At 40.7% G+C, this 144,179-nt stretch overlaps 3 protein-coding genes and 1 long non-coding RNA gene across 10 annotated transcripts; 1 reads left to right on the top strand and 3 right to left on the bottom strand.

The window, feature by feature from the left end:
- Positions 1-5,206: 5,206 nt before the first annotated feature.
- LOC146666109 (uncharacterized) lies at positions 5,207-15,734 on the top strand. Its single transcript, XR_014912733.1, has 3 exons — positions 5,207-5,276; positions 12,161-12,274; positions 15,627-15,734. It is a non-coding gene; the product is annotated as an uncharacterized LOC146666109 (long non-coding RNA).
- On the bottom strand, positions 12,609-102,858 carry LOC146666110 (mediator of RNA polymerase II transcription subunit 13-like). Of its 7 annotated transcripts, none has more exons than XM_085413937.1 (32): positions 101,423-102,857; positions 99,993-100,610; positions 82,027-82,264; positions 45,648-45,732; positions 42,869-42,952; positions 32,043-32,188; positions 29,949-30,155; positions 28,596-28,760; positions 28,341-28,497; positions 28,133-28,237; positions 27,318-27,974; positions 26,978-27,191; positions 25,405-25,483; positions 25,172-25,293; positions 24,859-24,955; positions 24,506-24,723; positions 22,693-22,871; positions 20,716-21,641; positions 20,318-20,497; positions 19,970-20,199; positions 19,674-19,872; positions 19,292-19,556; positions 18,956-19,208; positions 18,684-18,872; positions 18,366-18,589; positions 18,129-18,271; positions 16,546-16,704; positions 16,081-16,245; positions 15,680-15,834; positions 15,193-15,357; positions 14,889-14,998; positions 12,609-14,573 (listed from the first exon to the last, which is right to left on the bottom strand). In XM_085413937.1, the coding sequence occupies exons 2-32, from the start codon at positions 100,062-100,064 to the stop codon at positions 14,441-14,443; spliced, it is 6,321 nt and encodes a 2,106-aa protein (XP_085270063.1). In that variant the 5' UTR covers positions 100,065-100,610; positions 101,423-102,857; the 3' UTR covers positions 12,609-14,440. The 7 variants fall into 7 exon arrangements, with proteins under 7 accessions (XP_085270063.1, XP_085270059.1, XP_085270062.1 ...); XM_085413933.1 differs by having other exon boundaries at positions 101,034-102,857; XM_085413936.1 differs by having other exon boundaries at positions 101,030-102,857.
- A 10,565-nt stretch (positions 102,859-113,423) lies between these two features.
- Positions 113,424-119,142, bottom strand: LOC146666111 (uncharacterized). The gene is made up of 7 exons (XM_085411303.1): positions 118,161-119,142; positions 117,826-117,940; positions 117,303-117,491; positions 117,131-117,218; positions 115,119-115,284; positions 114,072-114,151; positions 113,424-113,918 (listed from the first exon to the last, which is right to left on the bottom strand). Exons 2-7 carry the CDS (start codon positions 117,906-117,908, stop codon positions 113,616-113,618), a joined length of 909 nt encoding a protein of 302 aa, XP_085267429.1. The 5' UTR covers positions 117,909-117,940; positions 118,161-119,142; the 3' UTR covers positions 113,424-113,615.
- An 8,030-nt stretch (positions 119,143-127,172) lies between these two features.
- Positions 127,173-136,248, bottom strand: mtfp1 (mitochondrial fission process 1). The gene is made up of 4 exons (XM_085413939.1): positions 136,098-136,248; positions 132,444-132,571; positions 130,485-130,717; positions 127,173-127,398 (listed from the first exon to the last, which is right to left on the bottom strand). Exons 1-4 carry the CDS (start codon positions 136,165-136,167, stop codon positions 127,332-127,334), a joined length of 498 nt encoding a protein of 165 aa, XP_085270065.1. The 5' UTR covers positions 136,168-136,248; the 3' UTR covers positions 127,173-127,331.
- Positions 136,249-144,179: the final 7,931 nt, after the last annotated feature.

The raw sequence follows: 144,179 nt of genomic DNA on the forward strand, positions 1-144,179 counted from the left end.
TGTGTGTGTGTGTGTGTGTGTGTGTGTGCGTGTGTGTGTGTTAGCGCAAGTATTTGATCTCCTGGTTTTTCAGTCCATACAGACGCAGGCGTAGAAGCCAGTGTAAACAGTTGCTGCTCTGTCAAGTTGAACGTAGAGAACCTCAGGTGTCATTGCATTTGCGTCAAACTCGGCCCTTCTTATCACACATTCGTCATCGCTCGGTTTGCCGCTGACTGTTTTCATACATTATGTAGTGATGTGCATTTACCTGTAAAGACTCCATGAAACGTGAGAGTCCTCGTGAATGGGATTTGTAACAGTTTAACTCATGATCCATCCATCACAGGCAGAGTTTGTTTAGACATAAGAATCTTTCACACGAGTCATAATATTGTAGAAATTTGCTGTAGTCTGAGCTTCATGAGCGGCTGAATGTAAACCTGGAGAGCTATGCAAATCCCCCTGCACTGTCTGCTCCTTCAAGCAAAACTCAGGTAAAACAGCAAGTTCATGCAAAATTGTTGAACGTCTGCCACGCTATGAGATTTCGCTGTGAGTGTGTATATGTTAAAATAGCCATAGTGTGCACAAGTAAGCACGTGTCATATGTTTTACATATATTAATGCTGTACCAGAAAAGAACATGCCACCTGAGCTATTAACATGATTAAAAGAATTTGTTTTTTATTGGGGGGTTTTGTTCTTGCTTTTTTTAATGCATGCAGGTCCATTAGCTGCACAGAATAGTTGTAATTAATTTCTAATCAAACTTTCAAAATATTTGCATTCTTTTTTTTCTTTTTCTTTTTTTTAACCAAAACAGGTTAGGACTATAGTCTAGCAGCTTTTTCTAGCTTGACTATTTAGGCTATTCTACTGACCATTGCATCTGGCGCTTCCTGGCTCCAAATTTGAACCATTATTCTCTGAATTTGAAGTCCAGATTGAACGCGTGCTGCTACATCTCGTTTAATCTGCTGATTGCTCGTCGCTCGTTGCAGTGCTGTTTAGTGACGGGCGCCGGGAAACTGGAGGCGAAGCCGCCGTCTGAAACTGTGGTAATGCAAAGTAACTGTCCCGCACAGTGACAATGTCAAACAGAGGAAAGGCTTTCATGATGATGTCAACGGGCCGGCTGTTTGTGCGACTCTTGCTGATCCATTCTATTGAGCTCTGTGAATGAGAGAGCAGCAAAAGCAGGAGGAGGAGGGGGGCAGCAGCCTACTGTAATGTGGAAAACACCGGTGCATTTACAATGAGGGACGTCAATTTGCTGTGATGATTTTCCTGTCTTTCAGGCTCAAATCGCTGTAGCACTTTGATGTTATATATTTTGTTCAGGTGTTTGCAGCTGCAGCGCAGAGTGAGTGCCTTTGTGCCTGTGTGTGTGTGTGTGTGTGTGTGTGTGTGTGTGTGTGTGTGTGTGTGTGTGTGTGTGTGTGTGTGTGTGTGTGTGTGTGTGTGTGTGTGTGGGAGTTTGTGGCAGCCGACCACTGTACAGTCATGTATCCTGCCGCAGCGGCGCCAGGTAGGGAGCAAGTACACAGTCTGCACCGTGCGGGAGCAGAGAGACAGCAGGCCCGAGTCCGATAGCGTCAGCTCACTTGAACTAAGCCTCAGCCATCTAAAATGTTATGAAGACGAGACATCAGGCATGTATTTTTTTTTCATTCATTCAGTCATTCATCTTTATGCTTTACCAAAACTAACCGAGCAGCATAATATCCTAATATTTCTGAGTGATTTGTTTCTGTGCGCGTGCATTGTCATTTCCTGATACTGAGACCTAAAACTTTATTTCATTTCTATTTGAAAACGATCTGGAAGTGAAAAGGTGCCTTTTGCCGTTTCTCTCCCTCTCTCTTTTTTACAATTTTTGACAATACAAATAAATTCGCAGATTTTTATTGACTTATTTTATTTCTTATTGTTATTTCAAAAAATTCTCAATTAAGTTAAATATTTGTATCGTTCTTGCATGTGTTCGTTTGCTTGTGATAAGTGTCCTATTTTCTAGTGGAATGTTCACATAATTTGACCTAATTTATTAAACAGACCATTTTGAAATTATCTGCGTTATTTGTTTATTTGTTTAAAGGAGTCTGCAATGAAAGCGCGCGTGCCCTCCTGTCTCGCAGTTCCCTAGCGCCATGCAGTGGCGGGAAAATATTTTCAATTGGAGTTAATTTAAGTCTAAAACTGTCCTGATGTGATTTATTGTGTCACCTTGTGAAATTCACTCCATCCTCGTTTCTCTCTCTCTCTCTCTTTCTCTCTGTCTATTAACCCACTGACAAGTCTAAAAATTCAATCATTTTAAATTCCCCCTTTTTTTTCTTAGTCATATTGTTGGAAGATTATAAAACAACTCTTAAAATAAGCGATTGTTCCGCGACTTTAAACGTCCGACTCTATCAATTTGACCCAACTTTGATCAAAGATTCAAAAGCGTTTCCGCGCAAAATCCGTTTCAGGCGGAAGACTCTAACAGCTTAATTGGGACTATCAAGTAAAATTGATACATCCTCTCGCTCTGCTTAAGATACCTACAGAAAACTGTGACACGTTTTTCTTTCCTTTCTTTTTTTTTTTCTTTTGGTCTAATGACCCCTGCAATTTTCTTCCACCCAGACTCATTTGCCGGCAAGAGGAGGAAATATTGCATGGGACCATTTGAGGAGATGATTTTTCTTTGAAACCATTTCTCCAGGTCTCTCCAAAGGGGAGTTTGAAAACATGTCGACCCCAATTAGCGCTTCAGACTTCAGACTGCACACCAGAGTCAACGAGTTTTTGTTTTTTCAGCATCAACACAGACTTACAAAATTTTAAATTACATTTTCATTATCCGTATCGTGATTTTTTTTCTACATGCTTTTTGGAGATATTGAATACGATATTATTTATTGCTATTTGTTGTGTCTGTATGTTTTTTTTTAAGTATTTGAATTAGAAAGCTAGTTTTTCTGAATTAATACTTATTTTAAAATTGTGCAACGATAATACCTTTGGGAGGTGTATTAGAATCTTAGAACTTGTGCGCTAAACTTCGCTCTTAAACGTGATTTAATTTTTTTAAACCCTCAAAGCCAAAACAAAATGTAGAATTAAAAGAATTAGACATGGTTTAACATCACAACGTCATGGAATAAAAATAAAAATAAAATAAAATCTCATAGTTTCCCGAACGAATTTTATTTACATATTTATTTATGAATTTATTTATTTATTAGGAGAGACGCACTATTAAAGTACCGTCACATTTGTTTTTTTCTTTCATTTTGCTTTCTTTCTTCCTTATAGGCCTTGCAAAATATTCCACAATAATGACACTAGATTTATTATTACAGGTGAGACATATATATATATATATATATATATGTGTGTGTGTGTATATATATGTATATATATATATATATATATATATATATATATATATATATATATATATATATATATATATATATATATATATATATATATATATATATACATATATGTGTGTGTGTGTGTGTGTGTGTGTAAAATACTTTTTTCCCTGAAATTAAGATGGCATACTAGTTAATATAAAAACCCACAAAACACACTGCAATATTGCAGCACCATTTTTGTTTGAAACAAAAGGGTAATTCAAATCACCATTCCTGCACCCTGACTTCTCACCCTGGCTTGGAATTATGTAAGCAAAAGAAATGTGATTATCCATTATGTCAATTTCAATAACGTTTCATCAGTAATGATACCAGTATCATAGCAATCATTTGCCCCAGTTGACTATTAATCACCTTCCATTAGGGTCTCTTACCAGGCTTTCAGAGCGGTTCCAGGATCCCAGTCTATGTTTCAGGATAAATTAGTCATCAAGCCAACCACAAAAATACAACAAGTCACTGTCTTTGTGTTCCTGTGTGTCACTCCTGCATACTTCTGTGCAAACGCAGGCATTGATTAAAATATGCTTACCCACTATCAGGATAGGACATGGGACAGTATCCCATGGGATCACAAAGGTTCGTGTGGGCAGAGCGACAGAAAGGGGAGAAGGGGGGACTCATGTGCAACACTTTAAAAGAGGCGGGTTCTCCATCTTGCTTTGTCAGGAGGCCTGCTGACATGGGGAAACATCTGCTGCGTAGAAATAGAGACTCATGATTCAAATTATGTGCAGTCCGAGGGGCTGCCAGCTTCCAGAAGATGGGGAATGAAATGGCAGAGAATATGTAGACAGCAATCATTCAACTGAATGCCCCGAGATATGTTCCAACCCTACACAATTCAACTCTTCCTCATACGTGGACTGTAAAAACAAAAAAAAAAAAAAAAAAAATGAAGAAGAAGAAGAAGAAGAAAAAAATAAATGAAGAGACCCAACACAGCTAAATGTTTCTGTAAAGAGTGAAAAGTCAGAGGATAAGCATGTATGTGTTCACCTAAAGTTGGAACACAAAGAATGAGGCGCACTTCAGCTTGCGTGCTTACTGGGACGACCACAACAAAACCGGGATCTGCAGAGCTGTTTGCAGTCTGTCTCCAATAATGCTGCCATTTGATCTGGCAGCTGAGAAGTCTGCCTCTGTCTACTCCATGTTACTTGTTGTGTTGGTCCACTTGAGCGAAGATGGAATTTTTAGGGGCACGTTTCACCTCTTGGTTTAGTCTCCAGCAGCAGCGTGCTGATGTTTTTGTGATTAGGATGGCTAAATTAGAACCAGAAAAACCATAAACCAAGACAAAAAGCAAGAGAGAAACTATTAAGTGCCAGAGAGGGGATCAGCTCTTTCTGTTACTGACACCATGCCAATGAGCTTTTGTTTTGAAAGGATGAATATTGACATTGTTATTGTAATTATAATCACCACATACAGGGCTCATGGCACAGGGAAGGACTCTGCTCCTTGACAGCATGCCGTTGTTGTGATCATCAAGGCGACCAGGCACAATATTGGATCTAAGAGTGTTTCATGAAATTTCTCCACCATAATAGTGTTGATTTACATGCGACTGTGAATCCTCTACATGAATAACAAAAGGAAACTGAAAAGGAGGGAAGTGGGAATGCGTGCTTATAGACTCTGTTTCAGTCATGCTAGTAAGCTGATTTATCTTACCATAAGAGGCAGATCTTAAGAAAATGCAAAGAGAGAAAGCTAATGGATCATTATTATGTCTTCCTCACTCCCTATCTTTCAAATGACTGCAGGGCTTTGCAGTTCTGGCTTTGATTCGCAGCCCATTCTCCTATATGACTTGAGTGGACTAGCTGAGCTAAGACATGATTTCCAGAAGATTGCAGTGTAAGTGCCTCTGGCAAGACCTTTTTATTTATTTGGCACTTGATTTTATCCCACTCTCTTGCTTTTGGGAGACAGGGAGTAATGGAGAGAGAGAGGATGTTTCTTTTTACTTACATTGTTTTGGGTTTAAAGGATAAAAATCACCATGAGATAAACATCACAATAAATATTAATAGCCGATAGTTTTGTGTAACCATCATCCACGTGCCCGGATTATCAAGTTACAGACCCCTGGGTACAAATATCCGGTGGCCTCTAACCAGTTTGTGTAAGTTGGGCCCTTTCATTTCTTCAATAGTTAGACATATCATACAGAAACATGTGGATACTGTACATGTACAGAGAAGAGTTTTCAATAGAGAGCGCTGTGGCTTACTGGAAAAAGAAAAGTAACTTTCAGAGTGAACTGTTTCACTAAAATCTTTCAAATGTGTCTGATATGAAATGGAAAGTTGAGCAAGCAGAGCTTTTTCACATTTTTAACAGGATAATACTGCATTTAATTTTATTGTCTTTACACACACACACCTGTTGTTGTCTCCTCCCTGCCTCTCTGTCTGGTTGTCACCCTGATGACCTCCTCCTTTACTTCCGTTCGGCACCACTTGCCAGGAACACTTTGCTCTATCTGTTACACTTGTGCACAGTCCTGCTGCCAGATGAGTGCTAAAAACAATGATTAATGATAAAGTAAAGCTCAGAGCTTTTTGGGGGAAAAGCACACTTTTGGGATGTGACAAAAAGAATACAGGGGGTTTTTTTATGAAATATGAAAAATAAGATGTATTTCAGGAAATATTCCCTAGAAAATTCTCCTGGTTACCTCCCTTTTCAGTTGTGAGCTGCAGGAGTCCTTTAACTGCAGGGCAAAAATGGCCATTTTCATGAAAGTGGCACATCCATTTTTTGGTGGAAAAAGGACCACTGCATTCTGCCGATAGAAAAGATATACATACATACATAAGAGAATAAAATTTTAGTAAGTTTATTTATTTATTTATGGTTTTGATCTTGCCACAGTCTACAACTGTGGTGATCCCCTGGACACATACCCAGCATGCCCATCAGATAATCCAGCCCAGATCCTCTAAAAGAAGAATGTTTGCATTTAGTCTGATCTAAACCAAACTTGCAAATTATGCTGTATTTATGTTTTCCTAGAAATATGGTTGCATACATAAAGACAAAAGGTCATAGGATGAAATCATTTCTACTAATCATGGAATCTTCCATTTACACAGGGAGTGTTAGTGCACCTATAAATCAACAACGTTTGGATCTGAATAAAGGATTCAAAGGATTTTGTTTTGGCATGCGTGTGTACTCAGATCAGTGTGTAATGACACAGAACTGGTTCAGCGTCATTTGCTGTTTGCTTGCATGTGTTTGTCCTTAAATACAATAGTCTTCATCACCGTCTGTATCGTGATTTGTTCTTAACTCCAATAACTTTGTCTGTTCTTATGTGTTTTCTTGCACGCATAGTTATGTCTCTGCTTGTCATCTGCGTATCCTAAATGCTTCTTGATGACGGGAGGTGTCATAGAGGACATATTTTGTGCCACACAGGACATGTTTTGTGCAAATGCATGAGTTGTGATCTCTTGACTAACAACTCTCCCTTGTGGGCACAGAGGACATTGCATTAGCAATGAAAGAGGTTTGAACACCTTTACCTTTCATCACTGCTTCAAATCATGCTGGTTGTGCCTTCTAGACAAGTCCCATCACATCGTCCGACTGCTCCACATATTAAACACACACACAATTTCAAACGGATGTCTCGGTTGCAGATGTGGCATTTTGCGAGCAGTCTAATCCACATGCTCTAACAAATACAGATAAAATAGCTCTGAATGTATTAAAACACAATAAAACATATTGCTCGTGTGTGCCACTTACAAATGCAAAAACTAATAATGCACGTCTTAGCTTTGGTTGAATAAAGAGCGGTTCCTTTACCATCCAATTAAAGGTTACATCATTGTACTGTATTTAACTAAATAATGATTAAAAAGCACGATACTCTACAACCAGCAGCAATGCAGGCTGTCGCTAAAGAAAACACTGCAGTTGCTAGGCAAAACAGGAGTGTATAATTACCAGCGTGAGTGGCAGTTTTCCATCAGCGTACCTAACATTGAAATTCACTGTGATTCAGTCCCAGGTGTGCCGTTGTTGCGTGTTTACAGCAGCTTCAAACATGTCTCAGCCAATAGCAGCTGCTGAGTGGAACCTCTTCTTAATAATTAGGTAAAATAATTAATGAAATAATGAAACAATGAGCCTGAGTTTTACATCTCAGAGGCGTTGATAGGGCCTCATCGCCATGCCAAGTGGAGGTTGAAGTGTCCGATGGCTTATTGGTTTTAGGAATCAGCCAGACGCACTGTGTCCTTTTGTGCAGAAAAAGATTTTGTAAAAGAAAAAAAATCATGAAAGCATTCGAGAAATGTTCTACTATCAGTCAGTAACTGAAAAAAAATTAGTAACAGCAGTGCTTTCTGTGATGTGATGACTGATGACAAACATCTGTTACAAGATTACAGTTTATCATCAGTGACTGTCAGACTTGTGTGGAAAATGTGACAATGCCAAATGTTTCAGCCAAACACGCAAAAGTCGCACGCCCACGCAAACTCTCATAGCTGTCACTCTGACATCTGTCAGCCAACAGCTGCGTTAGTTTTGATATTGTAACCAATAAATAACCACCAAAAAAAGGGACGAAAAAGGCCGTGCACCCTTTCCTGCAATTACTGATTATAACCTGTGAATAACCAATGACTCCTCAGCTGCAGGTACATATAGGCAGTCTTTATCTTTTATATTGCATAATCTTGCTTAATGGCTGTTCTCATTTAATTATTGCAACATCGAGTGTCTTTAATTGATATTTTGTTTCCAAATATGCAGAATGTCAATTTCAATTTTTGTTTGACCTGTCAACATTGCTAATTATGAGTTATAATATATATATAATAATATTATAATAACAATGAGTTCATCTTTTCCTTACTGGCTATCTGTGGTTTCTTTAATCCCACTTGCCATTTTTCTGCACTCACAAATCTTTAGTGCACAGTCCTTATCCTCAGTTTTCTCCTAAGGCTACATGCCCCTCCCTCAGCTTTCTTGGATTGTTTGTGGCACGCAGTTGCAAGTGGATTAATGTCCTTCAAACTTTTATGCCTGACATAAATGACAGATTGTGTCCTCTCTAGTGTTTTGATGTGTGTAAGAGGGGGCGCACACATGGACTGCTTTGAAGTCCGCAGAGCTTTTATCTTCCTCTGTTTAGATTGGCTAAAGTGTTAAGTGGCGTTCTCCTTCGGCTTGAAGGATGTAATGTCCTGCAGTGAGAGATTTACAGAAAGGGAAATTGCAAACTCTGTGTGCTCGTTTTGTGGCCTCTTTTTAATAAAAACTATTTATGCAAATGGAAAGTCTGGAGATGGAAAGCAAATTCAGACAAAATCAGATGTTTCCAAAGAGGCTGCCGTACTGAGTTGGCAGATGTTCTGTTGCTTCAGCGGGGACCCCATAAACAAAAGCTGTTGATGGCTCTTCGATGAGTGTGAGCTGCGCCAAAAGCTGCATTTCCTTGGAGCCATCTGGAAAATGGCTGACAATATGCTTGGCTGGAGCTGGCCGAGCACGGGAGAAAGAAAAAGTGAGGGCACTAATTAAAATGAATGCTTATGATCTAGTAAAGAGCAACAGAGCTTTTCAAAAAAAAAGCCTTCCCCATTATAATGAACTATTGATAGACAGCAGAGGTGTCAGGTCAAAATAAAAAACATTTAAAAACCTGCTATGTGTTCTCACCTTCATTGCATTTTTTCTGATGTTAACAGTTTATGAAGCAACGTAACCTCAAAAACTAAAATAAAATTCATCAGCTGTATGTACTGTAAGTTGATGATGATCTATAGCTCGTGTAGGATCGATGTCAACAGAACAGTAAAGATTTGACTTTAATAAACCTATTCAGGAACTCCCAATAAGCCCATCCTCAGAGAGTGCTTTATGAGGTTGGTAGCTTTTGCACTTATCCATCAAAAAGCAGTATTTGAGAAAGTCTCACTTTTGATACATCAGCAGATTCAGTCGTTTAATCTCATCATCAATAACCGAGCAAACCTTCACACACGCCAGCAGGATAATGATGAATAGTTCTCGGAAAGTTAACATTCCTGGAACTTTTGGTGAAAAGCATCCATAGAGATCGTATCAGTGCTCATTATCCTCACGTTGGATGGTTGTGATCCTGACCTGTACCACCCACAAGCCGTGTAGTGCTCTGAACCCTCCATGACCTGGTGGGCATATTAAAAGCCAGGCGGACATAAGACCTACCACGTTGTCCAACCCCACAGGACTACCGCCATGACAGACACCAGACAGACCAATAAGGTATCCAAGGAGTGTGTGCGCATGTGCGTGCGTGTGTGTTTGCATTTGTTTCATCAACCATAGGAAGATCAGCAGTGTAAGTAGCAACTACAAAGCTGCGTGAAGATACAGCCGCCAGCTGCCTCCACTTTGAAAAGAGCGAGCGTGTCAAAACAGCACATGGCTGTGCCCTGCACTCTCACGGGTCATCTCCAGTGACAGGCTGGCTGTAGCACTGGCCCCTCTGTGCACCTCTGCACTTTTTGTGCTTTTTTTCTTAGCACTGGGAAACAGAATGGTCAATTTTTTGTTAAAACACACATTTGCAGGAACGTTTGAATTGCTCTAAGCGCAATAACAGTGCTCTGCAAAGTAGCTGCAGTAGACATAATGATCAGTCATTCTGGTGAACTTTAAATTGCACCCAATTTTTTGCTCATCACATGAACTACTCACATTAGTAGTATTTTCAGCTAGCACACTGTGAGTCAGCCAGCAGCTTTACCTTTGTGAACTCTTTTATTGAGCTTTCATATAATGGAACTGGTTGCAAGCACCTATCTGCTGCTATAACTTGCTGCAAATAAAGTCATGTATGTGTCGTTCTTAACACATAGCTTTATCTGTCGATTTGTGGAACTGCAGATTTTGTAATACCCCAAACATGTTTTAATGTCTGTTAGTATTCAGTAAAAAAGGGAATAAATACAAATTAAAAATGCTATTTCTGCATCCTGTTTCATGACGACAAGCCACAATAGATCTTTATTAAGCAACCTTGTGATGTCATGTGGTGCACTGTTGACATAAAATGTAATTGACTTCTAATTGTGTAGCACTAATGTTATGTCAAACCAGACCCTGGCCTCCTTTGTCCAGTGTGTAGGCCATTTGGCTGCAAAAAGGCACTTGGAAAGCCAGATAACAGGTGAATGGCCATGGCCTAATAGGCCATCTGTGGAAAACACATTGCAGTCAATTAAGAGTCCACTTCCTCCAGTTGTCATGGCCATTACACAGCCCCACCACGACAAGTGACTCTTCAGTGGCTTTTACTTTTCAACTACTCGCTCTTTTTCATTCACAATGTCCTCGAGCTGCCCAGTTCCTCAAAGAGAGACTTTTTTTTTCTAGTTTTGTTGTCCACTATGCTTTTCTAGCTTCTTTTGAAATGCAATTTTTTTTTTTACTTAGCAATATTATGTGACCCTGACAGTCAAATACAACCTCTTTCACAATCTCTTTTTCTCTCTTGCTGGCACATATTCTCTCTTCTAGATCATACATAAAAAGCAGAGCTCTTACCTCCCTTTGAGAGGACAGCCTTTAGAATCATTACATGTATCCAATGAGCTAATTTAAAAATCCTTGTCTGGAAATGTATTTACTGTTTTTCATACAGCCTTCCCAACACACACATGCACACATGCACCTTTACAGGCAGCCAACTCTCCCACAATCCTGCATTTTTCACTATTTTCATAATGTAACTTTAAAAAGAAAGCATCAAACCTGCAGGTTTCAACAGCAACTTTCAGCAGTTTACAGCCGCATTAGCAAGTCTAATATGACACACCTCGAGTCACGCTACAGTGACATTTCCTTCGTCAGTTCATTTTTGTTTTTGAGTAACACTGACGCATGACAGTTGACGTGCAGAAAAAGCACTTCTGTAATGTGACAAAATCATATTGACGTTAATTCCTTTTACAAAAGGAATTTAATCAGCAATTGTGTTTGCAGGTGTGAGCTGAATACACACTATAAAACTCGACCGTCTTGTTGAACAGGAAGGGCAGATCGTGCGTGATAGTCAGTCAGCACTGAACCGTGTGTTGTTGTCATTTGCTCTAATGAACCAGTCAGTAAACGTCGCTTTCTTCAAAGGTTACTTGTAATCTTATTTCCACGTTCAGTTTTATTTCCAAAGAGCCTGGAGAGCTTGTTGTCATTGCGCAGCCTTAGATAATCCTTGGGTGTTGTGAAAGACGGATGCTGAAAAACAATGATTCACACCTCTTGTCAGCAGCGCAATAAAAGGCTTATCGCCCTTGTCTCACAGCTTGTTATATGACGCTGTCAAATTATGATTGCTCTTACTGTGCACACACTGTTTACACCATTTCACGTTTGAGCTGTTGCACTACACAGACCTACAGCCAGCATTTAGGATATACATTGATTCAAAAAAGGTTTTGAATCAATGTATATCCTAGTCAGAGTCACACTTCCTTTACCAATTAGTTACTGTAAATGGTGAATCCTGAATCCACTGCTTGCCTTTTTTTTCTTTTGATACATTCTGTGCACATGTGCATTTGAATTAAACTAAGCATGATTAAAGTACCCTGTCAAGTAAATGAAGCAGACATAGTCATCAGCCATTCACATTAAATAATTTAGAAGTATATTCAGCAAGTGCAACTGTGAGTCAGCCTGTAACATGACTTTTTGAAACTCTGCCATTGAATTTTGCATTATGAATTCAGATTGTAGCCGCGCAACAGTTTGGCAACCTGTCCAGGGTGTATCCTGCCTCCCAGATAGGCTCCAGCCTCCCACAACCCCGAATTGGATGAGAAGAAGACGGATGCATGGACAAGGTTGTATATCATAGCAGATTTGGCTCTGCAATTATTGGCACATGTTGGGGCGCTTAATACATCCTTGTGTACCTGAGTACTGTTGCTGACCATGTCCATCCCTTACTGGTTTCTTTAACAGCTGTGTGATGCTATCATGTTAACATGGGCCAAAATCTCAGAAATATTTCCAGCACCTTGTTGAATCTAGTCCACAAAGAATGAAGGTAGTTCTGAAGAAAAAAGGGTGTGCCTAGTGAAAAGCCTCGCTAAATATCACCAGTAGAATAAAAAACAGTAGCATAACGTGAAACAACACAACTTTACTTAGATGCAGGACTTGTTTACATTTAACCATAAACTGGATAACCCAAGAATGTGTGAATAGTATGGAATAATGTTCAAAAACATGACAAAAAGTCAATAGTTTGCATTATTTGGTATTAAAGGACACTGAACACAACTTCATTTGCAAGAGTTTTAATAATTTACTAAAAAAAAGAGTGTAAAAGTAACAGATCTCTCCCACCAAAGTGGATCTGTTTGATATTCAAAGTGATGACAGATGTAACAAATTTCTGCAAACTTGCCTTTGTACATTTGTGTATACTTACTTGGCAATTTAACCTCTTGGCTGTAATTAAATGAGTTTTGCACTGTATACTGTATATCAAAAAAAAAAAAGCTCAAAGGGAAAAAAAATACTTTGATATGAATTAAGTGAAAGTAAACCAACCAGCATTAAATGTACAACTTTAAGAAACTCCAAAAAGCACATCTGAAAAGTGTATATACAAACATGCTAGGAATCTAACAAAGAGCAGACTGAGGGAAGCTGGAGAGAGACGGGCCTTTCTAATGGTTTTCTTGACATCATTTAGGAGAGCCAATAAAGTAAAGCATCATTCGGAAATGTTTCATAATCTCGCAATACCGTGGATTTTATTGCCTATTTCAAGTTTTTGTTAGGAGAATAGGAACACTTTATAAATATACAGTTCATAGCGTATCTCCTGCGTGAATTTAATTTAACTTAAATAAAAAGTTAAAATGTTCAGCATCTGTAGAAAACAAAAAGAAACTAAAATGCATCTTTAATAAATGCTCAGACTGTGCCCATCCCCAGTAACATTAAGTGCCTGCTTGAAAGAGGTAATATATATTTATGTATGTACACACATATATATAGATATATATATATATGTATATATATATGTATATCAAATTCTATGACATGATATAATTTGTATAAATATGGCGTCTTTACAACTGCATTAAAATGACAAATTTTTATTTCAGATCCCAAGACGATTAATGGTCGAATGGGAACAAAAAGGCCTTGTTTAAGTTTCTCATTTTCTCGTTTTAAATATTAAAAATAAGTCTCGATTCTTTGTAAATGTATGCCATACATTATAAACAACACATGTTACTCAACTGTACAAATATTTTCCATCGTGTTCATATCTACAACACTTTGGAAGGTACGAGGGGGAAAAAAGTGCCATTATCAAATAGTCCCCCCTTCTGGAGCGAGTGGGAGTTGCTCCTCTCAGAGTGAAGGTAAAAGTTTCTGTAACCAACCAGCAACCGAGAGACACAAGGAGCTCAGTTCTATACAAAAAATGTAAAAACACCTTTGATGTAACAAAGACACGCGCTTGTGATCTCACGTCACTCTGCTGGTTGTAAAACACGCCATGTGGAGTCATGTGACCCTGCACAGAAGTCCCTTTTGACAGTTGAGGGTGTTTAAAAAAGAACCGTACGGAGCTTCTCTGTAAATGTCGTCCACAGATGCTTCAAAACACACAAAGAGATGCTGCCCATGTGGGATATAATGGTTTGTTTTTAGTTTTTTTCTTGGATAGGCATAGTTGGGATGGATCTGTCCGTGTTCCCCGAAATGTTCACAGACCCATTTCTGAAGGTACACCCTGCACTGGCTTTCCACTGCGTCGCAGCTGAGTGACGTTGCTGTTGAAAACATTTCGCTCTTCTTTTATTCGTTACATTCCAGGAATGGGATTGTCTGGCTTGTCCTGTCCTTTATTTGCCATCAATCCATGTCTACCTAATAGAACAGAGGAGCTCTGGTGCCCTCTGGTGGTCGGAAAGAGGTGTAGGCACAGGAGAAATTAAGCTAACCCTCGGCCCTTGACTGCTGTCCTGGAAGTCTCACAAAAGCTAAAGCATGTTTAGGATGGCATTGTACATCTGGACTAGTATGGCCAGGTGGACGGGCAGGCAGGATTGGCGATCTTGAGTGGCAGGGGTACACGTCAGCCAAGAGAGGGCATTGTACTGCTCCAGCACAAACCTATGAGTGGAAAATATACACAGTTTTATCAAGGCGCTAGGTGAAAACTGTTGAAGAGGAAAAAATGTAACTGCTGCTTTTTCTATGAGATCACATCTAATTCTGAACTCATTCTTCACACTGACAAAAATATGCAAACATCTGCATAATTATCAAGGTGATAATTATGAACTTTTCAAGAACTATAAGAAGAAGGCTTCATATTTTCAGGCTTTATGCAGCTTCCTTCATCTGAATTGTTGGTGCTAATATGAAACATATACATTTAGCACGCTTGTCAATTTCATTAGCATTTAATGCACATAATGAAGTTACCTGAGCACGTCAGAAGTGGTCTTTGAATCCAAGGGGTGTGGGGCCCTCTTAGTCTTCTCTGACACGTTCTCATCTGACTGTGTTATGGAGATATGGTGGTGGAGAGAGGCCTGCGGGCAAGAAACACAAAGCAGTTTAAAGTACTGAAGCTTGACTGCTTTCGAAGTTTACCTGAAGATTTTATAAACAGATCTATAAACAAATCAATAAATTTGAGGTTTGTGTCTCTCTGAGTTTCTCCCTCTGTCTCCAATCCTGAAAGCTTTACATTCATTCTCAGCCACACTTGCATTGTTGTGGGTACCTTGAGGAAAAGCGGACACTGTTTCTCAGCCTGCGGGCAAGAGGCCCAGAACCAGTGAGGAAGTCCGTTCGCCTGTGCAGTGGAGACGTAGTAGCCCAGAGCCAGCGGCTGCTGCTTTAGCTCCTCCGGGGGATTGTCCCTTGACAGCAAGCGCTCTCCCTGGCTCTGCAGACAGAGAGAATGCCAGCAAATAAATATTACCTTCATTGCAATCTGGGGTCATGACCTGTACAATTTATTCATCTGTCAACAGGCTATATTTCTGAGCATGTGCACTGACAGCTGTGGGCTGTCTTCCTTAAACAGAAATGCGTACGTTAGCATTTTATGACAGGCAACTCTTCATTTTTCAACCGAAATAAAACGGTTATGTGTAAACATAGCTCATTTACATTTTAAAATATACGACAGTCGCTCTTTTTCTTTTGTTACAGGGTGCCACTTGTTTCAAGCCTGTGCACCCTCTTTCCACTGAACCCTGACTCACCCTGGTGTGCTGGAAATGGGATCCCATTCCCATCCCAGATGGAGACCCAGGCGAGGGCACGGGAGAGGTGTTGGGTGAAGAGTGGAGGTTCAGCATTATGCCAATGCCAATGTCATTCTCCAGTTCATCAGGAAAGGGAAGATCAAACATGTCATCTGAGGAGAAAAAGTAAAGTAAATGCATGCTTTACTCATCAACAACAGCAACTATCTGTGGTCATTAAAAGCCTACTCAAAGCACACAGCAGCACATATCTGAAAACTATTTTCAATGTGACTTTCAAAGCACAAGGACGCCACCTGTTGGTACAAAAAAGCACCATCGTATTTATCCAACTGTTCAAGGTCTACTACTAAATAATCTTATTACTTTAGCATAACTGCTATCCTGGGTGGCGTTACCATTATTGTCTTCTGTCTGGTAGGAGCTGGACGCCAGCTGGGTAGTTGAAGAAGTTGGAAAGACTAGAATGTGTGTACAGGAAGCATCCTGAGGTGTGTTTAGCTGCGAGGTCTGCAAGTTCAAAGCAGTGCTGCGGCCAAACACAGAGCCCATGGTAACCGCATCTGGATCCGCATAAACAGAAACACACAAAAGGTGAGGGGAAAACTGTATTTATTAGCTATTGAACTAAAGTGGTCAGCACATGTTTAATTATTTATTATAGCTGAATACAAACATTTGTTTATGTACACTTTTTCTTATTTGCACACTGGTGCAAAAAAATTTCTGTTATTAATCTGTTACTCTGACTGTTGTGACGTCTGAACGCTCAAGTATGCGCTATTATTAGTGCCACAGCCATAAACATGACAGCTAAACTCATAATTTATTATGCTAACTGCTAAAGTGGGTGAGCTACTTACCAGGCATGACCACGAAGGAGCCCTGTGGCTCCAAGGCGACCAGGCAGGCGCTGAGGATTGTTGGAGAGTCAGCAGCTGAGATCCCACACATGCGGCACGCCTCCCTCAGCTGGCGTCCTATTGAGTGGAGGGAGTGCTCCCCAAGGAGTGAACTCCAGTCTAGTAAGAGAGATAAAGTAGGGGATATAGAGATGTAGCAAGAAAAGCCAAGGTTTTAAGAGAGAGCAAGTTATGAAATGTCTTTCCATTATAAAACGTGTGTCTATGTGTGTGCGTGTGTTTGTGCACCAGTCTATGACTACATCTGTAATCAGTACAGGTGGGTAACACGAAACTCTCCATTCAAAAGGTCAGAAAATTAAATTACGATAAAAGAATAAAAGAAGAGTTCGTCAGAGAAGTCTGCTGACTGAATGGCCCAGTTGTCTTTGCTTAAAGCCAGAAACTGAGCAAGTCCAGTGAGTCCCAGTGTCCTTTCAGTGGATTATATGGAGCTCAAAAAATTAAACACTTTTCATTCAGAGTATAGCATCGCATTAGTTAAACTTCTGGGATGCTTATGTGGTTAAGTAGCAGAGGGGGTTGTTGATCAGTTTCAGCTGATTTGCTGTTAATGAAGTTAAGAACAGGCGCACTAGAGGGGCAACAATGAGACAATCCCTAAAACAGGAATGGTTTTACAGGAGAAGGCCTTTTTGGAGCCTCATCTTTTCTTTTTTTTCACTATTTTAGCATTAGGGTAGGGTCAGTGTCACAACTGGTGGCATGAGGTGATACGTGGACCCTACAGACTTCGCATAGGTACGCTAACTTCTCCAGTTGTGTCTCCCAACATAGTCCCAGGAGCATGGAGGAGATTCCGGGAGAAAGGAAGTTACTCTAGAAGATTTGGACAGGGTCGTAGAAGGTCCTTTACCCATCAGCAGTACTGGTATCTACTAATTTGTGCAAGGAGGAACAGGATTAGCAGTGCCAGAGCCAGAGCCCTACAGAATGACCTCCAGCAGACCATTGATATGAACGCCTCTGATCAAACAATCAGAAACAGACTTCCTGAGGATGGCCTGAGGGCCTGACGTTCTCTAGTGGGCCCGTGCTCACTTCCCCGTGGGGCATGATTGGCATTTCCCATAGAGTACCAGAACTGGCAGGTACACCACTGGCACCCTGTGCTTTCCAGAGAGAGCAGGTTTACCCTGAGCACATGTGACAGATGTGAAACATTGGGCTGACTACAACATCATTCAGCATGACCAGAGCTCAGTGATGTCCTGGTCCAGGTCTGGATTGTGGAGGCCTTGAACATCTTTTCATTCCTAACACATTGCCCAGTCCGTATCATTATAGATATTACAAATAGATATTTTCTCTCATTGAGATCTGATGTGTTTTCTAATGATCAATTTCATTTTTTCAGCACTGTAATATTGATAGATGTGCAGTATGAAGAGTAAAGGTCAGTTATACCCTAAATTAACCCTCAAGACTTTTTACTGCTATTTTGCAAGAAAAAACTATTCTACTGCACACTTCCTCTGCTTAAAACCTATCAGAAAGAACTGAAAATGAGTTGTGTCACTCACCTTTAAGCTCCCCGTGGCCTAGTCGGCCTAATCGACCAATAACAATCCTCCATGGCAGCGATGTCATCTGAATGATGCCAATGCACCACTCCCACAGCTTCTGTAGTCCCATCTTCCTAGCTGACGCCTTAGGACGGCGGGCTCTGAAGTGAGAAGAAATCATGAAAAAAGCTAGAAACCGCCATGTCACACCAAACGCTATGACAGGACAGGCCTTTCACTGAAACCGTTTCTCACCTGTTCGGCACATCAATGTTGATGATACAAGTCTCTAAGAGCTCTCCTTGCTGGTCAGTGCAGGAAACAAGCAGCCAACGCTGGTCATGTGACAGGCAGTATCCTACAAAGAGCACGTTGTATTTGGGAGGCAGCTCTGCCCATATTTCTCCTGGTTCTGGCTGCTTGGGACGGCTTGGACCGAGCACAAATGGTGGAGTGTACAGCTGCAGTGGGCTGGGGTGCTACATTAAACAATTAGGATTTTATTAAAAAGGGAAGTTATGATATATACTACAGTTACTGAAACCAAACATATCATTGAACTGTCATGCTTACCTCTGGACTCTTAAGTACCGAACTGACAGTGGAAACTGGGCCAAAACCAGTCAAGGACTTGATATGTGTTTGCTGGGGTAGTAGACGCCTGCACTGAGAGTAACAAGAGAAGGCCAGGGAGCGCAGGTGTTGCAGGTACAAATGGCTCTCTCCGCTAGCTGGCTGGAGTAGATACTGGCACGGCACCACCTAAAATATAAATGACGCAAAGAAATGTTGAGGATGGCGATCAAAAGTGAATTCTGCTTCCTGCCTCGCAATTATTTTCTTACCTGTAGCACCAGTGCGGGTCTTGTTGTTTCAGGCAGTGTCTGCAGCATCTCTGTGTAGCAGCGGAGAAGCCCTAGCAGCCAAATGCTACTTGACTCTACCTCGTCACCTTCTTCCTCCTCCCCTCCATCGTTTCTCGCTCCGCTTGAGCTCAGGAAAGCGTCCACTATGTAAATAACAATAGCTGGTGGGTTGGCATGGCTGTCCACTGAGTCAGCCACAGTGGGGATGCCTATTCTAGACTGCTCGGAAGAGCTGAAAAAAGAGCAGAGGAAACAAGCTTCAGTGTAAATAAGCTGGAAGAACAGCTGAGATGTTAAAATCATTCTTAATCTTACAGTTCAGGGTTTTCTGCTGGTGTGTTGGCTGGTGGGGTGGAACTAGGAGGTCCTTTGGAGTCACTGGCTCCTCCTTGGATCTCTTCTGTCTGGCCTGCGGTTGCTCCAGTTGGGGCTGAAGCATTTACTGAACTGGCACCACCTGTAGTTTGTTCTCCTTGAGTGGAAGAAGAAGGCTGAGCTGAGGATGTGTTGTTCACAGGCGGCTGGGCTTTGGGAGGTAACAGAAGACTGCTGTCCAATGGCAGGGCAGAGAGCTGGGGGCCTGAAAGCGATAAAAAGAACACATGCCCATCTTTATTCACCTAAGATAAAGAAATATACAGATTCAAAAACAGAGCTAATGCGATCCAGTTCGTTTACTCTGTTCAGTGATTCTCACCAAGCTGCTGCTTGCAAGCATAAGCATAAAGTTTGAGTTTGTTGAGGTTGTCAGTGTGCTGCTGTCCAACCCAGGGTCCAGTCAACCACTGATCCACATCCAGCTCCTCCAGCTTTTCTTTCTCCACATCTTCTCCCACGCGCACGATGCCATCTCTGGACACCTTGGCCAGCGGACGGTGCTTCCCAAGACGGCATGTCTGGAATAGGAGTTGGGAAAAGGACATGAAAGTCTCAAAGTATGTACAAATGAGTTGAAATCGGACCGTGGCTCTTACTTGGAGTTCAATCTCCTACCTCATAAACTGCACTAAGCTCCAGAAAGAAGGATCGGGCAGCAGACAAAAGCGAGGGGCTGTTGGGACAAACCACCATATAAGCAACATCTCGTTGCCCACCGTAAGGTTCCAGCAACAACTTCTCCCAGAAAGGCAACGCCAGCGGGGACAGTGCCAAGAAGTCCCGCTCCCGGTCATAACCCAGCAGCACTGTAGGAATGGGCAGGGGCTCCGGAGACTCCTCTGAACCTAAGAAAGGAAAACATTATGACATCTTTAAGATATATATTATGGCACAAAATATACAGGTGAAATTCAACACAAAGCGCTAGCTGTTCACGTAAACACAAAGAATGCACTGACTCACCATAAGAACCTCTCCCGGCCATCTTATGAAACTGCTGCCAGGTGAGCGGACCCTGAACATGCTGGATGTTTTCCCAGGTCCGTCCTGTTCTCTTTTTCTGGATGGCATCCTGCAGGAAAGGCTGCAAAGACAGCAGCATACGCACCATATCCTGTGACGACAACATGCTCATATCCACCACTTTCGAGACACACACACATACACACACAGAAAGTGTACAGATGCACAGGCGTTAACAAGATTCTGAACACCAAAGAAACAAAGAAATACATAAAGAAATACAAAATACATCATAGATTACATATAAAAGCAGCCCAGCATGCATAATAAATATCTTAATTTAAGGGATTTATCATAATTATTTATCCACTCTTTAGAAGCCAGATTACAATTCTTACCATTAGTGTGAGGCCAGGAGTGGAGAGCGGTACTTCTGACAACGGATAGATCTACTTTCCCTCCTGTGGGGTTATCCACATACTGAAGTCCCTGCTCCAAAGCATTGTAGCAGGCCGTACAGGCATCACTCCCATCTGCCCACTGCTTTTCAGACATCCAGCTCTGGAGCAGTGCCCCTTTGCGGCCGTGGCAGGAGCAGCTCAGGGGGAAATGAAGTGAAGCCAGAGAAGAAATTGGGTGGGAGCACTGTTCCTGTAAAAGGACCATGACCGCAGGAGAGGCAGGCGCTGCATCCTGCGGCCGCTTGGCCTTGGAGTCTCCCATAGTCGGGTCCCGTCTGGAAAGTGCTAACCTCCTCTCAGCTGCTCGCCCTACTTCGGAGGTTCGACCAAAAATGTCGAGCTCGTCCTCCAGGAAGAGGCCTGTTCCGAGGGCCAGTCGCCTGTTCACGATGGCGCTGAAGCCACACATGCAGCGATACTGATCTTCACCAGTGGAATCTGGGATATAAACCCCCACATCTGCTCCTTTGACATTCTGGTTGCAGGCACAAATACAGCAGCTGTCAAAGTTGCGATCCTTGAAGACACTGAGGACAGAGTCTGAGAGGAGGAGGATTGTGTACAGGCTGTGGGCCTCAGGCAGAGACGGGCCCGGCCGAGCTAGGGGCTCTACAGAGCTGAGAGGCAGGCTTGTCGAAGGGGTGGAAACTGGTGAGCTAAGCTCAGTACCATCCTGCTTTACTGAACCCTGTCCAGAGCTTGCAGTGTTAATACCCCGTGGTGTACGTGGAGTTCTTGGGGTGGGCACAGAGAAGCGTGGGGTGGCAGGAGATGGGAGGATGCCAGTAGTGGTACTGGTAGAGGCAGTAGCTCCACTCATCTGCACATAGTCCTGGTCAGCAAGGGGAACACTGGGAATATTTCTGGAAAAAGAATCGAAAAAACAAATAGTGAGACAAACAAGATTAGCGTTACTGTCTGGAAGCATCTCTTAAAGGTTGTGCAGTTTGTTCCAAACACAAAAGGAAATCCTCAAAACTAAGTGATATCGTGCTTAGAGCACTACAGTCTTTCCAGTGAGGCTAAAAAGTGCCCACAAGCCATCCTATCAGGAACTGCATGCTTAAAAAAACCTTTAAAATGAACTCATTAATTATCCTTGGTAGATTAAAATCCTTGCCGCCAGGGGGCAGCGTTTCACCAGTGTTGAGATGTTTTGGATGTGTGCTTTTCTTTAAACTACCCATTTTCCCCAGGCTCCCCCATCCCCACCCCCCGGCCATCATTGCAAATAAGAATGTGTTATTAATGACCAACCTGGGTAATTAAAGGTTACAGTGACAGGTACACGCTAAAACTACATGAAAGTAAAGCTGGGCCCTAATTCTCTCCAACACAGTAAACAGATGTTCTACACTTAAAGTCAAAACAGTTGTGTCTTTGCATTCTGTTGACAGCTTAATTTCAGAAGCTTTAAACTATTTTAAACAGTGATTTATAATTACAAGCAATGTCCAAACATAAAACTGTTCAAAAAGAGTTATAAAAATATGATCTTCTCGATCTATAAAGAAAAGGAAAATATTTAAATTAAGTGAATGTCTCTATTTAAAAACAAACAAACAAACAAAAAATTCATGATGTGATATTATAGTATATAGTATATCAGAAATCTGTTCACTATTTTTATTACAAATTATATCAGTAAGGAAGCTGACTAAATATTCACTGATAATTTATGGCAAAGGGGTGGGATTAAATAAGTGTATACTTCTTCCCACTCCCTTTCAACATGTAAATTAATCAGAATGGTTTTTTGTATGTAATTTGTATAGTATTTTTTTTCTCTCTTATTTCTTTTCTAAATGTACTTGTATATTGTTCACATGTTGAAATAAAATTACCAACCAACCAACCAAGAGAAGCACAAGATGAAAGTCGTTTTACTCTCTAATGTGATAACTGATTACTCACATGTATCCATCCTTGGTGAAAGCAGAATTCTGGGGATGCATGACCGTGGGGAAATGTTCCATCTTGGGCAACAAGGACCAGGAAGGACGGTAATAACACTGTTCAGGAATCTTGAGTGGTGGAAGATTCTGGCTGGGTAGGCAGGCTAGTGGAGCAAACATGGAGGAGCCTATCAGCGGCTGGACAAAGAGAGGAATAAATGTTTGTTATTTACAAGTATAAAGACATGTTTCAATACGCTGAATAAGTGGTTAAAGAGCAGAAGTTGAGGAAAAGCTTCTTTCTACTGTAGGCGCAATTAACCCTTGTGTGGTGTTCGTATTTTTGTTACTCAGCCAGTGTTCATGGGTCTGGTGGACCCGCTAGAGTTTTGGCTTTCCAAATTAACACTATCAAACAATTTTATGTTAAATTACTCAACAGATGTTTACTTCATCCCAATTACAAGACATATGAACAGCAAACATGGTTAATTTTTTCCCTTTACCTTTGTTAGATCACATTTATGAATTAATGTGCTTCTCGTTTTTCTTTTATATAAAATGTTATAAATAAATCAGTTATAATCAAGTGGAGTGAGTGGAAAGACACAACACATTTACACGTGTAAAAATAATTAATTGTTTAATTTTTCTTTTGAAAAAAACTGAACACGGGTCTCACAGACCCGAACACCATACAAGGGTTAAAAGGGCTATTTAGAAATCAGGCTTGCAAATAAATCAACTAAGACAGTATTTTTCCAGATCTTTGGAAAAAACAATTCAGTGGCCACATTATTGAATGTCTGTCCCCAGCATCATTAGCAGTCCCTGCCTTGAGTTTCAGAATTGTTGCTTATCTACTAATCACAGATTTTCAAATTATAAATACCTCCTGAAAATCACTGAAATTAATAAACCAGTGATTCCACAAAATTAATGCCTCCATCCAGTTCAGTTCTGCTTATCCAGTTCAGGGTCACAGGAGGCCAAAGTCTACAGTCATAAATCTATTTGATAATTTTCTTGAAAAGCATAAATAATTTCTTGAAAGAGCAGAGAACTGTGTTTTTTAGCAAACATCCCCTGTCTGTGGTACTCTGTTGACTATTTAAAGCAACAGGATGGCTTGGGGAAACTACCCATGTTCATATTAATATGTTTTTTAGAGCAAACAGAACAGTGACATTTTCTCAGCTTTAGCTGCGTAACTGATATGTTAGCAAGATACTCCTCAGTGATCTTCTGTTTGCATTAGGGACTGCATTAGGATTCTAAGAAACTGTTAAAAGCAGATGTTCTCCTTGAATTATTCACACGTTTAAACATTCAATAACATGTCATAAGAAGCAGGATTATGACAACCCTTATCTGCTTTAGATCACTATGTATGTCAACTCATCATGAAGTCATATTCACTCAAATCTAATATTTATGTATTTCAGTCTTCCTTCTCATATCGAAGCTGCTCTAACAATATGATTTGCTTGGAGTAACTTGCTTGTGTTGTTAAGAAGATGCACTCAGTACGGAGCAAATGCATTCATAATGCATATGATTAGTATTCCCTGCTCACCGAACCTGCAGTCAGTACAGCTCTCTAACATTAAAAGGTATTAGTGAAACACTTCCAGTGTGATATGAGCTAGCACCAAGTCAGCCAAGTCAGACATTTAAATAATAACAAGTAAAATGGACAATTTATCTTATTTCCATCCATCTGTGCACTTTTCTAAATTGATGCTTGCTGCAAAAAGCTAATGACATGTTTTCATACTAGGGATCAATTCAGAGTGTCAGATCTAACAATCTTAACTACCGCTTCTCCTCACCTTGATATCCTCCTGCCTGGGACTACCAATGTCATCCTCCACCTCCATCCTGTGTTCAGTCAGCTGGGTGGAGGCTGCTGCAGGAAGGTGGTCAGCTGGTCCAGTGGGCGCAGGGGGCTCTTGACTAGGGGTGTCCCGATAGGTCATGATGGGAGAGAAGGCTGGGTGCTGCTCTAGAGAAGGCGGGGTGGGAAACATCCGCTGGAGATCTGCTACTGCTGAAAAGAAAAAGAGATGGACAAGGAGACACAGAGAGAGCAGGGGGAGGTAAATAGATGGTGAGCGGAATAATAAACACCAAACTGAGGGAGCTTTTGAGATTTTAAAACTAGATACTCATCAGAGTGACTCACTTGATGGATAAGGTACTGCAACTCTTCCTTCTTTTCCAATAGGACGATCTTCTGTTGACACTGGTACCTTAGTTGAGTGCTGGTTTGGGTAAACAGTCTAAAAAGTATTACAGGGTAAGTTATGTGACTAAAAAATTTATTCTTTAAAATTCTTAAATCGTTAACTAAAATACTATTTATTTTCTAATATGATGTTTGGAGTTTTGTTTGTTGTTTGTTTGTTTGTTTCAATTTAAATCAAAATCGAAAATTACATAGTGTCTTACCACTGTTAACATTGTTACAAGAATATAGATAGAACATTATATTTTACCCCCGGGTCTTCATCGTCTTCATCAAGTATGTTGTCTAGATCAGAGATGTTGACCACTAGATCTATTTCTCTGGTCAGAGAGGGATTGGTTTTAGCAGCTCCGTCGTCCTGGCCTGATTCGTCTAAAACAACACAAAACATCGTTAGACTGAACAAAACTACTCATGTGTGACATGAATTGCTGTTTTGTAGAACATGTAAATTATGTTTATGTCTGTGATTAGGACCCCCACCTGATTTTGGAGCAGAGTTAAAAATGGACATAGCATCTTTTCCATCAGTTAACGCTCCATTGCTGGTGATTTCTTCTCCCTAGTGGAGGGATTCAAATAAAATGAGAACATTCGCAGGTTATGTTCAGCACAGATTCAATAAAATATGTCGAGAGCCTCACTTCATTATTATAATGTACGCTTTGTGCTACAAAATGCCTCATCCTAATAAAATGCCGCATTCTGTAGCAAAGAACACAAAGTATTAGCATTTTAGCATTTTCAGTATTAATTGGCAGTTTCTTCCTGTTAAAAGGGAGTTTATTCTTCCCACTGTCACCAAGTGCTTGTCATGTGATTGATGCGGTTTTCTCTGTATTATTGTAGAGTCTTTGTCTTATAATTTAAAGTACCTTGAGGCAACTGTTGCTGTGATTTGGTGCTATATGAATAAAACTTTATTGGATTGAATTAAATAGAACCTACTTTGGTATAGCTCAGACAAAATGATGGGTTAAAGTTTACTGTTCACTCTCCATTTAGCTTTTTTTGACTTGTCCACCCTACTAGTGGCTTATCCAAGTCTTTAGCTGCAAAATGCTCTGTTATGTTCACCCTCTGGCTCACGGTTGTTAAACTCATTTTACTACATGAGCTGCATATATTTAAATTTGAACTTAAGTAAAGTAGACTTCTAATAACGTATAAAGACTATAACCTATATACCTTTTTTTAGTGTTAGGAAGTGTTTCAGAAGTTCATTCTGGAAATGTTTGGATTTCATGAACTAGTTTTCTAAAACTGGTACACATTAGTGTTTCTAATTTGACCAGCCTTAATAAATTATACAGACATGTTATTGTAGCAGATCAGCAGGGTCAGAGAGTTACAGTTAAAGATATACATCTGTAAACTGAACTTACTTCATGTCTAGTCCTAATTTAAAAAATATTTAATTAAAAATTTTTCTTTCAATTCAAAGGAAATGCCCTTTTTTTCACTGTAGACCCATACTGAATAAAATAGCAAATTCTCTATTAATTCATTCTGTTGTTTTTTTTATGGTGGGTCTATTACTTATTTCGGTGTAGCATGGCAGGTCAGCAGTGAAGTCTATCGGTACGAAGGCTGTAAAAATGACGATGATTCAGATCTCTGGACCCTCAGTTTGGACTTTCATGATGTGATCAGTTTTTAAGCTTGAAAACCAGAGGAAAATTTACATTTATACTTTACGTCTTTGCAGTAGTCACATTTTGCAAAGTGGAATGGATGGCCTGATTTTGACCGCTGGGCTGTAACTTTGAAAGCCGTGACCTGGTTGATAACTATGTCTGCTGGTTGGGTGACTGGACAGATAAGATTGATAGCTTTATTTATTTTATGTTTTACTCTAAACAATTACCTGTTACAGCACGATTGATGGCAACTGTAAAACTAAATTAAACAACAAAGCTACTATGAGACCTCCTTGCATACAAGTGGTCATGCAATCCATAATTAATAGATAAATATTGATTTTAACCACGTTACATTTTCCCTGAATCCAGTTTTTTTGTTTGTATTTGTATTTTCAAACTGTGTGTTGTCCTACCTTGGCCTTCTTGCTGGGTTCTCGCCCTTGACCCTTTAATCTCTTGGAAGTGGAGAAAGTGTACTCAATGTCTCCTTCCTTAAAGTCATAGGGATCGTCCCCATTATCCCGAAGTGCCTCGACACCTGGCTGCTGGAACAGGCCCAAAGTTTGGATGTGTTGCCTCACTCTCTCCTCTGAGAGTTTAAATCTCTTGTGCGCCTGTGCGTATAGTCTAAAGGAGACAAAAAAACAAGGTTATTCTTCTGCGTTCTCATGTACAATACAAATGCACTAAATTCCCAGTATTTTCAGTATACTTCCAAATATTATTTCCCCAACACTGGTGCAACTCTCCTACCTTTTAAGCGAAGCTCCCTCGATGGTTGTGTCTGTTGTCACTTCCTCTAGTTTATCAATGGGGAGTTCAGAGGGTCTAAAGTCAGTCTTATCAGTCCTGGGAGTCCTGAAGCCTCTCCACCAGCCAGCACCACTCTCCCTCTGCCTCAGCAGAGCTGCATACACAGCTGTCTCGCTAGTAATCACCCCCAATCCTGAAGCGCCATCTTGACAGGCGGGCATATCCACAGGCCCATCCATAGCCTCTGGGTCTTGTACCCGGGGATGCGGGCTAAGAGTGGGTGGAAGTGGAGATACTGGTGAATGGAGAAGGGACTCGGGGGCTTTTCTGCCATTGGAGTGGGGCTTGGAATACTTGCAGGTTGGCAGAGTGGCCAGGGACTCTATGGGTGGATCCAGCGCCACGAGGCCACCGAGCTGGGGCCCTCCTGGAGAGTCCTGTTCCAGAGGACTCTCCTGTGTGACAGACAGACGATGGTGGAAAGGAATAACAGCTGGCCTCTTGGACTGTTTGTCACCCTTTTCTGTCTTGTCACTGGTCTTGTGTTTGGGCAGGGAGGGAGTGTATAATGATGGGCCAGAAGACTGAGTGGGGTTGGCACTAGTTTGGGAGTTGGCAGTGGACGCAGTGGTCAGATTCGACTTCTGCTGCTTTAACCTGAAACAAAAATAAATAGCAATCTACTTAAAATTCTATGAAAATACTTCCAACTAAATTATATACCTGAAAAGTCTATTTTTTAAACGCATTAGCATGAAAACAAGAACACCTGAATCTAACACATTTGGAACAGCTTGGGTGCAATTCTGGAGTACCTAGAGCAGCTGCAAGGTGCTCTCGCTCCCAGATCGTTGAAATCCCACGTGGTAACTCCATTTGGCACTTCCTTTCGAGGCGTTACTTCAGTTGACTGATTCGGTCTGCAGGGAACGAACAGATCCATGAGGGCGCCAGCTCAGCTGCATCACTGCACTTCAATTATAATCCGGCCAAAGTCAGGGAGTAAACTCCAGATTTACTTACACATGTTGAGGCTGGTTGAGATAGCACTCCCTCCAGGCCTGATGGACCACCTGACAAGTCAGCTTCTTCCCAGAATGCTTTGGGCTGATGCTGGTGATACTCATGCTGCTGTCTGGTGTGGGCACACTCGAGGCCGAGGTTACGAAGCCGCTGTCCGCTGAAAAAAAAGAAAAAAACACCGTCAATGTAAAACTGTGTAGTTTTAACATTTCAGCATGTGTGTACAACGCTGCGGCATGTCTGTGTCCCTGTTACCGGAGCATGGCTGCTCTGGTGATGTTGGTGGCGTCAGTGGCACGCTGCAGTGGTTCAGCTCTTTGTTGAGGCCCTGAGCTGTGGGAACAGGTGGAGGCTGCTCCACTGGTAGGTCTCCTTGGGCAATTAGCACGAAAGCAGATGGGTAGGTCATTCTTACTCCACCTGAGAATACAAGAAAAGAGGATCTGCTGTTATAGGATACATTTAAACGCTGGCTTAATTTTTTAAATGGGCACCATTTCTAGATATTGCTAATAATTAACCTTACATAAATAAAGAGGCTGTATAATGTCTGGTGCTTTTCTGTTAATGTAATTACCCACTTTCGTACTCACCAGTCATGAAAACACAATCAAATCTAAAATCCGTTTGTACTCACTCCTTCAGTATTATTTCTGGCTTTCCTCTTTAGATGCAAAGCAGTTTTAATTGTAATCAGGTCAAACCAAAGCTGTGGAATCAGACTGATTAGAGTAACTGTTAGAGTAACTCCCCGGGGTTTTCTACCTCAACTTCACTTCACTATTCTTCCTTTCTGTCAGTCCTGCTCTCTCCTCCCCTGCCTTCCAGTCACTTCCTGACTTCTGCTCTTTGATAACTGACTGTAAGGATCATTGCAGTATAAGCACCTCATCCACTAATACCTCAGCTCAAACTGCCTGGGAGTCTACATGAGGACAGAGGGTAATTAACGTGATGCTGATCTCTTGGTGTTTGTTCTAGTTCCTTCTCATCTGAAAGAACTGCAGTCCTCTTTACTAAGTACTGCTTTTTGGTACTATTTTATGCAGGATATGAGTTTCATTGCAGACTGACTGCACAGCAAAAGTTTTTTTCCTTCTTTTTTTTGCATTGATTAGGTGACCCTGAATCCTCCCTTAGTTATGCTACAATAGGCCCAGGGTGCTGGGGGTTCCCATAATGCACTCAGTGTTTCTTCTTCACTCACCTCTTTGACTCTCTATCTGTTTATACACCACTCTGCATTTAATCATTAGTTATTATTATTTTTTGGCTCTCTTCCACACCTTCAGCAGGCCTGTCTCCCTCACCTCACCCCCTAGACAGTCAGAGCAGATGGCTGCCCCTCCCTAAGCTTGGTTCTGCTGGAGGTTTCTTCCTGTTAAAAGGGAGTTTTTCCTTCCCACTGTTGCCAAGTGCTTGCTCACAGGGGGTCATCTAATTTGGGGGGTTTTCTCTATATTATTGTAGCATCTTAGCCTTACAATAAAAAAGCACCTTGAGGTTAGTGTTGTTGTGATTTGGTGTTATATGAATAAAACTGTACTGAACTGAATTGCATACCATTTTAAATCCAATGTCTTTTTCACCACCATTGCTTTTCCATACCTACAACGACCTCCACCGCCACGTGACTGTTGCGATCGTAGGCCTGGCTTGTTTCCTCCTTTTCCTTCTCTCCACCTAGCTCTTTCTGCTGAAGTACCATGGGGTAGAAGTAGCTCCACTCCTCCATCAGCTTCCGCACTGCTGGATCACTCATCTTATAGGCCTGACCTGTAAGAGTGCCGCTCAGACCGTACGGACTCAGGATCACTGCATAGATAAATTAATAATGTAGAGAAAGAAACAAAGTTCACACATCAGTAGCTCTGAACCATTTTATTATTTTTTTCTGCATTGATTTTTATTTTCTTTGCACAGCAAACCTTTAGTGATAACTGCAATGCTGAAATACTTACTCTTGGTTTGTGCTATTTAAACTTCTACCACTGGTAGAATTGGACTTTTTACACATATAACCCACAAGAAGAAGCACCTAAAATATAAGATATTACTTTTAACGAAGCAATCTGAAAGTACAGTATGTAAAATACTTTGTAACCAACGGGATCCTCACTAGGCTATTTAACCTCTCCCCGACTGGTGCCACTGTTCCCACCTGTCTGAAGGCCTCCACTATCATTCCTATCCCCAGAGAACTAGTATAGACAGCCTCAATGACTACAGACCTATAGCCTTCACGTCTGTAGTCATGAAGTGTTTAGAGTAGATAATGTCTCAGCACATCAGAGACTGTCTACCCCCTGTCCTCAACCCCCACCAGTTTGCTTACAGAGCAAATCGGTCCATGGAGGATGGCATCACCATCACCCTTCACAGAGCGCTGAGCCATCTGGAGAACAGGAAGAGCTACATGAGGATGCTCTTTGTGGACTACAGCATCCTAACCAGCCGGCCTCAATTAGTCCGAAGCTGAACGTCCTTAAAAACAAAGAACTCATAATTGACTTCAGGAGGCACAGACAGGTCCACTCCAATCTGATTATAAAGGGAGAACAGGAATCTGTCTCCACCTTCAGGTTTCTGGGCACCCACATCTCTGCTGACACCAACGACCTGCTGAAGAAGGCCCAGCAGTAGCTGCACTTCTTCGGTGTCCTGAGGAAGAATAAGCCTGACCAGAAGCTGCTGCTGGTCTTCTACCACTCCTCAGTGGAGAGCGTGCACTCCTGCTGCCTGGGTGTTTTGGTACACAGGGGCTACAACAATGAAGGGTGCTCATACAGTGATTAACACAGCCCAAAAAGATCACTGGCTGCCCTCTGTCACCCCTGGAGGCCCTCGCCAGATCCTCTTCCCTCAGGAAAACCAGGGCCATCACAGGTGACAGCATGAACCCCACTCACCACCTGTTTGACCTGCTGCCCTCAGGGCAATCAGGTCCCACACCTCCAGACCCTAACCCTAACGCCCCAACCCTTCCACTGGGCCATTTGGACTGTTAACAAACACTGTTAACAAAGCCATGGTCTGAGTAGCCCCCATCACTCAGGCCACTCTATTCAGACCAATTCTTTCTTCTATTGTGTGCCTTTTTTTGTTTTTGTATATAGGATATATATGTTTATATTTTATTCCAGCACAGTTGGACCACTGACAAGAAAGGGCTAATCTATTCTATTCTAATTACATAATGATTTGTACAATGCACAAAATAGTGTCACACTCACAAGACCAAAAATAACTATTATTTGTGCATCACAACAGATTTTGCTCATTCATCCAAGCAATAAGCAGTCATGTGTCTTTGTTATTACAACTGTGCGGTAATACTAAAAACACATGACTGAACCACACTGCTGGTCTGAGTGATGTTTCATTATTATAAACAGCATGGGCACAATTGTTTATTCAGAAATAACTCTATGGGCTACCAGCAGTGATCACTTTTATTTCACTTAACTGTGGTTTCTTGAAAGTGAAAGCAAAAGCGTTCAAGATTCAAATGCTTCCTCTCTACCTGTTGCTGACTTGACAGCCACTGTCATCTCATTTTCCATTAAGGAAATTAAGAGACTTCCATTTTTACATAATAATAATCACACCTCTGTTGGATATATATCGAACATGAGGATTGCTTTGTTTTACATGCATAAGCACTAGAAGAAGAAAAAAAAAACATCGGGTTTGTGGTGTTACCCTGTACTGGTGTGACGGAGGTCTGCGCGAGACGGATGTGGTGTTCTGTGATGTGGTACGCAGGCTGGTGCTGGGCAATCTCCACACTTGTGCACACGTTGCTCTCTCCGTGGAGGAAGAAGGAGAAGGAACACGACAGGTGTTCGCTGAGGAGAGACGACAGTGAAGATTCAGATGATGGAATCAGGGATGAGCGTAAACAGCGTAGAAATGTGGCGGCGCGCTCACTGAATGTGAGTACGTGTGTGTGAAGTGTGCTGACCACAGAGACATGGGAGCGAGTAAAGGTACACAGCCTGAACAAATAACAATGCAGTTCACGCTGTCCATTTTAATTCCATGTAAAATTTTCAGTGTAACACAATTCATTTTAAATACAATTACATCATTACGTTACTTGAGACTGAATAAACCCAAAGATTGGATCTTGTAGAAAAAATGTTTAAAAAGTAAAACATGAAGTTGCCTTTTAGGCCACAGAATAACAAATGAGAGCATTTCTGCAAATAGCAATTTAGAGAGCAGCCTCAGAATGGATCTTGGTAAAAGCCTCGCTGAGCTCCACCTTCATTGATCATCTTCATCAGTTACCAGATATGCTCCTTATTGCAGGTATAAATCCTCATTTGCTTATGAGTGATTGTGGTGACTACATGTTTACATTATGCAGCGCTCTCTTTATTACACAGCCTGGGCATAGTTCATCATATTTTTCTTCTTTTTTTAATCACAGAGGATAATTGCTGGGGCCTTATTACAATCTATGTACCAGTGGGCGGGCTGGACATCATCACAAGTACCTCGACAGCTTCACTGATGTATATTTTTAATCTTTAAACTTCCTTGCTACCTTGGTTTATAGATATCAGACTGACAATAAAGTCAGCAGGTACTGTAATCTTCTTGCGATTACCCTGCTGCCTATGCAATATCCCTTCTGCCCCGAGGGAGCTTGACCTCCATTTGAGTCGTAATGGATCATCAAATTCAATAAAATGGCCAGCTCCACAGTCACTCATTTGGGCAGAGCTTAAAACGCAGTCTAGGGAGACGGCCTCCAGATGGCGCTGAATGCACCCTAAGACAGAGCAGGCCAATTTTTTTTCCGCTTCATAAACATTCCTGATGCTCCTGGAGAAAAAAACACGCATACCCTCCTAACAGCAGGTGGTTTGAACACAGGTCTGCACAATCACAGGAGAAGAGCAGAGCTGAAGCACATGCATATGCATGCACTGGGCTGCGACAAACGGGCGCACAGGCGCATGTCGCCTCCACACCTACAGGCGCTGCCCCACTGTCTCCCTCACGCACGCACAGACAGACAGACACACACAGTTCATCATCTCTGCAATTCACATCTCTGCAAGACATGACTCAAAATGATTTCAATGTCACTGTCCTCCAACCTTGGCCTCACTGCATCATCCCACCATATGAAGAGCTATATATAGCTGCATGGGGAAGTTCAGGCAAACAGCTGCAAGTCATGAATACCGCTCATGCACATACGCAAACAACTACAATTATCACTGAGGGATCTTTAGTGTCTCCACTCTTACATGCTTTGATTCTGAATGTGTTCACTCTTTCACATAGTTTCAGCACTTGGTTGGATTAGTAAGTTTTTATTTATTTAAATATTTTATGGTCCATCAACTGTCTGATTGGCTGATTGACTCTTGATTGGTTAACTGTACACAGTCCTGCACAAATAAAATAAAGCTGTTGAAGGCTGTTTATTGCCCTCTTATGCTTGTAATTTATTTTATATCATTATTTATATATACACAAAAATATGACTCCCGTAAGGACTCTTATAGACAGCCGAGACCTAATAGCAGGGAATCACTGTAGAGAAATATCTCTCTTTAACTATCCGTCTGTAACTCAGACATTGATCCAGCATAATTAAGGGCTGGATCCTTCTGATATCTCAGCTCAATTTACTGTGCACTGATACCGTCTTGTTCACAATGGGGCAGCCGAGTAAGTGCACTCGAAAAAAGTGAAAACGTTGCAGGGAAACGAGGAAATATTTGCTTGTGCAAAACATGCCGACCGATAAAGCAATCAATGAAGCCAATAACTAGTGCGCAACAATTGCAACAAAGGAACTCTCGCAACGGCAATAAATATGCGATCATATGCAAGTCAGGGAAAAGCAGAACTACAGAAAGAGCATCAAGCTGTAGGGCTGATGCAGCTGGGAGATTGATGCTCCCTGTCCTTTTACAAAGGGCATTTTCCTGCACAGTAAGCGACTGTGAGTGTGTGTGGACGCACTGGGCTCCTTGCATCCTCTGGGGCATTTGTGCAGTCGGCAGGCATGTGTGTGCAAGAGAATGGGAGACAGAGATGCGAGGCAGCTCTCTGTGCTGGGCTGTATGAGTACAGGTATTAATAAATGAAGAGGAGTGATGGTTGAGACTTGCCTAAGGGCTGACAGTACAGGAGGAGAGATAGAGAGAGGAGACAGAGAGAGTGAGAAAGGGAAGGCTGAGAGTGGGATGAGAAGAAAGAAGCGGGAGCGTGAGGGGGAAGAAAAGGGAAGACAGAAGGAGAAGAAGATGGAGAGAGCGAATTAAAGCCGTGCATGGGTAAAATTGAGACAAAAGGGGGGGTGGGGGATGGAAGGATGGAGAGGAAATTAGGAAGACAAGGAAAAGAAAGATGGAGTTAAAATGAGGAGTGAGAGCAAAACACGTGTGTGAGAGAAAGAGGAAGAAGTGAATAATTCAGCGCCACACTCTGCAATTGCTGCACACATATCGATGAGATCAGAGTTTTAATGGGTGGCTACTGAGCATACTTTTATGGTGAAATCAATCAGGAAATGTAGAGTCAGACAACACAAAGAGACATACCGCACACTGTTTGTGCGGTTTCATGTGCATGTTATGTGCCCACAATAAGAGGTAACGGTATAAATGTAGTTGAAGCGAATGTATTATGTATGTGCAAACAAGCAAATGCCTTATGCATGCAGAAAGTGGCATTAAATGCAAGCACAGCTAATGCAACAACGACAACATACGGTCTAAATGCTGCACGCGTGTTTGAAGGGATTGTGTTTTGGCTCGTGTGACAACGTGTGTCTTTTTACCCGATCACAACAGTACCAGCCAGCCAGCCAGCAGGGAAGCTGGTTAACGTCTGACATGCATCATGGACTTGACACAGACACACACACACACACATCTGTGCATATAATCACATGCACACAAAATAATAATGTTTATCTCGGTTGTTGGGCTGCTCTCATGTCTAACCCAGGAGACACAAAGATAAAGCAAGATTAGATTAAAGGAGATACAAAGCATTAAGCATTACAATCACAATGCGCAAGGCACACAAGGCTCCTGTTTCCACTGTTAGATGCACTCCCAAAGCCCATGATGTGATAACTATGTTTAGATATAATCAACTGTAGTTACATGCACAAAACACACATATCAGTATTTTTCTTAAGATTCTCTGAAATCTAGAGGGATTAATCTGCTTAATCTGCACTCATACTGTTTTGTCTGTTACCAGCAAAACTGAGAGTTAAACTAACGGTTACCCTGTTCCTTCTCACAGTCTAACCTTTCCCACACAGTTGCACGAGTGTACACATTCCTCTGGTGCACACAGGCCACTGTGGAGGATGTTTGCACTCCTGTGAGCTCTTGTTAGGAGCGTGTACACACACGCTCCGAAAGTCCTCTCACTGCTGAATTGCTGAAATTACGGCAAACAAATCTAACCAAGCCACCTACCATGCATAACGCATAACAGACTCAGACGTATGCTGCTGCATGTACAACACCACTATTAAAAGTAACATAGGGGCACATGTGGTAAGTTTGATGTATTATTCAGCGGCCCCTGGTGAGTGGCCTTAGCTAGTGTTGCTATCACAATCTTTGTGTTCAAACAATCCTCAAATGAAAAGGTGTGATGTAGACAAAAAAAAGCACAAAGATTGATTGATTGTTTTGGGTGTTTTTTTTTTACAGAATCTCTGCAAACGCTCAATCCAATCATTACCAAGTGGCTAAAAAAACTTCAATGTGAGCCAATACAGGCTTTTACTTCATATCTATGATCTAATTAAAAACAGAAGGAAGAGGTCTGGTTTTAGGTTGTTGCTCTGATGTATCACCATCCTCTCTATTGATCTGTATGTTTTTTTTCTCTCCTCCTTCTTGAACTCTCTCGCATGCTCTCTGTGGTTTCTCACCTGGTAATATAAGAAATCTGGGTTATTGCGCATCGCATGTTCTCTGCATTTTGTCCATAGGGAGGCTGAACATGCACGTGGAAAACGTTTCAAAAGGAGAAAATACAAACCTCTCAATAATCCAAATGATTAACAAGCCCTCTGATGACCACTGATGATCACTTAATTCTGGAAATGATACTATCAGTATCATTGTCTTGTGTTAAATTAATAATTTTATGGCTCACAGTGCATTTAGTCAACCAATGAGCCATTGTATAGACTTTTAGCTAGTTCATGAAAAGAAATAGAGACGGGAACATTAACATAAAGTAGTCAAAATTCATGACTGACTGCTGAAGTTTAAGCGATTAAGCTTTAATCGCTTTTGTTGTCAATTTTCACTACAAACAGTTGTTTCAGAGTCATTTGCAAGTCAGCCATTATTTTTCTCCAGTGCAATACTGTACCGTGTAGTAAAATATAATAATTTGGCTCTAAAATAAGTATGAAAATACAGCGGCTTAGAAACAGTTGCATGAACCTTAGAGTTTTTCCTGCATACAAAAAAATAAATAAATAAATAAACTCAAGCACTTTTCCCGTATTTTCCTGGTAAATAGACTCCAAAGCTACAGGAATACTGCTGTAATTATCATCTGAACAACAGCTCTGAACTTCCTGCTTCCACAGTCATGTGGTCTAGCTGCTAAATCTTCAACACTCATCTCGGTCAAAAACAAATACAATCAAAGCTTAGACTAAAATACGATTTGAAATTTTGCCGTTCATTCACTTTTTTGTGCTCGCCCGCGCAGAAATGAGAAAAATCGACAGCAAATTATTGGATGAAATAAGTATGAAGGGAAAAAGTACCGAAAACTCCCAGCAGCTAAACTTTAAAGAGCCGATATAAACAAATTAAAATACAGTGATTTAATTTAAGCAGCTAATTCGCCTGAAATGATCCCACATCCCACATCTGGGATGCAGACTTCCTCCCAGTTGCAGTTTTACATATATGATCAGTTTTTTTTAACCTTTTTTTTCTAATAGCTCAAAAAACAAAGAATATATATGTGCAAAAAATTCAAAGCTGATCCTTTCCCCTACTTTCACATTAGTATTACTCTCCACACAATAATGAGGATAAAGAATGTGTTACTGTGTCTGTTGCAGTGAGGGAGGGGGTGGTTGCATACTTACAATGAAAATAAATTAGGTCATCCGATTGTTTATATTTGTTTTTGGGTTTTTTTACTAACTTGTTTGTGTTGTTTGTGAATGAATGTGACTGAATTTATTTATTTTTAAGCTAGGCCTCCATAAAACCCAATTCCAGCCTCGCTCCTCTCCTGCTCATGCAGTTAACCGTGGCATCTGAACTGTATAAACATAAACAAAGACTGGTAAATTATTTCACAGGTTAAAACTGAGATGTAGCAAAGGTACATGGAGAATTTTCAGAATGTGAAGGATAAGAGATGACGGGGGGGGGGGGGATCTTTTTTCTCCTTTCATTTCTTTATGTTATGTTTTTATTTCTGGAGATTCTGTGACCTTGTGGTGTGGCCTAACACCAGATGTCTGTTGCCTAGGAGATGGCTCATATCTCAATGTCACTTATCCCTGAGGAGAGGAGAGGAGAGGAGAGGAGAGGAGAGGAAGAGGGGAGGACCTGCAGTGTGTTTTAAAAAGCTTGTTCTGTCAGGTCAGGTAAGAATTTCTGAGATTTAAAAAAATATATATTTAGGTAGGTGATGCAGCTCGTGTCTGTTTTATAGCCATGCTACACTAAAATAACCACATTATTTATGCATGAGTATATAACCATTAGTGAAATTAAAGCACCAATATTAACAAGCATACTGTGGACTGCACTTGACATGCATAGAATTGACTGAACTAATGAGAGAGACAGACTCTAATACAACCATTCAGCCATCTATAGTAATGATTAATTTATGACCCCCTACTTTCACTGAGCCCCACCACACACACTGAGCCTCCACCCCACTCTTCCTCCCTCTCACGCTTCTCCTCTCATGCTCTCCCCTGTAACTCTCTCCCCTCAGCGTCTGATGCAATGCGTTACCAACCCAGAGTGCTTTCCTCTCATTCAGACACAAAGAGAGCAGGAGTGTTGGGTTAAGAAAGGAGGGGTTGACGTTTGTGTTGTTGTTGGTGGTGGTGTTGGTGGGAGTGGGGGTGGGTGGGAGGAGTGGGTTTGGGAATGTTCTCCTGGATGCGCCGATTCCCGCTGTGCCCCAGGGACACATACGAGATAAACACCAGATAAGCCTGACAAAGGCAGCAGCGCCAAGGCGCAGGAGTTGGCACGAAGAGGCAGCATGCCATTGATATTAGCACCAAAGCGCCCCCTGTTGGGGATAAAAAGGCACAGAGTGGAAGTGAAGAGGAGACAAAGGAGGTGGTAACACAGCTGAGGCGGGAGGTCACTGTACGCCTAACTGAGCAATGTCCCCCTCATGGCACGAAAACGCTGATGGCCAGAGATCTGCAGGGGTTTTTAGGACTCACACTGTCAAGTGTGGGGCAACAGTGCAATTGTGGGAACAAGGGATGGTTTCTGTGTGTGTGGAGAATGAGGGAGGGGGGAGGCTGTGTGCTGGAAGTGAGCTGTGGAGATATGTGGCAAGTGCAGGTACAAAATGTACAGACATCTATAAAACACTTGTATTTGTTTGTGTGAGCGTTCAAGTACATTTCTCTCCGTCTCCGTCTCTGTCGTCCCTCGCAGGACTTGTAATAATTCACAGAAAGAACAAGTCAGGATTGGCATAGCAGGGGGGCGTACCAGCTGACAACATATTCAAACAGAGCTGTCGAACTCAAGAGGAATTAGATGATGTGCAAAAGTCACACACACGCAAACACAAAAAAAGCACGGCACATGTTCATACGCCAAATGTGTATGAATGTCCACTTACAGTAGGACACACGTAACAGCGTCTTCACACCGCCCTACTGCCCACATATAATTTAATTAATCTCCAATAACGAGATATGTGATCACTGCTAGCTCTACTTACTAAGATGTACTGTTTGCAGTGGGTTGTTGATTTGTTGTATACTTGTACGTCATTTGTATATTGTGCAGTTTTATGGTGCCATCATGGGGTCTACAGAGATAAATTTATAGTTTTGCTAAAATTGGGCATCTTACATTAATATGCAAAAGTCTTGCGCAAACCGTGATTTATTTATATTCTTGTAAAGTGCTCTCCATGCTTTCTTTGGACACTCATTTGACTCATTATCGCTTGAGTTCTTGTACACGGCCATTTCTAGAGGAATGTTTTTTGTTTGTGTTGTTTGCTCGTCAGTCTTTGACTCATGAATCATTTAAGCATAAAACAAACACCTAACGCAAGAACGGAGTCAGAATCAGAATTACGTTTTAACGCCAAGTTTGCCTGGTACAGAACACCGGTACAGAAATAGAATATAGTGTTGAAGAGTGTCTACACATAACCCATTTTGAATTGTATCTATTGTATTATTTGTATTTTAATAGTTCATTTGTATTTTTCTATACAAATGAATAGAAAAATACAAATGGGATCCACTTTGTTAGAATACAAAGTGAATCCCAAAGAGCAACTCGCTGAAAATTATGCAAATCTTGGCATGGTGTGGAGTGTATTCTTAAAAAATTTGCGGAAACTGGAAATGTGAAGGATAAAAGAGGAAACAGCTGGACTGAAAAACTGTCTGCGGCAGATGAACAGAATCTGAAAGTCATGTCCTTAGGAAACAGGAATAAAAATCCAGCAAAGACCTGACACGGTACTTGAGAAATGCACCTGACCCTTCAGTTGATCCATCTACTGTTCACTTAAGCCTCATCAGAGATGATCGCAATGAAAGGGTGTCTGTCAAGAAGCCACTCTTAAGGAAGGGAAACAGGAAGAAAAGGCTGGCGTTTACCAAATTACACGAGAAATGGATTAAAAATCAGCGGCAACAGGTCTTTTCACATTTTCCAAGATCAAAACTTTTGCACAGTAAATATGGTTTATACTGAAATCCACTCACATGAACTGTCCCTGAAAAATATTTTTTTTTAAATTTACCACATCATTACTTTGTAGTCGCTCTTTTACCAGAACAAATGCAAACGTATAGCATTTGTAAAAAACAGCTGTTACCAGATGTTTCAAATTATTACAAAGTCACACATCAAAGGCCCTTACTGGACTGGAGGATAATAGCATTTGTTGGGGGGTTTCTTGTTTACAGCAAGCCATAACACATCACCAGTATAACACATGACCTCAAAAAAAGAGGAAGAAGAAAATGTTAAGAATCTATTGCCGAAGCTGCATGCCGTTATAGCTGGACTCTTCTGCCCTGAATGCATTACCCCATTGGGGTTAAACAGGCCCTTGGAAAGCAAACATCCCCTCTGAAACAAACCTGTACTACTTCCAAACATTTGAACCAGAGGCAGCAAAAGGTTTGCTACACAGTATCAAAGTATCTGATAGTACGATGGAGCCAAGTTATATGATCGTGGAGCTCAAGCATGGCCATTCATACTTCATTAAAATGATGAACCAATAAAGAAACAATTGAAGGACGAAAATGTTGCTGTTTTTTTTTCCTTTTTGGTTTTGTTTTTCCAGCTGAAAGTTCTGAAAACAGACATTTCTCTGTTAGTTAGCAAAATCTTTCTGTTTTATAATTACAAGACAGCCTGGCCAATCAGCTACCAGAACGTTTTCTGTAATTTTACACATTTATTTCTTACAATTTAAGCCCAAACAGACTTCTATTATTAATTACAGCAGAATTTATTTATCACACATAAAAATCGAGCAGCATTATTGAAATTGCACTTCTTTTCTTATATTAATGCATCTCAGGGATTAAATGTGTCAATAAACTTCTTTACACTGACAGAAATGGGGGATTTCAGCGCTCTGGCACATGTGAGATCAAAGAGAGCTTTATGTGCACATGATGTACAAAGAGCTTGGCATCCCTGACTTAATGTTTCTATTTCTATTTCATTTATAGTTTTTGTTTTCAATTCACTTTAGTTCATTGTCCCTCAGTTCCTATAAAAGTTACTGCTACTTTAGAGTCTTCCCCCTCCTCCATGCACCTCAGAAGCTGCGCCAGAAACTACTCCTGAGCCAACACAAGCCGCCAGAGCTTCAGTGCTCATTCTAATATGTTATTTATAAGCATTTTTAAAAAATATTAGAGGGACGAGCTTGTTATAGAAGTTAAGAGGTTTTATCTTCATATGCACAGTGGAAATATACACAGCAACCTACACTGAGAAAATTGTATTTCACCGATCTCTCCCTTCACAGAAAAAAATTCTAAAAATTCTAATGAAAATAAAAAATAAATAAACTTTGGAAAAGAAAGTGGAAGTCATACATGTGCAAACAACGAAAAGAGTTCAAAAGACCTGCGTTTGAAAAACTGAGCTGTACCTCAACTTTGTGCAAGTGTGCAAACACATCTGTATAAATCAGTGGAGCAGCAGATAGCAACAGTCACAGTAATACTCAGCAGTCTCATTCAGGAGTCTGATGGCAGTGTCACAAGCATTCACATTCTCTCCATCTTCATAAAATCAGTCAGCGAAAAAATCAAAACATCCACATTCTGAATTATATCTGATTCCTCCATTATTTTATCACCGATACATACAGTACGTTCTACCGGGAGTGCTTTTTGGTACAAAGATGTCACCGTCGCGTCAAGCTTTCTCGCAGTGTTTCACAGATATATGCAATACAAGTGACACACACTCCTCGAGATGTCACGCGGCATGCCTCGCTGAGAGGCTTCCACCTGCTCTAAACAGCTAAACCCAAGTTTGCCTCAGCACATCACAGCAGAGTGCACTCGTGTCAGCAACTTTCTACAGGAAGAGTTTCCTGTGCATTTGTTCCTTTGCGCTACGTTTGAATGACAATGCAATTTACAACTTAACAATGTCCAAATATATTATATAAACGCATGCATGATTTGTGCGTGTGTGTGCTCGTGTGTGTGTTTGCTGCAGCTACGCAATATAAAGCAGATTTCCAAAAGGAGCTGTTTGACAAAGCCACTTATTTATCCACTCAGCGTTTGAGCTCTGCTATGTTAGAAATGTAAAGAATGGTGCCTCCTCACCAGCAGGAAAAGCTGAAGTGGGCCGACCGAGCTGTGTGAGGGAAGTGTAATGGCTGCAGCAACAAGTTGAACTACTGCCATCACACCCACCCCTCTTTTTACTCTGTTTCAGTCTCAGTGACTGTCTCCCACATTGCCTACACAGCGTGATCCACAACCCTTCCCTCACCCTGGGAGCGAGAGAGAGGGGGAGCTGTGAGAACTCAGCTATGCTCTCACCTTCCAACACTGCTCTAGTTTTTAATAGTCTCCCACCATGGGCCAGCTGCTGAAACATCAAGGACAGATGACACTACAAAGTCTGACACAGCTATTCGCACAGCCAAGCTGTGTCACGCTTTGCAAACATGCATTTCTCAGAGTCAAACATACATGAAAGAGGAAAAAAGAAGAAGAAATCCTATTAAAAGTAACCAAATGAGACGTGTGCATGCACTTTTGTGCCAAGTGTTCGACTTACGTGTTGCCTAAAGACTTCTCCTCCAGCTCGTGCGGCTTGAAGAACCATTTTCCAATCCTCACGAACCCCTTATCCGTCAAACATCTGCAGCGATGAGCAAGAGAGGACAAGAGAGTAAGAGAGCCGTCAGTTTTCTCTCATCATCAGCAAGCAAGTGATTGATTAACTGCAACATCTGAATAGCATTGTGCGCTTCAATCAAAGCATCAAGTAACAAATAATATTGTTGTAAAGCTGAAAGAGTTTTTGAGTTTGTAAAAGTGATGTTCAGAATGAACTTTAAGGCAGCTGCATGATAGCGTGCAATTTCAATCATTTTCAGCCGAATAGTTTCACAGTTACAATTATTTAAAAAAAGTTATAATTAGCCAAAAAATGACCTTGCAAAATTTGTATTAGCGTTCTAATCTTCCTGTATTGAGCCATTTTACTTTGGCTCTTTGCTTCTCAGAACTATCTACTATTTTACTTATTACTAGTAATGCTGATATGTAGTTTGCAAGTGCACAGGGGAAGGAAGAGTAATTTTCTGCTAATCTGTTTCCCCAACGTGATTTGCACTTTTGCACATGGCTTGCCAAAACCACTTCTTTCATCTGAACAAAATATGATCACATCAAAGTTCAGTTCAGTCATCACGCTCCCTGTTTGGCTGTGCAACCAGCTCTTTTAGAAGTTTTTGACTCGTCTCTCTGTGCAGGTGCCAGTGAATCCCCCGCTGAAATCTCTGACCTGGGTTAAGGAATTACAGTGATTTCAAGTCCACCTCACTCACCCAGACTCAGCTATCCAAAACTTTCAGTCTCCAGCTGTACCATCTTTGGTGCATTCTGATTAATACATTTTCTCATCTGATCGTGCCTTTCCATTACATATAAGCTATTTCTGAGTTTTACAACAATATTCATAAGGAACAGATTACTATAATGACTGTAGGGTATGTATGTCTCTTTTCTCTTCCTAGATTTATTAATCAATCTGGATGAAACTTGCTACATAAACTGGCTGGGGTACCAGGACCATCAACATCTATACAGCTTTTGGGAATTATATTTATAACATTGACATCCTCACAAATTATGCATAATTTATGTAGTTACTGATCTCAAAATGAACTGTATCAACATTGCATCTGTGTGTATGTTGTTGTTTGTAAATGCATTTTGGCAAACTAATTCTTGACTGAATTGTGTTGTCACGTCACGTCATCGCCATCGCATACAACTGCATGCTAAAATGTAAAATGAGGCCTTGCCTTTTTTTCCTTTAAATGTGGGGAGTTGATATTTTTCTCTCATTTCCCTTAACTCTATCTTGACACCGCTGTGTTACCAGTATCTCAATTTACCTGCAACAGTGACTGCCAAAAGCTGTGCGGGAGAAAAACAGCAGGAAAAACCCCCAAACACACTTTTAGCTTTTTTTTAATCATCTGGCAAACAAATCACTTATGATTACGCTGTACAGAGTGTCGCTATTGCATTTTATTTATGATCATATTTTCTGATTCTGCCCACTGCGTTGTCTTTATTGGAGCCAACCAATACATTCATCTTCCAGTAGATCAAGGGTATGAGGATCATTTATGGTAATAAATAACAATAAAATAGCATCCATCCATTTGAGAGTCGGGATATAAATTTAAATCTATAAATCTGGTGGTTGATGTCACACTTTGATTCTTTATTCAGCAAAACGTCTTTACTGTGATTGGCCGGTTTCCTTGTGACGCTCTGTCTCTCATCCCAACTTGACGAGCAGCACAACAGAGTTATTGTAGCATCTTAACTTTTTCATTAACTTTAGCAAAAGTTATATTTCTGTCTTTATGCTATTCAATCCTTTAAATTAAAAAAAAACTGCTTGTAAAAGAAAAAAACTGAATAGTTTTTGATGACAATAATCATAATTAAAATCAGAGCTATAATATCGGCAGCCTGAGACAGAGGTCAGCTTGATCTGCAGAATATAAAAGAGAAAGTGGAACTGATACCTTTAGTGTTGAAACAGTGAGCTATTTAAGGAGTTAGCTTCAAGGTAATAGGAAGGTTAATTCAGCATGCCCCCTATGATGATCACTGATGCTTCACTTAATAGAGAGCAAATATGTGCTGCTTCATTTAACAGATGGCTCTGACTCAGAAAGGAGAGCTTTGGGTACTTGAGCAAGTGATTCAGCACTCAGTTTATAATTCCATTAAGGTGAAGCTCATGCAGGAAAACTAACACGCTCTGTCACTTTGACTTAAAGTTGTTGTTTTTTATTTGTTTGTTTGGTGACTTTCACAATTCAATTCCCAAAACAGGAAGAAATACACCCCTATTTTGCATTTAGAAGTCACTGTGTAAATATTTAGGAAATGGGAATCTGAGGACATATTGCACTATTATTTTACCCCTATCGCTTTGTTGTTGCACCTTTGAGCTGGGTGCAAAGGTAATAAAAAAATCTAATCTACATGTGTGTAAAAGGCTGAGCTGGCATGAAGCGACGCTGCTGTGTCAGACGTGAAGCCCTTCTGTGTAAACTCTGGTGGCATTACACCAGCTCGCTGTGGTTCAGCGTAAACAAGCAAAGGCGCCATAAAGCGGGGTCTCCGTGGACACCAGCATGGTGAAATCTCTGTGTTAAACAGGACTGCTCATTATTTGCCTCAACAGGCTACACTTATGGGTGCCACAGTGGAGTTATCCAGCAGTACGCTTGTTGTTAGACACCATTTATTTACATTTGTTTACAGCTCTCGCGGTGGACTGGAGAAAGCGCTGATGGTTTTACCTTTCCAGCAGGTTGTGTATGGCCTTGAACAGAAGGGTTCTGCACTCGTAGGAAAGCCCACACTCCCACAGGCCCTCCTCACCAACTGAAAGAAAAGGAAACAAAGACATTTGTCAAGATTTTTTTTCTTTTTTTTTTTACTCTTTTGTTAATGAAAATTTGTAGTTGTATCAATCAACCAGCCATGGAGCGACATCCACCAATTTCCAGCATGCTTAGCCCTAACCAGTCACAGGCCTAGCTTGCAACTAGCACATCTTTTGCTCATTTGCCTCAGCTCTATCTTGGCACCGCTGTGTTACCCAAATCTCAACTCACCTACAATAGCAACTGCCAACAAGTGTGTAAAACTGCAGTAAACCACCCCCCCCACCCCCAACGCACACTTTTAGCCTTCAAACTATTCACTCATGATTACCTTGTACATTATTATTTATTATTTATAGCCATTTTTTCGGATGCTTTGCTCTGCTGTGTCCTTATCAGAACCAGTCAATGCCCTAATCTTCAAATAGATCAACGATATAGAGGTAATATGTTCAATTACGAGCCACATGCTAACATGCTGTTAGTGGGGAAGCTGCTCGCTGTTGATAACAACAAACCCAATCAGACACTTAAAATCACCCTCATCTGACTGATCTGGACATTATAAAGAAGCTAATAAAGACAAAGTACAATAAAGCAAAGTGATTAAAGCTACCCAGAGCCTCGGTATGAGCATCAAAGCTGGTGAAGCTATAAACATAGTGAGAGATTATGTACACTTGACACTTGTTTTGTTATCTAAATCTGTTGCACCTCTATTTGCTCGATGTAAGGTAAAATCTCTCAAGCAAAGGCGCGTGAGCAGCAACCCATTTTCAGTTCATTTCTTTTTCCAGTAGCAGACTACTTAACTGTATATAAATGTATTCAGTTGTGTAAGTGAATAAGTTTTGCAGTTACAGGCGTATGCATGGAAAAAATCAGAATTTGGTTTGTATATGCTGTCAGTCATAGTCATTAGAAAGAAAAATCAGTATGAGGAGGTCACACAAAAGATCCGAAACTGGAATCAGCCAAGAAAATTGTGATGTGGCAGCCGTGAATCGGTGCATCTCTAATGAGAAAGTATTACATTACTGTTATCTCAGTAAGTAACGTCATTCACTGTGACAGTAGGACATCTGCACACGCCACCTTGACAATAATAAACAGCACATGGTCAACACGTTAATGAAATTTTGTTTATGGATAACTCTGTCAAAACATGCTGCATGTGCTGATGAGATAATTTACACATCATATTTAAAATCAAGATGATGCCCGTGTGTGTGTGTGTGTGTGTGTGTGTGTGTGTGTGTGTGTGTGTGTGTGTGTGTGTGTGTGTGTGTGTGTGTGTGTGTGTGTGTGTGTGAAGACAGAGAGTTTCCTCGGCTGTACAGCTGTCACATTGGCTGCAACGACGGCCCAGTCAAACCCCATGCAGTTGTCAGCCCCTGTTAGCCTGAGAGTGAGAGCATGCCTGTATCTATAAAGGCTGACACACAGGCTTCACCCTGCTCAGGTTTTTACATGAATAAAGAGTTTTAACTCAATTCACTTTTCCTTTAAAAACATGTCTGAAGACAAATTAAATCAAGTTTGTCTAAGCAGTTGGGTCTGCAGTATGCTGTGAACAATCCTTCTGCCTCCTGATTTCTTTACCCCCCACTCCGGCTCCCACCCAAAACCTACCCTGGCACCAACCCCCACTGCCTTCCTCCCAAAAAAAAAAAAAAAAAAAAAAAGGAGACACTCTCACACACACACTGACAAATGCACACACAGCGGCCAGTTAACAGTGTTTCTCTTTGTTCTTTGCCATATACCTGCAGGGCTGCTGGAAGAACTGGAGGATTGTGGGTGGGTGTTGTGTTTGCTTATAGGGTGGTGGCAAACAAACCAAGCATCACAGAAATACACAAGGAAAAAAAAAAAAGGAATGAGAGACAGAAGCAGAGGCAGATCGCCGGGGGGATGGGTGGCACAAACCCCAGAAGAGGTTTCCTCTTTCTCTCCTCTGTCTCCTTTTTATCTCCTCCCTGATTTTCTCTTTCTTTCTTTTTTCGCCGTGTCTGTCTTTCTCCATTTCTGTTGCTTTGTTGATATTTCCCTCCTATTTTTTTCTTCTTCTTCTTCTCCATACCAGAGTGAATGAAATTTCCTTACTCGCCAGAATTACCCTGTAACCATGGAAACGCTGGCGGTGAGAGCATGGCGCCCTGGCATTCAATTTCAACACTGGTCCCTCCCACCCCTCACCCCTCCTCCTCCTCCTTCTCCTCCTTTTCTCTGTTCTATTGCTTCCAACACCCCTCCACCGTGCCCCCGCGTCCCCCCCACCCTTTCCGCCCTCCCACCCACCCACCCCTCATTTACTCCTGCTTCAGGGCTCAGACAGGAAGCTCGCTCATGCCAGCTCTTCTACAGAGGAGAGAGAGAGAGCGAACACCATGAGCAGAATGCCAAGTCTCCACAAAATCCAGCTCATTAGCTCTCACTGTCTCTATATCTCCCCTTCTCTCTCCCGCTATTAAAAATCCCACAATTTTTTTACCTTCCCAAACTCTGGCAGTCCTGTACAACCCATCTTCATTTACTCTCCTCATGACCAGCTCCATAACACGCTCCTGACCCCTATTACTCCAGAACTATGTCACAGACTCCTCAGCCTCACATTTTCCAGCACTTCCACCCAAAAGTCAACAAACTGAGCCACCATCTAAAAGGAAACATTGCCACATTCGCTCCCCTAATGCATGTAATTTTGTAGCTAATAAAAGAGAAGAACGTGTGTAGCAAATCCCAACGGTAGCACCAGAGTACGCTTTAGATGCCAGAAAACACGCGATTCACACTGGACGCTCACGTTTATAGTGTAGTTGTCAAAGAGCCAGCTCACTGCGCCATATCAACACGAGGTGTGACAAATCACTGTTGCAGGGAAACAAGGTCAGGCATCCACACAAGCACGTGCACGCGCTATTAGTGTAAATATAGAAAAAATGGAGTGTGAAATAAACTAGCAGTGATATCAAAAAGGGGATGAAGAAAATACCATGAAACTGTCATTTCACCAACAGTCGGCTGATGACCATCACTACCTTTCCACTTTTAACTGCCTGTTTTATTGGAGGAGCAACACGGAAGGCCTGATGAAGAAGCACACTGTCAACGCTAAATGCACAGCTAAGTGCAATACAGCTTTACAGCATCATGATCAATCATTCATACCATCCCGAGCTACAGGGAACTGCATCACGCCTGAAAGATTTTAAAGGAGCTGGGTGCAATCGACCTCGGTCTCCATTAGATTAAACTGACTCATCAGTTTTTGTTTTACTAGGTCTGACTAATTAGCACTCAGTTTTTAAAGAAGCAGATGCAATTAAAAGCTGTTTTCACATTGATTTACATCTTACACTCACTTCAAATTTATGTCGAAGTTGAAAGACAGTAAAGAAAAATGAGGGGAAACAACTGCAAAAAAAGAGTGTGTGTGCAATCTACCTAAGTAAACAGCAATAATTGAAATGATATGTTTAATGATATGATATATCATGCATGCTTCAGGATCTCTTCCTTTTTCATTACGATGCAACCTTACAATAATAGAGAGAAAACCCCAACAATCAGATGACCCTCTATGAGCAAGCACTTGGTGACAGTGGAAGGAAAAACTCATTTTAACAGGAAGAAACCTCAGGGAGGGGCAACCATCAGCCGAGGGGGAAAGGAGGGAGACGAGACTAAGGCTGTGTGAGAGGAACAACGAGAAAGTATTTTTGCCAGAATCAAGGCTGACTTTTTTAAACCCTTAAATTCCAATGATGACGAACCGTAAGCTCCAATATAACGACATTCCCTAAACACTTCACCCGCAGATATCATACGACGTGAACAGCATAGCCAAAGTACAAGAACTGCCCATTTAAAGAAATGTAAACTCAACGCCACTGTTCATTTGGTCCCTAGCAACAGACGTGCCAAGTGTGAAGTAGAAAAGTGAAGAGCACATAAACAAACAGCGATTCCTTCTTTTGTTAGTGCGATAAGAGATGAAAAATGGGAGTAAATTCTAACATCTGAGAAACTGGAGGAAAAAGTCAAAAATAAAAATCATGTGGAAAAATTACGCAATTAGCAAAGCAGCTGCTGTTAATCATGGCAATCAGTTGCTCAACTAATATCTTTATGAGCGCGTGCGTGGGTGCAAGTCTTTGTGTACATGCGTGTAACGTGAGGTAACATCCTCACAAATGCATGTTTATTTCACGCGGCCTTGCCACCCTCAATCCTCGTGCCACAATGCTCTTAACTGCTGCGCCACGTCAAACACAAACAAGCAGTGATGGAACTGGGTCGCCACTACCACTCTGAAAACTTCTCCCTCTCTTTTTCTCCATTCCACCCTCCGCATCTAACCCCAGCTTTCCACCTCCATCTGTCCATCAGTCCCTCTTTTTTTCGCTTTGTGTGCTCTCTCTCTCTCTCGCCTTCTCTTTCAGCTCCTCAGACTGTGTTGCCCTGGCACCACTAGAGGGACTGACCGCTCACTATAACTCTGAGCTAATAAACACAAAGACGGTATTGATCCGAAGTCTAGCGGTGACATCACGCTGCCTTTCATACGGTGACCTTTTTCCACGCTTGAAAAAGTAACACGTTACTGTAATCACATTACATTTTGTCTGCAATCTTTCAAATACTGTGGGTAAAGCACATTATGGTTAATACTGAGCTCTTTAATGATCCCTCATGCTTTGTGAAAAAACCATGTGAGCAACTCCGTGGCAAAGATGGGGCTAAAAATGGCAGAGCAATCTACAACTTTCTAAGATTTGGAAATATGCTGTATAATTCAAATGTATTGTGCAAAGGGACCGAGAACGTGAAGGTTAAAGTGAAGAATGCTGGATACGCCCTTATTAGTATAGGGATTTGTGCTGATATGTAGACATAATTATTAGCACAAATGTCACTTGGCAATTATGTAACAATGCGTCTCGTGACGATGCAAAAGTAATGTAACGAGAAGTGTGGCAGATGACTTCCTCCAGCTGAATTACTTCATGAAAAGAAACAAAAGGTGAGGTCTAATACATGACTTTCTTAAGCATTGTTGTTTCTCCCCCTCCTGCTCTCTGTCTTGTTTTGGATCAATAGCACCAGCAGTTCTGCTGTCCACCGGTGTCTGTGCCGTGCGCACACTATGAGCTCTCACTGGGCAGCGCGTGTGTGTGTGTGTTTATGTGTGCAATTTCACACAAACCCCGCTGCCACTTTACTAATTAGCTGGCCCGCTGCATGTCTGAGCAGAGGTTGGTCTCTGTTTACTCTGTGTGTATGTGTGCAAGCATCTATGTGTGTGAGTCTGCAATGCTTGGGTATGCATGGCAACACAGTGTGTGTTTTCATTAATATGAAAGAAAAGAAACATTACAAGGCTGCACAGATGGGGAGAAAGTGAAACAGAAGAAGACGTGGCAAAGAGAGAAAAAGGGAGGAGGACGATAACGACACATCTCAGGAGAGGATAACAAATCTGCAAATGCGGGTTGGGGATGGAGGCAGTTTTCATAATTATCCCCCAAAAAATCTTTTATAACTGTTCCCATATTTACTGAGTTTTTTTTTAATCACAGAGTAAAAACTTATAACTGTTTTACTACTCTTTTTGTAACTATTTAAACATTTTTATTAAAAGAAATAATTTGAACTTTAACTGAACTTCACCCATTCAGTGGACACTTCATTAGGTACAACTTTATTAGGTTTAACTGCTTATTAAGGCAAATACTTAATCAGCCAGTTACACGGCAGCAACACAGCACTTTTAGGCATGTAGACACGATGTCCTAATGACCTGCTGAAGGTCAAGGTGAGCATCAGAATGGGGAAGAAAGATTATTCAAGTGACTTTTAATTAGGTAATATTTGTTGGAGCCTGTCAGGCTGGTGTGGATATTTCAGAACTGCTCATTTTCCCACACAACCATCTCTTGAGTTTACAGAGAATGGACCAAAGTAGAGGAAATATCCAGTGGGTGGCAGCTTTTGGACAAAAACGCCGCGTTGATGGCTTGATGCCAGAGGTCACAGGATAATGACCAGACTGCATCGAGCTGATAGGAAGGTAACAGTAACTCCAATAACCACTTGCTACAAGGGATGTAGAAAAGCATACAATGTGTTGAATGTCAAAGCAGATGTTAGGAAACTGAAGCTACAATTCACACAGGCTCTTCGAAATTAGACAATAGAAGATTGTAAAAATATTGCTGAATCTCACGAGCCTTGAGTTTTGCTGTGACATTCAGATAGCAGGGTCAGAGTTTGGTATAAACAACATGAAAGCATGGATCCTTTTACGACCACAGCGTACCCTTCCAGCAGGATAAGGTTACCAAAAGACTAAGAATACTCAGAGTTGCATATAGCTGTAATTGAACACAGACAACATCTACAGCGTGTATGTAAATGTGCTGATGTCATGAAATGCTCACAGTACAGTTTACGACAATGCCTGGCAGTCACACACAAGAATAAGCGCTAACGCTTGATGAGGTCTAAAGATGTCACCCAGGAAAATTAAAAGGCTGTGAAAGCGGCCCATTTCAACATGCCTGCAGTGATCTTTTAGATCAGCACAAACACAAAGTTCAATTCTTTTTTATTCATGTATTGATCGGCACATTTAGCCCATGACGCTATCCCACTTCAATTTATTTTTCTCCCCTCTCCACATAAAGGGGAATATTCCAGCTAATAATGTGTGAGTTTGTGATATGACGCAGCAAACTTCTATCTTTTATATTTCTTATTTAATACTCACACAGACATCATAACAATAAAAAACAACAGTGTGCAGGGAGAAGCCAGATGCCCACAGGGGATTACTAACAGCGCTTTCCAGTACAGTAACAGTAGTTTGCTGTCTGTTTGCTGGCTGGCGAAATGGCACTGCTGCAGCATGAGCCAGAGTTTATGCAGCTTATACCCTAAGTATAGTCATAAACAAAGAAAGAGAACTGTCCATCACTGTTCTCCTCTTTTTCCTCTTGCGCCTTATTGAGTAAGCAGATCTGTGAAAACGCAAATCACTCCCTGTCTCCCCCCTCAGCCGCTTGCCCGGAGCCAGCCCAGCCATTCCTATCATTCGCGAGCCCCATTCATTCATAAGGTCTCCTGGTAGATGAAAGGAGACGCAGCACTGGTCCACACTGCCAGAACGTGTGTTTTTTCTTAAGCTGGAGATGAAAACACAGTTCTTAATTTGTCAGTTAGGAGGTCACATCTGAGGCATCCAAACCTGCTACAGCTCACAGGTGAGGCGAAGCGAGAACCTGTTGCAGTATTGGAAACTTCTCTTGTTTGACTTTAGACATACTGGAATTTTTCTTGGGAGCAATTAGCATTGCTAATTCTTGGATAATTAAAATATTAAAGGGCCTTTTTTTTCCTCCACAGCTTGTCTGTTTTACATGGTCATTTTTCCCCCCTGCATGAGTTTGACATGGTGTGGCTGTCTTATGTAACAGCAGCTAGTTCACTCCGGCCTACTCTTTCTGGTTGTAGGTGTGCAAATGTGTTAAAATTAGCTGTACAATTTAGGTAGAAAGGAATCCTGCGTGCATTGCCTGGATAACTGGCTGAAAAGCAGTGCTATTTTTTTCACTGTCTTCAGTGACTACATGATGTGAATGACACACGAGAATAAGATGAGAGGAAATCAGTTAAACAAGCAGCAGCTGACATTAGTGGCACAAAGGCTCGGCGTCGTACGGTGCTTTCTTTTTATCCTTGTAATACTCACATTGGTGCTTTACTGTGAGATTTACACATTTTAAAAGTTATTATGTAATATGCTTGTAGGATCACAAGCTTCAAATCCAGCAGAGGTTGTTTAGATGTGAGGTAACAAACACAACAAGGATTTCTGAAATTAAAAGAAACTTGGTTTCTGTGCTTGCTGCTTGTTTGCAGTTGGGGTGCTTTAGAGATCAACACCAGGTTTCTACATTCATTCATACAGCTCACTATGTAACATTAAATTTTGTATCAACACACGCACAAAAAAGGAACATATTTCCTTTTCACCTGATTTCAGCTTCATACTGTGCCCTCAATCCCTCACACACTCTCATGATCCAGTGACACCGTTCTCCTAAACCCGTTACCGACACCTGTCACTTCAACGCAACGGACCAGATCTCTAAAACACCCCGCTAACAATGCAGGATTCAGAAGGCGGTAAACAGGAAACACTGTGGGCTTTTGAATTTTACAGCTTGCAAATTGTTTACAACCTTTAAACTGCTGGCACAATGACTTCTGTTTCCCTTAATCCACCCTGGACAGTTTAGATTTACAACTTCTGGTTAAAGATTTAATTGTCAGCTGTGCGCTTATCATCATATTTCACTGAATACTGATTGTTTCCCATGAACCTTCAGGTGAAAATAAATTTTAACATAGTATACGACCTGAGGAGAAACACCTTTAGGAAACGCAAAAAGAAAAGGAATGTACACATGGAAGGCACTCAGACCCAGGAGGTTCAGAGAGAGAGCGAGGGGGCAGCAGTGACAGCTAGGAGGAGGAGGAGGCTCTGAGAGAGTGAGGGGATGAGGAGATGGGGGAGAGAGAGATCTGGAATCAATTATGTGACTGAGCTGAAGTTACTTGCATAGCTGTGGTGGGGAGTCAGGCGGAGGGGAAAGAGAAGGGACCAGGGTGTGAGTGTTGTGCCATGAGTGAATGTGTCTATATAAACACAAGCTCAGTGCAGTATGCGCCCGCTCGTTTTGATTGGACGGCATATCTAACTATGCGTGTGAGCCTTTTTACCTGCTAGCCCTGACATCATCTCTTTAACCAGTAAAGTCAAGCCGCAGTAAAGCCCCTCGTCCGCTGAGCGCTCCAGAGCTAAGGTCAGAGTGGGTCACAAGAACGGATGGCTGGCACAGACCCAGGCCATGTCAACACAGCAGCTCTCACTATTCCCTTACGCAACTTCCCCTCGTTACTTCTGCGTGCACCAGATTCACACAGTGTATTCCTGCGCTGGCTCTGACACTGGGGGAATTTGACTCGACAAAGGAGGGAAAAAAACAGCAACACTGTGAACTTTGTAGTCCGTGTTGTTAAAGAAAAAAAAAAGAAAAGCCATGGTTTGTGAATGGTTAAACATATGCAGAGGATAAAGTGAAGTCACAACCTCAAGTAACGCCAATTGAGGTTTATTCACATGATTTCAAAAGCATGTTGTGCAGCGTCACTGATGGCCGGACGTGAACCCTCTGAACGAGAAAAAAAAAGAAAATCTTTCTTAAGATTATTTTGCAAACCTTGGATCAAGGATAAAATGTCTTTTTTTATTTTTTAGGAATTTGGAGGAAAGGATTGCAAACTGTGACTCAGACATAATCACTTATATAATCATTACAAAATATGTATAAAAAAGTATGCCTTTTCTACTACACTAAACTAAAATAAAGCAAATCCTCACAATCACATATACTATAAACTTTTTCTGTCAATAAAAGCAAAATAAATTAAAAAAACACACTAGCGCTGTTTAAATTGGTCAAAAAGAGCCTAAGCTAGGTTGTTTGAACTTGGAGTATGATATGTATTACAGTATTAATATTTTCAAAATGTTACACAGCTACAGTTCAGCGTCTGGGGTGTTGGGATATGAAGTGCAGGAATAGATGGTGAAATGTTACAACTGCGGACTGAAGAGGGCTCGGAGAGCCTGGAGCACCTCCGCTGGCAAGCAAAAGGCATATTGATGAGAAGAAGAAAAGTTCAGAGAGCAGAAAGTAAGAAATGAAAGCACAAAATGTGAGGGTTACTGTGTGTGTGTTTGTTTGTTTGAAGGTTCAAAGTAGACAGTCAAGAAAGTCTGAGTGAAAATTCTCTGAGAAGTCAGCCTCAGTGTGAGCGGCACATTTTATATACTCAACAGGGGGCATGTCGGAAATGGGAAAGAAAAATAATATTAACAGAAACACAAAGAACATCTTTAAATTCACAAACTGCAACCGTACGCTAAAACTGAAAGACGCCAGCTGCTGCAGCTCAGATTTTCTCATCAGCTCAACAAAACAGACTCCAACACATCACTCATTCAAAGTTAACCGGCGATCGGTTTCTTATGCATGTTTCTACATTTGTCGGCTTCTTGACTTTTTTTTTTTCATTTATTTTTAATTCAGTAAACAAATGTGGCGCATACTGTAAGCTTCTTGATTTATTTATCATCTCACCAGTCAGCCTGGCGCTAATTTGAAGCGATGCTGTGCATGATTCTGCAGCTTTTAATCGGGAAGAGCTTGTCGACACCATAATTTATAATTTACGGGATATTTACCGTATTAATGTAGAGTCAATGGTGCAATCAGAGTGACTGAAGAGGACTAAGCCCAGGCTATTATGTCAACAAAAAGAACAATATAAGATTTATCACTTTATCTCTAATATAACCTGCTAGAAAAAAAATTGGGGTGTAGATGTGCGTTTATAGGTTTAGTGCGTTTGTTGGTATAGAGGACAGAATCAGGGGAAAAGACTGAAACACAGGCAGGAAATAGGAGATAAGGAGCTGAAAAAAAAGCGCGGTATGTAAAATGCACTTGTGTTGGTGTGTGCATACACACGCTGGCCTCTTGCCAACCCTGACAATCAAAAAAAAGAAAAAAGAGCCAAGTCTGCAGAGAAAAGCCAACAGATTTATCCCACACCCTTATGTAATTTGACAGTCACTTAGTTCTCTCAAACCAGTACAACACACACACACAAATCAACGGTACACACTAATCTTTTGATGTCTAGGATGCAGACGATGGATGGATGGATGGATGCTAAGCACTAAGTGTCAAGTGTTGTCCCATAAGTCAGTGGGAAATATATAAATGAATGAACGGGATGTGGCGTCTCAACTATTTGTCACGCGCTGCAGTGAAAACACATTTTGTCTCTGTGGACACACATAATGACAATTAGCCTGTTAGGTTTTAGCACAGAATTAAAAGCAAAAAAAAAAATAATGGAATTGAAAATGAATCAAATCTGCGCGCGTCAGTGTCTCTGCTGAACCGCATTAAACGGCTATTAATCAAGACAGATAAACGCCTCAAACGTCTGGATTATTCCTGTATTGACTCACAGATCTTTCATCTGCATTTCTCTAAACCTGAATGTTTACCATCAAAACTGGCCTGTTTGAGTTAGCACTTTTACACGATGTCTCTTGCATTCCTTTAGATATCCTACTGCATAAAGAGCAACGCACGGTAACTCAAGAAACTGTGTATTCAAATGAGAGGTGTTTGTACACGTAGCTCACTGTGAAGTCTTTACTCAGGGATAATTATTAGCCAAGCATATTATTACACTAATGTGTATTCCCTTCACAATTTCAAGTTTATGGACTTCAGACTGCTGCATGAATAAACTGTCAATCATCTCATCCATGCTTGCCGTCTAATGCATCCTCTAAGAATTAATCCTATTTGGCTGAATACACAGGAAGCAATAGCAACTCTTTCTATCAGCAGGCAGAGCTGAATGCGGTGTTGATGCCTCATATTTACAGTTTGCTCTTCATATAAGCAGATGCTGATGAGCTATTGCACTGTTGGTCTGTGTGACTGTAGCGTTTACACCTAGATTTATGCCTGCTAGCGTTAAATAAAAGCATATAAATGCATAAAAGATACACAGTTCCACAAAAAAAGATTAAATTAAATACCGACATGAGAAGTGGACAGGGCAGAGTGTTAAAGGGGCTGCTTATAATGTTCAGCCTTCAAAGAATTATGACCTTCCTTTGCGGTTGCTCTCAGCTTTACAAAGCTGAAGCTGCACAAAGCTGCAGAAGCTTTCTGTTCATTGCTTGGCGTGAAGTGGGCATGGATGTTGGACTGACAGGTCCTGAAGGTTACAAAGACAGTCGAATATATCCCCCTGCAACATCGTGTCAGAGAGCGAGTAGTATTCTGGCAGGTTCAGTGTCCAGAAAACCAATAAATAAATACCTAAAAAAACAACAAGTTAAAGGTTTGATAATAAATACATATTCAGCTCCTCAACAGAAAGCCTGCAGCAGTAATTGAAAAGCACACAACCAGATTACTAAAAAGCAGAGAGGCAAAAGTTTTGAAAGGCCTTTGAAAGTGGTTTCATTTTTTGCCTGTGCAAGACTCCACCCTCCACCACCCACCTCGCCCAGCTGCCACTGTTGTTGAGCTCCCATAATTTATTTATTTAGGTTATTAATTGTGGTGTCAATGGGGAAAGTTGTGGCAGCTCAAATACAGACAAACAAAGGTAGACTTCGAGTCTCCACACCTCTACTACCACATTTACTTGCTTAATTAAGTTTCTTCTTCTTCTTCTGCTAACCAACTAATCTTTGATAGCTGCCCCTGACGGCGAAGCATGCCTGCGCCTGTCCGTGCTTGTTTTAATCCACGCAATTAGGAGAAGGTGAGCTCGCTTTGGGCTCACAGGTTATGGTGTAAAAACCACACACAGCCTGTTCACACCATATCGGGGAAAAAGATATTGGCAAACAATCAAAAACAATTTGTCTGATGTCCACGGTTTCGCAGGAAGTGTTTGTGAAGTGGGACGCTGGAGAGTGACTGCAGCTGAAGGGGTATTTGTTTGTTGTCAGTAATGCCTTCTCAAGTGCATGAGGTCTGATATTTTGAGAGTTGCTCAGGTAGAGGGGAAGCACTGCCTTTTGATCCCCATTCATCCAGGGTGTATCTGCAGACTGTCAAAGTAATGTGTCAAGCGTCGAGCAGCTAGTTGTGCTGGGATTTGTATGAGTCAAGCATCGGTGCTACAGTAAAGAAAACAGTTTATCTTTTTGTTTTTTTGAGACGGCTGAGGATTAAACAGAAGTAGACTTTGAGTAATGTAGGCATAGTATCATGCAAGCAAGTGTTCATTTATAATGACTTAGTCTGGTGCACGGAAAATAAAGTGTGACAAGCATTTTAACTGATGCCTATTAAAATGAAACGCCGGCAGATTAAAATATAAGAGCATTTAATCTTTAGCACTCGCCAGAGTGGAGAAGGTAGCGATGTAAGAGGGACCATTTCTGTGTGTTGACCCTCAAGTTAAGCCACAGACACTTGAGCACCTCATTAGAAGTGAATGGGCTTCGAGGTGGGAGGCAGGGCAGCCATGGAGAGGCTCAGCGGGCCTCCACAGAGTTTCCTAACTGCCACTAGAGGGGAGGCGAGAGAGAAAGAGTTGGAGAGAGACAGAGACCGAAGCGCTGTCTCTTTCTCTCGAGGATGTTGGAGAAATGGACTGCTCCTCCTCCCTTTCCAGGGAGCATTCATTGCAGTATTTGTGCTGGTCCCTGTCTGGTCCACAGAGTTTAGGAACTTATGAGGAAATATTTCAGTGAAGTATTTTAAAGTACTCTCAGAGATCAATAGTTAGATGGTAAAAAAACAGCCCATCAGCAAATATGCCTGGTCTCTGAGATCATCACACCACTATTCATCAAACTGAATTAAACATCTCAGTGGAGCCACACGAGGGCTGCAGGGACAGAGATGCTCAAATGGGAGCCATCAGTTTACTCTAATGAGTGTCGGATACACAGGAATCAAGTCTTTATTCAGTTTTAACCATTTTCTTGCCTTCATTGCCAGGCACTGAGACGCCACCACTTATCAGCTATCTTAAGAACAGCAGCTTAATTTAGAGTTTGTTAAATATATATTGCAAGAAAAAATGACAGCATTTAATCAATAGCTTTCAAAGTGGATGTGGTTCATCATGGACATCGTCGCACTAAAATTACTGCAACCGTCAACTTTGCCTGAAACGGTTGTTCCAAAGACACCCATCTTTGAAATTACCGACCAAGTCCACGACCATTCGCCGTCAGCTCCCGCTGTCTTTACACAGATTTCGGTGATTCAAGATGATAATAAAAAGGCAATAAAATGAAGTCAGTCTGCTATCAGTTAGTAACTGCAACTACATGCAATTTGTTTCTCACAATATGACAATAAACTATCATAAATTGGCGGAAATCACAAATGTTGTTTTCTAAATACACCAAAATTCACATTAACTACTTAAGAGTCCACCCAGAAACTCATAAATCAGAAACAGAAATTCCTTCATAGCGATGTAGTTGCTGCAGGACAGCAATTTAACTACAATCAGTTGGCAACCAGTTCAGTTGAGTCCTCATCTACAAAGAGGCGCATCACAGATTGTACTCATCGGCACAGACTGGCTCACAGTGACTGCAACATGTTGGCAGTCGACCTTTAGATTTTAAATGAGATCAGAAATTATTTGCAAACCTTCACAAATCTGTCTGAAAGTGATTGCAATTTTATCCAAAACAGTTTAGACATCTTTGTAGAACGTACAACATAAACTATGTAAGCGGCCGATACCGTTGCCAGCATTCATGCTTATGTGTTTCACCTGGTGGTCGTGTCATGCAGTGCGAGGATTCCTCCCATGATCCTCTGCTCCTTGTTTTTGTCTTTTTTCTTTCACTTTTTTGTAAATTCACTCACATCAGTTCTTTCAATCTCTGTCCAGGAAATAATGACATCTGCGAGTCCTTATATTGAGGCTAGGATTATGGTTCCTTATACAGAGGCTGACAATTATTGTGCACTTAATGATCCATTCAAAACTGCAGCGGAAAATTAGCCATTATGTTTATTACTTAACCAGTGCTTTTTGGCCTGCAGCCTTCATCAGGGTCATCAAGAACTACACTGCAGACAGCACTTTAAATATCATGCTGTGTAGGGTATCAGAGGAGCTTGCAGTTATGACGTACATACAGTTTAGATTTAGCACAGAAGCATAAATCCCCTCTGAGGCCAAGAGAGTTGGCCATGGCAGGAATCATGAGCCATGCATAGCTAAGCTAGCACAGCACAGTGTTAAAAATCAGGAATTGGACATGAGTATAATAGTTTTTCTTTACTGTGCCAGAATTATGATTATAGGCAAAAAAGATGTACACATACTGATGATGAAAAACTACAGCTTGTAAGGAATCTGTGGGAATTCATTTTACAGGCAGTGACGTTATTCCCACCTGATTACAACAAAGTTTTTAAAAAATGCATAACAGTAATAGCATAAAATACCAAAGTAGCTAAAAATACTATTTAATTATTCTTCTGGCCGATGTGTAAGTAGCCTATGGGCATTATTGAACACATTCCTAACAAAGAGCACATGTGGAGGTGTTCAGTATCCAAAAAAATGTAGTCTCCATGATTGGTAATTGTTTTAACAAGCAGCTCTAGCCCCTGTAGGAGAATCGCAGGCTATTGTGGAGACATTGATTGTCTGTTTACTGCAACAAAATCAGCATTTCTCTGCTTGTGATAAAAACGCCAAGGGAAAAAATCAATTTGGCCATTGCAGTCACTTGATGCGGGCTGAGAGGCCTCGCAAACTGCAGATATCAAAGGCAGCTGGCTCATCGTCAGAAAGGAGGCTCGAAGGAAACAACAACAGCATTCATACCATCTATTTTAAAATATAAGCATATATAGCTTCATTTTTGAGTCATGTTTGCTGTTAAACAAATTTGGCTTTAGTCTGCACTGCATAATACTCGTGTCCTAAAGCGAAATAGAATTAATCTCAAAAGTCACAATGGAGGAAGATTTGGAGCAGTGCTATTCTTATTTATTTCTTTATTTATTCGAACAAAGCATGGTGTCTTGTTGTTGTTGTTTTCTGCCTTTTGTTAATGATGTTTTCCCCACAGTCAAGTCAATTCTATGCATGTAGTCTAAAATAAAATAAATAAATAAATAAATGAAAACACAAAATTGCCTCACAGAGCTTTAAAATCTGTACAACATAAAACACCACCTACTGTCTACACCAATGCTTCTGACACCACAAATAAACTTTTAATGTATCATCTCAAAGCACACAGCATAACACTGAGAGAGTGCTTTGTAGCGAGCTACATACCGTCATATATGCCATTCATTTAATTTCAGATGTTACATGTCAGACAAATAAATTCACACTTGGAGTCGCACTACATATATATATACATACACACACACACACACACACACACACATATACATATATACAGAGAGAGAGAGAGAGCCAGCATTAGCTAATGCTAGTTAGCTAGTGCTAGCTAGTGCGAGTTACCTAAATTTGGCAGCAAACTATTTCCATAATATATTGATCATAATGTATAAATTATTAAAGAAAACATCTGAGATGCTTACCATTTGTTCCAGAATAGTGTTAAATATGAACCAGGGCATTTTTTTTCTTTTTCTTTTTTCCCCAAATTGCAATGCTAGGACATCATGAGAATGCCATTGGTCAGTTGCAATGTTGATCCTGAATCAACATTATTATGGTCATGCAGGAACAACACAAACATATATAGATAGATTTCTTGTATCTTGTATCCATGCATGCAGAAAAGTTAAAAGTGGAGTTTAGCAACTGTTCTAAGTGCCACTGTCTCCTTTTATAGTACTGCCACATCATCAAATAAAGCGCAGCTAAAGTTCAACAACCTTCCTCAACTTAATCATAAAAAACAGATTCTCGGCACAGCTGCCTTTGCGAGGAGTACACTGGTGAAAAATGCATAAACAAAGGGATTTTTATTAAATCTGCTGTATATTTCATAGCAGCAGCAAACTGTTTATGTCTTTGAGGTCAGATCGAAAAGTTATACCGTGTCCACATTTGCCCAGATTAGTTTAATCCCACAATTCCCTTACAGCCTCTCTTCTTTCTCTGCCTGCTTCTGTAAAACTCCTTCTCCCAGTCTGTCCTTCATTTTGTCTCTCAATCTCTTTTTCTATCTAAGACACACGCACCCACACAACAGCACACACACACACACACACACACACACACACACACACACACACACACACACACACACACACACACACACACACACACACACACAAAGCTTTCATTCTTTCAGTTTGTGGTTTTTCTTTCAAAACTGAAAGGTTGTGAAGGAAAAGCGTACACTCCCACCCCTTCTCCGTGCAGCTGGGAAACTTCACCCCTACCGTTGCATCGCTCTTTCTCACTCATACTCACACACACACACACACGCACACGGGGTGAGGAGGTCACGGGCCACGCCCTGAGAGCCCACAAGGGGAGGAGAGAAGAGGAGGAGGGAAATCAGAGATTCTCTGTCCTTCCCCACAAATTTGCAGACAAGTAAACACGACTGTGGCAATTTTTTCCTTGTTTCCTAACTCATTTTCCCTCCTCCCTTCGTGTGGCGTGTGTGTGCCTCCATCTGTCAAGTAAAAGCCAGAGGATAAAGTTTCTCCCCCCACGAAAGCATGTTTTTCTTCTTTGCGTTTGGAATTTGCAAGTAAATTTGTCCATCCTGTTAGAAACAGTCATAGCTGTAGAACAGACTGATCCTTTCTCACATATTCGAGATAAGAGAGATGTGAACAGGAGGTGTGAAGTGACCAATTTTAAAAATGAGTGTATGTTGCTGTTGCTGGCAGCACAGCAAATAAGAAACCAAAAAAGAAAAAAAATGGAGAAACATGTGCAGAACACCACACCAACTGCATATCTAAAGGCCTAAAGAGAAATCGCAGATGTTCTGCTCTCCCTCCAAATAAACCACCTCTTTTCTTCTTTCTGAAGCATGAATTCCCGTCTCTCTCACACACACACTCACTCCCGCCGTTCCTCCCCTCTCTCACTATATGTATCTCTGCCTTGTCCTTTCCCTCCCTCTTCATCTTCCCACTCTTCCCACCCCTCCTCCTCTCTTTTTCTTGCTCATGTTTTTTTTCTCCTATGATGGAATTGCTGCTTTCCACATGTGACTCACTTTTTCACCAGCCAAAGCCAGACAGGGGGAAAAAAAAAGTCAAAATGCATGAGTCTTATTGCCTCTCTGACTCTAGTAAGTCCCTCTCACTAGGTGAAACAGCATTCCTTCAGGGGCCTCTTATAACCTCCATAGGTCTCCCTCTTTCAGCGAGGTTGTTTCCTATTGAGACATGTGTCAGCCAGCGACCTAGTTCACGATTCGAGCAAAATTTGGGAGGCTAATTATTCACCCCCTCTGTTCGAGTCTCGCTTCTGAGGGCTGCTCCTAAGACAAACCGTGAAGGAATAAAGAGAAAGAGTAGGCCCTGATTGGCAACCGTACACCCACACCTTTTATTTGCCAAGGAACTAAGCGTGCTCGCAGATATTCGCCACCTTAACATCACAGAGAGCAACCCCGAATACAAGGGAGGAGAAAGGAGGGGGGAGCACAACAAAGCTCCAAGAGGAGGGTTAGCAGGAGGAGGAGAGATGGCTAGAAAAGGAGAGCGTCAGTGCATAGAGCTAATGCCAAGTAAAACTTGTTGACACAGAAAAGAGGCTACTAGGGAGTCATTTAAGATTAAAGATAGATTTAATTTCTTTTTTAAAATTATTTTATTGCTTTATTTTTCTCAAAATCAAACAGTTTTAGATGAAGTGACAGCAGATTTCCTCTGCTGTGAGCCAATAAAGTGAAGTTGAGCTTTTGCCTCTAAAAGGACACATTTCAGTACAGTCATATTATTGAATCTATGGAAAAGGCTGGTTATGATAAAAGCACGCTTTGCAATGTATGAAAAATGTAGCAGGTTACTGTTCTCGCCATGAATATCTCTCTTTGAAACCGCCCCATAAAGATCTCTTTCCACAATCACAGAAGTGACTTTTATCGACTTTCTTTCATTCACTTCCTGTCTGTTTTATTTTACCCCAGCTGAACCCTGTGGCCTTTGTCTCGTTAGTCTTTAACAACCTCCACCTTCGATTTGCCAACTTCTGGCTGCAAGTTGTAAATATCAAGGATTTTCTAAAGCTACTTTTCAGACGTGAACTCTTTTCCATTAATCTGATGGCATCTGAACATGTCGCTTTCATGCCTGAATGCACATCGTAGTCACTTTACCACAAACAGTCTCAACAGCAATCTTACTACAGTGAGTCTAGCCTAGTAATATTTGTGTGTCACTCTGAACTTGGCAGAAGTTTGTTTTAAAGAAAGGCAGACACAAGATTGTGACTGTGCACATGTCTCTCTTACATTCTTTCATCTCCCTGAAGGCACGGCTGTTTTGGAGAATACCCTAAACGGCAATAACGTAAGAAAAGGGAGAGAGAAAAAACACTTTTGGCACGTGATATCCTCTTTCGGTCTTCATCTGCCCGAACTTATCTGGCAGAAAACCTCAAAGATTTACCAAAAAAGTAACATGTTTATTTTCTCCACACAGGTTAAAGTCTGAACATTTTAACATTTCGTCTCCTGCATTGGTTCATCAACATCACAAAGACAGCACAAAACATACAGTTTGCATTTCTTTAGTGGCCAGAAGCACACAAGCACACGCACACAAAGTCTTCCCCAAAATCCCAAAGTTGAGCTTTCCTGGCTCACTTAACCCTGCAAGTTCACACTAAAGCTTGATTTAGACTTCTGCTGGGAATCTACATCCTAACTTACGACGTAATTGGAAGCAGCTTTTAGCCCTACGCTGTAACCTTTCACGCCATTCAAGTCATCGCAGGCGGCATCGACGCAACATGTAGTTACATTTCTCCGGAGGTGCACTCCCGATTAAGGATTAAAAGGAGTTTCGGGTAATGTCGATTATGTCAGTTCTTTAATGCTGTGAAAGGTCAAGTTTACAGGATTCGCAAGTAGCGAACTTAATCCCACTTTTGAATTTTAACTGGCGTGAGTCAGTCTTCTTGCTTCCAGCTGATTTTAGAAGTCTTTCTTCCCAGTTTATTAGAAGGCCTGCTGCATCAGACAACAGCAGAAGCCACCCTTGAGCTCCTCCCAAAACAACAAACGAACAATAGCGAGAACTTCATTACGGCAAGCATGACGACAGGATCAATCGACATCTAACAGCTAATCACTCTGTGTTCCTCGCGTCAGGTAGCTGTGCTGTCTCACAATAAGCCACAGTTTAAAAACTGGTCTGTCTGCTTAAGTGTGTGGATGTCTTCTCACAACCACACAAAGGATGTGGCTTATTTAATTATCATAGCAATTAAGAAAACTCTGACCTCATTCACTATATGTCACTTGAATTACTGCCAAATCTCCAGAAGAGTGCACAAGATCGAACGAGCGCTGCAAGTTATGCTTTCAGCAGAAAAAGTATATAAATATATACACCATTTCAAGGGGGTTTAACAAAACCTATGTGGAAAGAAAGCTGCACTTTGAAGCCCACATTATCAGGTCGGAAGCACACTCTCTGCTATGCGCACTGGCACCTGTTTTCTGCGACAGCATTCAACATTCATCCAGGGAGGACTGGTTCATCGTGTTTGCACACAGCTCTTAAAAAATGTTGCTGTGTATGCAGGGATCACTTCGGCACATTGCTGAGCAGGGAGAGCATTGTCGCGAGCTCTTCACTCCTCCTCACTTCTTTATTTTCCACTATACGTTATCATTATGATGATATGGGGAACAATGGCTCGGCTAAAACAATATGCAAAGAGAAGAGACGGGAGAGCAGAGGAGAAAGAAAAGATTATATCTGCTCAATCTTTAGATTTTATATACAGTAATAGATCTGAGTGCCATTGGAGCATAAGGTTATGTATTCAGCTGCTCGCTGCCGTCATTAAAATGATCAGGTGGTCACAGCTCAAGCTAAAAAGTGTAGAGGCAGCACTTTAGGATCACCACCTTGAATCCTGGCTGCAATAATCAGAGAGGTGAAACAGATTCCAGTCGGCTAACAACTGCTGCCGAGTTGCACTTCAGCAAAACGCTTAATCTGTCACTGATTCGAAGAGGGTCCTTAGCCGACCGGCTACATTCTGCAGGACACAATAGTGCTATTAGGTATATGATGCAAATATCTGTCTCTGTGTTGGAATGGTGCCGCATCTACTCTGAACAACCTCAAAAAACAACATATAATGAAACTACTTGACAGGACACTTTAAACACAGCAGTACTTCCTATTTAATCCATGCAAAATCTTTCAAATGTTTAAAACACACACACACACACACCCAGAGTGGTGCAGCGCAATAAGTTTGCAAGTTCTCATTTTATCAGCGTGGGCTTCCTCCCACAGTTCAAAGACATGCTTGTTCGGTTAATTGGCGATTCTAAATTTGCCTTAGGTGTGGATATGAGCGTGTGTTGTTGTGTCTCTGTGCAGGGTGTACCTAAAGTCAGCTGGGATAGACTCCAGCTCCCCTCACCTTGCGACTCTGAAAAGCAGTTAATAAAAGCTATTCATCACACATTCTTCAGCTGATGAACAACAATTCAGAAAGAATTTTTCCTAAATTGTCAGTATTTCTTTAATGAGACGGCTTTTATGTTTAGCCGAAGAGACTGAAACTGTGCAAATACCTGCTCTGAACTAATTAAGTTATCTTATGTAGTTCCAGCAGACAGTAATCTAGTTTGCACATTAAAGAAAAATTGTAACTTTGAAGTTCACACTTGCTGTCTCTTTATTCTTCTCTAATGCAGAGAAATAACAAGTACAAATGTTAGAAATGAGGCAGAACCAGGAACTGTCAAAGTCCATCACTTTTAAAAGACGTGAGCAGTGACAGTTGGAACAAACAAAGCATGTATCTCAGTTAAGGATGACATTTGTTCCATTACCAGTCACCTCATTGTTATTTCAGGTGGGATACTGGTGGAAAAAGCATGCTCTAGTTCATGCTATAGTCAATTTTGAGGTTTTGGGCTACTCTATTCTGAGACGTCTGTTGGATGTTTGTGTAAATTGGAGCATATCTGCATGTTTAAAGACGGCATTTCAGAAAACTTGATGAAGTATGTGGGGAGGTTTTATGATGATTCTTGTTGCTTGCATGTTATTCTGTTCCAATCAAAACCTAGAGAGGTTTCACAGTACATAGCTTTAAAGACTGTTATATCCAGTTTTATTACTATCAATATTTATAGAACATATGGCGTAAAATCGATTTTTCTGAATTTATTCAGTATTTTTAGATTCATGAAGGTGATGAAAAGATATTAAAAACCACTGACTCCGATATGTTAACAAACCAAGAACAAGAATCTATCTGGTTTTTTATCCAGCGTTCAGGAAAAGTGAGCACAGCAGTGCATATTTGGATAAATAATACGCATCATTTGCACATTAAAACATAATATCGCAGAAAACTAATCATAAATTTTTTTTTTTTCTTATTTTATTATATTGTGCCCCGTTCACCTGCAGTGTCTCCCCGTTGAATTCCTCCAATAAAATTATGAGCTTGCTCCATGTGTAAAATGCAAATCCAGGACTGTCAGGCAGAGCTGCGAAATAACCTGGAAATTGTGTATGTATGGCACTCTAATAACTGTGCATTCCTGCCGGCAGCTCCATAACAGTAATAACCTAAATCTAACCTGTATTTCTAAAGCAGGTGGCAAGTGGTGAGGAGGGTTTGTCTCCACAGGCCAGATTATGAGTTCACAGCCAGACGTGGACAGATAGAGGCAGAGGTTAGCCCTCCTTCCTGCTCTCTTCTACGACACACACACACACATTTTGGCAACCGTTTTTTCACAGGACAATTACCTTGCGACCTCTGCCAGCCCACACACGCACATACACACTTGTCCAATTACGGACAGAGTAAAGGAATGATAACAGTCACAGTCAAGCAATACACACACACATAACCTGTCATGATGCGTATACACACTCCACAACCCCTCCAGCGCCACAAAATATGGCACTCTCTTTCTGAAGGGCACAGCAGCACCCAGCTGCAGCATTCAAACACACGAGACTATCAGACTCCCCGTACACATTTGGCACAGATTTCCCCGTTTCACCTTGTTTAAACCAACTGCCTGCAGTAATGTCCGATTCACACACACTCACACTCTTCTTCTCTCTTTTAATTTCATTAAGTCTGATTATTTTCTCATAAGCATTTCTACTCTAATCCACTTGTTGGGTCGCACATCTTTGTAGCAGCAGCCAAACACTGAACTGATAATGGATATGCACAATTGAGGGTGTTTTTAAAATTCACTCCTGCTGTGGCTCACACATTCACTGGTACTGCAAAAATATGCTGAATGATGCTGATGACATTTGGATGTAAGATAAGGTATATGGAGTATATGGTGTATAATTATCTCTCTGCCGCCTTGTTTTTCTTTGCTCTTTCGTTTGTGGTCTCTTAAGATCGTTTCTGAATAAACATGTACATAATTTCCTTGAGACAGTGCGGTGTTAAGTGTTAAGACAGTGTTAAGACGCCCGTCTCTGGAACAACATTCACCCCAAGCTAGGATTGATTCCAGTCAGAGTCTTTTTCTGCTGGATCCCCCCCACCCCTCCACCCTCGACTCCTACTTTGTATTCCCCTCAGCTTTACTACAGTTTCAAGAAAGAAAAGGAAAATTCAGGGTGCTGGAAGTCGTCCTCTTAGTTAAAGCTTAAACAACAACATATAGATTTTCAAGTGTGAATTTCCAGCAGGAGCCTTGACGCCAGGGAAATGCAAATATCATAAATTTGCCTGATTGGGATGCACGTCATAAATATTTCAGCAGCCTCAGATGAAATTATTCCGATCATACAGCATAGATTAAATTGCAAACACCTGCTACACACGCTTAAGTGAATATCCCTCTAACTCTTCCTCCTGCAATCACCTTGACCACATGCTGTTTTGGTGGCACACCGGAGCACCGCCTATGGTGTTATCAAAGTCATCAGCCTTTCGTTTTCCGCTGCAGAGTGTCCTAACTAGATAACGCTCCACCCACACACCCTCTTCAGCAAATCCATAATCAATCCCATTATAGGTTTCTTTGTCCGGTTGTTAACCGAACACATTTGTGGGCTGATAAAGCAAACTGACATTTTCATTTTAGTGATCAAGCTGCTGCTTTTATACGGAATAATTTGTGACCGCAGCGGCAGAATAATTTGAAATTCATAAGCCCACTGTTAGGGTTCCAAGGTTCAGTGGCTTTACAGCACATGTAACACTTGTTACCAAGTCTTTTTATAATATGTATATATATATATATATATATATATATATATATATATATATATATATATATATATATATATATATATATATATATATATATATACATATGAAAGCCATGTTTGATATTTTTATGTGTTTGTGCCAGGAGAATGGAAAAACCATGAAAATGTCTCTCTATGAAAGAAAAGAGATCCTAACCATCACATCTGCACTTTCTTTGAGACTGAACAGACCTTCTTTTTTTTATGCTCTAAAACATAATCGGCAGTGAAACAACGTAATTTAGGAGGTTTAATAAAAACTGGGCCATTACGCAGATACAAAGATGTGACTCAGATGCAAGTTTTTTTTAAGTCGCAGTGGAGGAGAGGTAATGACTCATCCTCATCCAACTACTGTGGGAAAGTCATTCCACCACAGGAAAGGAAGGAGACTGCAAGGCCACTGCAGGGAAAGGGATAAATAATTAGACAATTGTACCAGAGCAGAAAGCGAGGTGTCTAGGTCACGACCTGAAAGTACAAGTTTTGTTTTTAAAGTCAGTATGTATAGCCACGGCCATAAATAGACACAAAGGACAATTCTGACAGCAGCTGTATGGATGAAAAGAAGGAAAAGGTTAGCAGGATGCAGGAGTGGATACAGTGCGATTTGGGAGCTGTGGCAGGCCGAGATGATTGCTGTGATTTGGGTTAGGCAGGAAGGAAGGCATGAATGTGGTGAGGCTGAGAAAAAAAGTGTCATCATTATTGACTGTACTGAAAAGATGGTTGTACACACTCGGTCTTCACCACTTTTTTTTTCAATCAAGTCTTTTCGACCACAAAGCAGTCATACCAACCCTGCTTTATTGTCTGAGTAATTCTAAATGTGGCATTATATACATTACATAATTCTTAAAACTAATGACAGAAACCAAAGACCAGGTAACCCAAAGGGTCGTTTTCACATAGAAACTTATAGAATCCAACAGTCTGGCAACCTTCAGATAGGATGCACTTCCGTATCGTTTATACATAGTTTATGATTAAATATCCCGTCAGCAAATATTGCTTCATCATAGCTGACTGCATCTCAAAAGGCAATATTTAGTGGTAAGAATGAACAGTTCTCTTTGATGGAGGAAAAATGACTAAATGCATTTACCATAGTTCCTGTCTTCTTATGGGAGCATAAGAACACAGGAAGTGCCATTCGTCATATCTCACGTGAATGTTTAAACTTTTCACTTGTTAGGTTTACACTTTAAAAATGAACCAATCACAATGGACACTGAACAGTGACGTTGAAGGGTAGCCTATGTGTTATAAAGTGACACCAAAGGGAAGTGACCAAGCGTCAGCATGTGATGCACTGGGAATGAGACTAGGCCCTCCTTGTTCAAAGAAGTCCAACAGGAATGGCAGGAGGCCCACTAGTGAACCCTGGGGAACATGTACCATTGGACCAGAATACAATATAGTCTTCTTTCAGCTGTGCTACAGTAGATCATCTGTCTCCATTTCATCCTATCCCTAGAATCCTCCTCTCTTCGTGTCCTCCTTCACTACATCTATGTCCTTCTCTCTCATTCCCTCCTAACACGCCTTCCCTCTCTTCTCTTCCTTTGTATTTGGCCAACAGAAGCATAGTTTCCACCGGCATCCTGTCAGCCAACTGGAGGCAATCATTGTTAACCCTGGGCCCCATGGTGGGGCCACAAGCCAGTATACTCCTAGTGCCAATCCCAAACCTGGATAAATGGAGAAGGTTGCATTGGAAGGGGCATCTGGAGTAAAAGCTTAGCCTAGTTGAACGTACAGATCATCAATAAATAATAATAATAAAGCAAGTGATTAAAAAGTCTGGGGAGTTATAAGAAAATGAAACCCAGGAATTCACTGTTAATATTTCCAAGACGTGTGACTCCTTGTGGAAGATAGAGCTCTGAAAAGCAATCCCACTAGTCTGAATCTTTCATACAGATTTATACTGACTATTTAATCATGAGAAAAACTTATTCCTAAAAAGTTTTTCACCCCGGCCTCTTGTGCTCTTGCTTTGACTCCTTCAAATCAAAACAAAACAAAACAAAACAGTAAATCTGAAAGCTTTCACTCCAAAACTAGGTTATAAGAGTATAACCACCATGAAATTATCACTTTCATGTAACAGATTTACAGCAAATATGAGCAAACCAAACCGGTTCTTTGTGTTTTGCTTCAAGAGCGATAAATCACCTCTTTAGTTTAAAGACCACATGGGGTATTAAGTTTAAGATATTATTTGATGTACTGTCTTGGTTTGGCTGAGTAATTACCGTAGTAATTACAGTGGACACAATTTTGACACATTTTTAGCCGTGCATCCTTCAGAACTGAAACATTTTAACCAGCGCTTCTATGCAGAGCAGCTCTTTACAGGTCTATGAGCCATCACCCTCACACTCTCACTCACACACACAAGAGTGGCTCGAATCATCTGTTTGACACTTGTGATTACATGTGTGAACGTGTGACTTAAAACCCACCTACTGACTGCCAGATATTTTAACCATTTGAACTGATCTTTTCTCACTGTGGCTGTGTAGTGACATGTTGGCTCTCTGTCATGACTTACAGGGACATTTCAAGGGAATAGAGCCATCGTTAATGTCGAAGATTTTTCTTCCCTCGTCTGGCATATCAAAGGTGGGGAAAAAAGACCAACAGAACCAGACAGTAAAATGCATTACCTCGTTCTTGCATTATGACACTTTGACTAATGTGTTGTGGTTTCATTCAAACCAGTTCTGTCCCTAATCATCTCAAGGTATATTCAAAACACCAAGTGCTGTTGCCTCACAGCATGTGTCTTCTGGTTCCCTGAAATGTAAGTTACACCAAAGAAACATCCACACCAGGTAGTTGATGCTGCTTCATGAAAGCTTCCTGGTTAATTCTGTTTAACCAGGAAGCTTCTCTGGTGCTATTTACAATTACGAGCAATTGTTAACGAGTAATTTATGCAACAATTCTTTCAAAGATGCGACCGCACTTTCAGCGTTTGTAATAAATTATTTCATCACCGCCGTGTCCCGCAAACAGACAAAAAAGAGAAGTGTGTGTTTGTTTGTAGCTGCTGTAAAGAGACAGTGCCACACACACACACACACACACACACACACACACACACACACACACACACACACACACATGCACACAGGCTTCTTTGTGGCTCTGTATGAGTATGTAAATCTCTTTGGTAGGTGTTGCTTCTGCTGGATGATCAGAAGGTCCAGATTGTGTATTCAGCCACCACTTTGACCATTATGCATGTTTAAGTATGTGCATATGTGTGTGTGCGTGTGTACACGACAGCCTGTGTGTTTGTGTGTATGTGTGTCACTTTCTCTTTGGCTGTGCTGGCAACACGCTGATGACTCAGCCCATTCAGCACACTAATCCTGTTTCCTCACAAACTGTACTCAGCCCACACTGGGTTTTATTATGCTGTATACATTATGGGCCAATGCCGTCTGATTTTAGGACAGCAAGTCACCATGAGTTGAACATGATGCTTTAATGCCTGTCATTTAACCAAAGGCAATACCACAGAGTGCTGCAGTATAGTGAGGAAGTAGAAAAAGATGCAAGGCTGGATCTAACAGTAAGCTGCACATGCTGCTGGGAGTAACTCAAAGCCGCAATTAATTAAGACTAAACAGCAGGTGAAAATATCCATCACTTTGAATAGTCGGTAGCCCATATCGATATATTTTGGAATTGGGTTACTTTGTGAATATTTAAACAAATGAGCTCAGGGGAGTCGGCTAAACCTGTCCTGTTACCTTAGATCACCAGAACATTAAAAATATTAAAAACAGCTACTTGGTGCCAGCCAGTGCCTATCAGGACAGCCAGAGGAGATGTCTGTCCTGTATCACAATGAGTTTGTAGAGTTGTCCAGCAGTGGGTTAGAAAATTTAAGTGTGAAAAGCACTTAAATCAATTCTACTTACGTCGAACATAAACATTACAGTGTTTGCTTAGACAACAAATGACCAAATATAATTCCATCTATTTTTCAACCCTTTAAGCCTAATGTATATATACATCGGTTTTTGAGACTTCTACCTCATCACTGTGATTTTTACCCCCAAAACTAACAAAATTAATTGCACAACACATTTTTAAGCAGTAAATTACAAAAAAAGCTAGACGTAGTAAATATGATACAAATTAGAACCAACATTATTGATATTATTTTTATTATTTATATATATTTTTTTATTTTATCAGATGGGTCAAGAAACACTATTTTCAATTAATTTAATTAGCCAATTAATTCATGGTTCAGGCTTTAAAGGGTTAAGGTTGTCTTAGGTAGTCCTAAAAAAAGAAAAAAAGAAAAAAGAAAAGAAAAGATTTTTAGGCTTTTTGAGGTAGTGCTGTACTTCTGGTGACTTGGCTCCACAAGTAAGACAGGCTGCCACTGTTTTTGGCTAGCTGACATTAGGCTTTTCTTAGCCTCAATCTGGGACTTTACAAGAAATACAATCACTTTTAGACACAAATAAATTTGTTATCCAGTTAAATTAATAACACTTATTATAATGTTACAGACGGGCTGGGCTCCTACCTTAAAGTTATCATTTTATTTATAGTCATTAGCCTTTAGCCGCTACCTCATTGATAGCACACCAGACAGCTTAGGGCTCTTTCACATTGAAAGCAGCATGCACGACACCAAAATTTGTGTTCAAGTAGCCACTACGCGTTACTTGTACTACGTTGTTTTGTGGCCACTCATGGTCTACACACGTAGTGTATGGATAACTAAACATGTTTGATCTGGCAAAGCGCTTGTGCCTGATGCAACCTTCCCAATACCAACACCACCACTGGGAGTAAACGAGCTTGTGACCACCTGATGCAGCTTTCAGGTAACTGCTAATAGTTAAATGGCTAACACTGACGTATGCACAGGCCAGGTTAATATTTATAATACCTCTTCAGTACTTCAATGTTGCTGAAACTGAAGCTTCATTGACCTTTCCAAGTGTTGCTTAGTGTTTTAAAGGTCAAAGTTCAACTGCTAGTGATGAGACAAAGACGGTAACATTGATATTGACCCATATGGAAAAGATATATATAAATCTTATAAAGTTTGTATCTGTCTTGTGTGAAACTTGTATGAAAAGCATACAAGAGTGAAAACAGATATAAGATCCCTTGAAAAATTATATAAATGAAACTTGTATGTTTTGGATGCTTACTAAAACAATGTATGAAAGTAATTAGAAAGTGGCCTCTTTCATGAGTAAATCATATAAGTTTTTACTATTTCTTTTCCATATGGGGATGCTGCTGTAAACAAGTTTCTAATCGAACAGTAACTTTTAGTTTTGACAACGAGTGAGTAAGGATGCAAATGATATGTTACTTTTTTTTTTAAAGCAAAAGATAACAATAAGGGTAAAATCCAATCACTGTACAATTCTGTTTCCCTAAATTATGTTTAATTACTTGACAGTGACTTTCAGGAACGTTTCACCTCAAGAAAGACAATCTACTTTCTTCTAAATTCTTCTAACACCTACCAGCATGGGTACATTACACGCAACATGCTTTAATAAGATGACTTTCCCAAGATGATGCATTTGTTTAAATGATCTAAGAGTCCTAGCTCCTTGCCTGTTTTTACACGGCTACAGTTTAGTTCAGCTATTCCAATAAAACTCTACAGTCAGTCTCTTTTTAAGCTGATGCGTAAGGGATGTTAAGCATCATCGTCTTCTTAACTATTACAAGTCTGATATAGCTTCTGAAAATTTGAAGGATGACAACCTCTTTTCATTTCATTTATTTGTTCATTTTCAGGCACAACAAATACCTATATTGAACATAAAATGCACAAAACAAAAAACAAAAATTGCCTGAAAAAGGAGTGGGACGAAGAAAACTTATTAAATCCCACCCCTATACTCACTCATCAACAAAAAAAAAAAAAACTTCCCGCAGCTACGCCCATCATTGCATACAGACCCATCAACAGCCCCGGGCACATACAAGCATCTAAACGGCAGCTCGCAAACAACAATTAGAGCCTTCATAACTGAATACAGAATATATAAATTATAAATTGCATTACCACAGGTAACAGGCAGTAATAACTACAAGTAACAAACACACATACATATACACACATATATATCTACACACACATGTACATATATGTACATACATACGCACACTTTTTTTTTTTTTTTTTGGAATCCATACCAGCAATGGTAAGAGGACAGACATTACAGAGCACACTAAAAGCATCATTGAGTATACTGTGACCAGACCAACTGTTTGTAGAGAAATTTAAATCTATGAATATTTTTGCATTGTTTCAATTGTAAACTCAGACTGTTCCAGATTTTCACACCACATACAGACACACAAAAGCCTTTACGGGTTGTTCGAGTTCTGGGTAATTTGAATTCTCCAAAGCCTCTCACATTATAAACCTTTTCTCGAATTTCAAATCTAGTTTGTAAATTTGCCGGTAAAAGTTTAGTAAAAGCTTTATACAAAATTATGGATGTATTGTAATTAACCAGATCCTGGAATTTAAGTAACTTTGCCTGAAGAAAGAATTTGTGAGTATGTTCTAGATAACCAGCCTTGTGAATAATACGCAGTGCTCGTTTCTGTACTGTGACTAATGGATTAGTTGTATTTTTATATGTATTTCCCCACACTTCCACACAATATGTAAGATATGGAAGAACCAGGGTACAGTACAGAGTACGAAGTGCATCTTTATCAAGGTATGGTTTCACTTTGTTCAAAACTGCGAGGCTTCTGGAAATTTTGGTTTTTATGTGTCTGACGTGGGGTTTCCATGAAATTTTGTTATCAATTACGACTCCCAAAAATTTGTTTTCACTCACATTATCAATTGGTACACCTTCAATGATAATTGGTAATTCTATATTATATTTTAAATTACCAAAAAACATTGCTTTAGTTTTATTTATATTTAATGATAATTTATTTATGTCCATCCATTTTTTTATTAATTTTAGCTCCCTGTTTACGGTCATTACAAGATCAGTATAATCATCGCTACTGAAAAATATGTTGGTGTCATCTGCGAACAGTATGAGTTTAAGTACTTGAGAAACATCAAAAATATCATTTATGTATACATTGAAAAGTTTTGGTCCCAACACTGACCCTTGGGGAACACCACATGTAATACCAAGTTTCTCTGAATGGTAATGCCCTATGCTAACATATTGTTCCCGACCCGTTAGGTAACTTTTTAACCAGTTACCAGCTTTCCCTCGAATACCATATCTTTCCAATTTATCCAATAATATTGAGTGATTGATTGTGTCGAAGGCCTTTTTGAGGTCAACAAAAATACCAACTGCATATTTATTTTTATCCAGTGTATCAGTAATTTCTTCTACTGCCTCAATTATCGCCATTGAAGTGGTTCTTTGCGTTCTGAAACCATACTGACCAACCTTTATTATTTGATGTTTTTCAAGGAATTTTTCTAATCTTGAATTAAAAAGTTTTTCTAGAATTTTTGAGAATTGAGGCAGTAGAGAAATAGGCCTATAATTGGTAAAACTGTGTTTGTCATTACTTTTATATAGTGGTATTACTTTCGCAATTTTCATTTTTTTTGGAAAACAACCGGACTGAAATGATAAATTACAGATATATGTTAAGGGACTAGCAATATTCAGAATAACCTGTTTAACTACAGACATATTTATGTCATGATAATCCATTGAAGACTTACTTTTACATTTTAATGTGATATTTATTACTTCTTGCTCATTTGTAGCTGAGAGGAACAGTGAAAAGGGATTTGATTTTATATTACTGATATTTTCATTTTTATGACACGGGATGTCTGCTGCTAGTTCAGGGCCAACATTTATGAAGAATTTATTGAACCCATCGACAATATTACTCATGTTGTGATTTTCACCATTTGCATCAGTAAAATATTCAGGATATGATGTTCCAGAAGATCCTTGTTTAATTAAGTTGTTTAACACATCCCAAGTTCCTTTTATATTGTTTTTATTTTCATATAATCTTCTTCTATAATAAAGTTGTTTGCTCGTTCTTATAATATCAGTCAATTTATTTCTATATGCTTTATATCTTTGTTCCACTTCTTTTGTTTTTACTTTGATGAACTGTTTATACAGATTGTTTTTCTTTTTGCAAGCATTAATAATTCCTTTTGTGAGCCAAGGACTTTTTATCTTTTTTTTCTTTGTCATGTGTTCGTTTACAGGACAATGTTTATTGTACCACATAGTAAAAATATCTAGGAAATTATCATAAGCCTTGTCCACATCTGACTCTTCATACACCGAATTCCAATCTTGTTGTGCTAAATCGAAATTGAAGGCATGAATTGCTTCTTCATTTATTGTTCGCTTTGCTATCATGATCTTGGTATCTATTTTTTTTTAAATCACAGTCACACAAAGTAAAAACTGGTAAGTGGTCAGTTATATCACAGACAAGCAGGCCACTATTAATTTGGAAATCCATGACATTAGTAAAAATATTGTCAATAATAGTGTCGCTATGTGAAGTTATTCTGCTTGGCTTTGTTATTGTTGGATATAGTGATAAGCTGTACATCGTGTCAGTAAAGTCACACTTTGAGTGGAGCAGCCAGCTAATATAAAAACATGTCAGAGCACACTGCTTTAATATCTGCTGTATGACTCAAAACATAAATACTCTAAATAGCTCTAGCTGTTCCATCAAATGTGTATGAATCAGTCTTCTTTTTTCTTTTTTTTAATGAATTCTTGGATTTAAAATTTTGATATATGAATCTGGAAATCATGTCCATTTGGTAGTAAATCCATTAAAAAACATTTTAAAAAAGAGTTTAGATTTTCTTTTCTTATCCATTCGTCCCCTTGTTCCAGATGGGAGTAAGTACGGAATGGCCACAATCTTTGTAGACTATAATGGATTAATCCCAGTGGCTCTAATTATCCCCTCACTTTTCCATTAACACCAAAATAAGTATGACATACATGGTACCCTGGAGATTCAACGTAATAACTTTTATCCCCTATTTTTATAACTGTTCTTTTCAACTGTAGTGAACTTTTGTTTAATACTTTGGTTTACGACTAAACAGCTGCAGCACTAGTGACATTTCCACCAGCCCATATTGTTATTTGCATCTAGTTTGCATTAGCAGTAATGCAAACTAACTGCTCAAGTACAAAGGTAGGCATACCAGCTTAAGGTTCGTTCAACAGTGTGTTGAATATATGAAGGTGTAAGGCTTTTAATGGGGTAAAAATGAAACTTTTTTTTTTAGACTGGCTCGGTCAACTAAGAAGGAAAGCAAGGCGAGCAATGTGATGTGAGAAATCACATGACTTTCGCATGTGACAAAAGTGAGGACAGAAGTCAGAGCAGTGAGTAAGCAAGGCAGAGAAAGAGGCGCAGAAAAGGGAGCAAGCTAAGATCAAGCTTTTCCACTATGAACAGATATGCAGGTGCGCAGCTTTTTTAAGACTCCTTAAAACACTGATATCCCCTGTGTGTGTGTTACAACTGATTCTAATTTGGAAGAAATTCAGCTTCACTTTAATTAACAATTATCAACCACTTCTTACACCCCAAGTGCTATTTTCAATGCTTAATAGGAATTATACATAGGAGACCTGTGAGATTTTACAAATAAGAAGTGTTATCATCATAAGTGTATGCTTGATGTGTGTGTGAGTATGTGTAGGCTACATTTGTTGTGCGTAGAAAGAGATCCCACAGCACTAACATCGCTCCGAAACTGGCCTCTATAAGATAAAGAAGTGGAAGTACTGAAAGTCAAAGACATAATCTAGCAGATTCTTACTTCATAGACTGAGACTACCTGAAACCCGCTCACTTGGACTTCAGTTAAACAAACAACATTGCGAGATCAACCCCTGTAACACAAGGCACTGCTAAATCAAACGGCATATACAGCAAGACATAAAAGTGACTATAATAAGAAATAGATATATCAATAGCTCAATGAATGCATCATTTTTCAGTTTCAGTTGTGTGACGCTGTCGTTGTGTTTCAGCACCTTATCAATATAAAAGAATGAAATATTTATAGTTTCAGGATTCAGTTAATCACTATGAGAAGAGTGTATAGAGTACAACAGGCTGATGCACAATTAAAGCTATTAACAGGCCATTTGTGAACATAAACAGCCGGCCAACATTGTCACCAAAGCAAGCCTTGCCACTTGGCAGCCATCTCTAAACATCTCTGGGTTCTTGTTTGGGTAGTTATGTTGAATCTAATTCAACCTGAATATTTAGAAACAAGTCTACAGTTAGAAAAAATAAGCAGAAATATCAACGTGTGACTTTTGTTGTTGATTATTACATTAACACAATTTTTTAAACAAAACAATGGATGTGTAAATGTGTAAATGATTATCTTTTTTTCTTTTTACATAACAAAGATACGATCATTAGATCAATTCGTGCCTTTAAACACATGTAATGCAGAAAAAATATATTTCAGACTTAAGAAGTAAAAATGTTTCATTACAATTATTTTTTCATTTTGTTACTTACTTTTGCAAAATAAGGTTTTGTAAAAATGTAAATATGTTGTATTTTAGTACATATAAACGTGTTTACACCGTATATAAAATATAAGAAATGTACATTTTGGTCATTTTCTTTCTACTACTCTAAAAGAAGGCCTCCCGAAATCTCAGAATATACCAGTGCATGAAATATTACCTTGACTTTCTTTTAAAGTAACATATAAAGAAAAATGTCTAGCACGTGTTAATATGCAGGATATATCTCTGCATTGAAAAATAGACAAATAGTAATAAAATTCTTAGAACAGTGACACCACTGCAACAGGAAGAAATCAATAACCATAAAATGTAATTAAAAAGGCTTAGATTGTTATCAGCTTTATTGGACCTTAGTGTGCTAGTCAAAGAGAGTTATTATCAGTGTTTTAGGCTGCCGTTAGCAGCTTGTAAATTGGTGAGGTAATGCTAAAATTTCATGCTCTACATGCTTGTTTTATGGCTTCAGGTAACTTTTTTGCTCCGAAAGCCTAAATGCTGCCACTGTTCTCACTACACTGACTCAATGTGTTTGCGTGATCGTTATCAGCTTTCATAGATCTTCTTAAATCAATGAAAAAAAATACCATTTTCACAAAGGCCAGATTATATCAGAGTTGGATGATGTGAGTAGATATAAACGTGGAGTTTGGATGCTGGCAGTTTGGATAGGGGAGGGGTAGCAATGAAAAAAAGGTGAGTTTTCTCTGTGTCAGTGATGCAAACGTAACTCAGAATATACAGCGTATCTTTCTCTCTTACACATGTTTGTGCAGAGTAAAAGGCTCTCCCCGGCAGTGGCAAAAACATCTGTCAAATACCTACTGCAGTGCCTGAAAGGCCTTTTCACGTCAAGTCAGCTTTAACCGAAAAACGGAAATTTTCGCTATCGCTTCCACCTCTACATCCAATATTGTCTTTCCCAGCTCCCGACTCGTGTCCTGCTGAACCAAACCCAACACAATCCCTCTCCTGTTTCCCCGTCTTCCACAGGCTCGGTTGATACGTTAGACTTCCACACACGTGCACAGTGAGATAATGCAAATGTTGCTATAAATAGGGACAACAGTGCTGACAGTAGCACTCTCTCAAGTGAGATATCTCGGTGTAATTTTCACCAGCACACGCCGCCACACATAGTCACGCTGGCAAGAAAAATCTACTCGTTTGCTGCGCTTCATCATAGTGATAGTCCTGAAGCAGCATATAAACACTTGAGATGCAAAAGCAAACACAGATATGAGCTATAAGGGGCTCAAAAATAGGACTGCTCCACACAAACCGGATCAATATGCCCTAAACATCTTAAACAAATGTGCAGCCGACTAAACAGCCTGAATCTGCATAATACTCAGGTCTGCTATATGAGAGCCCCTGCGGCTCATGTATAACATACAGGCATTATGCCACACTATGAAACCCTGCGTTATTGTGTGTATGTATCTAACACACAACACATATTTCACGATTCTCTGACAGTTTTTCATAAAATCCACTAAAAGCACAAGAAGACTGTATTTCACATGATAACTCCCCTCTATATAAAGCAACTACAAGCCCGTAAAGCTTACAACCTCAACTTCCAGAGCACAATGGAAGCTGAGGCGAAGACCGATGGGATGGAAAAATAATTGAGATGGATAGAACACAGGAGCGACCCTCATCCTTCATCGCTTTCATCCTCTTTCTCACCTTCCAGCTCTTGATGAATGACACCAGTAAGGTTGGGCTCTTCGCCCCACCAGAAGATCCACAGCTCCTTGGCATCGGGCTTGATTTTGCGTCGCCACACGCACAGCAGGTTGGACTGCACGCAGCGCATGAAGCTGCGCAGAACCGGGTCGTCCTGGGCCGGGGCGGAGATCACGGGCCCGTACTCCCCGCCGCTGGAGAACCTGTAGCAACGCCATTTAATGCCCGTCAACTCCGCCTGGAAGAGAAGAGCAATTAAAAGAACCTTAAATCTTGTATTTGTAATGCATTGTTAATACTTACAGTAAATAATAGAGTAATTTCCCCGTGGCTTCAGTGCAAACACAGTTAAATGCAATGTAAAATAATTAGTTCATTTATAAGTTAATTTAGCAAGTAATCTTTTTAACAATTCTTTAATCATTTCACTTTTTTTTTCTCTTGTTCTCTGGTGCGAGCCTCACCAAAGCGAGCGGATTTGCCGTTTCACGCTTTTTTTTATACTTCTGCATTGAATATTTTTGCATTTCAGGCCAGACATTACAGGATGCTGTCTTGGCTTCAGTTAAAAAGCGACGGTTGGTTTTCTTCTTTTCTATTTTTGACACCGATATGAGTTTATATCAGGAGGAAAATTAACAATCTTGCAGTGTGTTGCACAGAGAGCAATCTACTGCTTGACAACAACAAAACCAAGAAACTGATTGTTCCATGATTGAAAAAAAAAAAAAGGAGGCAAAGACATACACGCACACAGCAGCAGAGCTGAGCTGGAGCATGTGAACGCTTCTAGATTCCTGGGAATCGTTAGGACACCGACATGACACATTTACACCCTTGGAAATGAATGTTCTTCGTAAATCACGCACAAGAAAAAGTCATTTGGAAACATCACAAACTTTGATAGGTTGTGCACAGCCCAGGATGGGAAGGCTCTGCTGCATGTGATTAAAAATGCTCATAATATCATAGGTACCGATCTAGCGAACATCAGCGATATGCTAAATGACAATGCCCAACCCAGCCGCAGCCTGTTCACCCTGCTGCCATCTGGCAAGCGATACAGATGTATCCACTTCCGTGCCACAGAAAGTAGTTTCTTTCCCCGGGCTGTGAGATTACTGATTTCATCCTCCACACTTCAGCACAGATAATAGCTTTACTTTTCATGACTAAATTATTTATTCATTCTTTTTCATTTACCTTTTGTTTTGTTTTGTTTTGTGTTTTGTCGGCTGCATAAATGAACTACAGTTGAACGTCTTGCAGAACGATGATTAAAATGATCCTGAGTTTAATAAATATCTTTTTTTTAATCATTTATTAACTAATAGTTAATGTGCAATACTGTTGTAGTGAGGATTTCTAAAAACATCAGCTTCTAAATAAACCATTATTATATAGAAGATGAATTAAAACGAGCATTATGGATGAACCCATTAGGTGTGATTTTTAACAGTGACCATATAAATGGTGTTATCACATCAGACATTGCTGATTTAATCAATATCTGCACATGTCCCGTCCATTCATTTTCTATTTTCGCCGGCTTCCTGTTTACACGGCTATGATCGTTGCGTAAACAGTTAAAATTATTTAACGTGTCCCTGTTGTGTTGTTGTAACCTTATTTAATCGATGCTTTCACTCGCCGCTCTCGCCGCTGCTGGTGCTGCTGTAAAGATAGCATAAAGAGTGTGTAACTACTGCAGAGAGACGAGCTGGAGAGTGACAGGGAGACGTAAAGGATGGCCTTGAGTGAAATGCATGAATGAACTACTGCAGGAGTGGCGGCACTGAAATGCAGGCCAAGCCAAAAGCGAGAGAGACATGAAAAGAGGAAACAAGTGTCAGGTTCAATGGCTGGAATCTGGCCCAGCAACTGACATCTTCTCCATTTAGCCTAATGAGATAAAGGGTGTTTCTGTCGCCTGCTGCAGACTTGCAACTTTGGAAACGTCTCCTCCATCAAAGCCTGACAGGAGACATAATCCTGTCATAATGCTGATTTTTTTTTTTTTTTTTAGGAGCACACACATAGTGTGGGTAAAGAAACCAAAACACACAAATGTCAGTGATCCTGTGATGATCACGTGTGCTCCGGAAACTATATTCTGATCTTTGTTTGGGTTTTCGTGTTTGCATTCGAGCATGAATGAGCAGAGTGCACAAAGGCATTGTTGAACAGGACAGAGATTTGGCAGGCAGAGGGAAAATCTCCGAGTGTGCTGCGCTGCCCTCCTCTCCTCCCCTGTGTTCACCCAGCTGTGAGGATCATGTTTGGCACACTGGCCCAGGCACCAAGCCATCCAAGGCCAACGAAGGGAAGAAAAATACTGACCCACTTTAACGCAGACACAGGTAGAAAAGAGCAGCTCAAAGGAAATTAAAGCCCGCGGTGTCTTTGAGTGGGTGAAGAAAAGCAGGCTCTACGGTTGTGATGATTGTAAAAAGAGGGGACAAGGAGGCTTATAGAAATGTTAAGTGTGTTTGCAAACTGGCGACTACTCTCTGCACCCAAATAAGAAGCTAAAAAGAGAAAGCAAGGACTCTGAGGAAGGGTCTGTATATGCTCAAGTATTCCTAACGAACATATCCACATTACCTACTGGCACACGTCCTAAATTGTGAGCGTACAATAAAGTATGCATTTGGCACGCAGGAACATCCTCGCAGCAAAACAAACCCATAATTACGAGCGCGTCCCTTCTATAACGACAGCGCGTGTAATAGAAGATATAAAAATTGGCGCTGTGATAAGCCGAGCCCTAAAATTAGCCGTGACAAGGTCAAAGATGCTGTTTGTCCCAAAGCAAAGAGGAAGACATCTGCTTGCACTGCCTCGTCACTCCCAGTCAATGTCAAAAGTTCCTCCACTGTTTGGCACAGCTGTCTGCTGCTTCTACTGAATCAGGAGCTCTGAGATGATGGAAGCAAAGTGTCAGAATATATATTTACAATGGCGGCATACCAGCGAAACGCACGCTCCCGTGAACGGATTCTTCAAACGGCCCCCTTCAGACATGCTCCGCTTAGAAGTCTGCACAGCAATTTATAGCAAAAGTTGGAAGAAGTCACCTTAATTTCTGCCAGTATAATTCTAATCAACTCAAGGCGCTTTAGATTTTAAGGTAAAGAGCCAACAATAACACAGAGAAACCCCCAACAATCAGACAAAACCCAATCTGTGTGGAGAAGGCTTAGGTTTTATCAAATAATGAGCTTTTTTGGTTTGTTTTTTGTCTTGTTGGGCCAGAGTGCGCTGTCAAAAGGTGCTGTGTGCTTCTTGGCCATGTGGCAAGTGCTGCTGAACTCCTGTGGAGGATTAGCTGTGGCACAGTTGAAGGAAGGGGGAACAGAGCTGCGCTCATACGCTGGCGGGCACATCCAAACACATGCCTGCACACAAACACTGGCATGCACACACACTGCAGCTGTGATGATGTGCAGACCAGAAGTGCTCGAAATAAAAAAAAAAATTAGAAAAAGAAATCACTGGCGTGCATCGGGAGGCGGACATATTTTCCGACTGATGTCCAGTTATTTTTCAGACGTGACAGCTAAGATCTGCTCATCTATCTGTCTGTGCGCGCGTGTGTGTTTTCGTTCATTTATCGGCTACGTGCGCGTTCGTCAATACTGTGTCCGTGTTTTTCTTTAATATATGAGTTGTACACGGAGGCAGTGATAGCTACACTCTTGCTGGATGATAATGATCTCTCAGCACTCTTCACCTTCTCTATCAGACCTCCGAAATCAGTAGCAGTGCTAACAAACAGCTAATTCTCATATTTGTATGAATAAATTACCACTTGTAACACATAAGAGAAAATCTGTCAAGCATGTGAATTCAACTGATATCACAACTGAGTCTGGAGACAAAGAGCGGAGCTATTATTTGCTACTCCACTGACAAATCAGTGTTGCTGAAGAAAATCCAGTCACAAAGGACAAAAAAAAAAAACGGTTATTTGACTCATTTAAGTATAATTCTGTCATCGCCGCTCTTTAAAGGAATGGGGGGGTTAAGTTCCTGAAGTGCACACCAAATCAGAGAATGGATTTCAACAACAACAATGTGCTGTATGAGTAGAGCAATTTTGGTGCTAAATGAGGCAAAACTGTAAAAACATGTTATAAAAGAACGGATTACCCAATTGGGATTCGACTCTCATCAATCTGAGAGAAATTAACTAGGACAAAAATGTCCTTTTGTGCCGTCGGCGCACTTGGTTCGACTGTCAGTCTGCAAGCCGGCAAAAAGAGCACAGCAAATATGTATTTGAAAGCAGCAAATTCCTCATCACCCGTCGGAGTAGAAAAGAGCAAATCAAAGATTATTCCAGGCTGCAGTCTCTGTCTATTTTAAACACTACCACGGGGAGGGGGAAAAGGCAAAGGGGTCAAGAAAAAAGATGGGAAGATTTTGTTTCACTGTCAATAAAACCCTGCACTCCTCCGAGCCCCTTGTTCTCCAGGTTGGCTGGTTCAATTTCTGATTGAATGCAGGACCAAAAACAAAAGCTTTTCCTTCAATTGCTAAGACGGACCAAAGCCTTGACCTTACTCTCACCTCTATTATCTTCCTCGTCTTCACTCTCCCGCTCATCTCTCAGCACTTTCTCACCTCCACAGATGCCTATGTAATACATCCCGGCAGGTGTGTCTCATACTTTTTCTCTTTGCCTTTTTTTTTAATGTATTTATCTTTTTATGTGTTTTTTGTTGGTTTTTTTATTTGTCTAGAAAACACAGCTTTAGCTTTAGCTATAGCTGCTTTAAAATCTTCCCACCATTCGCACAATAGGATAGATTCAATCTTTTATCTTTGAAAGGTGGTGTCGGACAGAAATCCAAACTTTAAAGCTGAGAGTTTAAAAGGTATTTCCTGGAGGAAAAAAAAGGGGTGGGGGGGGGGGGAGCTCAGAATAACAGAATCTGTCTCCAAACCAGAGGTCAGCCTCAGTACACCAGTCCCGCGCTTGTAATCACAAAAATATGGAAGTCAGTGCGTTAATCTTTAGCGCACTGTGCTTGAACACAACATAACTTAAAGAGGAAAATAGAGAGAGAGAAGTGGATCCCATTTCTAGAGATGTTTGTCATACTGCAGCTCAAACAAACTGGAACTCGTGTGCATATGCTGTTTAAAGCCCGGGAGCTTTACAATGAACAGGAAACATTCATTACTCAGATGGCAAAGCTGAGAGGAAAACACACTTGACATAGACTTTTCAGGAACGTCTCCGCAGTCTGAAAATATTTTCACTCCCCTCATTTTTCTCTTGAAAACTTGCAGACCTTCTGAATGGACCTCTTGAACTCCCCGAGTAGTACTTTGATGCAGGAAAACACACACACACACACACACACACTCCTTTGGCCCAACCCTAGAAAAAGAAAGAGCCGTGTACTGACAAAGCATTCAGACATGACTCTGCGGAGCACTTCCTTTCACTTTCAGGACAAACGACTGCCGTGAAAAGCCATAGCACATAAAGCCGCAGAAGACAGAAGAGATCTTTGAAAACACGCGTTTACACCGAAAGTTAAGAGGAAATATATTTAGTCTTGGTCGACTAAATATATTTGGCAAATGCCTGAGCTTCTAACAGGAACGCAGCCGATGTGATCATCTGAGAGGATAAGCGCCTAATACTCTACCAAAGCTGACAGAAAGCACACAGACAATGTCGTCTGAGAGAGACGCCACTTCTTTAGGAATCTCAGCGCAAGAGCCGGCTGACAAAGGAGCCACTTTAGGCGATTGAGAGATAGCTTGGCTCAGCAGTTTTACCTACTCTGGCACATGCCGAACACTTAGTCTGTCTTAGAGTGGCATAGCTTTCTCATCAATGTCAAATCTGATTAGCCGCTTGCCAAGCTGCCAATATTTGGGGTGTGTTCAGATCGCTTGTGATGCCCGTGAGTCTTTAGATAAGACTTGTTGTCTTTATCAGACAAACACAACAGCATCCATCTCCCTTTGATTCAATGTCAGAGGACTTTATTTGCTCTCTGAAAATGAGTCCTCGCCGCTTTAAGTCAAGTGTCTTTTGATTGGCTGCCTCTCGCAAGCAGAAGGTTTGATGAGCAGGTGGGCAGGACTTCTGCGCCTGAGATGATCGCAAGCATATCTGCCCTCACTGACATCACACAGTAGAAAAAAGTAGGAAGAAACATACGCTGTATACGAATAAGAAGCAGTGGATTTTGGGTAATCTGGGTATTCTGGGTAAAGCCGTGCGTGTCCCGTTATTTGGTAGGTGTGGGTTAAGACAGTGTTTGGTTGTTTTAGGACCAGTGATGAACTAGAATCCTCTCCTAGGTGTGTGTAAACCGCTAGCTCTGTATCAGCTGGGACAGACTGTCGCATTCCCACAACACTAAGTTAGATAAGCTCTTAAGAAAACACACATAATGTTGTTACATGTAAAATGTGAGATTATTAAACATCGTTTCTTACATATTGTACTTGGGAGTATAAAGATTTTCATGAATGGTACTTGCAATAATTGGACTTTGATTTTGTTTTCTTGACATGACAGAAATTAGCTGTGCATGCAGAATAAAATTAAGAAACTCCATCTATGGAAATCCCCTTTAATATTTACACGTATTAATTCCCCTCATAGTCATTTTTATGGCATGTGGCTGTCACATTTAGGCCAATGTGAACAAGATCACATCCTCTTATTCTCTTAGAACTGAAAGCATTCACGTTAAAAGCATGCAACTGGGAACGCACTGGATACGTTTGTGAAGGAGCTAAATGAAACAAAATGTAATTTTTTTTCCTTGGTTAGCCTCAAAATCAATCTTCAAATCAAGAAAGCTTTAATCTGGGGCATTATTGACAGCTAAAACATTTAAATCATGGCTTTAATGTATATCAAGAGCAGTTTTCCCTGCTTCAGTTCTCTCCACTTTCACGGCTCTCTTTCTCCACATGCTGCCTGGTTCTCTTTCCTTACATCGTCGGATAAAGAAATAGGTTGCCACTTCTCTGCTGTTCTGCTTGCAGAATGAAATCAGATTCCAATTTTTTTTGTGCGGCCTGATGAGAAAGGTCAATTACTGATCTGTTTGGCTATGCTGCGAGCAGACATAGTAGCTGCCATTCTTTTAGTATTTTCAGCAAAGTAACTGCTCAGTGATTGCTGCAGCATTGAGCCACACTTGGTTCTACAGTAGATGTCACAATTTTAAAAAAGGAAGTGAAATCTTACAACTTTAATGACAGTTTTTTTTTTTGCGTGTGTGTTTGTTTGTTTATCGCTTCAGCGCTGAAATGCTGAAGCAGTCCAACGGAAAATCAAGTGCGGAAATTAAATATGAACAAAGACAACGTGAGCTCTGAGGCTGCGATTGCTAAGTCAACACCGAGAAGGCACCAGTTAGAGGAGCCAGTGGCAAAAATCAGAACAGGCAACGACTCCCCCTTCATCAATTAACCCGCTGAAATCAAATTAACCCACAAGGAGTCGCGCTCCCTTCTGGCATTTTACAACACAAATGAAGAGCGATGCACATTACTGCACTTGCGAGGAAGCGAGAGCGACACCAAAGCGCCAAACAGGTGTAGAAAAAAGGCCTCTGGGACACTAAACAGATGCCTTTCCTCTGCCTTCTGCCACCACCTTTACAAGCCCCTGCAAAACAAGGGACCGTCATTTGATCTGTGCTCTGCTGCAGCATCCAGCCCTGGGAGGTGAGCAAGCCAAGCGACCTAATTAGAGCAGTGAGAGTCCCCAGGGCTGAGTGACGGATAGACCTGCCAATCACGCCGCGGAAAGCCTCCATCAAACCCTGACTTCTCACCTGACACAAAGAGAAGTAGGAGGTAGGAGGAGCAGCGGCGGAAGACCAACAAAGACAGCTGGACACTGCGTACAGTAGCGAAGCCACATCTGAAAGACAAGATCCCCTGCCATTTGCAAAATGAAACAACACAAGCTGCAGCATTAGGCTGCTTTCAAAGCATTAAGGGACAGACTAAAGCAGCGGTCCAGCTCCGACTGAATTATTAACGTGCAAATAAATAAACCAGCCCCTGCTTTACTAGTGTCTCTGGTGTAACTTAATTAACTGTGACAAGCCACGGGGAGGGAGAAATGAGCAAAAGACACAAAAGACAGAAAAACGGAGAATCACAAGAGGAAGAGAGAGAAGTAAAAACAGTTGCTAGGCAACATACAACATCTGTAGGAATTCAGCAAGATATTCAAGTTTGGAGATTTCTGTCTCCAGGGTTACAGTGAAAATATAACATTACAGTACTGTAAAAATCTCAAAATCACAGAGCCGCATGCTGCATGACCCTCCTGAGCACAGCTACACCTCCCAACACTTCATAACAACCACCGTTAATAAATGCTAAATTGATCATTAATTAGTTTTTTTAATTTACTGTTAATTACATTTTTGTTAATAGTTATTTCCTGTTAATATGCAATAAAGTATTTACAATATTAGATATTATTAAGCTCAAACTGACATTTATGGCAGTTTGTTTAGGAGTGTGTGGGGGTTATATGGCACATATACAGAACACAGTGATATGCCACCAAGGGAGTCTAATACGTGACGCTGGATCTCAGACCAGTCTCACTATTGCTGGGACAGTTGTGTCACAGCTGCAACACCAAAGGCCGCCTTGTGTGGATCTTTGGGACGCCAGTGGCTTTGACAAAACGGCGGTTTGACACCCTGGGAATGAGCTAGGCTCGCTAGTGAGTAATGACATCTTTATTTTAATATGAGCAAAGCTATCTGCTAATCATTAACAACTAATTAGAAATTTGTTGTTCATTAAAAATAATATAAAATAAACTGTTTGTTGGCACATTTCAGCACAGTGGAAATTTTAGTCTTTTATCAGATATGATACAAGACATATTATATGACAGTTCAGTCAAATTAGTCGAATGAATGAATGCCAAAGTCTCAGATTTTATATTGTTAATAATAATTAGCAAGTATTATTGCTCATCATATCACTATTTACAGCTAAATGTTATTTACAATTTCATTAATGCTGAACTTACAATAGATTAAGAATATTTGTTAGAAATTACAGCATTACTCCCCCCCGCCCCATACAGCTGGAATTCATGAGCTCCGATGTGACTGAACATTACCGTTGTACAGGATTACACACTGAGTTTTTGTGCAGCAAGAATGACTTAAATTGTATTAAAAAAAATTACTCAGTGCAGTAATTGTACAATTAGCACTGCATGGAGGCTTTTTGAAATGCCTACAAGTAGTTAATAGTCTGATTGTTCCTGAAATTGGGCAAATGGAGCATAAGCAGTATGAAAAATATCTAATTTGGCTTGTAATTTCCTGCATTGATTCCCCCCCCCCCCCCCCCCCCCCCCCCCCCACAGGGATACCGTTTCAGATAAAAAGACAGCCCTCCGTAAGTCAACATGACTTTTCAGTTGTTTCATCACACAGCAGATAAACAGAATATAAGGAAGGAACCTGAAAAGCACGAAACTGCATGTAGGTGAGTGGGTGGAGGGCTAAGGCATTGCCAGGCCATTAGTATCTCAGTAGGTCACACCTGAACAGGTTCCAACCTGCAACTCACCCGACTGCTGTCTGTAATCCATTGTTCTGCTTACTAAGTGGGCGTGGTAGCCAATCAGAGCTTTTACACTAAAAGTCCTCTGCACTCACACAATCTTATGTAATCCCACTCAAGTCCTCCTCTTGCATCCATTCACTCTTTACAACCCGATACAACAACAACATGGCATGAACGCTTTCAGCCCCGTGTCTTCACACTCACTCAGTCCTGTCTGGTAAATATTCCATCAAACCTCTTTGTGCTTCGCTATTACGCTGCAATGTCCATTTATTCCATAAAGCAAGCCAGGACTGAAATTGAGCTGTACAAATTTTCATTAGCATTTGAAAAATCATGAGTGTCTGCCTAATTCAAGATGAGAGAGAGCGCGCCGTTTGGCAGAGCAGTGAGAATCAATGCACAAACGGTCGTGAATCAACAGTCTGCACATAATGTGTTTGTTCTCATCAAGTACCCGTCTGATTGGTCGCAGATAATCTCTCAATGGAACATGAACACACGATAATTAGAATTTGCAACAGCGCGGCAGACAACATTAATGTTTTCTCTCTCCCCTCTTGTTTTGCAGCTCTATGAGAAACCCTTTAACCTAAGTGCGCTCTAACAGCAATTGAATCCCAGCCAGCCATGATATTGGCAAAGCTGTCTGGCTTGCAGAAAATATTTGCCCAGTTACAAGCAGGGCAATATCTCCCTTAAAAGAAATTCTCTTTGTCGATTGGCCTGCAGTCAGGTGGAGAGACAGCAAACAGATCTCCCCGAGGAAAGCCCAGCACGCCTGTGTGATGCTACATGAGACCTGCGGCATCATAAAACAAAAGTTTGACTGGTTTCTGGAATATGTCTAACAATTAGGTACCATCCTTTGGAATTTGTGTTGAATCCAGATGTGGAGGAGCAAAGTGAAATTCATGTGTAGCGGAAAACAGCAGAAGTAGGTGGAAATGTGACTCTGCTGGGGATATCTTTATTTTTTTTAGATAACAAATAACAACTGAATTGATGGAAACTGCATTTACTTAGGATCTATAATTAACTACAACGTCAACTTGTTTTAGGAAAGTATGCATGGCTCCTTATTTTCTAAATATTTTCATAAAACATTTAAATCATGGCTTTAATGTATATCAAGAGCTGTTTTGCATCATCCAAGTTACATCCTCCAGGGCTGAAAAATGAAGCCAACGCTGAAGTGCCAAAAACTGCAGTGCCTCCAATGTCCATTTGTGGTTGGCTGTAAAAGCAAGTCAGTCCCCACAGACCCTCATGTTAAAATGTCCAACCTTACAATAGAGTTAAACGTCTTTATAGCATGGTAAAATACAGCTTTGGTTTTTATAGCTACTTTCCCCTTCATAACAGCTGCATGAAACTGATTTTTATTTATAACTGGCCCATTTAAATTTCATTACGGCTGAAATATATGCATTACTAGAGGTGGGACCACTCTGAGTGGCAGGTAGAATAAGTCTGAACTACAGCTCACAGCTGTCTTTGTGCTCTTTTGTACCTTTTGGATTATTTTTAATGTCATTATCATACAAATAATATAACCTACTGTGTAATACACAGTATCCATTTAGTCTAAATTGTATACATATATATATATATATGTATTTTTCTTCTGTGAATAAAATGTTTTCTTGTGCAAAGCTAAGAAAATGTTGTACTTTTTATCCCAGTATGACAAGAAAATGGCAAAAGCAACACTAAACAATGATGTTTTCAATACACATTTCTCTAAAAGTCTATCAGCCTATTCGCCAACCACCTACCAAACTTTCCAGCTGTCACGGGCAGCTGATGGCACCAGCTACTGCCCATTCCTGCCAATCCTCCTTCCCCTCTCAGACTTCTGTCGCCCTACACACATGCAGGAGCACCAGCGGGCGCTAAGAATAGAACACAGCTGGCACTGCTGGGTTTACATATTTCACACTCAAGCCACCGTGCTCCAAAATACTCCTGCACCATCCTGTCCCATATCCAGCTCTGGGACCGGCGGCGCTTCCTTCCCTCCCTTCCCGCCCACTCTGCCTTTGAACCGTTCTTCACCTCTGCGGCAGGTCCCTGACAAGCCCTCTGCTCAGATAAGATCCATGACTACGCTCGAGAGTATTTACGAGAAAAGGGATGTGTAGTGAAAACAGAAGTACGAGCGAGGCGATTCCCGTCTTCCTGTTTTCGACTCGTACTCTATCCTATTTCTGTAACTACTACACTGGTCATTCACAACTTATTTGAGTGCAGCATGTGTTTCTGACACAGAGCATGCCCTGTCCAGGCAGACAGGTGGGCCACTGCTTGAACAAGACCTATTGCCATGACAAAGGATTCCCTCTGCGGCGGCGATGGCAGATTAGTGGGAGGTGTCGCACAGAGGCTAGGTGAAGCCAGCGCTACCTGTGTGAACTACAAGCGAGCAGCCTGGAATGATCACTCCTTAATGCTGTCCTGGCTTCAGTGTCGCCCTTAAAAATCTTTGTATAAAAAAGCCGCAGCGCATTTATTTAAACAATGCCGGCATCTGATATCGAATGCCTAGATTAAGGTTTGTTTACTCATCATTTCATCTGACAGATCCTGATTTTGTAATCATCTTTTTCTTATTTATATACACATAGATTTGAAAGATGCTAAATTTATACTGACAACTGTATGTGTAGACAAGCCTGGAATGACTTAATCCCTTGTGCTATACACTTGCATATTCTATAACAAAACACACCAGTGAGCAGTTTCTTCCTCCGCTTTTATAATGTTCACCAAGGACAGCGTGGGGTGTCTTCCATTAAAAACATACGATTCAACAGCTTAATGTAGTCTTAACCAAGTTTAACACTACATATGTTGTAGCTAATGCTTCTTAAAAAAATTTCCTTTACCTTTTCTTGCTTATTGGCTAATTTATTCTTAAAAAAATGCTTGTGTTTACACAAGGAAACAAGTCATTCTGCGTGCTATCACTGCATGTCTTTAGCTACAGTTTGAAAAATTGTTACTAAAGACTGGTTTATGGCTGGACTCCCATGATTTTGGCGGGTAAATAACTGTGACTGAGACGTGCACTGAGCAGGCCATTTACAGCAGAAGAATAAACAGCATCATGGTGACACTACATCTAAGCTATTACTCACATACTCCTGCTACTTTTGTATGTTTTGCTACTTATTAGATGTAGGGGGAACCTGATGCAGCATAGTTTCACGTAGTGATAGCGTATCGATACAGGACAGACAATCCCAAAATACTCTGGGAATTCGATGAATAAGCGGGATAACCTCATGTACCACAATCCTGAGATAATGTTAGCCCAGGAAACCGAAAAAACATCCAACACCAGCACAATCACTCACACTTTTGATCATAAGGCGATTGGTACATGTCACCTGGTAGGAGGCAACCTTTCTGCAAACAGTTGCAGTCTGACTTGGACTGACTGCAACTGCTCTCAGCGAGATTGTCGAAGGTTTGCAAATAGTTGCAAGTAGTTTATAAATACAGACTGCAGGCATGTTGCCCTCAGTCTGAATGAATCTTTGTCAATGAGCAGAATTCAAGGGGACTCGACTCAATTGGCTGCCAGCTGGTTGTATTCTGGTTATGTTACTATAGAACAGGAATATTGCTCAGTGCAATTGTAATCGTTAATAGTGAATTTCTACACAGACAGCAACGGACATGTGATTTTTGACATCACAATTAAAGTTATCACAGTTAATTGCTCTATCATCAGAAACAGATTGAATGTAACTGCCAACTTATTGTTTAGTCTGAATTTTTTATTCATTTATAGCAGGTTCCAGTGACAGCGTTGGTATGGTAAATGGTAAATGGCCGGTATTTATATGGCGCTTTACTAGTCCCTAAGGACCCCAAAGCGCTTTACACGTCCAGTCATCCACTCATTCACACACACATTCACACACTGGTGATAACAAGCTACATTGTAGCCACAGCCACCCTGGGGCGCACTGACAGAGGCGAGGCTGCTGGACACCGGCGCCACCGGGCCCTCTGACCACCACCAGTAGGCAACGGGTGAAGTGTCTCGCCCAAGGACACAACGATCGAGACTGTCCAAGGCGGGGCTCGAACTGGCAACCTTCCGATTACTCGCAACTCTTGAGCCACGATCGCCCTGATGCTTGACAATCTAATCTCATTTTGCAGCAAGAGAAAAACTGAAGTGACATAACTATCTTTTTGGTAAAACAAATACTGACAAAGTTTAACTCACAGTTTTTCATCCTGCAATCAGCGAGTTAACTGTCTTACTACAACAGGCAGCCAAGTGGAAAGGCATGCGGTAGACTGAGCTCAGCCGCAGGCTGCCACTGAGAACCACAACAACATATGGGTCCTGGGTGCTTTTGTTAGGTGATCATAATTAGCAGTTTAAATAAAAAATGATAAATCTCTGAATATCTCAAAATGTTAAAAATATCTATCGTATTGAGAGGACCGACAATCTACTACTAGTAATATACGTGACATTATTTGCTAATAATTATTTATTTTTAGAGGTCATTATGGTAGAAACAAACAAACAACCTATATATATATATTAAACAGCTATACATTTTTCATTCTCTGAGTGTACCAAATACCAAAAACAGTAGTCTTGCTGTATAGTTCCAACACACAATTCAAATGATGCCCAGTTTAACAATTTCTTGGCTCAGCAGACCACGACATGCACACTATCCAACCACCAGCTCTATTGGAATACAGTTTGGCTAATGAGCACCTTTTAGTTGATCACATTAGACCTCTACTTGAGGACACTTAATTACCAGTGTTACACTCCACGTGCCTCTGTCGAGGGGGACAGGAGAAGTCCTTTAATTAAGGTCTCTCCATTCCACATATGTTTGCACAAGCCCGGGATGTAGGATACATTCACACCCCGGATGAAGGCGACGAGGTGCATGGTGTGTACGCGCACGCAAGAGTGGGAGGACTTTAGTGTGCCCGTGCACTTTTGCGATACATATGTTTGAGTGTGGGAATGTGGGTGTTTATTTTTCTTAACCACCACCTCTCTTTTTGTGTTGCTGCTTGTGTTTGTGAAAGCATCTCCGGGTGTGTTTGTCTGCCTGTGTGTATAATATGACGGGTGTTTGAAGTTTTCCTCCAGAGTCTGCATGGTTTACAGTGTGCCCAGTGCAAACACACACACACACACACACACACACAGGCTTCCTGTGTTGTGAGGCTCTTAACTGTCTCCTCCTTGCGTTTCATATTCAGGCTGGGACTCAGTCTTACAAGAACCTGCCCAGTCCACAGAAAGATGACTGTTCCCTCTCTCTCTCTCTCTCTCTCTCTCTCTCTCTCTCTCACTCACTCTCTTTCCCATTACATTCTCCCTCTTTAATTTTCTCTCGTGCTCTGTCTCACTCTTTCACTCTCAGTTTCTCGCTCAAATAGGCTGAGGCTAGCAGTCAGGAAATGCACATCAGTCATAATACTTTCCTAAAATGAAAACAGATTCTGCTTCAGTCCATCAGCCTCTCCCTCTCTCTCTGCTCGCTCCTTTAGCCCAAAACATTCCTGTTTCTCCTCTTCTCCCTTTCCTCCACCCTTCCCTGTTTCAGTGCCACTTCGACTTAGCTCACCGTGTCACCTCTTTTTCCTTTCTTTTTTTTTTTTTTTTTTTTGCCTCCCACCTAAAAGGTTCTTGTTTGCTTTCTGTCACAGATGGATGATCTCCAGCACACAAGACAGTTGTTTTGTGGGTTGTGTGATTGCAGCAATCTCAAGAATCTGACACGGGCCACACGGAGCTCATGACAGTAATCCTACCGTGCCCCCATGAAGTTCCCACATTATGGGAGCTTATGCTTCCTAAGGTACCCTTGTTTTTTTACTGGTGCGGGTTGCAATAACAGTAAGCAAGTCGGTGTGAGCGACAAGGTTAATGCATGCTGGAATGCTGTTTAACAGGCTGTCAGAGCAGGAGCGCTCAGTGATTAGCCACTAGAACACAACCTAGAGGGAAAGATAAAAAACACAAACATCCCACCTCAGAGCCAGTTTTATTGTCATGAAAAAGAAAAAAAAACCTGATGCTGCCTTCGACTGATTCATAAAATCAGAAGAATAGGAGTAGCTGGTTCATCTAATCTACAAAGCAATAGTAACTAAGCTTCCACTCTACCTTTGTAGCTTTGTAACAGTTACCAGCTACTTTCCTCTAAATGGTTGTTTCCTGATGTGCTTATAGTTCAGACAGAAAGACCTCATCTCCATCATGCCTGCATCTAGTGGTGAGTTTAAAAGCATCATAAGGAATGAATGCACTGCAGGAGACCTGTGCATGTTAAATGTTATGAGTATTTATATATTCTACATTATGCTGTAGATCTTGTATTTTAAGTTGTATTTGTAGCTTTCTTTTTTTTAACATATTATATTTATTATATTGTGATTGATTACCTTGGCCAAGCCTCCCTTGTAAAACAGATCTGAGCTCATTGGGACTTCCTGGTTAAATAAAGGTAATAATTACTCTCCTTGTTGATCAATATTCCATCCACTAATCAATAACCGTTTCTGCATTAAAGCGACGCCTGCAGGAAACAATAAGCGCGAATATGCTGAAGATTTTGTTTGCTGATTCATTTCATTCCCTTCGGGTGATATTAACAGCACCTCAACCTCCACCTCTGCCGCATTTTGTCACATGAGCATCAAAATGCAACTCTTCATTGCTGTCTCTTTGTCTCCATCATCCCCTCTAATCAGGATACTCGGTGTCTCATTAGTGTTTTGTCCCGTCTTGGAACTGCATGAGTCCTGCCAGTGAGCAACCACTTAGGCACCAGCCAGTCATAAATATTCTAAACAAGTCAGCTGATGGATGGTGTCTTTCTCCCTGCGTTTGAAAGGGATGTTCACGATGGCCAATAATGCCACAGCGAGTGAATGCAAGCTCTCTCCCCCGACACACACCCACGCACACACAAGGGAATATCCGCGAATGACACGGTGACAGAGAGGCAATCGATGTTTTCTTTTCTGACAGGCTGACTTCTAGCGTAATGCCAGTGTTTCTGTGCAACTGCAATCCAAACAAGCGTCTCAAATAGCTCGAAATCCCCCCCTTTGTTCCAGTTACAGACACCAATATTACTCAAGTACACAAGAAAGAAGAAGTGATGATTCATTTTGACTTTCTGTGCTAACTACAAAGTCTATTCTTCCCCTATCTCCTGTTTTGTGTCGTGCTTTTTAAATCATGTGACATGTGCCCCTATGACTTCAGTATGTAGTGTAACAGGGTCCCAACTGCTGTTGCAGTTCGACAACCTGCATGATCACCTAAAGAAAAGCCCCCAGGACCCATATGTTGTTGTGGTTCTCAGCGGCAGCCTGCGGCTGAGCTCAGTCTACCGCATGCCTTTCCACTTGGCTGCCTGTTGTAGTAAGACAGTTAACTCGCTGATTGCAGGATGAAAAACTGTGAAAGCACCGCTGCTCGGTTCTCTTCCACCCTCTGCAAAAATGCTGCTGCCTGGAGAGTCAAAAACACCTTGTTTTTCAGTGTGAAAGTGCTGCTTCCGTTGTGTGCCTAATACATGATGCTGCCTGTCAAGATCTCTCTTGCTTTGAAAAAAAATTCTCTTGTGAGACAATTATTCCACTAATTCTCATTCTCAGATCTTCTTCTTTTTCCAATTTATGAGATAGGTAGCATTTTTTTTTCTAGCAGCGCCATGCATAAAACTATTATTTTCTGAAAATCGGAGGTTTTTTTGTTTTTTTTGTTTTTTTTTTTGGGGGGGGGGGTTCTTTGGGTTTTGTTTTTTTTGGGGTTTTTTTTTTTTTTGCTTTATTCTCTGGCTGTAGAGATATCTGACAGCGGCAGCAGCAGGGCTCCTTTCCAAGTTAGTTGCTTGGCAATGCGTTAGAGTTCCTGCAAGATTTCCAGTGAAATGATTATTTAAAGGGGGTGGAGGATAATGGCCACTGTGCTCTTCATAGGGAGAAAATAAATGACTGTTTATCTATTGTTTACTTGCCAGATACATGCAAATACACAAATAATTGACCAGTCAGTTGTAGTAGCATTTGAACCCTGCGTTTTAAAGCGCCACGAGATTTGTTTTGGTTTGAAAATGTGATAGCAAAGTTGAATTATCCTCGTTAAACCCTCCTTTTATGATATCAGGCATACAGTGGTGAAATATGCTGTTTATTCCGAATCACTAACCCGTGTTAATGATTGCCTAATAACAACATCAGCGATTGGTTCACCTTCGTACAGCAGACACACATTAAAGCGTGCCTCCCCACTGTCTTATGACTTGTCCATCACAGCCGCCTCGCGTGTCTGTGACGAACATGATTTATTAATACCGTACCAGAGAGAAGATGTTGGAGTGGCAGTCCTCAAGGCTTGCCCCGTTAGCCACCCAATTCGCCGATGTAGTCATAATGGTCCGCCTTTGGGGTCGTCAGCGCAGGGCATGTCGAAATCCTACATCGGTTATCAAACACCGAGCAGGGGCTGACAAATCGGTTCCCTCACGAATCTGCCCCCCAAAAATATAAAAAAAAAATTAAAAATAACAATTTATATATAAAAAATGAAATTTAAAAAAACAAGCAGGTTTATAACCTCACAAGAGGTCCGGATAATAGGCTCGGAGTGGTCGGATGGGCGTTTTCAAAAAGAAGTGCAAAATGCATTAAAAAAATAAAAACAAAAAAAGCCTGTGTTGTAGTGTTGATATATCCAAGCGTGTGCGGGGGATCACAACATTGTTACAATCCAGGTCGGGCGATTCCAAATCTGATCACTGTCAACAGCCGGAGAGCGCACAAATGTATCCATTTCAATCCCGAGGAAGATTCGCCTGTTTCCAAATCAGTCTCTCCGCGGATAGTTTCATCATTAAATGACCGTAATCCATTTGTAAGGGGGGGGACGACTCCCTTTTCTTCCTCGCTCTGGGAACAGCCTACCTCCTCTCCTCCTCCTAAAACAAACAAAAAAATTAAAGAGTCAAAACTTCTTGAAATATAACCGCTGCACTGCGAAACAATCAAGTTGAGGAGCACGCAGGATATCTGATTCCGTTTCCACAAGCTGATGCACCACTTGTGATAGTTTTCGAGAATCGCGTGTGCTATTTATAGCCGTCTTTCTTGTCACAACCGTTCCTCTCACAATAATGTAACCCCAGTGTGCGTGAAAACACACACACACACACACACACACACACACACACACACACACACACACACACACACACACACACACACACACACACACACACAAACGGGTGGTGCGGGCAGGAATGTTTAATCCCTCTGTTGCTCTTGAATTAAACGGGAGCGCAGACGGAGAGGTCTCTAAAAAAAGCTTCCCCCTCCACACAAACACACACCAACCAACCAACCAAGTGCTCCTCCGCGGCAGGACGGACAAAGTCGAGCGGGCTCCTCAGTTAGCCTGAATCATGAGTCAAAGCGTTGAGACAAGAAAAAAACTCTTCTTGCAGGGTTCACTCCACCAGCAGGAAAACGACAAACAGGCGTCTGTGCAGACGGAGGTTTGAAAAAATCCTTCCTTCCTTTCAGCTTTGTATCATTACGAAACGTCCTCTCGCGACCACAACAGCCTCAGTCTTGCACACCAGAAAAAAAATACATATATCAGGTAGGATTTCTTTAAAAACGCACAGTTCAAGCAGAAGTGTCCGTCCTTGTCTGGCGCCCGTTGCTGACATAAAGAATATGTTGCATGCTGCAGATATAAAGATATTTGAAATGTCTCATAAAGCACCACCTCGGCATTTAAAAGCGCATCCTCCTGTTTCTCTTTCGCTATTGAATTAAATCCTCAAAGGCGTGTTTGGTTTCCTCGGCGGCGACTCCTTCCTCATTGTTTATCTCTCAGACGGCGTTATTATGCAGCTATGGAAGTGTATGCGTGCGCGCAGCCCGAATGTGTCACTCTCACCCTCCGTGTCTGTTTGTTTTACGCCGAGCGCTGTGGCGTTTCTTCGCGCACGATCGTCCAGCCCACCGCGCATTGTAATGTAATGGCGGTCGGAAGCGTACTACCCGAGACTCGCCTTTTCCATTTGGCCAAGTTTGTACTCACGTGATCAAAGTCCAGGATTACAGTAGTTGAGTGTATTTGATATTAGAGGCGGACGCGACAGTGCGCTTTGTTTCTGTGATCTTTTGTTCTGCCTGAAACGCGCCGTGAAGGGTTATTATTTTATTTATTAAATATATATATATTATTTTTTTTATCACTGCACGGTGTCATTCTGTGATGCATTGGTTACATAATGTATCTGTGCTCTCACAACAGAGGATGTGACAGAATAGAGGTCAGAATGACTTACTGAGCACACAGTGTTTCATAAGAGATATCTATGTAGGTTAGTCTTACACTCAGCATGTGCATCACATATAATCTGAAAACATTTCTGAGGCTTGTCTCACGCGAAAAAATGAAAATACTCAATAGGAGTCAAACCAAAGATTGGGAGTTATTTAGAGTGGTTGTATTCAGGGCCGCAGCCAAGATTTGAAAGACACACAGGTTATCACGAGTCAAGTCCACCATGAACCCCACCCTAGCCCCAAGGCCTAAGACGCCAGAACCAAGGTCATGTTGAGTTGGCTGTTTAACTGTATATCTACTTACTACTATATTTCAACTATTGTTTTAGTGTATGGTGTCAAAAAAGTTAAATATTTATTTTTAAAAACATTTAAAAATGCTAAAATGCATTTTGAATATATTTTTAATGCTAAAATATAATTGTTGCTGTCATCAATGAATTTTCGAATGTACAGTTTTACAAAAAAAGAAAACAGTCAAGCAGTTTTTTTTTTTTAAATTAATATACCGAATTCCTGTTAGTTATTAAGTTATTCGCCTGGTGGTGAACAAACTATGCTGAAGGGTGTTTCTTTCGTCTCTTTGCTTTTTACATTTTTATCTATCGGGTGTTATTAATGATAGATCAACAAATAGCTAATATTGGGAGATAATAGTAGCCTGCTGATACGGCCCCATTCAGGCTTTCGCAACTGGGCAATAGTTTGCTAAAGCTTTTACTATACATTAAAACAGCATTAAAAGTGAAAGCACCTCTGTAATTTTCTTACAGCTTTACATATTCCAAGACATTAAGGCCACACATTTGATAAATGCTGGTTTGAATAGAGATTTGTTGGTTTCCTCTCAAGATCAACAATTGTGTACACACTTAGCAAATTCTGTCATTGATGCTTTTTTCTTTGTAATATGTGTAGTTATTGTTTTAGCATGAAAATAGATCAAATAAATAATTTGAAAAGAATCTCATGCTATTGTTAAATTTTAATTTCAAATTTAAGTAAGCCAACAAACTCAACCCATCACAAATACTTCGCTCTGAACGGATAATTGGAGGTGAGCTTCCCTCCCTCCAAGACATCTACAGGAAGCGGTGCCTGAGGAAAGCGGGGAGGATCATCAAGGACTCCAGTCGCCCCAGCCATAAACTGTTCAGACTGCTTCCATCAGGAAGGAGGTTCTGCAGCATCCGGTCCCGAACCAGCAGACTGAGAGACAGCTTTTTCCATCAGGCCATCAGACTGCTGAACACATCATAGACACCTCAGCTTCACTACTGGAACTTCAACATTATGCACTCCATACTGTATATAAATGCCTCTGTTTTGCACATGTCTCAACCAACTCTGTATATTTTTATATATTTTATTTTATTGTTTACTCTATTTAATTTGTAAAATATGTATACACACACACACACACACACACACACACACACACACACACACACACACACACACACACACACACACACGTAGAAAAACATATTTAGTATACACATCCAGTAATGCATATACTATTATATATTGTACATATATTTATTAGTCTCAGATTTAGCCATTCTTATATTTTGCTTGTTTTACGTTATTGTATTGTTGCACAACTCTGTTGCTTGTGAAGCTCGCACACAAGAATTTCACTCACATGTACTGTACCAATGTACCTGCACATGTGATGTGACAATAAAAGTGATTTGATTTGATTTGATTTGATACTTACTCGGGTTTCCAGGCAGAATACCAAAGACATGAAATTGCCTGGAAATATTCCAATTTTTGCTTGATTTAATCTATCCAGTGGAAGTGCATTATAATAATATGTACTGATTATTATTCTGTCAATGCAGTGTACACAAGTTATATTTATATTACAAGTGTGCTGTTAGAGATTTTGTAAACTCCATCCATAAACATGCGGTTCAGGTCCTGTGTCAAGCAGTCTCCTTTGAGGCTTAAGAACAAAGCATTATTATGCAGACACTCTTTCCTTGTACTGCAGAGGCCATTCAGAAGTCAGCACATAAAATATTTGTGTTACTGTTAGTGACTCACATGCTGTACATGCATTATATTTGCTTGGGTTTTCTTTATGGTTGGATATCAAAGTTAACTGGATTCGGTCTTTAATCTTGCTCAGCAGTTACTTAGTTATGCTAACCTGATGCTCTTTTTTTTTCTGAAAAGAGTCTTTTCTGACTACACTGAAGTAACTGGGCTGCTCTTGCTCAAAACAGAAGAATATGCAGACCTTTGCATGTGGATCCCCCTAGAGGCCTTAAGATTCAATAGTTACTTTATTTAGCCCAAAAGCTTTTCATCTCTCCGCCCTCAGAAAAATGAAATATGTCATTGAACACTGACCTGATCTGACTTTTTCATTTGGAGTCATATAATGATTTTTAAGTGCTTACACACTACAAAACCACCTGCCCGTGTATTATTTTCCCTCTGTTGAACTGAGATGTTATCTTTAGAGAAAAAGCAGCTGAGAAGGGCCACCAGTGTCTCACAGCCTTTGTATGACTCGTTAGACGCATTCTAAAAGTGACATACATGAATAATATATATATGAAAAGAAATTAGTAATATAAAACAGTATTTGTAATAATACTAACAATAACTGACTGATGTAGTGTTTTGATTAATTTAATCATGTGAGTCATGACTGTCAGGTGGACACATGATGCAAACTTTTCACGAAATTTGCAGCCATCTGAACCTTATTTGAAGTGTATAAACAGTTGCTCAGTGGCACTTCCAGGCTAATCAGAAGATCCTTTCCACACAAGAGACGTTACCTCTAATTCCAGATCTAACAGAGCTATTTACGGATGTCTGTATATTCCCTTTGTTGCCTTATGTTTCCAGTGAAGATCGCAATATGCTGACTTATCTAGTCCATCCTGACACTGGTTCAGTTCTCACATTAATCACTACATACAGCTTTATGTATTTGAGAAAACAGCCAGAAGCTGGTACATATTGCCACAGACCAGAAGCCTTTAGTCTGGTGATTCCTCTCATATCTGCACAAAAAAAAAAAAAAAAAAAAAGCAGAGAGAGGGCAAGATATGAATCAGATGGATGAGCGAGAGGAGCTTAGCCTGGTGGTTATCGATCCCTTTGCTCCTGGAATGATCCAGAACTCATTTGGACACTTTTCCCCCCTCTTTTGTTCAATACACCCTTAAAGGCTTTGAAGACTGTTTGGCCCACTTGGTGTGAAGCTGATAGGATGAGATGCTATCAGTTTGAATAAATCTATTTCAATATGCCACACATTTCCCCTTTGTCAGGCCCCTGCTGACCGAGGAGAAAGGAAGCATTACTGCTGTGATTAAAGATAATATGTTTGTCCGGACAATCTGTTTAGATGTGCCGTGCATCCGTGTGCGCTTTATTCAGGAAGTGTGTCTCCTGACATGTAAAAGGACGCTTTATATCAGTCAGGACATCAAGTTTTATTAATGCTCCTAAAAAATGTGTTTGCGGTTCTTAAATATTTATTAGTGATATTAAATATTCATGATGAGATATAACAGCCAAAGTTTAAGTTGGAAAACATCCTTATTAGTAAGATTTTTTTTTCTGTTGCTAATACGCTTGAAAAGGTTTGCACCACATGAACAATGACAAACAAAGACATTTCCTATAACTGTGAAACTGCTGTGGAGCAAATAAAAGTTGTTCACAGAAATCAGCCCTGTCCCCTGTGATACCAAAACAGCTCTGACTCATGTGGGCACAGACACAGGACCTCCCATGGGAATGTGGGCAGCAGAGCCTTTGGATTCATGGGGTGGTGAGATATCTGTGCATCCCATTTGTTCTGGCAAATCTCACGGTCACTTGATCTGATCGGGATCTTTGGAGTCCAAATCAGTACTTTGTGCTTTTTGCGGTGTTCCTGGAGGCAGTACTGAGCAGTGTTTATACGGCGCGCTGGGTCACCCTCCTCTGCTGCCGAGGCAGCTGACACTTGGGGAAGGCGCTGCCTTTGCCAGGGTGGGTTAGGTACATGTCAAAAAATAACATCCACATCCACTGCGTTATTTTAGTCACGTTTATAATCAAGAGTAGCACACGGTTAATTACAAATTTGACATGTTAACAAGCGTGATTGTAAAATATATACTTTAATTAGGCTATTTATTTAATATGAGGGCCAAAAAATGGTCACATAAGGGTGTGAATAATAGAAAAACACCAATAATTGTCATCTTGTTAAGCCACCTCCATAAAACTATTTTCTTCTGCTCATCCAATTTAAGGTTATAGTGGTGGTGGACACCCCAGCTGTCACAGGCGAGAGGCACGGTACACCCTGGGCAGGACAGCAGTCTGTCGCAGGGCTAATAGAGCAATCCATGCTTTCTCCACACAAATTTCCCAGTCAGCCAGCCAGTATATTAAAACCCACAACCTTCTTGCTGTGAGGTGACAGTGCTAATCACTGCACCACCGTGCCATGTTTCACCCACAGGAAATGTATTTTAAGGTTGTGATACAGCTTGCACATGTAGTTGATTGCTTTTGATAAGGCAGAACTAGAGACATTCCTAGCCATGGATTTACACTTCATGAAGACGTTACTTTGAATGTGATTGTGAAAATCAGTTTTCAGGGACAAACACTGCTGTGTTTTCCAAATGTTTCACACAAAGGCCGCCATCCACATTATTATTAATTCAAGACGAGCATATTGCAGGGGATTATGGGCATCAAAGGGAGTTCATCATTCACAGCCAGAGAGGAATGTGTTTCTTTTGAGAATGAGCAGTCGCCTCGCAGTATCTTCATTAGCGATTGATGAATTACCGTGTGCTGAGTTAACATGCACCTAGCAGCAAATCCTCTCGGTAAAATCAGATGGGATTCTCGCCTCTCTTCGTGGGTCCAATACCACTCTGGCATTTCCTGGAGCGCGGAGAGTCTGGCTGAGAAGAATAGATAGTGTGCATTATAATGAACATGGGCTGACACCGCCTCATCCATCATTTCACCCGGGAAAATTATAGCAGTGCCAGAGAGAGAAGGAGAGAGAGGGACTTTAAAAGAGGGGATGTCTACAGGTCTGACTTCTCCTAGGCTGTCATCGGCTCGTTGTTGTTATTGTTTTTAACTGCTCAATCTGATTTTGCTTTGATTCTTAGGAAGATACTGTCTAGCTGCTGGGCTCCACTTCAGGTTACTGCATATTAACTTGGCCATCATAGGCCCAGAGCCAAATATTCTAAAGACAATCCATTTTAAATGTCTGCATATAGGCACGTTGCATGTTGGTCAGTCACTTGATCCATCACTGGTGTAAATATCTAGAAGACAGTAAAAGCATCCCCATCAGATTTTGCATACACATTTCCTCTTAGAGGATGAATCCTAATGACTGAGAGGATACCTTTCCTTTTATTAGTGCACCATCGGATTATTGAAAGCCAGGTGATCAACATTTACATTATTAATTGGCTCAGTTATTTTATACATACATTCATATTTCCAAAAAGATGAATCTTACTGTCTTTATTAAATTGTCTAGTGACTTACCTGTGCAGGTATGAATATGTCTTGGAGAGAGGGCAGTGGGCAATCCTGGAGAGTAAGAAAGGGCTGAGGAATGGAAAAGCAGTGTACCAGTACTGATTTTTTAAAAACAAGGCTGATGTGCAGAGTAGTAACTACAGAGGGATAAAACTGAGGAGCCATATCGTGAAGCTATGGGAAGGAGTTGTTGAAACTCAGTTACAAACAGAGCTGACAGTCAGTTGGCTGAGAAAGAGCACTGCAGATGTGATGTCTGCTTTGAGAGTTTTGATGGAGAAGTATAGAGAAGGTCAGAGGAAGCTGCACTGTCTTTGTGGATCTAGAGAAAGCATATTATAGGGTGCCAAGAGAGGAACTGCGGTACTGCATGAGGAAGTCAGAAGTGGCGATGGTGAGGATGGGGCAGCGAGACAGCGGTGTGGAGTGCAGTAGGACTGGCACATGGGTTTAAGCTGGTCTGTGCCCCTTCTTGTTTGCTGGTAATGGACAGGCTGACAGATTAGGTCAGGCAGGAGTTTCTGTGGACTGATGTTTGTTTATAGACAACACTGTGAACTGTAGTGAGAATAGTGAGCAGGTGGAAGAGATGCTGGAGAGGTGGAGGCATGCACTGGAGAAAAGAGGAATGAAAGTCAGTAGTCAAGTAAGACAGAATATATGTGTGAGTGAAAAGGAGACAGGGGGAAGGGTGCAAGGAGAAGAGGTAGGGAAGGTAAATGAGTTTAAATACCAGGGTTCAACGATCTAAAGCGATAGACAGTGCACAAGATACCCAAAGGAGAGAGTCCAGGCAGGGTGGAGCAGGTGAAGACGAGTATCAGGGGTGATTTGTGACAGAGCGATAACAGCAAAGACTGAAAGGAAAGGTTTACAAGATAATAGAGAGACCTGGTATGATGTATGGCAGAGATGTGAAGATTGGAAATGAGCCTATCAGAGGGCAGGTGGGCAATTTGGAGACAAAGTCAGAGAGACGTGGCTGAGATGGAGGCAGATTATTTTATTTTATCATATCAAGGGATGCAGATTTTTTGTTTATTTTTGTTTATTTCACTTCTCAGTTGTGATTCTGAGCCCCACTCCATCGTGTAGAACCACCATCATCCATATTTTATTTTCTCTGATGCTTTGGTTCAATGCTTTGCTTTCTGTCTAGTGCCAATTTGCAGACATTAGCATGTTAAACATTGTGCTGTTCCTGCTCAGCATCAGAGTGTTACCGTTATTATTATGAGCTAGCTTGTGTTAGCATTTAGCTCAAAGTCTCACAGAGACGCCAGCATGGTGGTTGACTCTTCTGTTGTCAGTAGTAAAGCAAATAATTTCAGTAACTGCCACTGACTAATCTTTTAAAGGGTTGCAAAGCTGACGGCCGACTTTTGGGAAAAGGTGGCAGTACAGTACAAACAGGTCACCAGTCCATTACAGGGTTGACAGAGAGAGACAACAATTCATGGTCATTCATTTGCACCTAGAGCTACTTTAAAATCACCAGTTAGTCATTGCATATAGAAAGGTGAATAATGAAAGGGAAAAACAGGATCCTCTGCTCCATCTGTGTGGGAAACTGGAGGATCTGGGAATTTTGTTTGCATGGTTTGGGTCAGATAGTCTCCTTAAAATGAAGGGTTATTGTAAAAAATAAAATAAAATTAAAAAATTAAGTAAATTGCCCTGATTGATTACTTTCATCCCATTATGAAACATCCCTACCCTGTAGGAAGTGGTCTCTTCCAGGATGACAATGGCCCCATCAATATTGCACGAGGAGTCACCGAATGGTTTGATGAGCATTAATATGATGTGGATCTTATGCAACCCAGCTGAATGTCCATGGGAGATTTTAGCCTGATGCGTCAGACAGCGCTGTCTACCACCATCCATCAAAGCACCAAATGAGGGAATGTCTTTCATGAGAGTGATCCTCGTTCTCCCTCCGCTAGACTTCCAGGAACTTTGGAATCAGAGCCAAACCCCATTAAAGTACTCTGGGACTCATCATCTTACCCATGCAGTTTATTCCTGTTTTTCCTTTAATTTGTCCTCAAGTGCGGGACTTTGGACTGTGGAAGCATCTACATGTGAGGAAACAGAGCGGCCCTACCTGACCTGCTTGTCTCTTAAACCCACTTTTTTGCAGTGAGGGGACAGCACTGCCTGCATGTTTTAATATTTTGATTTTTTTGCTACTACTAAAGGCAGCACTGTGCCTTTCACCAACAACATCTCTCTGTCCCCTATGAACCCACCATAATTCATCCTGATACCGGTGCCGATCTCCTGATTACCTTTTTTTCTGAATGTGCAATGAGACAAACTTAAATTACACACCGAAAGTCGAATTATTCTTATTATATGCAAGGACACAGGAGACGGTGTATTTGTGTACCTGCGTGTGTGCGTTTTTCATCTCAGATCTCGAGTGATTCACTCAAGCACGCTGTGAAGACTGTTGTAATGGTGTTTCCGCAGCATATTGATTTCACGATGAGCAGATGATGTCTTTGTAAGATGACTCAAGAGATGGGGAAATTAGATGTTATCGCGCAACAACAGAAGATGAGGAATCATATGGTAGGTTATCTGATTTTTAGAATTACGTCGAGCTGTCACACTCACCGCTGCACAGGGTGTATGCAGCGAGCCTCTAACGATGCAGAGAAGCTGATTAGCACACACAAGTGCGAGACGGTAAACAAAATATAGATTTTAATTTACATTGCAAATAGCAGCTGCAAAGTTATGCAGGGTAGAAGATAGCCCGGAGGTTAGAGCGAGGCCTTTAATCCTCAGCGGCCACTATAGAAACGTGGTTTCGTTGTGGAAGAGTATGGCTGGAGTCATGTGTGGCTCTTTCATGTAGAAAGATTACCACAGATAGTGGATTTGAAGTGACCACGGCAACATTTCCACTTGGCTGCACCCTCTGATGCCACCTGAACAGAATTCAGCAGGAGCCTTCAAGCGCTCTCATACATAATGTATTGCTGAAGGTCTGCTCAGTTTTCATGTTCTCCTAATTCATTTCACAAAGAGAGAACGAGAGAGAGTTCTGCCAGCATACAGAGCACACAGACTGTATCACACGGTAGTGCTTGGCAACACTGACACCAAGTACATACAGGACCAGTATCACTGATACCAAAACCAATATTCTTAACCTATAAAGGAGGCTAACGTGGGGGCAAGGAGTGTGTCATGACTTATGAGATGAATCATATCATCAACTTGCAAATTCTGAACAGCTTTCAATGATGACTAAATAACTGTGAGTTTTACTTTCCACAATAATAAGTCGACAAAACACCTTTTAGCTTTTCATGTGTTTTGAAACTGGGTTTGTTAGAGACCTGGAATGTAACGCGTCTGTTTCTAAAGCACTTTGGATGAACTTCTGTTCTTTTAAATGTGTCATAAGCTATAAATAAAATAGACGTGACGGCCAACAGAAAAAGGTGCAGGCAGATTTCACAGTGTGTCTTTGAGGTGTATTTTTTCCATTTCCAAAAAGGTAATCATTTATTTAAAACAATTAAGCGAGCTATGCTGAACATAGAGGATAGAAACAACGTAGCAAATCAAATCAAATCAAAATCAAATCAAATCACTTTTATTGTCACATCACATGTGCAGGCACACTGGCACAGCACATGCGAGTGAAATTCTTGTGTGCGAGCCCCACAAGCAACAAAGATGTGCAAACACAACAACACAAACGAGCAAAATACAAGAATGGCCAACCTGAAACTAATAAATATATGTACAATATATAATAGTGTATGCATTTCTGGATGTGTATACTAAATATTTTCCTACGTGTGTGTGTGTGTGTGTGTGTGTGTGTGTGTGTGTGTGTGTATACACATTTTTACAAATTAAATAGTAAAAAATAAAATAAAATGAAATAAAATAAAATAATAATAATAATAATAATAATAATAAAATATATAAAATATACAGAGTTGAATATGTGCAAAACAAGTGGCATTTATATACAGTGTGGAGTGCATAATGTTGAAGTTCCAGTAGTGAAGCTGAGGTGTCTATGACGTGTTCAGCAGTCTGATGGCCTGATGGAAAAAGCTGTCTCTCAGTCTGCTGGTTCGGGACCGGATGCTGCAGAACCTCCTTCCTGATGGAAGCAGTCTGAACAGTTTATGGCTGGGGTGACTGGAGTCCTTGATGATCCTCCCCGCTTTCCTCAGGCAGCGCTTCCTGTAGATGTCTTGGAGGGAGGGAAGCTCACCTCCAATTATCCGTTCAGAGCACCGCACTACTCGCTGGAGAGCTTTGCAGTTGTAGGCGGTGCTGTTGCCATACCAGGTGGTGATGCATCCAGTGAGGATGCTCTCAATGGCACAGTGATAGAAGGTCCTGAGGATGCGGGGGCTCATGCCGAATCTTTTCAGTCTCCTGAGAAAGAAGAGGCGCTGCTGCGCCTTCTTCACTGTTTTGTTTGTGTGTACTGACCACGTAAGATCCTCAGCCAGGTGTACTCCAAGGAACCGGAAGCTGCTCACTCTCTCCACAGCAGCGCCGTTGATGGTGATGGGGGTGTGTACTTCTCTGCACCTCCGGAAGTCCACTATCAACTCCTTTGTCTTTGCGACGTTGAGGGTGAGATGGTTGTCTTGACACCAGTGGGTCAGGGCGCTGACCTCCTCCCTGTAAGCCGTCTCATCACCGTTGGTGATAAGACCCACCACTGTAGTGTCGTCCGCAAACTTCACAATGATGTTGGAGCTGTTAGTGGCTGTGCAGTCGTAGGTGTAGAGTGAGTACAGGAGAGGGCTCAGTACACACCCCTGTGGAGCACCAGTGTTCAGTGTGATGGGGGATGAGGTGATGCTGCCCAGTCTGACCACCTGGCGTCTGTCAGACAGGAAGCTAAGGATCCAGCTGCAGAGGGAGCTGCTCAGTCCTAGATCCTGCAGTTTCCTGTCCAGCTTCGAGGGAACGATGGTATTGAATGCTGAGCTGTAATCTACAAACAGCATCCTCACATACGTGTCTCTCTTCTCCAGGTGTGACAGGGCAGTGTGTAGTGTCAGGGCTATGGCATCATCAGTGGACCTGTTGTGGCGGTATGCAAACTGTAGAGGGTCCAGTGAGTCGGGTAGTGCAGAGCAGATGAAGTCCCTGACCAGCTTCTCGAAGCATTTGCTTACGATGGGGGTCAGGGCTACAGGTCGCCAGTCGTTCAATGAGGAGATGGTGGAGGATTTGGGTACAGGGACGATGGTGGCCATTTTGAAGCATTCAGTTCTGTCATGCTAGTATTGAGCCAATACCAATACTACACTCAGAAAAATAAAGGTGCCAACTGGAATTAAAAGTGGTTCTTTAGACTGATGCCATAGAAGAACCTTTTTTGGTGCCACAAAGAACCTTTCAAACAAAAGTTCTTTGAAGAACCATTTCTTTCAGTGGTTCATTGAAGAACCTTCAAAGGTGCCCCAAAGAACCATCAAGAAATGGTTCTTTGGGGCACCTTTAAAGGTTCTTCAATGAACCACTGAAAGAAATGGTTCTTCAAAGAACCATTTTTAAAAAGATCCTTCAAATGGTTCTTTAAAAGAACCATTTTAAAGAACCTTTTTTGAGTGGTTCTTTAAAGAACCATTTTAAATCTTTCAAAATAAAATGTATCATAAATTGAATTTGAGTAGGGTAAAATAAATACAAGCACATAGACATATATTAATGGTTTATTGGCACTTTGTATTACAGAAAAAGACATTTTAATGCTAAGCACAACACCACTACTAATAATAGCATATAAGTCATTTAAACAGTAATAATTAAATATCTTTACTATAAATACATATAAATATCATACTATAGATAAAACAACAATTTTTACATTAGAAATAGCAATACTTTCATAACAGACAATTAAACAACACATTTTCATCAGCATGTTTGCATTTTCAGTAAAACTATTTCAAGAACAATCTTTTTATTTAAATTATCAATGAACTGCAGCCTTAAGTTATGTAAGTTAAGTTTAATGTGAGACTCATGGTCCTTTGTTAGTCCACACTGGGATAATTTCAGTCTCTCACCTGCACTATGCTGGCAATCTATGAGATATTTAATGCATTTGCCACTCTTTGCACAGCTACTGGTACAGGTGTAGTCAGAGTTCCCAAGTTGAGAACAAATGCCTCCAAAAAGCAAAATGTCTTTTTTAGTTCACTTGGATAGGCAACATTGTAGACATGGTACAGGGAGAAGACAATACCCATCGCCAATGAAATGTCCATTTCCCCACTGTCCAGAATCCTTTTTTGTCCATCCATCTGGACATTGACCTCAGTTGAATCACTCAAGGGCTTGCCGTCACTGCTGCTGAGTACGATTGTAGGTATCGGGCTGTGTGGATCCTGAAACAGAAATTAAATTCTTGAAATGAGGAGTATAGTTTAAATAAGTATAAACAACAGCTGTCCCAATGAAAGTATAAAACTCCTGTAAAATACTGGATTTGTTCAAGACCCCCCCCCCCTCTCACCATACCAAAAAATATATAAATTTACCTTATTTATGACGAAGAGATGAGAGGCATTTTCTTTGAAAATAGATGGCAGGAGAAGAACAGCTGTGTTTACCATCTGACCTGAAAAATAAAGAGAAATATGTAAGTATTTTCTGGCCAATTTTGTTAATACAAAGGTGTAAAGGCCATATGAGTGCCTTTATCAGGAGTTGAATGTCTTGCAGAACATAAGCATTAGTGCAGTAAATGTATACCTAATTAACTTTTCAGTGTAATTCAGTGTAAATGTTAAGCATTTATACAAAACCCCCAGAATGTTGTTCAGTTCTGTAAGTTGCTAGCTTTAAATAATTTGAGTCCTAAAGAACTTGCAAAGCAAGTCTAGCTGCCACTGAACATTTTTTGGGATAAACATTGTGTGAATGACTGAAAATCTTCATAGAGTATTTCCTTGACTTATTCGAATAATGGTGTAATTAATCGTTTTTTTGATGAAATCCACACCTACTCTCCTTCAAAGAACTGGTGGAACTGTATAGTAACGACTCTACATATGTAACGATGCTACATATAGCATCGAGGGTATATCAGTTAAATCTTAAAGTACATCATTGCAGAGACGAGACAGGAGAAATGTCAGTCTGTGGATATTGTAAAGCAGCGGTCCCCAACCTTTTTTGCGCCACGGACCGGTTTATGCCTGACAATATTTTCATGGACTGGCCTTTAAAGTGTCGCGGATAAATACAACAAAATAAAACTAGTACCGGTACCGAAAAAAAGAAAATTTATTCATAACACACGTGAAAAGACCCAGGAAAACCGAGTAAACGATAAAAACGATAACAAAATAACGCTGAAAACCGATAAAAACCCTGAAAAACTATACATTTCACACCTGAGCCTCAACTCTCGCGGCCCGGTACCAAACGACTCACGGACCGGTACCAGTCCGAGGCCCGGGGGTTGGGGACCGCTGTTGTAAGGGACACTGTGTTTACTAATGTGCTGTATGTGAAACCTTAAAAAGTGGTATCTGAGATAGGAGTTAAAAATGTTTTTGCTCATTATTGCCAAGTGCCCTCACCTTTTCTTTCAGTGTCTGTCTGGCTCTCATCAACAGATTTTAAGCAGAGGCTTTTAAGGTTGCTGTTTGGGGCTATTGACACAAGCTTCGCTGCCAACTTACTGAATCCTCGGATTACTTTTTTGTCCACATCAGTTTTAAGTAACATGGAAGCCTCTTCAAGAAGCTAAAATAAAGGATAAACATATACATATTAGCTTTGTACCATAATATATACCATTATATAGCAAACCAGAACAATCATTATTTCACACATCAATTATCATTAGAGAAGAAATTATAATTTTGCATTTGTTTACTTTAATTCTCAAGTACACATTGCTGTGCAAAAGGGATGTTTAGACTATTCTTCCCAAAAAACTATCATTGGCATCAGATTAGTCCAAAATTATCCTGTAGCATGAAAATAAAACCAAAGAGAAAGACATAGTCAATGTGGCAATTTCTGTTAGTGTTCTGTTAGTGTACTTTTATTACTCATGAAATCTGCTGAGTCAGTCACTTTGCCTGTCCTGTAGGTACATGATTATTAGAAGTCTGTATAAATGTGCAGCACATCAGTACATATTCGTGTTTTTGCTGTGCACTATTGTTATTGTTGTTTTTTGCTGCAGTTTTTGATAAAACACTCACCACAACAGGGATAGTGAGACATGGGAATTCTCGTAGAACCTCTTCAGTAGTATGCTGAAGAATGTAGTGTGTTCTGTACTTCTGTATTTTCCTGAGGTGCGTTTGAATGACATCCACATTTGGCCTAGTTTTTTGGCACTCTTGCTTAATCACTGATACATGTTGGTCGGTGCTCCTTTCATCCTCCCCATCGTCAAGAGGATTGATATGCTGGTTATTAAAAAGTTTAGCAAATATTGAGAGAAAAAACAAACAAACAATACTTTTAACTTTTATGTACAATTTAAAATGGCAAACAAACATTGAGCATATTTAACTTGCCTTGGTTTTTTTCAAAAGGATACAGGGCTGGATATCTGATGATCTTTTTCTTCCTGAATTTGGAACTGAGTATTTCTGTCTCATTTTTTCAATTTCCTCTACGTCTACTAGTGGTCTTCTTTCCTTTTTAAACTTGTTCCTGAGAGACTCATGCAGAGCATCCTACAAATGATAAAAATGTAACTAATTATTCATAAATAGGTGCAACTAGGTCCTCCCTTTATGCAAGACATTTACCAGAAAACTTTGAGTGACATAAAGCTGGTAGGTTTGCTGTAATCATGTCATAACCTAATTAGTTCCTATTTACAGATCTCTTCTTTAACTCTTAGGAGTTGATCGAACACATGATATAAATGTTTGGAGCACTTTAGATTGGCTAAATACACTATAAAAGGTAGATAAAGTATTAATGGCAATATGTCCTACAAGCATACTCGTCATGATCTTTCAGTCTATATGTTAATACCTCTACCTTTTAATAATAATGTATACTTTATTGATCCCCACAGGGAAATTTCTCTCTTTGCATTTAACCCATTCACTCAGTGAAGCAGTGGGCAGCCACTAATCAGGCGCCTGGGGAGCAGTGTGTAGGGACGGTACCTTGCTCAAGGGTACCTCAGGGTAGCCGTTCAGTTGATTCAAACCCCCGACCTTCCGATCATGGGATAACCACACTACCTACTGAGCTATCCCTGCCCTATTTTCAAATTTAATTTTTTAAATACAAAAACTACACTATCCTGATACAAAGGCAAACAGAGCTAATATAATGCTGAATTTCACACCATTCACTTGAGAATTCACAGAGAAATGAAACAATTAATTTAAAAGAGCAATTGATATTTTATTTATTGTTTGACCATACTGCACGACATCTGCCTCAAAAATCACAATACTAATACTTGTATTGTAGTGGCCACAAGGGAACAGATAACCTCTGAATATGTAGCAATGAAAATGTTAGCATGTTACACTCATTAGCCAATAATTGGGCAATTCAAAGACAATTTGTTGGACAATTGTATCAATGTTTGCTTTTCAGGAATACTTACATATCCAGAGCCATAACTCTCCTTCAAAAAAGGAAAACTCAGAAGGACAGTCCTCAGAAGGTCTACATACTGCACAAGAGAGGGATACCTGCAAATTTTGAATGATGAACTTAAATTCTGATGTACATACTGTATTTTAAATGGATCAAATCTTAATTATATATAGACTTACATTGTCTCATTACTCAAGTGGTCAAACAGTGCTTGAATAAGCATGTTTTTGAGTCTGTTCTTGGTGGGTGACTTTAGTGCTGCATCTTTATTGGTCAACGCAGTGAGCACAGCTGGAGGAAACTGCACTTTGCAGTTAAACATAGGTTGGAGTGCTGACACAGTATGCTTTTCTTTGTGTTGCCTTCCACTGCAAGAAGAAGTAAGAAGTATGTTTAGAGTTTGTTACAAGACATGAATATACGTGTCCTTGTGTCCTGCATCAGGAATATCCGCATATTTAAAACGTACAATAACAGCTGCTGAACTACAGAAACAGAATCATAACAGAGAGTAAGAGTGGCTGTGACATTTCAATTTGAAAGTAAATGGGTGTGTGATGCACATCAACGCTGGAGAAACAGAACAGGGCTTGCGTCAACCCCTTGCCCCCCACCCTCCAACACCATAAACCTAGGGGAGGGGAAACACTGGATTGTATGAATGTACAATTCAGTGAATCAACCAGTCAACTTAAGACTCACTCTTTCAGCTTCTCTACAGCAGACAAAAATTTCACTTGGTCTTTCACTTTTGGAAAAAGACGCTCACTCATTCTTTCAGTCATCTGCAGAAGTGTCGATCCATCGATTTCATTGTCTGTGGCACAGAAAAACAATAAGACACGATCAAAACAGAAATGAGCATGTCGAAGATAAAGAATAAAAATATTATAAAACATTACTAAAAAAACAGCTATGAGTTCATTAGTGACTATAGATAATGACAGACCTGTGGAATAGCCAAAAAGTGGTTAAAATCATTTTAACAGTGGTTGACAACTCCTAACTAAAAAGTCATGGTTTAGGATGTATCTTACCTAACTTTGGTATGGACTGCCTTAAAAGGTCGGTGGATCAGTGTAATGAAGTCTTGACCATCACATCTGTATGCGTCCAAAGCATGAAAGTCTACCTCATCCCCAGGCTTGAATATCAACAGATCATCAGTCTCTCTGATGTGGTATGATTGAAGGTGTCTTATAAACTCCAGTGTTGTGAAAAGTCTTCCAACAAGAAACCAGTTGGCCCTGATATACACAATCAGGACTATTTTCACAAACAGTGGAATTTGCTCTGCATGCACAAGTTCCAAAATGAAGAAATCTCCAACTGCATATTTTACAGAGTTTAAAATGATGCATTTACTTGTCCAGAGTTTCTCATCCACAGTAACGGCTGTCTCCAAGTTTTGCAAACAAATCTGCAAGTTCACTGGAAGTTCTTGAAGTGATAAGTTATTAACTGCTGCTTGTGTATGATCGCTCCTGATGATCCGTTCAGGCTGCCACTCCCAGCATTGACGAAGCTGATTCCTCTTTGCCAAAGTCTGACAAATATTAATATAGTTATTGGTGATTCTTGCTACTGTCTTGAAATATTGATGTCTGGCTTCAAACCTCATGCACCAATGAGAGCGGAGTGACCCATAATCAAGGATGAGCTGAGGATAATGTAGCAGAAAATGCAGCTTGGGTGTAAACACACCAGGAAACAGATTGATGAAATCTGTCAAAAAGTAAGTGATCAGTTCATGTAGATTACTAATCCAGTCAGTGCTGATGGTTGGAGCAAGAATAATCTCTCCTATTTCTCGAACCAAAAGATAAAGCTGCCAAAACTTGTTACCCTTTTCAATCCTGGAGCCTATGACGAAAGGCAGAGTCCTAAATAATGTCCATTTCTCAACAGCAGTTCCAGAGATATTTCCATCCAGTGCTACCTTCTCAGATATTAGAGCAGGTTTGGAGGTGCAGTCATTCTGTCCAAAACTAAAAGTCCTTATGCTGTCATTCACCTCTTGGATAGTAACGGTTTTGTCCTCGTGCAAGGCTTTTACAACAGACTTCAAAACAAGAGAACCATGAAGACATCTGAAGAACCATTTAAGAACCATAATTTTTCTGAGTGTAGAGTCAGAATAAATACTGAACCACATGAATAAAAGGCAGTGTTGTCATCATTTATCAAAATGAAGACCCTTATTTCCCTGTATATAGCAGAATGTAGGTCTTTTAATGACACCATATAGATTTCCTAGCTGTAATATCTGATGTTTGTTTTTGTTTTTTAAATGATTTAGTGTTGATTGCTATTATTATTTCACCCCACATTTTCAAACCAAATACTCTCTTTGGACTTTATTTTCAAGTTGGAAATAAATCAGCAACTACACAATAGCAACAATGTGCTAATACCCCCTTCTTCCCCCCTTCAACACTTGTAACAGCTTAATCCAGCAGAGTTCTTCACGCTCTTTGTCTTCACATTTCCAAGAAACAAACTGATATTTATTAGCTTAACGCTCAGTGACACGGCTCTGGCCGTGGCCTTCATTTTTTATGTCACCTCCCCTTATTTTCTTTTGTGGCCGTGATTTGATGTGCTGTGATTGTCTTTTGTTTCTCTTTTGCTCACAGCATAAAATCATTCATGAAAATCAATCCAAACACGACCCGCTCTTCTATTTTTCAAAACGTAGCCTTCCCCTGACCTCAATAAATCGACCGGCGAACGTTAAACATTTCAGTTGGTGCCCTTAAAATGGCCTTTCCACAAACATAGTCCTTCACTAAAAGGGGGGCACTAAGAGCAGCGTGTGTGCATTTGTGAGAGAGAGTGAAAGAGACCGAGTTGTGTGGCAACCACCACTTTTTAGGCTTTTTTTTAATGCTTTTACCAGTAGTGGGATATAATTATGGCCCAGTTCTAATCATTTTAATTTTGTCCATTTGTTTTAGTTGATTTTATCTTAAAGAGAACAGACTTTTTTCCTGCCCTTCCTTTTATCTGAGAGTCAAATGAAAAAACACAGGATATTTCTGGTGTTCAGAGAAATCATCATGAATTTAATAAATGTGGTTTTAAAGGGAGCTATTTCTGTGAAATTTGGTTGACTGGCTATGGTAAATGGGCTGTTTTTTTTTTCACTCTTCCGTAACGATACTTTGGCATACAAACCAGAGCAGCTGGGGATCAAACCACCAACCTTCCAATTAGTAGACATGCCCTAACTCAAGAGAAGTCAGCAGTAAATATGTGCTGTGCAACATGCATGGACAGACTTGTAAAAGGCTTCCAACCCCACCACTTCTAGATCTTATGCAGTGTAGCTCTAAAACCTTAATTATCTTGTTGATTGAAACCTATATCATCATTCACTAAACAAGAAGCTCATGCTTTCCATAGCATCTTATTGTAATTTTCTAACTTTTTCAAGCTCAGCGCACACACACATACCACAGCAATGCATCAGCATCCTTTTTCCCTCTTCTTATTTGGGGCTTTTTACCCTTTATTATGACAGGACAGTTTAGATTTAAGACAAAAGCTGGGAGAGAGAGAGCAGGAAACAGCCTGGGGCAGATTCACACCCGGGCCTCTGCAATAGCCTTATGGCACATGGGTCATCTGCTCCAGCCAGTGAGCTAAACAGACACCCTCACTTTCAGGCTTTATTGGGCATGACTGCTGCTTTAACTCCAGTCCACCTACTGAGAGTTTCATAGCACTCAGCAGCACAGTCTGCTCGCAGGCACCAGATATCAACCAGCAGCTGATTGGATTTTCGTTTATTATCCACATGTAGCATAAAACCTGTGAACACATCTAAGCTTTGTCCAGTGAATGGGCTTCAAACATCGGAGCCTTTAGCAGCTGCTTTTCAAGGGGCACGCGCTTTAGAGAAACCACACAGAGTGAAAGCTCTGAGCCAAGATGGCGGCCTTGGCAGCGTTCAAGTTTAAGTTCAAACAGGTTATGTGCCTTGTGCATCCCAAAAGAGGGAAAGTCGCACGCCTTACTGTCAATACAATGTTTTTTAATATGGGATCATGAGGAGCTCAGCAAAGCCAATCTGAGACTCTGAGGCACAAGGTCAAAGCAAGAAAAAAAACAAAAACGGGTTTTTTTGAAGACAAGAGGGCCAAAAAAGGTACTCATACTCTTCCACTTTGTACTTACATGGACTGTACAGTTAAACCAGGAAAAGGGGATTAGGGAAGATGTTATGACAAGAAATGAAGGCATAACACCACTATCTCTGCTTTCAACTCATATTTCAATGGAACGTAATAATGCACATAAGCTCAGAGAGCACGCACCAAGCAAAAGAGTTCGAGTTTTACCTCGTAGCAAAAGTCGCGTAGTGTACACATGTAAAGTAAAGATGCTGTACATTTTTAGATGTCTTTCTAATGCCTGACATAATTTATATTTGCCTGTTACCTTCTGTTTATGAGAGGAATGAAGCTGGCCTAAAGGGGAGATAAAACGTGTTCGTTTCGGAAACTCTGGGCTTCATCTAGCTTCAGTATACATTTTTACAGGAATTGCATGAAAGTAGCATAATTAGTCCATAGCTGTTGTTTAGATCATGGCATGATGTGTTGCTCTTTGAGACCTTTGTGTGCCTCACTTTGTCAGACAGGTTCTATTTAAGTGAGGTTTGATGGTAATCAGGCCGGGGTGCGGCAGTGACATTGAACTCAGCTGTCGAAGAAAAAAAAAAGTGGTTAATTATAGCTAATTTATGATTCAGCAGGGGAAGGGCAAATACTTTTTCCACGTAGGCCCAAGTTGTGAAGTGAAGTGAAGCTGTGGAACAGACTAAGTAAAGATGTGAAGCAATGTCCAAGCATGGCGCAGTTTAAAAAGCGGTTTAAGGATATGGTTTTTACAGGGTACAGGGAAAAGGTAGAGATTTGATAGGGTGTTCTTGTCTAATATTTTCATGTGTGTGCGCATGCACGGGTTTGTTGGTATGGGTGTATATATATATATATATATATAAATAATTGTAGGCTGTGTATCCTTGAGGTGTTAATGGGGTTATTGAAAATGTGTATATGTGCGTATGTATGGATAGATAGAAACATATATGTGTATATATTTAAAAAAAAAAAAAAAAAATTACACATAACATATAATGTAATTGCAAGGAGGTATTTCTGTAGTCTATTGATACTAGATAGTGGAAAAGGGGTGGGATTAAATAAGCTTATGCTTCTTCCTGCTCCTTTTTGAACATGGACGTTATTTGGAGTTGTGGTTGCTCGTTTTCCTTTTGTTTGCTTTGTTCATTTGTTTCTTTTAATTCTATTTTTTTTATACTTTTTCAACATGTTCAAAATAAAGATTCAATCAATCAAAAGTTGGTTTAGATAGCTTCTGTTTAAATCATCATTTAGAAACTGCATTTTGTATTGACTCGTGCTATTTGTGTCTTATATTAACACTTGTTTGACCATATGAAGCAGTTAAATGTGACACGTCCAAAATACTTAGCTTGGACAAATACTTTTTCATGGCACTGTACTGCCAAAGAGCACAGAGAAGTTAAAACTTGAGCAACATTTGGAGTTTAAAGAACAGCTTTTTAGCCTTAATAAAGTGCACCACCGAATGTGAGTTTTATCTGATATATATTAAACTAAAAAACAAAACAAAACACTCATGACATTCAAGTTTTTTTTGCTTCAGACTGTGGATATCAGAGTAGGTTATGGGGATGTAGAGGAGCAAATGAAAGGGTGGGAAATCATGGAGAGAAAACGCACACACACACACACACACACACAAAGAGACATGTGAGAAGGAGAAAGGCAGGTCTTTTGGCCACTTGTGGCTTTCGTAACCCAGGCACAAATCATAGAGGGACATGGCAATTGGAGTGACAGATGAACAATGCTCCCCTTTTCCAGCCCCCTGTGAACAGGCCCATCCATCACAGCGGGGGAGATTAATTCAATTCATCAGTGTTTTGTCTCCATGGGCCCCCTAATGCCACCTGATATTGCTCAAAGGGGACTTATAAATGTTTGTGGATTTGATGCGAGCTTTGCTGCTTGACACCGAATTAAAACATTACTCTTTACTCGTAGCAGTACACAGTTTTTGCCAATAGCCTGCCATCCACCTCTGCCATAATTCTGATCAAGATTAATTCTTATGAAGACAAAATTGTTTGCCAAAGGCGGCCAACAAGAACATTAAGTAGAGTTTGCAAAGAGAGGAGGGCTTTAGTAATGGAAGATTGATGGTTGCAAAAGAAAACACAGGTCAGGTAGATTTTATTAAGGCATTCAAGATGTACAGCACCTTGAGGCATGTTGGCACGAGACTGCCTAAGCTCATTTACACAATGACCAATTTGTCCTCTACAAGAATGGGCGTTTTCGTCTCTGCTGGCCAGCAAACACATTATTCACAAAGAGCAAGGCAGAAGCAATGTTTGTGTTAAATTAAAAATAAATAAAAATTTAAATGAGGTTTTAACGGTGCATAAACACAAAGCGCTTAAAGCCAGACTTTGAGTCATGAGGCTTATGGACATGCAGCACAACAGAAAATGTCTGAGGTTCAGACATTACCATATGTAACAGAGTATAAGCTCACAGTGCAACAGCATGACTGCAATTGTGCAGAAGCAGTTCTTATAGTTAAACAGCTCGAGCCTTATCCAAAAATTGTGTTAGTGATGACACCCAGTGGCTGCAAGATGCACAACAAGCGACCTTTTTTTTTTAAAAAATAAATGTAAATGCCTAGTTGTGGTCTGAAAAGGCTTCTCTGGAGATGCCGTAGTTCATTACAGTTGAATAGTATCGCTGTGGAGATGCCCGCGTTGTGCACGTGTTATAGAATTGGCATTGGATCTGTAGTGCGTACATAAAAACCCAAGTTTAGGTTTACAAATATCTTGCAGGTTCTATTTTTTGTTCCTTTCCATAAATTGTGGTACAGAAATGTAAAGTAGGAGGTTCAGTGCTTAGCAAGAATTGCTGCAAGTTTTCATGGCATAGATTCGCCAAGTTATCGGAAATACTCCTTGAAGACCAACATGAGGGCATCATAGTCTCGCAGCAGCTGAAAGTAGCTCAGCTGACAAGCAGTTAAAGTGTACCTAACAAAGTGGCATCTGCATGTGATACATGGTAAAGATTAAACATGTGCAGCATGTGGGCTAAAGAATGATTTTTAGAGCCTGAAAAGAGCAGACAGTGGTTTGGGGACCACCATATCACTTTCATTATATGTAATCACATTGCTTTTTATAGACTTCATCACTGCCTCATTTTTAGGCACCTAGTATGAACAAGTAACACCGAATCAGTCAAGACTTACAAAACAGAGCAGCGTGTTGCAAACATCCTCACATAAACCACAAACAATTGAAATTAGACAAGGACTTGTGAGAGTTACTACAAAACATTTCCTTTATTTAAGCATAACCCTCCTTCTGAGCCTGATAGTAGATTCTGCCTCCTCTCCAGACACACAGGTAGTAGGTCGTGCTCAGCAATCCCACTACAGACACCAGCAGGATGGCTACTACCAGGGCAATTTTCCACACTGCTGATCCTTCAGCTTTTTTGAAGTCTAACAAAGCAGAAGTGTCACAAATCAAATCTTAAGTGTGCAGGATGACCAAAAGAGGTCATTATTAATGCTGTTAGCGATCGTGTTAAAGGCATGAAACCTCAACCCACCTTGTTCCCTCACAAGAAATTGTTCTGGGGTAGTTGATTTCATCTGGTCCTTGGCTTCCAGTGTTCTGGCAACTTCTGATGAACTTTCAGGCATGCCGTCCTGGACTGCTACAAACTGTCCATCAGCATCAACATACTGTGGATTCTCAGTGATAAGCCACTCTTCCTGGGTGTACTGAAGCATGGCTGCAAGTAGATACTCAAAAATATAAGCCAATTTATCAGATCCTGACCCAACAGTAGACGCATGCTGCTGTTTTCTTACCTGAATGACCACCAGGCATGGCCAAAAAGGCCAAAAACACACACCAAAGCACAAACATGATCACAGAAGCTCACAACCAGCTTTCCCTTGGCTTTTTTTAATGCAGCCACCTTATCTACAGAAGTGACATCAGCTGTGTTGTCCTGACTCAATCAAGGCAAATTGCAGCAACTGAGCTCTCAAATCGCCTGCTTTGGTGTCCTTTAGAGAGCCCCCATTTCAGTGGTTAAACTACACCTCTTTCATCAGAAAGTGACAGTCAGTCAAACAGAAATTGACCACACAAAGAGCAAGTTGTTATGCTGCCACTTGAAACAGCAGAGAAGAGTGTTCTTCCAGGAAGTGCATCGTAAAATCCAATATTCTGTCTGAAGTTCAGAGGTGGATACTCGGAGAACGTTAAAGCCATAAATATAAATAACTTGAGAAGCAGGTGTGATGAGATTAAAGCGATCACTGAAACAAACCATGAACAGACACAGATCGTTTATTTCGTTACAGCTTTGGTACAGAATAACAGGACTGCTTAATATCAGATATCCACTCTAATGAATGGAGCTTTAACATTCATCACACTCCATGTTGTGAACTACAGTAAACGAAAGTTTGAGGTTTGACCTTTAATTTTTTTGTCAGTTAAGGCTGAAACTGTGACTCATTATTCCCGCTTGTAACACAGTCACACAAGTCACACATACATTTTAAAGAAACCCCCCCCCCCCTCCTTTTTTTGCAGCATGCAAATCAGAAATGTTGAAACTGAATAAGAGCATTTTCACAAGGGTGGCACCGGTACACTTTCTAATCAAGGCAGGCATTTTGACATGTCACAGCAGGAAAAGCACTGGTGTAATCGATGACATCAATATGTCATTCAAGTGTCCCGATTCCCTTTAGCACAGCTGATCAGTACATTAACTGCAAGCAGACTTCAGAGCCTCTACGCTTCCTGCTATTACAAATGAAAATAAGACTAAAATCAGGCTGAAAAACACCACAAAGTAAACGTGCTTACAGTAAGATGATAACATTAAATACTGCACATCCTGGAGATTTGAGTATGTGTTTTAATGGAAACCCCCCTCAAACAAAACAAAACAAAGCAGTGCTTAGGTGATCTTGTGACTGGCATCACTTCTTTGTGTCACCACGTGAAACATCACAGGCTTTTCCCTCACTGACAAAAATAAAACAGCGTGACACAAACATGTTAAACAAAGGTTATTGCTGATGGCCTTTACCTCAGTGTTTCAGCTAAAAAAAAGTGACATCTAATCAAAGTATCGCGCTACATTTTCATCAAAATTTGTGCGCACTCACGAGACGGGAAAACGATGTCCATTTACTGGCAAGTTACTTTTTCCCTTGCATAGTTCAGCATGAGATTCAGCACACGTCTCTTGACGTCTCAAAGAACTGCTTATAAGCACAGAGTATCTGCATATTTCTGAATCCCTTAAACATTTTTAGCAAATCTATTAAACTGGCCCTTTGGACAGTGATCATTCAAAGTCTGATCAATCAGTTTAATCTGAGGCCTACAGGAATCAACACTCTTGGTGCCAGAGAGACATGTAGTTATAGATCTAACATCTTCAGACTGCAGCAAATTACACTGTAGTCCACACTGCTCTGGTAATGTATACACAGATGCTTGTAAAGAATGCTTTCACTAACCTTCCAAGTAAGAAAACCCTTTCAAAAAAAGGACAAAAACAAAGTCAAACTTTAAGTTGGCAATGAATAACAGAATGGCTTTTTGGCCTGTCATTACAGTACCGCTGAATATGGCTAATAAATACAGAAAGTGAAGCCTCAGAGTAACAGTTCACATTGTGCTGTGTCTCTATAAGATATCAGGAGTATGGTAAAAATATATATGTATACCGCTCCCAAAGAGCAGAGGTTCACTGTACTATGTAAAGTACTTTTTTTAACCCATCATATCCATTTAAATATTTTGCTGTCACCACCCAGATCGCCCCTGAGAGTTTTAAATTCCCCAAAAGGGATATTTCACACAGTCAGTTTTCACTTCTTATCTATCTTAACTAATGTAGTACATTTCATAGTTCTGCAATTAAAAAAAAAACTACAGTATTATAGTTTATCTGACTAATTGTGGACTAATCTCATTTCATGGATCCCTTCTTTACACATCAGCAATGTGTCTGTACAGACAGACTGGACTCCTGCTCAGTTAGAAGGGGGACAAGTCTGTCCTCCGTGATCCCTCCTTATTTGTGCTTCTCTTCATCACCGTAGACCTTCCGAAGGCTGGAGTCCAGCAGGTAATCCACTGACCTGCAGAGAACATGGGAGTGAAAATGCTTTTATTTACCATGAAATTATTTCTGGTTCCATTTCCTAAAGCAGAAGTGCTGCAAAGAACACTTCTGCTTTCAACGGCTGCTGTTATGCAACGTTTTATCAGCGAGTGATAGCGGCTGAATTTGCTTATAAAGGGAAGGTAGTTGTACATGTAATATTGTGCAGCACCCATATTTTAAATAAATAACCTCTCTTATTTTATCTACTTTTTTTTTTTTTAACTTACTGAGATTCTTATTCTGTTCTGCTGTATTTTATTTAGGTTTTTACCTATGAGATCCTTTCCTTTATGTTAATTTATTTTTTCTGTTTTAATCAAGTTCTTTATTTGGGGAATCAACCTGGGTAGTGTCAGAAAGGATGAGATTGCCCTTACAAGTGGTGGGGCTTCCCCCCAAGGGAGGGACTCTTTCATTATAGACAAGCTGAAGACATTAGTTGGGGAGGGACTCAGACCAGAGTGGTACTCCTCTGCACCTACGGGGGGAAGTTAAGGTTGTGGTGGAATCTGGCCAGGATGGCTCCCGTATGCTAGATGAGGTGTTTCAGGTACAGTTGTGGTCAAAAGTTTACATACACTTGTAAAGAATATAATATAATGTCTCTACCGAGTGTCCCGTTATTTCTAAAACTCTGATTTTTCTCTGATAGAGTGATTGGAACAGATACTTCTTTGTCACAAAAAACATTCATGAAGTTTGGTTCTTTAATGACTTTATTATGGGTTAACAGAAAAAAGTGATCACATCTGCTGGGTCAGAAATATACATACAGCAGTGCTAATATTTGGTTACATGTCCCTTAGCCATTTTCACTTCAATTAGGTGCTTTTGGTAGCCATCCACAAGCTTCTGGTTGAATCTTTGACCACTCCTCTTGACAGAATTGGTGCAGTTCAGTTAAATTTGATGGCTTTCTGACATGGACTTGTTTCTTCAGCATTGTCCACGTTTTCAATGGGGTTTAAGTCAGGACTTTGAGAAGGCCATTCTAAAACCCTTATTCTAGCCTGATTTAGCAATTCCTTTACCACTTTTGATGTGTGTTTGGGGTCATTGTCCTGTTGGAACACCCAACTGCGCCCAAGACCCAACCTTCATGCTGATGATTTTAGGTTATGTTGAAGAATGTGAAGGTAATCCTCCTTCTTCATTGTCCCATTTACTCTCTGTAAATCACCAGTTCCATTGGCAGCAAAACAGCCCCACAGCATAATACTCCCACCACCATGCTTGATTGTAGGCATGGTGTTCTTGGGGTCAAAGGCCTCACCTTTTCTCCTCCAAACATATCGCTGGGCATTATGGCCAAAAAGCTCGATTTTTGTTTAGTCTGACCACAGAACTTTCCTCCAGAAGGTCTTATCTTTGTCCACATGATCAGCAGCAAACTTCAGTCGAGCCTTAAGGTGCCGCTTTTGGAGCAAGGGCTTCCTTCTTGCACGGCAGCCTCTCAGTCCATGGAGATGCAAAACACGTTTAACTGTGGACAATGACACCTGTGTTCCAGCAGCTTCTAATTCTTGGCAGATCTGCCTTTTGGTGATTCTTGGTTGACTCTTCATCCTCCTGACCAATTTTCTCTCAGCAGCAGGTGATAGCTTGCATTCTCTTCCTGATCTTGGCAGTGATGAAACAGTGCCATGCACTTTATACTTACAAACAATTGTTTGCACTGTTGCTCTTGGGACATGCAGCTGCTTTGAAATGGCCCCAAGTGACTTTCCTGACTTGTTCAAGTCAATAATTCGCTTTTTCAGATCCATGCTGAGCTCCTTTGACTTTCCCATTGTAGCATTTGTGGGCGTTTGTATCCAATGAGCCCTATTTAACCTGTCTAAGAGAAGTCACCAGCTGTAGTCACTCATAATCACTCACAAGAAGTTAAGAGGCCATGCTATGAAGCTCAGTTCACTGACAACTTTCTAAGTCACCAAAATTGCTAATTCATGTTGCTGTATGTATAATTTTGACCCAGCAGATGTGATCACTTTTTTCTGTTAACCCATAATAAAGTCATTAAAGAACCAAACTTCATGAATGTTTTTTGTGACAAAGAAGTATCTGTTCCAATCACTCTATCAGAGAAAAATCAGAGTTTTAGAAATAACGGGACACTCAGTAGATCCATTATGTTATATTCTTTACAAGTGTATGTAAACTTTTGACCACAACTGTATGTCCACCTGAGGATCCTCCTGGAGGTGGTGGCCTCGGAGAGTTGGTGTGAGCAACTCCGCTCAGACTGCTGCACCCGAGACCAAGTAACTATCAGAAAATAGATGGATATTTAAGGCTCTTTTTTTAACTTTGTGTTTAATGTTTTGGTTGTAACAAAGAAATTCCCCAAACTTTGGGATAAAATTAATCACCAATTAATATTCCTCTTTTTTATTATTATTATTAATGACCACTATACATTGTGCTTAGGGTAGTGTAACCTTTTCAGGCTTCATCAACAAGGGATGATATAAAACATTTCAGCTCTTTAAACTAAAAGCTTTAAACTAATTAGGTGTAATTTTTACAAATATTTCTGAATTTTTAGCATGACTTTTTTTGTATTTTTTGCTTGTTTTTTTAGGTATTTTAAGGAATACATCTAGCATTATTCTACTCCCATGAAAAAACAAGCAATGCATTTCTTCTTTCATGTGTCTCACATGTCTCAAAACACCTGGGCCCTGTATATTTTATCCTTTAAGTAGCAGTGAATAGGACATTTGTTGGGGAAAGACAAATCCCATGAAGACATAATACTGCTGAGCCACTAAATGTGTTACAGTAGAAACATTTGAAAAATCATGTTAAAAATAATCTATTTAAACATATACAACACAGGCTTTAATAGGATTTAATATGATGTCAGTCCGGGAAGGCTATCCACAAGGTTTAGGAGTGCGTTTATCATTCTTCCACAAGCCCACTTGTGAGGTGTTGGAAGATCCATGTTTTATGGACCTTGCTTTGTGCACTGGTATGCAGTCATGTTGGAACAGGAAGTGCCATTGAATTCAATGATTTGGATGAGTGAGTGAATATACTGTAACTTGTGCTTACCTGTCTATTGGAGTGATGATGAAGGGGATTGTAGAGAGACCTATAGCAGTGGTGGTCCACTTGCGGACAGGTAATGGCCACCTCGTGGTCCTTCCTAACAGGTACAGCGACGCGGCACACACACGATTAATGGTAAATCCTGGGATGATCACGGATGCAAGAGCCTGCCACACAAATGTGTCCACCACTGCCACAGCAACCTTTGTTGTCCTCCCTGGGTTGTCCCCATGAGCCTTGAGACACAGTTGGATATTTGGAAAAATGAGGGTTGTCACAACTGTTGTGGTCAGGTTTTAAACACAGTTAATGATGAAAGTTTCAAGAAGCAGTGAAGGGGATAAGCAAGTTTAGCTGGACTTTTCAATTGAACCAAAAGCTACAAGCAGCAATATGAAAAATGCATTCTCTTTTAGTCTGAAGATCACTTGTACCACCTTTTGCAAAAAATGAAGAAAAAAAAAGTTTCCATTAATTTATTTTAAACTATGATCAAATTCAATTTTGCAGTTGCAACTATGAGGTGTTAAAAGGAATGCACAGTCTCCCTAGATCTCGTATTAGGTTGACATCATGACACATAGACATTTATTGAGATAGTAAATGTTTGCTTACAGCTGTGCCAAATGATCTATGTCCCAAGTTTGGTTTAGCAAATCAGTGGGACAAATTTCAGAATTTTTTGCCTTGAGGTTCAAGAAGAAAAAAAAATACAAAGAAAGAACAATAAGAGGAAAATAGAAACATGTCTGTGTTTCTTTATGATCCTTTCAGATAGTGGACACTTGTGGGGCTTATAACCCATTAAAAACATATATATTTACTTACCAGTTTTAGTATGTAAAAGTCAAACTGTTAAAATAAAAACACTTATAAAGTACCATGTCTCAAGATCAAATCCATTCCAGGGATCTCGGATCAACTAAGGTCATTTTCACACCTATGGTTCATTTATTATGGTCCAATTTAGATGATGGGTTTGCAAACTTGTAGCTTTTCTCTGTGGTTTGGTTTCTGTTCACACAGAAAAATCCAAGGGAACTCCAATCAAACTAACATGTGTCACTACAACCCAAGTGAGAATGTCCAGTCTGCTTATTGGCCAGATGTGTCTGGGGCGGGAGGAATAAAAGTAAATACAGGAAAGAAAGTGTTGTGTTCTGGACTATTGGAGAACATGAGCGAATTTACATTCATTTTCACAGCTAGTTGCAAGCCTGTACAGACCTTTGCACATCTAAAGTACCATGCTGGATCCTGAGCACATGTGACTAGGGGTTGTTTTTTTACACACAAACTTGCAATGTACACCTGGTAGTTGGTAAATATCAAGGTCAGACAAACACAAATGAATCTCAGCAAGGGGGAAAACGAATTAGAATTCAACTTAAAGTCACTAAAAGCCAAGACAAGAACTAACAGACTTAAAAACTCCTTTGTCCCACACGCCATCAGACTGTTTAACTCCTCTCTGGAGGGGAGAGGGAGGGGAAACAGGAGGACAAAGGAGGGGGGAACAACTAAGCTGTAGTGCCTCTGCACCTCACTGTACAATACCTTGTGCAATACTTTTTGTAAATAGTCAACAGTGCAATAGACTCAATACTTGAAATGTGCAATTCACTTGTATTTTTATTTTTTATTCCTATTTATTCTATTTATCCCCTTTGTATATTTTATTTATATTTGTCTCTGTATTTATATATGTGCGTGTGTGTGTGTGTGTGTGTGTGTGTGTGTATATATATATATATATATATAACAGTTCTGTAACTGTAACTTTGGTCGTTGCTGTGCTTTTTTTGGAAGTCGAATTTCCCAGAGGAACCCACCCGAGGGATTAATAAAGTTCTATCTTATCTTATCTTATCTTATTAAACCCTTTCCTTGTTACATAAAAATGAAAATGTACCCTATAAGGTGTATTAATGAAGATACAATAAACTAATGGCAATATCTCACCACAGCTGCTTTCTTCCCTTTGTCCACGGCATCAGCAGTAACATATGCAGTGGCCACAGCATAGCTGCCCCATACCAAGCTCACTGGCACAAGAGCACGAAAGGCCTCCCCGACTTCGTTGGCATACCCTGTGGGAACAGAGATATAAATGCATTCTAAGTCTGCTTTACATACACAATAGCCTATCAGGTGCTGAAGCTCCAGAGCAGAAAGCTAATTAACAGTTCTAAACTTTTATTCATAATAATAAAGAATTTATGATATTCAAAGTAGAGGATCTCTGCAGTATTTATTTATAAGCTAGATCGCAGGACAGGATACAAATCCTGAAACGAAGGGGCTAATAAACAGCTGTATCTCTTTCCATTTCCATTCCAATGATGGTGGAATGACTTACACTTCCTAGATCTTTTATTAAGAAGTCCCCTGCGCCATATCCCATAGTACATGAACATCACTGGTACAATTAACACCAGTCACACAGAAGCATTATCTTTGGTTCAGTGACAACAGAACCAGTGGAGCGTGGTGGAGTCAAATTCTGCTGCTGCTCTATGATTACATCAAGGGTACTGCGGGCAAAACTGAAGCTACTGTTCAAGCACTGCCAACATGTCTGTCACAAGCTTTGTGTTTTAACACATCAAAAATCAGCTGAATCACATGTAATCAAAAATAGTCTGAGTATACACGATGTAGTGCTTGTTTTTGTCTCGACCACAAGTCACATAAAACTAAAAGAAAGAGCAGTCAGAGTAGCAGCAACTGTATACAAAAGACAGAGGTTACCGAATACCAAGCGATTGATTGAAGTATAGGCAAACATCATGGATCTTATAATGTTACGATTGGTGTTTTCACAAAGAACGTAGGCCACAAGACGACCTTCTACAAAAACCAGCCATGGCAAAAGTTGCTGAACTGGAGGAATAAATGCCTTGCAGTCTGAACCAGTTCCAAACACACCTGACAGTGATCACATCATAATAGAAATAAAAATCAGGCTAAACAAGAACTGCAACACTTCAAGTATATGCACAATTGGTTTGGCTGCAGCTTTTAACATAGCTCACACTGGTTTTCAGTCATTTCAAGGTTGTTTTGGGTTTTGTTTTTTGACAATATCAACACAATTCCACCTTCTTAACCTGTTCCACCTACTAAATTTGCTTTCCTGCTACTTCCTCCACTTACCCAAACTGAAAATGACTGTTTTGACAATCCAGGACTTATTGCTGAGGCACAGGTGCAAGGAGACACACTGAGACTGCAGTGAGATATCTAAAAAATAACTCAAACTGTCATTTTTCACAACTCATCTCTTGTGTATTTTGCCAAGGTTTAAATTAAGAATGGCTGCTTTGACTCTGTCTCCTAAGGTTTAAAGGGGAGAGAGACCATTTGACTTCAGCATCAGCACACAGTTCAAAGTCATGCATCTCTTATGGTATGGGGGTACATTACTGCCTATAGAACTGGCAGCTGGCACATCTGGAAAAGCATTACCAATGCTGAAAGGTTTTAGAGCAACATGCTCCCATCCAGACAGTGCTTGCATACTTCAGCAGGACTATACTAAACCACAAACTGTGTCTATTACAGCAGAATGGCTTCATAGTCAAATAGTCCAGGTGCTGAACTGGCCTGCCTGCAGTCCAGATTTTCTTCCAACTGAAAAGTCAATTAATGCATCATGAAACAAAAAATGCAGCAAAGAAGACCCAAGACTGCTGAGCATCTAGAGTCCTATATCAGACAAGGACGGAACAATATTCCTCTCCCAAAAGTCAAGCAACTGACCTCAGTTCCCAGACATTTATGGACTATTGTTACAAGAAGGGGGGGATGCTACACAGCAGTAATCATGGCTACGTCCCAAAGTCCCAGATTTCATCACATGGTACACTTTCATTTTAAATATTTGACTGTTACTGCCCAGATCAGCTACTGGATTTGGACCAGAAGGTGAGAGTAACATTAACCAAAAGATAAGAGCCCTTCTTTTCTACAGTGCATGCCATCAAATGTACTGATGAGGTAATCTAAGAAAGCACTGTCTAATAAGAAAATATGCCATGACTGCTGTTTGCCCAGCAAGACAGGAACGTTAGTTAGAGAGATTGGGTATGTTTTATGTGCTCACAAGATAAGATAAGCAGCAGCGATAAGGACCACAAATGCTGAAAAAGATAGCAGGACGTGGGTGATAAAAGTGACGTTTAGAGATTTCCATGAACAATTAGTGAGTGCTCACGTACGCAGCGGGGCAATTCTGCTGCATTATTTATTAGCATCAGATTATAAAAGTAAATTGGTATTAATCTACAAGCACAGCAGACAAGCCACTGTCTCTTCTATTGCCATCCACCAATAAATAGCCTCCTGTGTTTCACTGCCAAAACACTTTGATTTTGGGGGGGGGGGGGGGGGGGGGGAGTGCGCCATTCAATACTTTGTGGTAACATGCTCAAAATATCTCTAAAACAACCAAACGTAAGGAATTTAAGTAATCTCAAAGGTCATTAATGGATCTTCCTACTAATTTAACTGATTATTTTGTTATAATTAAGATCAGTTAAGTTTGAGTTGGATAACCACCACCTGGCAATTTCATCGCAGTATGGAGACATGTAATATTAATAATAATTTCATGTAGAAATGTGTAATGTTTCTTAATGTACAGAATAATATAGCTGGAAAACAAAAAACTGATGGTTAATACTTTTAGGTCACCCTTGTGCTGCCAAAACAGCTCGGACCTGACCTCAGGGGGTGTCCTGTATTTTGTCACCAGGAAATTATCAGCAGATCCTTTGTGTCCAGCAGGTTACTCTGCCCTTCACGTTGGGAGCTTGGGGAATCTGGACGCTGGGACAGTATCCGCCTCTGTTATTCACGTTCGAGGTTTTTGTCAGGTGGAGGACTGCTTTTGCCATGAGTGGCATGCTTGACCTTCAGTGCTTTTAAGTTAAAGTCAAAGTAGCATCCACATGAATACCGGCACACATCGTAATAAGATCATTATTGCAGCTGAATTAACATGTAGGTGCTTTCACTGTTGCGGCATATTGACACATACAAAAATGACAGGAATGCACATTACGCCGCATACACACTGCTACTACCGTGTTACTGCTGCCTAGTATATGTTATGAAAGCTGAGGAGGCATGTAGCCTGTGGGAACAGCTGCAGAGTTGATGCCCTTCAGGACTGGTTGCTGCTCGCGCCCTCCCTCGCTGTAATAGCTGGTAGAGATGGGGAAGTAAAGGGAGAAATACACTAACCTTAAATAGGATCACGCCTGGCCGTTTCTCAGTAGTTGAGTCACTGTCTCAACTTGCTTGTCAACTGCCTTCACTGAGTGATTTTAAGGGCTAACCGGGACAACTACACGCCGTGGAGTTAGTAGCGCACTGCGTCTTACATAACAGTGTGGAAACAAAACCGCGACACTGCCGAGCATACCTTCAATGCTTCAAAAGTATACCATGCAGTAATAAAACGACCTTGAACAGGCAACTTTACTATAAATAGATATTGAGGAGAGTGGTTAGCTGCCTTTGCTAACTCCGAGCTAGCTAGCATTTGGTCCACACTCTGTCCCGGCAGTGAATTTAGCGCAGGTAACCAGAAACCAATTAAACAACACATACCCAGGAAGCGGACCCACGTATCTCGATAAATGTCCACCGTTTTCTCCAGCTGTTCTTTAGTGGGATCCATGGTTTCCTGCCTTCCTTCACACCACCCCGCTGCCAAACTCTGAGAGGGGGCGTGGTCTCCTTCACAACATCCACTCCGCCGACCAATCTGCTGTGCCTGCGAGCCAACACAGGGCGGCAGCAACATATTACAGTGTAGGTTTTCAGAATCAGAATACTTTATTGATCCCTGGGGGAAATTATTTAATTTATTTAATAATATAATTTAATTATTTCAGTAGTGATGTGCAATACTACTGATTTCCTTTCCGATCCGATACCAAGTAATATTCAGGGTGGTATCGACGATACTGATCCGATACCGATGCTTTGTACAAAAACGTATTTTATTTATTGTATCTCAAATTATAGCGTCATACTGATTACAGGACATCAGATTACTTGTTCTTATCACTTAGTTCATCATATAGAAATAAAAAAAACTGAACTTGTGCGCTATTTGAACACCTTGCCTGCCTGCAGCACTAAAGGACTCCGTGAGAGACGTTTGTCTCGCCCTAGCAGCACCTGTCCCTGTCCTCCTCTTCAGTTCGCCTCAACATACACTCCTCATATTCTGTGATATGATTTACTCTGAGGGGTTTGACAAGGTTAGTGGTGTTGCCACAACCCTACATGCCAACCCTCCCGATTTTTCCGGGAGAATACCGAATTTCAGTGCCCCTCCCGAAAATCTCCCGGAGCCACCATTCTCCCGAATTTCTCCCGATTTTCCATTCAACAAAATTGAAAAACCATTTCGCAGAATTCATAGCATGGCCCAGCCAATTCCAGTTTCCAACAATGGCGGCAGCTACTTAGTTTTAATATGACTCTTATTTCTCTTTCTGGGTCGCAAAAAAACTTAACATATTTTCACACAGCTGAATAAACGTCAAACAGAAAACTGATTAAACAGAAGTGTGAGACGGTCGAGAGTTTACGCCAGCGCCCGGTTATATTTTAGATAGCAAGGAGCAGATGACAGAGTTTCACTCCACCGAGGGAGCTCGTGACGTACTACCCGGCTTTCTTTCATCAGGTGGAAGCAGCCTCTGAATTTGGACACCCCCCGCTGTTTTCCCCCGGCCAATAATAACGGTGACATTTAACGTATTTTATCCGATAAATAAACACTGTAAAATTTATTCATCACCCCCCCCCCAACAGCCCCTTTGAATGTCTCCCTAATTCTGAGGTCTCAAGGTTGGCAAGTATGGCCACAACACCTCACTTTTTTTTGCCACATGTATTGCAAACCACTTCTCAGCTGTTTGTGGAGGTAAAATACGTCCGCACAATTAGCTCAGCCATTGTTGTGAGTGCGCGCCAGTGGGTGCTAGATATTTATACAGCCGTATTTCGCACATGACTATGAAAGGCGGAAGAGGAAGTAGTTCCTTTGAATGTACGAATGATATAGTTTCTTTCCACTGTGTTCCTGTTAATGATAAACTACAAATTTACCCTAAATTACTAAAATATCGATATTTTAATGTGAGAATCGATTCTAGAACATAAATGATTGGTATCGGAGGAATCGATATTTCAGGATCGTTCCGCACATCACTAGTTTTCAGGATTTTCCAAGCGATCGCAGAAGGTAATAAAATGTGACATAGTCAGACTGTATACCACCGACAGCGGCGTCATTTGTAATGGAAAACCATTCAAGGTAGGCGTATCAATCCCAGTAGGTACTATCCGGTTGTTCAGTCTGACGTCACTAGCCGTGTCTGGGTCTAAACTTCGCTGCAGGTCCATATATCAAACGATCACTATGGCATTACTGAGAGTTGAAAAACTGTCTAAAGTCTTTCATCTTTAATAAAATGATCAGCGTTCTGCTCTACCAGGTGTAACAATTGAGTTTAACATCCAGGCATCCATGAAAACGGAATTTATGACATTTAAAGGAGTTAGAAGTTAGCAGGGAGTTAGCTCGCTAGCTTCTATCTAAATACAATATAGCATGTCCTGACTGCGGGGTTTTGGAAACAAATTAAAACGTACAGCTCTCCTATCACTTCCAGCATAAATGAAGACAGAAAACTAAACAGCAGTAACGTTTGTAGGGTTACTGAAGTTGGGCTAGCTGGTATATAATGATGTGCTGCGTGACCGCTAGCGACACAGCTATGTTAGCATAATATAAACAAGCTAACTTTTTTTCCACTCGGTAAAAGTTACCGTGAGTGTTCTCGGTGGTCAGGAACAAATGTAATCACATGGCAGGATGCTGTAAAAGGACCAAACTTCAGCCAGGAGAACAACTGAGATAATCCATCCACAATACGAGGTTAGTCATTCATATACTGCTGCATGGGCTGGGCTGTAGTTACATCCTAAGGTTTTAAAAACTGAGCTTAAATAAATGATTAGCGGTAATAAAAGCCGGGGGAGGTCAACAGTGATCACTGACTGTTTTAGGAGCTTTTTTAGATCAAATAGAAGAAAATACATAACATTAAACATGTTAACAACACAAAAGCCATATTAAATGCAGACTACTTTAGACCCGGGAATTGGATTCGTCCGTCATCACTGAACAACCAGATTGGAAAAGGGTCTGCAGATTATCATGACCTGGATGACCAAGGCTGGACTGGGACAAAAAATCGGCCCGGGCATTTTGACTAGAGACCGGCCCACCAGGATAAAGATTGAAAATGTGACATCATTCAGGGGTAAAACCGCAAAGGGTTCTGGGAACTTGTGGCAAGAGGTACTAGCGCACGCAGGCTTTCAATTGAACTCAGTTACACAGCGATAAAAAGAAACCCAAAAAATGGCAAGAAGCTGTTGTATTATTAACTTCAATAGCCGGTCACATGGCAGCCACGGGTAACGAGATCGTTTTTTTTTTTATCGGATTACGTCGTTGAAGAGAAATTTTTTAAGCCTGTTTCTGAAGTAAGAGCCGACGGATGGTCTGGATATAGGGCTGCTCAATTAATCGAATTTTAATCACGATTACGATCTGGGCTTTCAACGATCATTAAAAATGACTGAGCCGATTATTAGCCCCTCCCTCATTTATCCGCGACACCTTAAAGGCCGGTCCGTGAAAATATTGTCGGGCATAAACCGTCCGTGGCGCAAAAAAGGTTGGAGACCGCTGATTAAGAGGACCCGAGGGAAGCTCGGAAAGCTAAGCAGAAGTTATTTGGAGAGGAGAGTGACTGCTGTTGGTTGAAAAGAGAGGTAAAAAAAAAAACTTCAGTGGTGTTGCACACTATTTTATATTATTTTTTAAAGTCATTATTCAATACGTTGTTATTGTTAACCCTTTAAAGCCGGTCAGAGCAGCCCGCTCCGTTTTGTGTAACTATTTTTAAATCCCTGTAGAACCGGAACCGCGTAAGCTAGCGCAATAATTTGTTTTGCATATGAAACCGGAGGAGTTGTACTTACATCTTATGCCATCAGCTTGTCCTCGGTCAAGCTTTGCAAAAATTGCATAAAAAGCGCTTGCAGGAACCAAAACATAATATTCCAGAAACACGCTTTGCCGATCTGATCAGCTGTTCGTAACACTTCCCACAGTGAAACAGACATCAGCGCGAACTATCAAGCGCGAACTATCACATGTCCGCCATTTCCTGCCCGAAACCGGAAGTGACGTCATTTTCGTGGAAAATGTAGTTTTTTACTTGTAGGCCTTAAAAACCTATACTGGTCATGTTTGACTTTTCTGAATAGTTTCTGGGATGCTTAGAACTCGAATTGCACTGCTGTTTTCTTTGCTAATTTGCATCATAGGATTGTTTTTTGTTTTTCCTGCAGTATATAAAAATTGCTGTATCTCCAAAATAAAACTATGAAGACACTCAAAATAAATTTCCTGTTGTTGTAAACTATTTTGTGCAACTTTTTTGTATTTACAGTTTTGAGGGATAAACCTCTTAAATTTCTCCAAGTAGAAATATATGTAAAAAAACAAACAAAAACTATTTTAAATTTTTTTGTAGTTTATTGCACTTTTTTGCAATTAATGTAGTTACTATGGCCTTAATGCATACATATTATTAAAATATGGGCTATAACAGTTGTATAGCAACTTGAAATGCTCCCACAAATGGCACTACAACATGTAAAAAAATAATATAAGCTCTGACGGACTTGGTTCTATAGTAGGTCTTAAAGGGTTAAATAAATATCGTCAAATAATCGAGATCTCAATTTCAGTGAAAATAATCGTGATTATCATTTTTGCCATAATCGAGCAGCCCTATCTGGATATACCAAATATAACGTCTCAGAACCCTCCAGCTCACATGTTAGTCTGCTCCAAGCATTCCCACAAAGGTCAGAGTTTTGTAGTAGTTAATACGTCATTTTTCTTAACATAATTGGTGATATAGGTTACAAGCAAGTCTGGCGCTGAACAGAAATTGTCGCGCTATGCTCCTTTGTTTATTGTGCATAAATAGTGAATTGTCCTGACACAATATTGCGTTTCGCTTCTGTTATTACCATGGTACATTGACAAAAACATATACTTTTATTCACAGGATAAAACAGTTGTTTTGTATCACTAATTGTCCAGTGCGATTACAACATACAATATTATTGTCACTGCTACATTTCTGTAATGCTACCAGAAATTATTTCCACTACTAATTAATTACCGTTGAGCTCAAAGGTTATATTAATAAACGGTTAACGAATGTGTATTTATGACGACGATTTGTGAGACTGGTAAACTTACCTTTGTTCGTGCGATGGTCTTTCGTTCTACACGGTGCGTTTCAAGGTCCTGCACCCATCCGTCGGTAAACTGTACCTGGGCTTGTTGCAGTGACCTGAAGTTACTAAACTTCATGAGTGTATGCACTCACTCCAAGAACCGTATAATTATAAATCTGAGCGTGGTGAAAGTTGGGCAGCACGCTAACGTCTTTTGTCCCTCTGCGTGCTCGTAAGGGTAACCCTTTCACACCTTTGATTTTTTCCTCGTATCTTTTCTTTGTCTTTTCGTCGAGTCTGTCTTTGTACGGACCGGCATTGTTCTCATTTTGTTTTGTACATTCCTTTTTTGTGCGGCAAAGAAAAAACAAGAAGGTATTGGAACCGGAGAATGAACGTTTTGCGGTGCTGCAAATGCTTGGATTGTTTTGCCACTACTTCCCAGCATGCAACGCGCGAAAATCACGTGATTGCTAAAAAAAAGGGGGAGGGTGCATCCGGCCTCCTCGGCTGTAATTGGTCCAGCCCAGAGTCGATCATGACCAATTGGCCAATCCAACACCTTTCAATATATATACCCTTCCTAAAAAAAAATAAAAAATCCATCGGCCCATAAAAACAAAAAATCGCCAGCGGCCCACCGGGCAAATGCCCGGTATGCCCGATGGCCAGTCCAGCTATGTGGATGACTAAGAACCTACAAACGTGGCAGTGTTTCCCAAAATGTGGGCCGTAAAGGTACTGCATGTGTGCAGTAGTAATAACAGAAATCTAGTTTGAAACTACTCACAAGTTACATAGGCGTTGGGGGGTGTCACACATTGACCTCAACACTTTTAATTGGGTATAGTGGGCATATAATAATCATTAGCAATTTATAGCCAATCAAGGTTACCAAGCTGCCTGTTTTATTCTTAATTAAGTATTGTTCATAAATTTACAAGCACAGACCTGCTGTGTATGCTGGCTGCCTTAAATGGAAAGCCAGTATATGCAAAGACTCCCCACACCCAGGACACCACCTGTTTACCTTCAGGGAAGAGATATTGGACCATTAAAACCTGAAAAAACAGACTAAAAAGCAGCTTCTACCCCAGGGCTTTGTCACACATTAGGAGGACATGGGAACAGAAAAGGGAAAGAAGACAAAAGGACACACACAAACACACATAAACACAGGCAGAAGTTGTCAGGTCACCTGTTCACCTCCTAAATCTACTAACCTTTACATGTGCTTTTGTGCTAGAAATGGAATGTCCACTGAAGACTGAACATACTTAATCTCTACGCCTTGCCATTGATCCCCTTGTGCCTTCATCTAGACAAGAGACATTTACTTGACCACACTCTCACATGCTCTGTACCTACATCACCATCCCTGACAGCTGTAGCTTGGCCCATAAGAGGGTCAAATCATAAGAATGTGTTACTTTGCAAAATGCTAATAATAATACTACTACTAATAATAAAGATAAAAGATGAAGTAACATATGTCTTCTTTAGTTTTTTGTTTATTCCAGATGATCACCCAGATGTCTGGCTGGCTGAATGTAGCCTTGTCCTGTGAGCCACCGTAAGGATGTACTTGGAGTGGAACTGGACTGTCACCGGCCTCAGGCTCTTCACCTTTTCAAAGACAAAGCAGTCATTTAGATAAAATATTGGATATTGTTTACCTGTAACAGCACAAAGAGAATTTAGAAATGTAATTATTGACAAGAGTGAACAAGCACTGATAGTGTAATCTCCAGCTGTGGCCACGTTTAGAGAATGAGAAGTGTTTGTTTTGTTTTTTTCACAAAGTTTGCTGTTTCAGTGATAGTATAGCATAACAGCTGATATATCATATATTATATGATAGCTAGTCCAAATTTTGATGGGAATATTGGACTTAGCCAATTTTCACAGTTTGAAGGCATTGTCTTGTGTCCCGTATACTGCTTAACTAGCACCAAAATTAACTACGTGTAGCATCAAGTTTTAGCATGTTTTATGTTATCTTGTTTTTTTCTAAGATTAGCATTGTACAAGAACAATTTTACTGGGTTCTAAATTTTTTAGAGGAATATAGGCTGCATGTTAGCTTCTTTAGTTGAAACCTAATTTTTTAAGCCATTTCACAGCTCAATTAGGGTAGAGGTATATAAAAACAGCCTTAAGCAACAAATAGTTCTGCATCTTTCCCCCGTGTTGGGAGCACACACAGCAATCAGAGAGGCAGATCAATGAGCACTCTGTGTGTCCCAATTCATGGGCTTCACAGGCCGGGTGAGGCTGTGAAATGGGACGGTCTAGCCTTCAGATTTGCATCACCAGCTGTTCCCACCCTTACCACCTCTCCCCATTGGTAACAGTGGGAAATGATGGATGCTGAAACTCTAATGGCTATCTTTTTATTAATTACAGAGCTGTCCTGGACAGGTTTTTTAACAATGAGGACACTAGACCTGATTTTCGCCTGAGCCAGGGAGTCTCGGAAAGTGCTGCTGAATCTGATTAAACAGGATCAGACACATGGTTGTGGTGCAACATTTGAGGTCCTTGCTTTTCTTTTCTGGCTGGCAAATGGAGCAGCCTACAGAGTTGTTTCCAGAGTGTTTGCAATACCTCATTCCACTGTTCATCACATCATCCACAGGGTCCCAGAGGAGGTGGTGGCTATTCGCCATCAGATCATCCCCCTCCCTCAGACCCCTGATCTGCACGACCTAGACGTCGTGTCTCATGGGTTTGCAGGGCTAGCAAGACACAGAGCCTTTTTGAAAGCAGCTGGTTCAATTGACAGCTGCCATGTCTGCATTAAGCCTCCCAGTGGCCCTGATGGTTAGTGCTACAGGAACAGAAAATTGTTCCCATCAATAAACCTACAGGCAGTTTGTGACGCTTCCTTGATACATATGTGGGCCGGCCTGGGTCAGTGCATGACTCCAGGGTGCTCCGCAACAGCCCACTGTACAGGCAGGCCCGTTACCCTCCTCCAGGGCATTTCATCCCCGCAGATGGAGGGTACCCATGTCTCCAACATCAGCTCCCCCTAATTACTCCCTACAAGAGGCCAGTCCAAGGTGTAGGAGCCTGTGCGCTTCAACTCATCATTCCATGGCACACTCTATTATCCGGTCTTTAAGTGACATATGAACCCAGGTCTAAACTACTCTGCATTCACCAAGGCTGTTGTAATTGTTAACATGTTCTAATGCTTCTTATCTTGTTCTATTCAATCTGAACAAGCCCCTAAAAAAAAGCCAGTGATCACGGTCGGCCTCTCTTGGTTTTTATTACCACTATTCATTTTAAAGCTCAGTTTTTAAAACCTTACAAGTAAGTACAGCCCAGCCTATGCAG

Source organism: Rhamphochromis longiceps, linkage group LG7, assembly GCF_057381845.1.
Source record: "Rhamphochromis longiceps isolate RC_006_pf linkage group LG7, R_longiceps_female_GT1.1, whole genome shotgun sequence".
NCBI classification, from domain to species: domain Eukaryota; kingdom Metazoa; phylum Chordata; class Actinopteri; order Cichliformes; family Cichlidae; genus Rhamphochromis; species Rhamphochromis longiceps.

Bases quoted from the DNA above. Each gene is read 5' to 3' on its own strand.
- LOC146666110 (XM_085413937.1), bottom strand. From the start codon at position 100,064: ATGACTACATCGGCGAATTGGGTGGCTAACGGGGCAAGCCTTGAGGAC. The intron at 18,873-18,955 runs GTAAGAAAATAA...TTTATATTTTAG, and splicing joins GACCCGCACTGGTGCTACAG to GTGGTGCCGTGCCAGTATCT. The intron at 14,574-14,888 runs GTAACTTCATTA...TTCCACTCATAG, and splicing joins ACCACTTCTGACGTGCTCAG to GTTTGTGCTGGAGCAGTACA.
- LOC146666111 (XM_085411303.1), bottom strand. From the start codon at position 117,908: ATGACTGAAAGAATGAGTGAGCGTCTTTTTCCAAAAGTGAAAGACCAA. The intron at 117,219-117,302 runs GTAAGTCTATAT...CAAAATTTGCAG, and splicing joins CACTTGAGTAATGAGACAAT to GTATCCCTCTCTTGTGCAGT. The intron at 114,152-115,118 runs GTGAGGGCACTT...TTTATTTTTCAG, and splicing joins GACAGACACTGAAAGAAAAG to GTCAGATGGTAAACACAGCT.
- mtfp1 (XM_085413939.1), bottom strand. From the start codon at position 136,167: ATGGATCCCACTAAAGAACAGCTGGAGAAAACGGTGGACATTTATCGA. The intron at 130,718-132,443 runs GTGAGATATTGC...CTGTGTCTCAAG, and splicing joins AAGGGAAGAAAGCAGCTGTG to GCTCATGGGGACAACCCAGG. The intron at 127,399-130,484 runs GTAAGCACAAGT...TGTTCTCTGCAG, and splicing joins ATCATCACTCCAATAGACAG to GTCAGTGGATTACCTGCTGG.